At 43.9% G+C, this 122,290-nt stretch overlaps 1 long non-coding RNA gene across 1 annotated transcript; it reads left to right on the top strand.

The window, feature by feature from the left end:
* Positions 1-620: 620 nt before the first annotated feature.
* Positions 621-116,771, top strand: LOC143942367 (uncharacterized). Its single transcript, XR_013264763.1, has 3 exons — positions 621-686; positions 50,992-51,038; positions 116,671-116,771. It is a non-coding gene; the product is annotated as an uncharacterized LOC143942367 (long non-coding RNA).
* The last annotated feature ends 5,519 nt before the right edge of the window (positions 116,772-122,290 follow it).

Below are 122,290 nucleotides of genomic sequence, written 5' to 3'. Positions count from 1 at the left end.
GCGGCTGTAAAAACGTCCATGTGCATGAGGCCTAAGGAGGGGTGGCTCCCTCCAGGCTCACCTGCCCTCTGCCTGTCCGCTATAATGCATGTGCTTCCACTTGGAGGCTCTCAAAATTTAGAGTTAGGACTACAAAAAATACTGAGGTGCTTTGATGGGGCTCTGTAGTTTACACATGTGTTTGCAAATGTGTGCAGACTAAACTTTTTTTAAAGGACATAAAATACTGTTAGACAGGAAAATTTGTTTGTTTGCAGGCTGGTCGGTAATTTGAGTAGGTAATTTTTCTGTTTTTTTTTCAGGTTTTAGTGCAGACTAAACCCTTTTTTAACGCATACTGTTAGACAGGAAAATGTGTTTGTTTGCAGCCTGGTCGTTAAGTTGAGCAGGGAATTTTTTCTGGTTTTCTTGTGCATGTGTAAGGGATGTCAAAATCAGGTACCCCATATCAAAAAGGATTATAGTTCTGTTTATAGAGAAAGTAAAACTTGTGGCATTTCTATTAAATCACCAGTAGATGGCAGCATAGAGTTAAAAGCCTGAATGACAAAGAACACAGTTTAATGAATACTGCTAATAGCAGGGGGAACCAAAAAGACTGACCTTTGTTTCTGGTGGGAACTGAATGGAATAGCAGTTGCTACCTGGTCCATCAGACTGAAGGTCGTGTGTTTGTGTCATTGCAGGTAAGATGGAGTATATTTAAGGCTATAAACAGGGCGAAATTGATTTAATTTACATCCCTGTGATCAGTAAAGGCTGCTGTCGCTGTGTGTGATTAAATAACATACCAGCACATGTGCAATTGTTTGTTATTTTTTATAAAATTTTATTATTACATATATAGACATGCATTATTATGATGAACAGAATAGCAGTTGCTACCCGGTCAGACTGAAGGTCATGTGTTTATGTCTTTGCAGAAACTTTTCAATAAAAACACTTCTGGTTTCACCCGGCCCACTCCCTTCGCACATTGGAATTATTGACCATACTTTCAGCATATGTCCAACACATGCATTGCCCTTCCATGTGCTCCTTGCTACAAAGGCCAGATATAGGTGAGGGTACAGTGTAATCCAGCACCCTCACTAGGAAGAAGAGATGATTGGTCACATGCCAAAACTTTTTAACCTTGTAAAAAACATTCCAAATATCATTTTTGAAACTATTTAAGAGCAGTTATAGTCCCTGCTTAGTTTTAACTGTATTAAAAAGTGTCCATAACATTTTATATTACCAATTACTTGATCCTAAGGCCCAGCACTGAGCTGCAAGAGTGTTAATGAATTACACAATTAATTGAATTACTTACATGTGTAAATTTTGCAGATTCTCTGGTTCATTTAGATTAACCAGGGCATTGCCTGGCTTTAATCAGCCATACAACCTGTTACTTTTTTTATTTATGAGTAATTAAAATAATAAGTTGTCACTCCTGCTATGTCTCTGCATGCCCTCTTGCCATGGTGTCAGAGTGTGCCTCAGCCAGAAGTTCATGGGAAACTTACAGCGTGTGGTCTCTGCAAGCGCAGCAGCCTTTTTTATGATCTACTTGTTTTTGATGTCTGCCTCCTGGAGCTGAGAACTGGGGGAAAATATGAAGCTAATATGAAATATGAAATTATAATGCAACGTATTCCCTTTACAAGGCACCCACTAGCAAATTAGTACTCATAATATTTAGGTAAAACACCTGGCTATAGTTTAATGTAGCATTGGTCAGTCAACCAAACCTTGCCAAAAAGTGCAGAAGACTAGCATTAATTTTGGTGCATCCTTATGTCTTATCCTTAGTCTGGCGGACAAACACCCGGAAAGTCCGCTGGACTTTCCAAACGAGCGGACCTGCACACACACAACCTGCGGAATATGGCGGGAGTCTGCCGTACTTTTGAAATGAATGGACTTGCCCACACACGGAGGAAAGTCCGTTCATTTTGAACGCGGCTCCAGGTAGACGGGACTAGCGAAGGAAGCCAATGTCGCTGCCTTCCGCGGCGAGATTGACACGTCGCTGGCCCCGTCACCTGGTATGGACTTAAAGGGGAAGCCCTATGCCGAAAAAACGGCGTGGGAGTCCCCCCCCCAAGGTCCATACAAGACCCTTATCCGAGCACGCAACCCGGCCGGTCAGGAAAGGGGGTGGGGACGAGCGAGCACCCCCCCTCCTCCTGAGCCGTACCAGGCCGCATGCCCTCAACATGGGGGGTGCTTTGGGGAAGGGGGGCCCTGCGGCCCCCCACCCAAAGCACCTTGTCCCCATGTTGATGAGGACAAGGGCCTCTTCCCGACAACCCTGGCCGTTGGTTGTCTGGGTCTGCGGGCGGAAGGCTTATCGGAATCCGGGAGCCCCTTTAATAACTCCTGTATAGGAACCTGTATAGGAAAAAAGCAAGAACAAGTTTAACATTAAGGAGGTAAGGTTTAATGTTCAGTGAGCTGTAGATACAATATGAAAACTATTTCAGGGGTTCCCTGAGATCTAAACTTTTTTGCCAAGGGCTCCTACAAGAAGGCTCTATCTCTATTCTATGGACAATTCGAATTTTGGGATTTTCTTTTACGTATTAACCTCCCTAGCGGTAATCCCGAGTCTGGCTCGGGTTGGGAATTTACTGATAGGAGCGGTAACCAGACTCGGGATCGCTTCGCTCGATGCAGGGGAGGACGCAGGGAGACTTACTTACCTTGTCCCCTGGATCCAGCGATGTCCTCCGCGCTGTGTGATCGAGCTGTCCTCCGCTCGATTCACAGTGCCGAATGCCGCCGAGCTCCATTCCCTGAGACATTAGGGTGCACGGGAGCGGAGAACGGCGGCAAATTCAAAAAAGTAAAAACACACAAAACACACACAGCACTGTAATCTTACAGATTACAGTGCTGTATTAAAAAATACACACATCCTTTGTCCCTAGTGGTCTGTGCAGTGCCCTGCATGCACTTTTATATTATAAATACAGTTTTTTCTGCCTGGAATTTGGAGATTGTCCATAGCAACCAAAACGTGTCCCTTTTTCAGTGTTTTAGGATTTGATTACATTATTGAATAATTTTTATTATTCTTTATTATATTATAAACTTTATCATACCCGGGATGTCTGCTAGACTCTGGTTTGAAGAGATTTAAGAGCGTTATTCCTAAGAATTACAGGACTACAAAATAAAACGCCAGATTTCCATGCAAAATAATTGTACCGCTTTCAGCACCTAATTCCAGACTGAATCATACCGCCAGGGAGGCTAATGGTAAACAACAAACTTAATGAGGGCACAGAAAGCAATAAGAAAACCTGATAAGGGTTCTAATCCTTCTCCACTCTTCCCGAAATAAAAAAATGCCTTTAGTTTTACTTTAAAGAGATTTTAAACTAAAAAGCAAACATTTAAAATATTGGGGCTTACCAATCCTCTGATGTTTTTCAACAGAACAGGGTGTCCTGCAGAAGTAGCAGTTAGCGGGCTAAGACAAACCATTTAACCAGTGGCTTACCAACGGGGGGAGGGGGGGGGTGGTCTGTCCCGAGTGTCACACATTGGGGGGTGTATGCTGGGCTCAGGTAGCAGTGCTGTGACAGCCAGGGCAGGGAGAGACGAGCTGTGACTGGGTACCCAGGTGCAGAGCGTACCCGGGTGACTCACACCCAGGGCTGGCCACCGGATTCACTCTGCCGCTCACAGAAGGGAAGAGAGACAGTGAGCATCGCTAAAAAAGAGGACGGCAACTGCTGGACTTAACTTTTCAAGTTAACCAGGAGGTGATTGGTTGCTAGGTGGTCCTAGCAACCAATCATTAGCTTGTTAATATGAAAAATTCACTCCAGCAGTTCCCGCCCTCTGTTCACTGCTGCTGTGTCTCCAGCTCTGCATGCATGTCCCAGTAAAGTAGGAAGGGGCAATGTATAATGTGCAGGGGTCCAGAGCTGGGGGGGCAATGTGTAATGTGCAGGGGTCCCCAGCTGGGGGGGTATTGTGTAATGTGCAGGGGTCCAAAAGCTGGGGGGACAATGCTTAATGTGCAGGGGTCCAGAGCTGGGGGGCAATGTGTTATGTGCAGGGGTCCAGAGCTGGGGGGCAATGTGTTATGTGCAGGGGTCCAGAGCGGGGGGGCAATGTGTAATGTGCAGGGGTCCAGAGCTGGGGGGGCAATGTGTAATGTGCAGGGGTCCAGAGCTGGGGGGGCAATGTGTAATGTGCAGGGGTCCAGAGCTGGGGGGGCAATGTGTAATGTGCAGGGGTCCAGAGCTGGGGGGGGGCAATTTGTAATATGCAGAAGTCCAGAGCTGGGGGGCTGTGTAATATGCAGGGGTCCAAATCCGGGGGGGGGGGGCTGTGTAATGTGCAGGGGTGCAGACCTGTGGGGGGAGGGGCTGTGTAGTCTAAAGGGGTCCATAAATCTGCGGAGGGGCTGTGTAATGTGTAGGGCCACCCCCAAAGGAGCCGGTTGGTGATTTTGGGTTCTCTGATCTCTGCCTCAGCTCCAAGAATGGCCTCAGCCCCTGCGGCACACCTGGTTAGCTAAAATCCGTGAAAACACTTTTTAAGGACACAAGTAGAAAATACTGTTAGCCTGGTTGTGGATTGTTACCAGAAACAGACAGACACACCAGTAGTGATAAACAAGTTGAATATATTATCACGGTTAAACATATGTGGATACTTACAACACTGTTGAACCTTACCGCAGAGTATCAATACAACAGAAGTGACAACCTTCAATATTTAGCAACTATAAGTATATAGAAAAAACAGTAATCTATATACCCATAACATAGGTGCCGAAAGGGAGGAGAGAATGTTTGCCAACTTCTCAGCTCCTTCTGGGCCGTGAACACTGTTGAAATGTAAACAACAAAAATAGATTAAACAGGTATGGTGAACCGAGTTCTGCAGCTTTACAGGTCCTGTGTTGAAGAGTACTAGTGTCTTCCGCTAACAAATGTTGGGGCCCTTTGTAAAGAAAGTAGGTTTAATCAAGCAAAATTGAGACCGTAATAATCTAGGACAGTGATGGCAAACCTTGGCACCCCAGATGTTTTGGAACTACATTTCCCATGATGCTCAACTATACTGCAGAGTGCACGAGCATCATGGGAAACGTAGTTCCAAAACATCTGGGGTGCCAAGGTTCGCCATCACTGATCTAGGATATTCCATTAGGTAGTGGTTTGTAAGAAAAGTGGCTAAAGGTGGCAGCTCCAAACAAGCATCCTCTGACACTAGAAAGGGGAATAGGTGTCTGCATGCAGTGTATGTACTATGTTAGGAAGGATGTTTGAGTTTTCACCCGCACACCAATCCTCTATGCAGTGACACAATGGAGATTCCAAATGCTGGTTTAGGCTCCCGGCAATGTTGTAAGGCACCAGATCACCTCCTGTAGACCGATCAGAATGGCTGATAGCTAAACTGGCAAGGTGACTGAACAGCGGTCGACTGGACACCTGGATGGGTATTGCAATCCCTTAAGCGGATTGGGTCATCTCCGCTGGGTTAGGCGGCGCTGAGTTGCTGAGCAGGGTCCCCGGACCGAACGGTGGTGTACTGTTCCTGGCTCCTTTCTCCTCACTCTCTTGACAGCAGTCTTTGGCAAAACATCTCTCTCTCTCTCTCTCTCTCTCTCTCTCTCTCTCTCTCTCTCTCTCTCTCTCTCAGGTGGAGTTCAAACTGTCATACCACCTAGGGGCTTTTGTGGCTGTGGCTTGGTCTCTGTCTCTCTTCAGCCACCTCAGTCTCTTTTTTCCATCTCTGCACTTTCCTGTCAGAACCTCTCTTTTTCTGGGCTTCTAAACTCTCTCCCTCTCAAATCTCCTCAGCTCTTCCTGAAATTCCCCTTTTTCCCAGTGTGCTCTGTGTCTCTGAGTTTTCTGGAAGGACAAGTCAGCATCTCCCTGTCTCCATCTTGTGGCCAAAGGGAGAAATTTATAAATAGAGGTGCGGGGGCTGTGTAATCTAAAGGGGCCCAGAGGTGCAGTTGTGGAGAGGAGGTTCACAGTAGTGACGAAGAGATATTGGGAGGTGCAGAGGTAGGCTATGGGCACTGTGGGGTGTTTTTTAGATTTTAAAGTTGGGGGGGGGTGCCAGACACAGGATCCGCCCCGGGTGCCAAATTCTCTTGGTACACCCCTGCATTTACCAAAGACAGAGCTGCTTACAATGATCAGCCTCTCAAAATGAACAAAACTGTTGCTGTAACTGCTTATAAAATGTGAACTGGAGTTTGGATTCAGTTTGTTAGTGTATATAAATTTGTTAGTACGTCTAACACTCCCTCCCTTCAGACTGACAATGCTGCTGTCCAGAGGTATTTCTGTTGCTCCCTCATCCAGATTGGAGGCACTCTAATACAGAAGGTGTATTACTGGCTGAATCAAGAGGTGAAAACAGATGAAAAAAAGCCTAAAAAAAGAAAACTAATACAGCCATCACATCTAATGATTGGTAAGCTGCAATATATTACATTTTTGGTTTTGGGTTTAATACCGCTTTAAAAAAAAATGGCTTTACACATACATTTTACAATGATCAAAATGGTGAATCAATGGAACAAACACATACAGAGCTGATGTGTGTGGCCAGCTACTATCAATGTGATTTATATTTATCAGGCAGATAGTAAGTGACAAACTGCTTAAGACCATAAGGATCTGGCTGAATCTCTGTCTGGGCTACCAGCAGCAGATGATGCTCAAACGGAAGATTAACATGTTCCTGATGGCAGGGCTCATGTCCTTGTCACTTACTGTTACACTGCTCAATGGGTCATCCCTGGGTTCATTAAGGATCCAGCGGAAAGGTGGCAGACTGGGCATCCTGCCTCATTCTCAATATGCTTTACCTGGCCTGGCAGCTGTTGGAACATAAAAACTGCAGCTGGCAAACAGCCCTTGACAGCCAATACATCTTCAGCGCCAGTGAGCAGGAGCAACCTGGCTCTGCCAGTCATTAAATGCTGGGTGAAAGCCTTGGCACTGCCAGTCACAACAGCAAGTGGCTTGCCAAGAGCTAGGGTTGGACAGTCATTATGTAGCTGCAGCCAACTGCTGAATACAGAAATCCCTGTCGATGGGAGTATAAAAGCTTTAAGTGCAGACGAGCTTTAATGAGCCAATCATAATAATGCACAAAACATACCAATCTACAATTAATGAAATGAGGGAGAGGTGGCAGAATTAAAGTGTTTCAAAAGCCACACTTTTTTTTATTTGTTTTGGTTGGGTGTGGAAGAGTTAGAACCCTTGTTAGGTTTTTTGTTGTTTGTATAGCTTCGTCTGCTTTATGCACCCTGGTGACCAATAATAATGAAGAATAAGTCATTGACGGTTTGAATCTCGACTGGTTCAGCAGCAACTGGCTGAGATTGGAACCATGTGTGTGCAGGCTGAATGTAACAAGTTGATCAAACAATCAACTTGGATACTACCAGCCTGCTGGATTCACTTGTGATTATCGGTAGCTGCTAGCAATAACCCCTGTCTTCTCCCAGAGGGGACAGCTTCCCCCGCCTGGCGGACAATTTCTCAGGGATTCCCATCAGCACTTTCTGTCTTGATGGTCGAACCCATGGTTGCTTAAAAGGAATCTGCACCATCTATGGCCTACCTAAGGGGAAATCTTCCAACGGGGATACTTGCTCTTGTGATAACTGTATAAAAGCAGAACCCTCTTATTTTGTAGATATTTTCTCTCACTGTCCATTGTGAGAGGGCCTATTGATTTTTAGATTATTTTATTTTGTGATGTGTATTGGGTGAGGTTTTACCAAAGGTGAAGTCAAAACTAATGGCTATTCAGAAGTGATATTCCAGTTTTGCGTGGTTTCTCCCAGACCTTTGGGCATTTAATCAGTCAAATGCTCTTCCCAGCCCTGCCCAGGACTGTGTTTAGACATTAAGAGCAATAGTGCCCCTTTTTACAGGTGTAACACACTCTAGTGTGCTACAAAGGTTAGTACAGGCAAATTTAAGCTATGGTAAGTTGTGTGAGTCAGAAATTGGGTCAGGGTTACTGCTTGTCAGGCTGGATGGCTCTACAGAGGCAGGTCTCTGGTACTTCCCCCCATATCTGGAAGCTTGTAGAAGCTTCTGGAAGTTAGTGGGCAGAGCCAAGAAGGTCCTGATCTGCAAATTTAGGGGAATCTGACCGATCCCCAGATAGAATGTCCTGGCAGGGTGGATGGATCAGCCCTTAAATATGGCAGAGCCTAGACAGCAGGGGAGTTGGGTGGAAGATGGAGTGCTGAGGAGTCTGTCAATGGCCTAGGAGGGGACCCTTGGGTCTGGAGGGACCACAAGCTGGGCTTGGGCTGGCTTGGGAAGAACCTTTTAGCACCTAAGGAGCAGCAGCGAACAAGGAGGACAGAGTGAGTACATCAGCATACTCAGGAATTCACAAGGAGAAAGACTGCTATATGTAACAAGATTTCTGAAGGACAGTGCAGTGCTTAACCCTTTCTATCCCTTGCCCTGGGAGATCTTCAGAGCAGCCAGGTGGGCTGGCAGTTCCTGCAGGCAGTGGAGCTGAAAGGAATTCTACAAAGGAGAGGAGATAACCATTCATTCAGTTTACAACAGACTGTGCTATTTTTCAAAGGGCTTTTTGCTGCTAATCCTGAAGGACTGAAGGTATTTAGGAGGGAGAACAGTCTAGGATCATTACTTTGTATAGAGGAAGGAGGTTGTCTGAATCCATTGTTTCTGTCAAGTTTGGTATCCCATAACCCCTCTACCCCATCCAAGTTGTGATCCCTAATAAAAACAACAGTCAGAGACTTCTTGTGTCTGGATGCAAGTGAAAAATGCTTGTTGCCTGGTTAGGCAGGAATAGGGGAGACAGTTACCAGCAGCCCTTGCTTGGGTAGTGCTACACAGGCTTGAAATTTTGCAGTTGCCAACCATGTCGCAAGACTATATATTGCATAGAGAATGTTGTCTGTTTAGCGTACATAGCATCCTTTAGATTATACAGTCCACTAATGAAAAGTCTGTGAAGAAAGAGAAGATTGTGTGTTATTCGAGCAGTGAGTAGCTTATGACTCCTCTCAGCAGCACCTGCAGTTTTGCAGGGATTACTAACAAGAATCTAGAGGTGGCTAGAAAAAGGCAAAAGTAAAAAAAAAAAATTAAACAAAGACTGAAAATGTTGAGCGTCAGTGCTTCTCTCACTTATGCTTCCAAGTTATGTTCTGGCCAAAGGTCAATGGTGAGTAAAGCACTCCTGTAGCACAGAACATAGTATGGAAAATGGGAGAAATTAATAAGTTGCCGTGAGCAAGGAGAAAAATTGGTAGACATGGTCTTTATAAGTACTTGGAGGAGGGAGAACTTGACCATATTGCTGCCCATAGACACAGGTTAGCATTCGTTCAAGCTAGGTCAGGTGACAACCATATTCCTTTTGAAATGCCCATCAGTAGACCTTTGTTTGGGCAAATGTGACGGCAATGAGATAGTTTAGTAAACCTCACCCAGTCCTGGAGATAAGTGTCAGCAATAGCTGCCTGCTCAGCTCTCCTCTCTGTGGACCACACTATGTTTATTCCAGGTGGCCATGGTGTCATAGAATGGTAAGCTCATGCCTATAGACCATCCACCCTACATAGATTGATACCCTAAGCTCTGAATCATGGCTCGTGTCAGGTTTACACCCCAATATAATGTTTTCTGTTTCATGGTAAGAGTATAACTACCTTATAGAATTCCCTTTTGAGCAAGTATGGTATGGTATGGAAACATCTGCAGCTCTACAGCAAATATCTATAGTCTAATTGAACTCATGGGTGATATACACTACAGAGGATGAATTTCTATTGTTCGTGTACTTTTATGGTCACTTCTGTTACTGGTATTATTGATTTGGTAAATGTTCTTTTGATTACATGCCCTCTTGTTGTGTAATTGTGTTTTCTCAGGGGGAATTATACTGTCAGCTGATAACCTAGTTTTCCCTGAGTGCCAGTAATACTTGAATCCATTTCTGAACTTCATTTCCCATTCCACGTTATCACAATGAGCACTGCACATCTAGCTGAAAAGGAGCTTATGATTTTAAGATCCACCAAGAAATGACAAGATAGGCTGAAGATAGATTATTAGTATGTATATAATATAGGAATGATCGTAAGAGGGTTTGGCGATTGTTTGAAGGAAAGATGGTTGACCTTTTGAAATATTTCTCTGCATGTCTGATTGGTAGTATTGTAAGTTTACCCATGGCTTTCTTTTGATAAGGACCATGGCTTTCTTTTGATAAGGACCATGGCTTTCTTTTGATAGGCATATCTCGTGATATTCACATGTAACGGAGAGACTCTCATGCTTGTAACAGGGGGTAAGAATTATTTTGGGGGGTGCACACTTGGCCTCCTGCATCCCCCCCCATGTCTCTTACTCTGGTATCCTGGTATGAGGTGACAGGGTTTTTGCTTCATTTATCTTTGCTACAAGCTACAGGGTTTTACTTTCCATGCCTGGCTTTACTAACTGGAAATTCTTGAGGGAGCATCTTATCAATCGACTCTCATGAGCAGAGCTGGTAGATCTTTTGAGCAGAAGACATAACCCGCCCCATGTGAAAATGTATGTAGCACACCCCCTTAAGAGCCATAAGTAACTGGGAACCCCCACTCTGCACAGCCAGGCACACCAACTTTTCACAGTCACTTCAGAGTCAGAGAACAGTCCAGTGCTTTTCTTATTAAGGGATTAGAACTTGGATAGGAATTGGGAAATTATGGGATGCCCACTTGACTTCAAACAACTTCATGGACAACTTTTCCTATGTACAATCCAGGGGCGACCCATCAATTAAGGGCGCACAGGCACCAGCTCCCCTTTCCATGGGCGGCGCCACCCCCTATCCATGTGTCTGGCCCCTTTCAGGATGCCGGGCGCATGAATTACAGCAGGTTTTTTTTAAGCACCTGATTAGAGCTAGAGGCTCTCATAGGATTCAAAACAGAATATTCGCTATTCTAACACTGAATCGCCTCTCCCCCAATCAAGAAACATGGGTCTGATACCTGTTTCATGATTGGCTGAAATGGCAGGCGATCCTATTGGATGCCTAGGAGGAGGAGGGAGATGCACGGAGGAAGGAAGAAAGCCGCCGCTCGCCGGACACGCTAACTGCCCACACCCTTCCTAGATGGGGTAAGTGTGGGGCTTTGATGTCCCGACTGTCCTCCCGGGGAAAGTTGCCACCAACCGACCTACCGGCTGACCGGAAAAAAACACCAACCGCCACTGGTACAGTCTATATACACTCCTCTGCTTCCTGCAGCACTCATTTTCTTGTAGAACTCTGCTGGCACATTGTTAGAGAATCTGACACAGCACTCAGTCAGATTAGAGCAAAAGCCTATCACGGGCAGGAACCGCTGGCCCCTTACAATAGGTGTGTAGCAAAAAGTCAGTTTCCAGCATACATTCCTGTGACTCCCAGACTGAACATTCACCAGCCCCTCCGGCTGACTTCTCAGGAGATGTCCCAGACATGCAGACCTGCTCCCGCTGTCCTCTCTCCTTGCTCAGGTGCCTCCAGAAAGGGGTTCCTCCGTGTATTGTGTGGGATCCTTCCAGCACCTGAGCTCCAGGCCCAAGGTCACCCCTCCCTAGACAAGGGCCTCCGACAGCCTCCTCAGCACTCCATCTCCATATTCCACCCTTCTGCCCCTGCTGGCATGATTTATGAAGTAAGCTGCCCCCCCTGCCAGCCTATTTGCTGGGGATCGGTCAGGGTCCTCATAAATATGCATGACAGCCCCTCCTAGCTTCCACCCACTGCATTAGGGGCAAGCAAAGAACAGCTGTCAGATGAGTAATTCAGCACCCGTGAGTCACTCAACCCTGACCCAGACTCTGCCCACGCCTGGCTCTCAGCCAAGCCAATTTTCCTACACTAACAACTAACTAGATGTAGCACCCTGTAGTTTAGGCAGGGAGCTCTTCACAAATTTACTTGCCAGGAGTAGTTATCCTGGTTGATTGATAGAGATCCATTGATTTCTCCCTAAGTTTGACCTTGTTGCACTTTTCTTTTCTTCCACTAGGTGGCCAGGTATTTGGTGGTACTCGATATGAGAAGGACAACTGAAAGACAGGTTATGGGTATATGGCAGTGGTCCCCAACCTTTTTGGCACCAAGGCCCGGTTTTGTGGAAGAATATTTTTCCAAGGCCCGGTGGGGGGGGGAGGAATCGCGATGTGGTGCGTTATCGGTTCAATCATCCTGATACCATAATATCGGGACGATTGAAGTGCATTATTTATATTATTACAATATAATACAATGATTATATAGTTCCACTCAATGTAATGTAGAATCAGTGGGAGCCCCAAGCTTGTTTCCCTGCAACTAAACAGTGTTATGGTGTCAGGGTGACTGAAGCACGTTATTTCTATTACATTGGAATATAAAATGAAATAGTTCTACTCACCATAATGCAGAATCAGTGGGATCCCTGAGCTTGTTTTACTGCAACTAGGCGGTCCCATCTTGGGGTGATAGGAGACAGTGACACTCGAAGTGTGTTGCTTATGTCCAGTCTGCTCCGTAATCTTGTTTTGGTTGCTGTCACTGCAGAAAATCCAGCTTCACAAAGATAGGATGTTGGAAATGGCAGCAAGCTTTTCAGCGCTTTTGTGGCAATTGCAGGATATTCTGCCTTGACTTTAATCCAGAACGTATGGAGGTTTGAAGTCGTCTCAAACATACTTTTAAGGCCACCATCATTTGCGATCTCAAGCAGTTGATCCTCTTCTAGCACGGACAGAGTGGATTCACCTGGCTTATTCACAAATGGGTCACGGATCCATTCCTTCCCAATTCGGGGGTCTTTTGAGGATGGGAAATAATGCTCAAATTCATTTGAAAGCTGATAGAGGTGATCATGCACCAGCTGTGTGAAAGAAGGTTCTGGCTCAGTCTCTTTCAAAAGCTCTGATAAGGTTGGAAACATGTCAAAAATATTATTGTTGACTCGTCGCCCCCATAATTCCAGTTTGGCTTTGAATGCAGCCACTTTATCAGCAGACTTAAACACAGTTCTCATTCTCCCCTGAAGTGACAGATTGAGTTCGTTGAGCAGGTTAAATATGTCACACAAGTAAGCAAGTTTTGTGACCCATTCTGTGACACTGAAATGTGCTGCAAGTGGTGACTGTTTTTCAGAAAGAAATCTCTGGAGCGGCTCTCGTAACTCAAACACTCTGCTCAGTGATCTACCTTTAGAAAGCCATCTCACTTCTGTGTATAAGAGAAGACGAGTGTGCTCTGCATCCATCTCCTCACAGAGCTGTTCGAACAGACGTGAGTTAAGGGCATGTACTTTAATGTGGTTGATTATTTTAATCACAGCCTGCAAAACGTTGTTCAGTTCAGGTGACATTTTTCGGCTAGCCAGCATTTCTCTATGGAGGACACAGTGCGTAGACTCACATTCGGAAGCAACCTCCTTGACCCGAGTGGTAAAACCAGAAAGCCGCCCAGTCATGGCAGCAGCTCCATCCGTGCATACACCAACACAAAACGACCAATTCAGTTTTCCTGACATATACTCATTTAAAGAATTGAACAATTCTGCAGCTGTGGTGTTGGTCGGCAAGAAGAGTGCACATAGCATATCCTCATGGACATCCTCCTGGAAAACATATCGAACAAAAACAAGCATTGTTGCCTTGTTGTCAACATCAGTAGACTCATCGACTTGTATGGCATACCATGGTGACTCCTTAATTCTCTCTATCAGTTGCGTTTCAATATCCTCTGCAATTTCATTTATTCGTCTAGCTACAGTGCTAGCCGAAAGAGGAACATGCGCCACCTTTTCAACCGCAGCCTCTCCTAAAATTTCACGGCAAATGTCCTTTGCAGCAGGCAGGATCAACTGTTCTCCGATTGTAAATGGTTTCTTAGATTTAGCAATACGGTTAGCCACTAAGAATGAGGCTCTCAATGCAGACGCATTTATCGAAGAGGTGGTCTTCAATAATTGCTTCTGTCCTTCGTGTTCACGTTTTTTTCTTTTGAAAAACTCAACCGGCTTGTCTTTTAATGAAGGGTGTTTGGTCTCCATATGGCGAAGCAGTTTTGAAGGTTTCATGGCTTCATTGGATAGCCGCTCACCACATATTATACAAAGCGGGTTTGGAGAATGTGAATCACCTGATGCAATGAACCCATAATTTAAATAGGACTCTTGGTATTTTCTTTTAAATGCAGCTTTCTTTTTGTTTGCAGTCTTAGAACAGTCTTCTGTTGTCTCATCATTGGGTCTTTGCCCCTTTTCAAAAAAGCTCTGCAGTGACATTTGTTTTTTACTCATTTTGGCTAGTTGGCAAAGCCTGCCACCAGATGGGAATTGCCACTGCTGTGGCCTGTCTTCAGATGGGAATTGCCACTGCTGCGGCCTGTCTTCAGATGGGAATTGCCACTGCTGCGGCCTGTCTTCAGATGGGAATTGCCACTGCTGCGGCCTGTCTTCAGATGGGAATTGCCACTGCTGCGGCCTGTCTTCAGATGGGAATTGCCACTGCTGCGGCCTGTCTTCAGATTGGAATTGCCACTGCTGCGGCCTGTCTTCAGATGGGAATTGCCACTGCTGCGGCCTGTCTTCAGATGGGAATTGCCACTGCTGCGGCCTGTCTTCAGATGGGAATTGCCACTGCTGCGGCCTGTCTTCAGATGGGAATTGCCACTGCTGCGGCCTGTCTTCAGATGGGAATTGCCACTGCTGCGGCCTGTCTTCAGATTGGAATTGCCACTGCTGCGGCCTGTCTTCAGATGGGAATTGCCACTGCTGCGGCCTGTCTTCAGATGGGAATTGCCACTGCTGCGGCCTGTCTTCAGATGGGAATTGCCACTGCTGCGGCCTGTCTTCAGATGGGAATTGCCACTGCTGCGGCCTGTCTTCAGATGGGAATTGCCACTGCTGCGGCCTGTCTTCAGATGGGAATTGCCACTGCTGCGGCCTGTCTTCAGATGGGAATTGCCACTGCTGCGGCCTGTCTTCAGATGGGAATTGCCACTGCTGCGGCCTGTCTTCAGATGGGAATTGCCACTGCTGCGGCCTGTCTTCAGATGGGAATTGCCACTGCTGCGGCCTGTCTTCAGATGGGAATTGCCACTGCTGCGGCCTGTCTTCAGATGGGAATTGCCACTGCTGCGGCCTGTCTTCAGATAGGAATTGCCACTGCTGCGGCCTGTCTTCAGATGGGAATTGCCACTGCTGCGGCCTGTCACTGCTGCAGCCTGTCTTCAGATGGGAATTGCCACTGCTGCGCCCTGTCACCAGATGTGGATTGCCACTGCTGTGACCTGTCACCAGATGTGGATTGCCACTGCTGTGACCTGTCACCAGATGTGGATTGCCACTGCTGTGACCTGTCACCAGATGTGGATTGCCACTGCTGCGACCTGTCACCAGATGTGGATTGCCACTTTTCTGCCCCCAGATGTGGATTGTCAATGTCAGCTGCCAGCAGATGTGGATTGTCACTGTCACCTGCCACCAAAGCGTAACAGATTGTCACTAATTGGTTTTATTATAACAGTCCCACTATAAAAGTATTATAACGGTCCCAGTATAAAAAGTATTATTAAAAGTCCCAGTATAAAAGTATTATTAAAAGTATAAAAGTCCCAGTATAAAAGTATTAAAAGGATTATTAAAAGTCCCAGTATAAAAATAGTATTAAACGTCCCAGTATAGAAATAATATTAAATGTCCCAGTATAGAAATAATATTAGATGTCCCATGATAGAAATAATATTAGATGTCCCAGTATAGAAATAATATTAGATGTCCCGTGATAGAAATAATATTAGATGTCCCATTGCAGAAATAATATTAGATGTCCCATTGCAGAAATAATATTAGATGTCCCATTGCAGAAATAATATTTAATGTCCCATTGCAGAAATAATATTAGATGTCCCATTGCAGAAATATTAGATGTCCCATTGCAGAAATAATATTTAATGTCCCGTGATAGAAATAATAGATGTCCCGTGATAGAAATAATATTAGATGTCCCATTGCAGAAATAATATTAGATGTCCCATTGCAGAAATAATATTAGATGTCCCATTGCAGAAATAATATTTAATGTCCCATTGCAGAAATAATATTAGATGTCCCATTGCAGAAATATTAGATGTCCCATTGCAGAAATAATATTTAATGTCCCGTGATAGAAATAATATTAGATGTCCCATTGCAGAAATAATTTTAGATGTCCCATTGCAGAAATAATATTTAATGTCCCATTGCAGAAATAATATTTAATGTCCCGTGATAGACATAATATTAGATGTCCCGTGATAGAAATAATATTTGATGTCCCATTGCAGAAATATTAGATGTCCCATTGCAGAAATAATATTTAATGTCCCGTGATAGAAATAATAGATGTCCCGTGATAGAAATAATATTAGATGTCCCATTGCAGAAATAATATTAGATGTCCCATTGCAGAAATAATATTAGATGTCCCATTGCAGAAATAATATTTGATGTCCCATTGCAGAAATAATATTTGATGTCCCATTGCAGAAATAATATTAGATGTCCCATTGCAGAAATAATATTTAATGTCCCGTGATAGAAATAATATTAGATGTCCCATTGCAGAAATAATTTTAGATGTCCCATTGCAGAAATAATATTTAATGTCCCATTGCAGAAATAATATTTAATGTCCCGTGATAGAAATAATATTAGTTGTCCCATTGCAGAAATAATATTTGATGTCCCATTGCAGAAATAATATTAATTTCCCAATTAATTAAATTAAATTAAATTAATTAAATTAATTAAATTAAATTAATATTAATTATAATAAAATATTAGGAGTGCAGAGTGCAATGTACTTACAGTTCCAGCATGGGAGTGAGGGGAGGAGCCGTTGGAGACTGCGGGAAAGTAAGTTCAGTGAGGGTGGGCGGGGAGAGATGAGGTCACTCTCTCTCTCTCTCTCTCATTAGCCGCCGCTTCTGTGTAACTGTAGCCAGGACGGGACAGCGGCGCGCCTGTGCGTAGCGCAGAGAGATGAGGTCATCTGCTCTGCTTGTTCGGCCGGCCGCACCGCTGACAGTTTTCTCCGTCAGCGGTGAAGCTGAAGCCTTAGCCGGCCGCGGCCCGGGGGTTGATAATCTCGGACCTGACAGTGTCCTTGGAGCTGCGGCCCACCTAGAGAGGCGGCACGGCCCGGCTTTGGGCCGCGGCCCGGGGGTTGATGACCCCTGGTATATGGGGTATCCCAGCCAATGGGCAGGGTTTTTACTAAATCCCTTGGCCTGCTGTGAACACCTATATATTTGGGTAGAGTCGGGTGATTTGTGTACTGTGCCACCTGGACGGCTGTCTGGGTGGACATGTGTCGTACGCCCTGGGCTTCTAGGCCAGAGATTGGGCCTATCCTAGGGGGCACCTGGCATCCAGGTTGTGTGAGAGCTCATCCAGAAGTAAGAGGGCGGTGCAGAGTTGGGATTGCGGCTTGCAGTTCAACCAAAAGTGAGGGTTCTGCCAGCCAGAGAACCTATCGTGGTCAGAGGTAGAAGGGGAGCTGTCGCCACTAAGGGAACAACCACCTTTACAAGGGACCACAGTGAGTAACTGAAGCAAGTACCTCAGCAGTATTCTCACCGAATGGGCACGGTGGAGAATCTGGAAACTTCAGGCAGTGATCAAATCAGGGACCCAGCCAGCGGAGGTGATGCTTGCAGAGCAGCCTTGTGTGTCAAGCCAGGGACCAAGCCAGTCAGCAGGGGTGAAGCTTGAGAAGTATCTGGAGTGCCAAGCTAAGGACCCCGCAGGTAAGCGTGGGTGAAGCTTGAGGGAGATACCACTGTAAAGATTGGAGAAGCTCAAAGGATTGAGAGTCAGTGAATCAGAGGGTCTAGTGAGAGACCGGGAGCTCAGTGTTGAAGAACTACAAGAAGCAGTTGTAGTGAAGCTGAAGGAACAGTTACATTTGAGTTAGGAACTGTTAAAGACTGTTGCCATAGGGGACAGCATTCCTGCTTGTGCAGATGCGGCACCTTGCTGGGGCCTTTCCCTGCACGGCTGTCCTCCTATTGAAGTCTCGGAGTCTGCCAATTGAATCTACAACTACTTAAGGCTGTCCTAGCCCTAACCCTCTTTCCCCAAAAAATACAAAAAGGACTATTAAGAGAAATAAAACCTCTTTTACATCCGAGAAGTGTCTGGCGCCCAATAACTTTCACCATCTTTTCACCCACTATGCCTCACAACCCATTACATATGGAAGGATGTCAGCTATCTTTGGCCTTAGAGGTCCTCATTAGACTGGAAGAGGCTAAAGACTTTGCTACATATATAAATCTAGCACACTAGCTAGCAGGTGCTACATTTAGCTGGCTTCTAGGCAGGTGCAGTCTGCATTCTCCACTGCAGGTGGTGCTCAACCACAGTGGCAGATGGGGAAGGAAGTTGAAAGGAAATTGGTTCTCTATGATTTCCTAGGTCATAGGGGGGCAGCTATCTGATTGGATGCTGGCACCCCATGTGACTTTGGCAGCCATCTTGGCTCAGGCAGAGTCTACATTATTTAAGACTCCAGCTCTCAGGCTTCATGCATTTTATGCGAGTGACTAACATAGGGGCAGGTACCCCATTTCTCAGGGACAGTGATTAGAGATAGGGAAAGGTTCTGGAGGAGTAGGGACAGTGCATAGACTGCATCTACCTATTTTCGGAGGACTCCCCTTTGAGTGTGGACCATCCAGGCTGCATTCCGCTTCTCATGGCTGAACCTGTCAGCATCTTCCAGTCTTCAAACTGCTGTTCCACCACTGTTACAGTTGTAAGTGGCTCCAGGGGAGTGTGTCTCCCTGCTGGGCCTGTTTGTACTTGCTGAACTTTTATATTGCTATTGCCAAACTTGGATTCTGTGAGTTCACAACACTGCGCCTATCCCACAGGCTACTAGGCCTAAGTTAGCCATAGACAATCGAGTCTCCTATTTTTCACTTATGTTCCCTTCTTCTAATGATATTTATGCTTCTTTTATGGTGACAATAACTTGAGGCTTACACACTGGAACTACTTGGATTCTGAACACAGACTTCACTTAGCATCATCATCAACTGCCCATTTATTTAGCTTGGCAGAAAAACCTGCTAAAGTGTTTGTACAATTTGTCATCTACATAGCAATTATTCTTTCCTTTAAATCAAAAGAATAAGGCCTAGAGATAGATGTGCAGCATAGGCATAAGGCCAGACATGACTGGGTTGACAGGATAGGTGCAGTAAAGCATGAGTTAGTTGTGGTTTAGGCCAAGTCCCCCTCTTGATTGGAGAAAACAAGGGTTGAGCAGGGTGGGGTCTGTATAGGAGTAGGGGGATGGTCCTTATTCCTTAGAGGTCATTGGTTTATTTTCAGTTTTCTTTACATTCAATAGGGGCGTTTTATTTATATATTGTGTCCAGGAAGGTATGCAAGCGGGATCGCTTTTGGGAATAATATGTTTTGTGGGATTGTTCAGTTTATTTGTCATGTGTCATAGCATTGGCAGGGGTCTCGGGGTCTTGGAAGGCAGTGACGGTTTAAAGTTTGGAGAAGGAATGGTGGGGCCCATCTCAGGTATGGGTGCACCTACCCTGGTAAGTTTAACCTAGTAATGGTTTAATGAGTCATTTGGTTGTATTACGGGTATCTTAATAGTAGTAGTCCTTGAGCCGGTGTAATTGCGGCTGAGGGCCTGGAAGTCAATTTTGATGGTGATACAGCCAGTTGGTGGAATATAAGTTGCCTTCCAGGATCCTAGACTTTAATAAACATACTTACTGTCCTGAGATTGGATTATTCATGTTCAGATATGTAAATGAGGAATAAAGTATATGTTGAGAATAAAGTTGTATTTTTTTGGTTTAATAAAAATGTCTGCTATGGCCTTTAAAACCCATAAAAGTTAAAACTGTTGACATCTTTCTTTTATGGGCGGGTTAGAAGGTTAGGATTGGGGTAAAAGGTATAAGCAGCCATAATATCTGCAAATACCTCAGTCATGAAAATGCATAGGGGAACCTAGATCTCACATGGTACTCCTCATGGGTAGGCCATTTGTTATGGATCAAATGGGCTGAGGTGCTTGTCCTAGCTGTTGTCTACTGTATATAGTATTTATCAATGCCTTCACAGAGAGCACCAGATCACATGAAAACACATAGGGGACACCTAGAGCTCACATGGTCCTAATGGGTTGTCCAATTGCTTGGATACCTGATTTTACATGGCTACTGGGGTCAGACTTTAACAAGGGAGAAATGGAAACTCTTCATACTCTTCAACACACCACTGAACTACTACATCTTAAGAGCAGTCTCCTTTGTCAGATTCATCTGGCCTGCAAATGTCTAAATGGTCAGGAGATATTTAAAGCATCCAGTAGTCTCCTAATGCAGTGTACACACGACTGGACTTTCCGGCAGACTAGGTCCGAAGGGATTAGTCCGTCGGGCAATCCGATCGTGTGTGAGCTAGTCCGAACATTTTTCGAAAAATAAATCAGACGGACCTAGAAATAGAACATGTTTCAAATCTATCCGACAGACTAAAATCAGGAAAACCATTTGTTTGTGTGCTGGTCCGACGGACCAAATACGACGCAAGGGAAGCTATTGGCTACTGGCTATTGAACTTCCTTGTTTAGTCTCGTTTACGTCATCCCGTTCAAAAGGAACGGACCTACAAACGGAGTTCGTTTGTGTGTGGCCAAGTCCATTCCTCTGGAAATTCCATCGGAACTCCTCCAAAAGTCTGTCGGGAAGACCATCGGACCTAGTCTGCCGGAAAGTCCGGTCGTGTGTACGCGGCATTACAAGTACTTACACCAATCAGCCCTAGGATGCCCTTAGAACTCTCTAGACATTTCATGTTCTAGCAAAGCTAAAGTAAGTTAACCCCTCTTTCCCCTAGTTCCTCATTACACATACATTAAATGAATAGAACTGTATGCTCTGCATTTACTTATCTATTATAGCCTTGCTAAGTCTGGGTACCTCTGAGTAATTCCAGCAATAGGGTTTTGCAGGGTCTACTGAATGAGTTGCAAGACATTCTGTGACTGAAATAAGATGTAGTCGTCTCCTTATTCTTTTAAAACGTGTAATTGGTGGCCTATTCAGTCTAAAGATAGCTGTGAATAGACAGCACCTAGAACCTTACACAGCTTACATCTCTGAGGGACTTCAGTAATGAGACCTTCCTGCCTGAATACCTAGCTCTGCTCCTCCAACTTTTGTATTCTCCATAAATAAAATACAGAGAGAAAACGAGGCCTCCTTTTAATGGCTGCAACAAGCAGGTAGAACAGCGAAATTCAAGTTCACAAATTTCATTGCTGGAGACACATAAAAAACAAGTCAACGATTCCACTCGCTGGCGACTTTAAAACTCGAAACTGAGGTTTTCCTCCCTCATCAACTTGCTTATAGCATTTTTAAATAAATCATTTCAGATTTCATTACATAGCTTATTTTAGACCCAGTGATGCAGTCACTGGGTCTGGGTCTGCGCTTCTCTATGCAATGCAGCCAGATCATGGCTGGTGTGAGGTGCTGACATAGGGTATACTACATAGCTTCCTAAAAACATCACAGCACCCTGCCTCACTAATGCTCCCATGAGCCGTTAGGTAAGGCTGGAGTTTAGCTTTGCCCAGCCAAAACTTTTTTTTGTTTTGGATAGAGTATGAAGGATGATATGAATGTTTACAGCTGTTTTAAACTCTTAAAGATAAAAGTTGTGAGTAAGATCAGACACAAGGGGCCAGCTATTCGTTTTGTTAGCACAAAAAAACCTTGTGAGGCTGATGCTACAGGCTCAGCTTCCCAGACTTTGGGGCTAAGTCCAACCCCGGAGGCTAATCTCCACCTCCAAGACTTTCCCTTTTTGGATGAGAGTACCTTAGTGTAGTGGTACCCCTGTAGGGGCCGCTGACATTAACTGGTTCTTTCCCAACCAACACTCACCCAAGCAACAGTCCATTCACCCTGCCTCCAATAAACAGTCTAGGGATTGTCTTTTTGTTATTTATTGCTGATAAAACATGTAACAAGAGAGGTGTTGGGGGACAGGATACTCAAAAACGGTTAAGCCCTTGTACACACGGTTGGACATTCTGACAACAAAATCCGAAACTGGTGATGCATACACACGGTTGGACAAAATTGCCGGAAAATCCGTTCGTTCGTAACGTGATGACATTATTTAGTTACGACGGGACTACGTTCAGGCTAGTAGCCAATAGCTTTGGTCTCGTAATTTGATCTGAGCATGCGTGGCACTTTGTCCGATTGGAATTCTCTACAAACGATTGGACAAAGTCCGATCGGATCATGTTGTCGGAAAATGTTTATATCCAGCTCTCAAACTTTGTTGGTCAGACATTCCGATGGAAAAAGTCAGATGAAGCCCACACACGGTCGGATTATCCGACAACACGGTCCGACCGTGTGTACAAGGGCTAATAGTTAGACATTTGAGGACATTCTTCTTCTTAAGCAACTGTGAATATTGAACAATTTAAGACCTCACAGCTGGAAACTATGGTGCAAGTATCTTTGGCACCTACCTACCCTGCACAAGTGCACAGCTGTAGGTACCCAGTGTAATCTCCAGAACACTACACAGTCACAAGGGATCAATTTAGTCTTTAGTCACAAGTCCGGAGGACAGCTGCCACCTTCCAGCTTCCTCTGGACACCTACCAGTGAGTGAGAAAAATCCTTTCTCAAGACCAGATTCCTTTGGTGAAGTCATGCAGCCAGCTCCAGGTCCCTTACAGGTCTCCAGTCCCAAGATCTCATTGAACAGCAGCCCTATCTAAGGCTTGCTTCAGAGGGGCAACAATCCTTGAAGACTGGAAACTCTCCTTCCTGAGGAAAGACAACCCGTCCGGAGCTTTAGACTAATTATCAGCTGTCTAGCAATCATCTGGGTGCACCTCCCAAGCGATTGGCTAGACCCTGATCAATATTCAGGCTGGCCATTTGAATTCGCTTTTGCTAAGCTTCAGAAGTTTCTTCTAGAGGCAGGGGGAAGCAATCAACATCCCAGCCAGTGAAACCCTGATCAGGCCAAACAAGCTCTGCTCCCTGGATTACAGAAGGAGCCAAAAATTAAATTTACCTAGCAGCCTAACTAGGAGGGTGCTACATCAGTAATCAATTTTTCAAGTACATTTTCATTAACAAAAGGAGATAATGGGTAGACAATGCATAGCACAGGGGCCATATGAAAACAGAAGACACACTGCTTGGTTGGATTTTCCTGCTCACCACCATGCAGAACACCAGACTGGGCTCATTTAAAGCAACATACAGCATTAAAAGCTGGACTTTACTAAATGTGTAATTCTTATATTTTATTATCAAGAAGCTCCTTGTATAATTATACAAGGTAGTACTAGAAAGTGTAGGATAACATACTAAGACACTGCAAGAAGCTTTTATCTTTTCTTTTTACAAAAGTGTCTGTAATACAAAAGCAATTTCATGATTTAGGTGTCTTCTTAAGCAGCACCTCAAAGCCCCATTCTGATCTTCCTTCCCAAATACCAGCGTTCCCCAGAGCTCAAACGGACCTGCCATTTCCGCCCACACTGTCAGTGTTGGTCCGTGCGATAGCAGAATGAAAGACACAGACCTAGCTAAGCACAGAAAATTGTTAGCAAGAGAGACAATAAACGCCTTATTAAATTACTGGCTGTGCACTTGCAGCAGGAATGCTGTATAATGACAAAATCCAATTACCCGACTGGATATTCAATGTGTGCATACATCAATTTTTGAGGCCAGCTCACCATTCTACCATAAGGTTGCAGAAAACACCATATAACCAAAGAGCAGTAAACCCCCCCCCCCCCCCCTGGTGGAAAGCTATCTATGATCTGGGGGAATAGTCAGATACATTGGTCTTATTCTATAGGAGTGTTTTTATATTTCCATAGAATTGTGGAGAAATGTTGAGGGTTTGTAGCTAAGCAGCTGTGCTGGGAAAACTGTTATGACAGTTTATCTTCTGCCAAAAAAATTGTTTATGTGAGTCAGTTATTGCAGATTTGCATAGCCACTGTCTCCACACTCGTTACAATATACAATAAGTAGCTGATACATTCTGATAGTTGGCTGTCAGTTGTAAGGACAGTAGTGATGTCCCTTCCCTTTTCTTGCCAGGGTGATGTTTATTATAAGTAGGAAGATGTTGGGAAGACAACAATGGACACGTGAACACATGCATATGTATCGCTTACCCCCGAAGGAGACACTGTCTTCTCGGGTCTCAATGCCCCTTCCCTTTTCTTGTCAGGGTGATATTTATTATAAGTAAGGAGGAAGACAGCAATGGACACGTGGACATACAGTGGTGTGAAAAAGTGTTTGCCCCCTTCCTCATTTCCTGTTCCTTTGCATGTTTGTCACACTTAAGTGTTTCGGAACATCAAACCAATTTAAACAATAGTCAAGGACAAAACAAGTAAACACAAAATGCAATCTGTAAATGAAGGTGTTTATTATTAAAGGTGAAAAAAAATCCAAACCATCATGGCCCTGTGTAAAAAAGTGATTGCCCCCCTTGTTAAAACATACTATAACTGTGGTTGTCCACACCTGAGTTCAATTTCTCTAGCCACACCCAGGCCTGATTATTGCCACACCTATTCGGAGCTGCTTGACACAGTAAGGTCCACCAGAAGATCCTTAAAAGCTACACATCATGCCGAGACCCAAAGAAATTAAGGAACAATTGAGAAAGAAAGTAATTGAGATCTATCAGTCTGGAAAGGGTTATAAAGCCATTTCCAAAGCTTTGGGAATCCAGCGAAAAACAGTGAGAGCCATTATCCACAAATGGCGAAGACATGGAACAGTGGTGAACCTTCCCAGGAGTGGCCGGCCGCCCAAAATTACCCCAAGAGCGCAGCGACAACTCATCCAAGAGGTCACAAAAGACCCCACAACAACGTCCGAGGAACTGCAGGCCTCACTTGCCTCAGTTAAGGTCAGCGTTCATGCCTCCACCATCAGGAAAAGACTGGGCAAAAATGGCCTGCATGGCAGAGTTCCAAGGAGAAAACCACTGCTGAGCAAAAAGAACATCAAAGCTCGTCTCAATTTCTCCACAACACATCTTGATGATCCCCAAGACTTTTGGGACAACATTCTGTGGACCGATGAGACAAAAGTGGAACTCTTTGGAAGGTGTGTGTCCAAGTATATCTGGCGTAGAAGGAACACTGCATTTCATAAAAAGAACATTATACCAACAGTAAAATATGGTGGTGGTAGTGTGATGGTCTGGGGCTGTTTTGCTGCTTCAGGACCTGGAAGACTTGCCGTGATAAAAGGAACTATGAATTCTGCTGTCTACCAAGAGATCCTGAAGGAGAATGTCCGACCATCTGTTCGTGTACTCAAGCTGAAACGAACTTGGGTTCTGCAGCAGGACAATGATCCTAAACACACCAGCAAGTCCACCACCGAATGGCTGAAGAAAAACAAAATGAAGACTTTGGAGTGGCCTAGCCAAAGTCCTGACCTGAATCCTATTGAGATGTTGTGGTATGACCTTAAAAAGGCCGTTCATGCTCGAAAACCCTCTAATGTAACTGAATTAGGACAATTCTGCAAAGATGAGTGGGCCAAAATTCCTCCAGGACGCTGTAAAAGCCTCATTGCACGTTATCGCAAAAGCTTGGTTGCAGTTGTTGCTGCTAAGGGTGGCCCAACCAGTTATTAGGTTTAGGGGGCAATCACTTTTTCACACAGGGCCATGATGGTTTGGATTTTTTTTCACCTTTAATAATAAACACCTTCATTTACAAATTGCATTTTGTGTTTACTTGTGTTGTCCTTGACTATTGTTTAAATTGGTTTGATGTTCCGAAACACTTAAGTGTGACAAACATGCAAAGGAACAGGAAATGAGGAAGGGGGCAAACACTTTTTCACACCACTGTATGCATATGTAAAAGACACTGTCTTCTTGGGTCGCCTGTTCCCAAAGAAGCTACACACTCTCCGACATAGCTGGAACACAAGCATTGGCCTGCAGATGGAAGCATATGTCCTGAAACCTTTTCATGATAGTATAACAGTCACTTGTAGAAAGTCCACTGGGATGGTCAGTCTCCATCTCTCCCAGTGTAGCGAGATGGGTTCAGCCACTCAGATGTAACACAAGAGTTTGCGTTCAGGATCTTCAGATGGCTGGGTAGCTAAATGGTCAATGCACCCACATTTTTGTAGGACTTTCTTTGCTGGAGGTTATGACACAGCTTCTGTTGCCACAAACATACATCCAATTCTTTATCTAGGTCTAGGGGAATATCTCCCTATATTTCTCCCACTGAAGATGTGCTTGCCTCACTCGTCTTCCCCCACCCCCTCGCCTAATGCAGCCATCCATACATATAGTGGACAGCCAAAATGTAGCAGCTCTACATGAGAGTGTCCACTAATCCTCATTGAATGAACAGTGCCTCGGCTAATGGCAGGCCTCCATGCCCCCTATCCTGGGTTCCTCACCTGTCTAGACAGCACCTGATGCTGACTCTTTTCTTTCAAAGCCAACAAACCCAGTGAGAAAACCAACCTGTGCTTCCTAATCATCAACTTTTATGTTTACTTCCATACTCAGGCTAGAATTGGGTTCCTAAGCCAAGAACTGCCTCTGCCATCTTCCCACAAGCCCATAAAATGCAAATTCCTATGCCCACTGATAACATAATCCTTAAAGAAGAATTGTTACCACTCTACACTTTAAAAAAAGCAACGGAGTGGGGGTGGGCAGCACCAAAGCCCAAAATCTAAAAAAAATATGTTTAATGTGTTATTGCAGGGTCTAGCAACATGAACATCAATGCAGCAATAGCTAAAAATATCATAGCGACTGGATAATATTTAAGTCATGGACAACCATGATCTATTTACTAATAAAAAAACGTTGCGCTGACCCTGTGTTCATGTAAATAAATATTCGGTATTAAAAAAAAACATTGTGTAAAAAAAACGATCATAAACTGAATAAAAAGTCCCGATTGTAACAAATAAGTGAAGAAAAATCTGATTAAAAGCCGGGAGGTCACGATTATCCACTTTAGTAGAACATAGGTGATAACAGTGGCGTGATAACAGAAGGGCTACTGGAAAACCTTCAAGCTTGGATCCTCCTGATATTGGGATAATGCCGCTTCTTACCTGAGTGCCCTATACACACTGTTAGATTTTCTGCAGATTTTTGTCTTCGGATTTACCAAACCCATGTAGTGTAAGGGCCTGCCTGAATGCATAGAAATTGAAATTCTTAATGTTTGAGCTCATATTATATGTTTTTGGTAAATCTGAAGACAACAATCTACAGAAAATCGAATAGTGTGTATGGGGTCTTAGAATGGCCCAGTCAAAGTCCAGACTTAAATCCAATTGAGAATCTGTGGCCATACTTGAAAATTGCTGTTCACAGACAATCTCCATCCAATCTGACATGCTATGCTATTTTGCAAAGAAGAATGGACAAAAATGTCACTCTATAGATGTGCAAAGCTGGTAGAGACATACCAAAAAAGACTTGCAGCTGTAATTGCAGGAAAGGTGGTTCTACAAAGTATTGACTCAGGGGGGCTGAATACAAATGCACACCACACTTTTCACATATTTATTTGTACAAATTTTGGAAAACCATTTATCATTTTCCTTCCACTTCACAATTATGTGCCACTTTGTGTTGGTCTCAAAAATCTCAAAAAAGTAAATTTAAATTTTTTGGTTGCAACGTGACAAAATTGTGGAAAACTTCATGGGATATAAATACTTTTTAAAGGCACTATATGCGCAGCAATTCCACCATTTACTAAGCCCTAATGAGTCTAAAAAGATGTAGCGGGCATTCAATGTAGAGTAACACAGCCGTGTTCCGCTCCTTTTTAAGCTGTTAAACTTTTATTATAAAACTTGTACGAGTGGCATAGATAAAATGGAAAATATATAGTGTACACAGTGCTTTTCATGCCGCTAGCACACACACACAGCTAAAAAGACGGCATTTACTTCCAGCTTACCTGCTTGCATTATAGAGTAATCTGGTAATGAAAGAAGAGATGCAAAGGCCTTTTGTTGTGCATACGGGAATATAAACACAGCTGCAGCTTGTGTTCCTTTTCCGAAATACATCTGTGCATTGGGGACAAGTTATGTTATCATTTACCAACCATCATCCCCTTTATAGGTTTTTATCTTAAGCTGTCTTTTCTGCTTTCAGTTACTGCTTAGGGGCATTTGAGCGCCTTGTGCGAGATGTTGGAGGGAACCCCTGAGATCGGGGATGCCACAATAACACTGGGATCAGAATAAAATCAATTTGTAAATTAATTTACCCAACAGTAACCCCTTTCTATCCTTTGAACCAGCAGCTCTGACACAGGGAAAAGCTCCAAACTGTGATCATAGTACAGTTTCAACAAATCAGCTGTTAAATGCAAATAGCATGGCCAGAGAAAGGCATCCATCTCTGGAGCCTATAGGAACATTGAGTGATTGATTATCTTTCCTGCAACCCATGGTTGAAGGAAATAAAATTGCATAGTTTTTGACCTGCCTAAGGCTAAACCACAGTAAACTGGCATACACAGCATTTATAAGAACAACATCAACCATGAAAAGCCTGAGTGGCACAAAGAAAAGCCTCATTATAACTTTTGGCAATAAGTATTCAAAAAAGTGTTCATACACCTTTAAGAGTGGGTGGGTGTACATGTTCCAAAGAGAGAGGTATCACTGGGGATAACTGTAAAATACCTGGTGTCTACTAGTCAAATTTAAGCCGACTAACTTTGGGGCCTGTCTGTACGGTGGTGCACAAGTTACTGTTTTCTACTGGAATTAAACTGCTGTAAGTGATGGGGCAAGTACAGTGTGTTCTACTCACCATTCCTGGTACAAAACAGTTTCATTCCAGAACACTTGGCGATATGTATTCCCTGTCAACTCAGCCCTCATGATGAACTCCCACAAGGCTATGCTTTCTCTGGTGTAGTCACTCACATGGCAACATGTCTTTCCAACTTAGCCCAGCACAGTAAAAGACCTTTCTGTGGCTTAGTCCTCGGCACTCCAGCCCTCACCAGGCTCTCTCCCAGTTTAGACATGCATAGCAACAGGACTGTACACTCTGGTTTCCACGTATTGGCTGCACATTTGTCCAGAAAAACGGCGTCCTCTTCCCTCTCTCCCACAAGGTATCCTGGGAGTTAAAGTTTGTAGCCTGTCCACACCATGGTACAGCCCCCACCAGAACTAAATGTCCCATCATCCACTGCAGACACTTCATCCAAGATGGAGGGACTGCACAGCTGGGTCATCTTTTCCCTATCAGACTTTATCGCTGCTGAAAGGAGGGGCAGGGTAAGCAGGGATTCTCAGACACAGTCCACAGCTGTGCCACTCTTTTCCCGTGTAGTGGCAGGAAGAAGAAGAAGAACAGGCACCCCTCTAGCCAGTGGGCACCCAGCTACATAAACTTATAAAAAAATGCTGTTTTTCTGCTGATGGTGAAAAAAAATACACATGGCTTATAGAGGGAAAGCTGCCTCTTCATCTGTGTGGTCTATAGGCACAAGCCTACAGTGCCTAATGGTAATTTCAGACCTTAATTTCTTGTCCCAGTGACACATCAGGAAGTGAGAGGAAATTTTTCCAAAGTGGGTGGAGTTCCCTTAGAAGGTTGTAAGTGGAATAGGTGCCCACTATTGGAAAATTTGCCTCTTAATTGCGAGCCTCCATACATCGTATCTTGGGTTGTTCACCTGCTTGGGCACTTTACATGTAACTCCTTGGGTTTAATAAACACTTGACAACCTGATTTAACCACTTAATAACCGGCCGAATGACGGCTACAGGGCGGTTGTTTAACTCTGGGAGGCCGTCATATGACGTCCTCCCAGAATTCCGCACTCGAGAGCATCCGTGACCGCCGGGTCCTCACGGATCACTGTAAACGGCCGCTCATCGCGGGGTGTAATTTGTGGTATGCATATGCTGTGTGTGAGAAATAAACTGATAATATGACAATTTTGTGAAGAAAAAAAAAAGTAAAAAAAATCTTGATTTTGCAAAGAATTGTGGAAAAAATGACAACTTCAAAAAACTCACCATGCCTCTTACTAAATACCTTGGAATGTCTTCTTTTCAAAAAGGGGTCATTTGGGGGGTATTTGTACTTTTCTGGCATGTTAGGGTCTCAAGAAATGAGATAGGCCGTCAGTACTTCAGGTGTGATCAATTTTCAGATATTGGCACCATAGCTTGTGGACTCTATAACTTTCACAAAGACCAAATAATATCCACCAATTTGTACTTATTTTTACCAAAGATATGTAGTAGTATAAATTTTGGCCAAAATTTATGAATTAAATTACTAATCTGCTAAATTTTATAACAGAAACAAAGAAAAATTCATTTTTTTACAGAATTTTCTGTATTTTTTCTTTTATAGCACAAAAAATAAAAAACCGAGCGGTGATTAAATACCACCAAAAAGCTCCATTTGTGTGAAAAAAAAGGACAAAAATTTCATATAGGTCCAGTGTTGCATGACTGAGTAATTGTCATTCAAAATGTGAGAGCACCGAAAGCTGAAAATTGGTCTGGTTATTAAGGATGTTTAAGTGCCCAGTGGTCAAGTGGTTAAAATCATTTTTCACATAGCTTTATTTCATGTGTTTATACAATCTCTTAAAAAAGGGTTCATTCTTTTAAAAACAAAATAACAAACTGGTTTGTCCAGGCTGCTGCTATCCTGAGATTGAGATGGCTTTTACTGCCAACGGCTTTCGCGAGATGACCTGCTTTGTCAGGGCTGCATATCCTATTATATACTGTGATGCTATCAAAACCACCAGCAAGTAGCCTGGGGAGCTCATGGAGAATGTCTTCAAACCCCCTAAGGAAGATGTTCACACCCTAGCGTGGGTAGTGCCATTGATCTGTAATTTCTGTGGGTCTAGGATATGTATACAGGTACCACAAAGAGGGTAAGAGGCAGCATGAGGGAAATTCCTTCATTGGCCTCACCTAGCTCTCTGTATTTCCACAGACATAGCACCCTTCCAATGTGGTGTGTACCTGGTACCACCGGCAGGCTGTTTTCTCTTTCAAAATCAACAAACCCATTAACTGAGAAAACCAACCTGTGTCTTCCTAAGCATCCACTTTTATGGGTACTTGTATAGGCCAAACTTGGTGCCCTAAGCCAAACACTGCTTGGGCCACCTTCTAACAGGCACAAAAAATGCAAATCACTATACCCACTGATAACATAGACCTGTCATCCCTTTATGTATTCCTGTATGAGTGACTCTGAACGATGTCAGAGCCTCTATGAATTAAAATTGTCAGATATAGTTTCTATGATTTTGAGCTATGAAACCTGGTTTGTGAAAGTCTTCAAATAGGCCAAAAACTAATGTTTTCCTATCTCAGGGCTGCAGCTTGTTTTGCCCTCAAGTTTGTGTATGGAGCAAATTGTTTCAAGACCACATTCAGTCCATGAACAATGGCATACTCTTGTGTTCATATAGGACCTGGATTCAACCGATACTGTCCTATGTTTGCGAGGCATTAACAAACGAACCAGTTTTAGGATTAAGGAGTACATACTCTCTATTAAAATTACTCTTCCATGTTTACAAGGCCTTCAGAAACCAACAAGTGTTAATGTACCTAGCTGAAGGAGACAAGACCCTAATTTTCTGCATTGTTTCACTTGTCGAAACAATTGGCCACAAAATAAGAAGGTTACACAACAGATGTTTATCGAGTAAATATTCTGGAACTGTGAAAATTAATTAATTAATCCAGAGAAGAGCCTATGGGAAGTGAATGATGGCTATTGCAATATTTTATGAGACAAAGCAGTTGGTACTTACGGGACACGTCTGAAAACACAAAAAAAAAAATTAAATCCCTGTTCAATTTATGGATATATATATATATATATATAAGACAGAATGATAGCTAAAGAAATTCAAGCATGATTATGATAAAATTACTATGTGTTTTCCCTGTAATCATCGTAATAAGAAATATGTGTTTCATAAGCTACACATTCTCAGGAGTTGGATGGGAATAATATAAAATGTGTACAAAATATTTTTAAGGGTATAATCATTATTTTAACATGGATTGCTGGATAAATTACATCTTTTTAGCTAAGGTTTTATGTTTAAGAAGCTATCCTAAAATTAAAATCATAAATGTAACAAATCCCTTGGAGGGATATAATTGTATACACTCTAAATACATTACCACATTAAGTTAAGTTAATGTATTTAAATTGTTTTATCCTATAAAGAATGAATCCAATAAACCCATTCTCTTCCCAGAAAACCTCATGTAGGGATTTATAGTCTCAGAGTGCCATCTGGTGGACAAGATAAGCTACTGTTTATGCAAACAAGTAGTTAAAGCGGAGCTCCACCCAAAAGGGGAAGTGCCGTTTATTTGCCTCCTCCCCCTCTCTGCTGCCACATTTGGTACCTTTCACCTTCACCATGGCAAAGTCATCCAGAAGTTCAGACCCCCTCCTCCTTCCCCAGCCGCCGGGCCATTCACTGGGCTGGTTACCCAAAATGGCTGAAGCAGCACCCAAAAGCCGATTAAAAAATCAGCTCGGGTGAAGACACCGCTGGATTCATGGACATGTAATTGTCCTAATACAGTATTAAAAGTCAACAGCTACAGTATTTGTAGCTACTGACTTATTTTTTCCTGAAGGAGCCTGGAACTCCTCTTTATTCTGTAATATTGACCTCCAATCAGAGGTGGGTAAATATTACAAACTGCGCCCTCTGGGATGATACATAATTAGGTTAGCTTTTGGAGGATAAAAGTGGAAGCTCAGAGAGAGATTGATGCACCCCATGTTGAAATTTCAACTCCACCTTAACTACTTCAGATCCGCACTGTAGCCGAATGACGCCGACTGATAGGCTCATCTCCGCCCATCAGTAGTCATTTTGAGGGTATGGTCAGAAGCCATCTTAAGGCCATCTCCATTCATCCAAGCAATCCATCAATGTCTTACTCTGAGAGTAACTAACAATGTGCTATTATCTAAATGATTCTTGCCCGTTTAATTTAATATTCTGCTTATAATAGTTTTTGCTGGTTCCTGCTTACGATATCATAGCCCCTAAGGATTAGATAAATACATATTTTTGCTGCATTGCCACAACCCATTGACAAACTTGGTCCTTTAATCCTGCTTCAGGGGGGAAAAGGCAGTCAATAGTCAGCCAAACACATATTAATGTCTGCTAGGTTTAGTTATAGTTGGTTATGGTACCTATGTGAGGTAATTAATTATTCGACTCACTCTAGTTCCCCAATATATATATATGTTTTATCCATATAAACTGAGGGATTTATTGTGAAATATAAAGTTTAGTGTCTGTGCTATATTATCAATCTTACTGCTATCCATAATTGTTAGCAACTTAATTGTAAAATAAATCTTAATTTATTTTTCTAGTTTTGTAATCCATACTTTTACACATTTTTATTGTGCTTAAAAGACCCTCTGACCTTTATTTCCTCTATTAGGTCGGCAAATTCTAACAGTCCTCTCAAGCATTACATACATTATATTGCCAAAAGTATTGTCCCTGACATCAACAAATGGCCAAACATAATGTTCAATATACACTATATAGCCAAAAGTATTGGGATGCCTGTCTTTACACACACACATGAACTTTGTTGGCTTTCCAGTCTTAGACCGTAGGTTTCAATATTGAGTTGGCCCACCCTTTGCAGCTATAACAGCTTCAACTCTTCTGGGAAGGCTGTCCACAAAGTTTAGTAGTGTATCTATGGGAATGTTTGACCATTGTTCCAGAAGTGCATTTGTGAGGTTGGGCATTGATGTTGGATGAGAAAGCCTGACTCGCAGTCTCCACTCTAAATTATCCCAAGGGTATTCTATCGGGTTGAGGTCAGGACTCTGTGCAGGACAGTCAAGTTCCTCCACCCCAAACTTGCTCATCCATGTCTTTATGGACCTTGCTTTGTGCACTGGTGCACAGTCATGTTAGGACAGGAAGGGGTTCATCCAAAAACTCTTCCAACAAAGTTGGAATCATTAAATTGTCCAAAAATTGTCCAAAAAAGGGGAAAAGCCCAACCCCTGAAAAACAACCCCACACCATAATTCCCCCCCCCCCCCCGACTACCAAATGATTTGTACACGTGCACAAAGCAAGGCTCATAAAGACATGGATGAGTGAGTTTTGGGTGGAGGAGTGTGACTGGCCTACACAGAGTCCTGACCTCAACCCGATAGAACACCTTTGGAACGAATTAGAGCAGAGACTGTGAGCCAGGCTGAAATAACTACTAAAATAAATATTATCCGAGGGTGGTTACAGATTTCCCCTATTTATTCCACATATGTAGTCATTTGTCTATTCCTATAGTTAGCTAGTCTATTAAAACTCTGATAATGTTACTGTTGATAGCACAACAATATAAGGTTAGCTATGAAAACAAACACACTGCTTAATAAAACAACGTCTTATTTATTTCCCAAGAAAATAGGAAAATGCTATAGCGCATATAACAAAAGGACATCAAAGATACTTATCGCAAGGCTATCCCCTAGACATGGTCTCATCAGCTGGGCTCAAGATGGTAACAGAGAGAGCTCTCTGTCTCGGTCAGCCCTTTTTAAACTTCAATCATACACAGACCAGACCCAATCCCATTGCCAGTCCATCTAAACTTTTGACGAATCAAAGTATTTACTGGGCAGTCCTCTTCAATATATTTTTTACTGTCCGTCCTGCTGTATATGTCTCTAGGGGCAGCAGGCCTTCTCGTCAACATCAGTGTCTGACCTCACAAATGTGCTTCTGGAAGAATGGTCCAACATTCCCATAGACACACTCCTAAACCTTGTGGACAGCCTTAACAGAAGAGTTGAAGCTGTTATAGCTGCAAAGGGTGGGCCAACTCAATATTGATACCTTCTTATTTTTATGCTTCATCCTCCCTTTCTGTATTTGTTACGTTTAAAATCTTACTAATAAACACAGATTATTTCAAATTATTTTGCAAAAAAATATAGCCCATGGGCCATTGACGTGAAGATAAGAATGCTCAGATTTCCTAGTGTTGTATGAAGAAGTTATATGGTCGTCAGGAATAGGGATGAACAAGACGGACAGTTTTCAATTTCCTGGACTTTTTGTAAAAATCAGGAGGTACTGGTTTAAAGTGACACTAAATGATATCTTTATTCACTAAAATTAATACATTTTGGGGGGGGGGCGGCAAACGGTGTCCTGTCAAAATCGTGACCGTGGATAGAGCATTGGGTTGGTGGATAGATGGAGCGGTGCTCTGGTGCCCCTAATGGAAGGGCCGCCACTGATCCATACACATTGACTACTTAATGGCCCTGTAATTTATTTTTTATGGATTCATTGTTTCTTACTGTGTTTTTTGTCCTCCGTGAGCTCCTGAATCTCTCCTTTTTTCCCCTCAATTCCATTTGTTTGGAACGAGCAATGCATGTTAGGTGCTGCCATGCACATTGCTCTATGCCAAGTCTTGTGTGCGTCCAGGGGCACACACTCATTATAAGGCAGATCTGAGCATAGCTCAGGGAAGGGGGAGTAGGAGTTGGTGTTGGAGCAGTTGCTGCAGCCAGGATGGTGGTGTGCTCCTGTTTAGTAACCCAGGCAATATCCTTCAGATGGCGCGCCATATGGGAGAGGTTCCAGGTCAGTGGACTGAGAGAGTTGGGCCAGCTGAGAGAGCCTGGGGGACCATAGCTGAGACAGCTGGAAGAGAGAGTGCTGGGGACCAGAGGGGACTGTAAGACCCCTTTCATACCACACCGCCCATTGCGTCGGCGGTAAAACGCCGCTATTTTTTGAGGCGCATTTCGGGCCACTAGAGGGGCGCTTTTACCCCCGCAAGCGGCCGCGAAAGGGTTAAAAGCCACCGGCAATACACCGCAATAGCGGCGTTTTGCCGGCGGTATTACAGCGCTGCCCCATTGATTTCAATGGTGAGTAGCGGTGGAGGAGCGGTAAATACACCGCTCCAAAGAAGCTGCTGGTAGGACTTTTTTCTGACGTCCTGCCAGCGCACCGCTGTAGTGTGAAAGCCCTCGGGGAGTGTCAGGAGAACCCCTTCCTAGAGGCCAGGAGTGGGCCTGCGCAGCATCGTACTGGGAGTATTTTCATTTTGTTATATTTTTTCTGGAGAAGAACCCCTGTGTGGGCAACCCATGCATGTATGAACTTTATTTTTTGTTACTTTTAATAAAAGTGGGCTACCACACTCTAAAACCTGAAGTTCCTGCTTGCTGTAAACTCACTGAAAAATGTATCTATCACTGAGCTAGACATTCCCCATATTACAGAAACATATTTGAATATCATTTCTTTTTAAACCAGAGTTTAGTGTCACTTTATGGGTGCATGGGCTTTAAAGCGTCATTAAATTTATATTAAAGTGGGAGTAAAGTCCGCTTTTTTTATTTATACCTATGGGTAAGCATATAATAAGGTAGGTACATTAAATATCTCCAAAATGTGCACCATTTAGGAGATATTTTTACTTTAGTAGCAACCGGTGATGTCCTTGGCGCATACGCACTGCTCTCTCAATAGATGGCATTGGGAGAGCTGTGACGCCCAAGATGCTTCTGTTTAGGCCTCATTTAAACTTTTATTTGGGGGGTTGTAAAAACGTGCAGCTGAGCTCCCTTTAAGGGCATGTCACTTTTTCAGGCAGACCTGATCAGAAGCTACATGTGGGTCTATGGGCAGGTGGATGGACTTATGTTAGTTTACACCCACCTATCTCCTAGTCCAGTGATGGCGAACCTTGGCACTCCAGATGTTTTGAAACTACATTTCCCATGATGCTCAACTACACATCAGAGTGCAGGAGCATCATGGGAAATGTAGTTCCAAAACATCTGTGGTGCCAAGGTTCGCCATCACTGTCCTAGTCTATTCAGGTTCTGGAAAACATTTTTTCAAAAATCTAAATGTGACGAATCAGAGGAAGCCTGATGTAAACGTAAGTCTGTTTACATCTGACTGCCAATAGAGCCATCACGTGTCCACCCATATCCACTATATAAATGTCAGCGATGAAATGTCATCAGTGCACCAAGGATTCCTCAAAAGGTACTCTTTTTTTTGAGGAATCCTTGATGTGCTGATGACATTTCTTCACTTTGATGGTCCACGATTTCCAGCCTGTGATGATTACAGCACCCAGAATAACTGAACAGCAATTTTTAGTAATCTGTGCATGGGGAATATTATGTTTGCACTGTGTAATTCCGGACACAAGCTTGAACAGGCACGGATGTAAAAAAAATGACATCCATCCCATTCAGCTCCGATCCAGCAGGGAGTCTGTGGTCAAAGACTAAGGGGTCATTCGCGCAATAATTCTTACTATGTGAATAAGTGATTTGTTCATGCAGCTGGAGACACCTGTTACTCTATGGGGATGCAGGGAACTATAAGGGCACAACCACAGGTCCTGATTTCATAGGTGTGCAGGTGAGCTGCCCTGAATGTGCATTGTCTTTGCTTTGGGCTGCACCCTCATGCCTGTCAGATTAGTACCTGCAGCTATCCCCTTACCAGTGGCGGCCAGTTTATTAGGGGCGCTGCCCCCGTAATCCATGCAACCAGGCCCTATTTTCCATGCAGGACGCCGAATGCATGAAATGGAGCCTGAGGCTCTAATTGGCTTCAAAAAGCATGGGCTTGGGCACAGAGCACTGCGCCCCGAGCCAACCCACTTGTGTGACGTTATAGAATTAATATTCGCTAATGTCTTCCTGCTTCTCCTCCAATCAGGAATCGGGTCCTGAGACCTGGCCAGTGGGGTCTCAGGACCCACTTTCTGTTAGGCCAGGAGGAGAAGCAATGGCCCCAGCTCTTCCCTCCGCAAACTTCTCTGTACACCTCTACTGCAGAATAAGGTAAGGCCATGGATCGCCGCCTTTCTGACCGAGCGCCGTGTGAGTGGATTGCCGAGGGGTTTTTTTGTCGTTGTCCCCATCAAAATTTTTTAGCTCCAGCCGCCACTGGTCCTTACAGCTGCTAAATCCTCATAGTATACCATAGGCTGCACACAGCTTCATGAAGCTCCAGACACATTGAAATTTTGATTTACACTGTACAGGCCCCATGATTTCTAACAGTAGCCTTCCTGTCCCTCTCTCCCTCTGGGAGTGGAGCTGGCAGAAGAAGGGAGAGCAGCCACCGGAAAAAATATAGGCGCGGCAGCCATGGGTAAGGTAAAAGACAGGCGGGGGTGAAAGCAGCTTAATGGTGGGATAGTGACAGATAACAAAGGAGCTGTGTGTCAAGCATCCGTCACTCAACGCAATGGTGCAGCGGCAGCCATCGTCTGTTTTATGATTGCCACAGAGGCGATCCCTGGATACGACAAGATCAACCAGGTATTTACTGTTATGGAAAAGTTACATACTGGGAAGCTTCTGCACACAGCTTTAGAATATATATTTAAAGTAATAGGCACAAAAAATATTGGGGTTTGATAGCCCTTTAAATAACTCCCGAGAGTTAAGGAAGGTTCTTTTTAAAAAAAACGATTTGTCATTAACCTCATTATTTAACCATTTTATTTATTTATTTATTTTTTTATGATTTATTGGTAACTTTAACATACAGACAGGAATAGGGTAGCTTTGGTACATAATTGACATAGAAACACAGTCCACAAGTGCCGCCATAGTACAAATGTAGAAGAACAAACATTTAAACAGTCCATATATATGCCAATATTTGCAAAGTCCAGCAAATCACCATCAATAAAGTAAAGCCCCCCACCATTGTGACACTCTTCTAAAACTGCTAACAATTAAAGGGAAGTGTGAGAAGGAAGAGAGATAGAGGGAAAAAAGTGGGGGGAGGCAGGAGGATGAGATGGAAAAAGTGTGTAATGCCGCGTACACACGAGCGGACTGTATGGCGTACTTAGTCCGTCGAAACACATTTCAGTGGACAGTCCGCTCGTGTGTGGGCTTCAGCAGACTTTTTCAGCGTGCAGTCCGGCGTACTAAGAATTTCGGATTTTTCTAAATTCTGTCCGTCGTACTTTGGTTTCAGCGGACAATCCGCTCGTCAGTATGCTAGTTCGACGGACTAAGAATGGCGCATGCCCAGAAAGGATTTACACGGCGGAAGGGTGCTTTGCTGTGTCTTGGACTTCCTATTTCTAGTCCCGTCGTACGTGCTGTACACGTCATCGCACAAGCTTTCGACGGACTGTTTGTGCATCCGTGTGTGGTCAAGTCCGTTCAGTCAAAAGTACGACGGACTGTCCGTCGTATTGTATGACGAACTAAGTACGCCATACAGTCCGCTCGTGTGTACGCGGCATAAGTGTATGTGTATGGAGGGGTGTGGCGGTAGGGGAGAGGGAATAGAACCTCACCCATATTCTGAGGGCAGAATTGTACTCCAGGAACATGTATACAGAGTCCAGTGGAACCACTTCCTTCTGAACTTCTCCTCCTCGCCCCTCAGGGCCACAGCGATAGATTCTAGAGCGACTATCAACTACTTTAGAGCCACAATGAAAGAGTAGGCAGTGTCTCCTGTTTCCATTATATTGCTATACAGGCCCTTGCCACATTTAACAAGTGAATAAGTATAGATTTCTTGTATCTGTGTTTCGGGAGATCAGAGAGGAGCAGAAGGAACCTGGCGGGTGAATGAGCCATCTAGATCGAAGTCAGAAAGCAGCTTAATGGTCTTCCCAACCTGAAGCCAAAATCCGTCTAGTTTCCTGCAAGTCTAGAAAATATGAAATATGGTGCCCTCTCCCTTTCCACAGCACCAGCAGGTGCTCCCCAGGTAGATTTTCTGTAGAAGAGCAGGGACCTAATAACAGTGAGTAAGGATTTTATAGCCCAACTCCTGATATTTGCTCACAGTTCAGAAGAGAGAATGAGGCCCAGATCCCTTTCCCACTTCAGCAGGAATGGGGGTACAAATCCTTTGGGGGGGGGCCAGAGAAGACACTTGTATGCCCCATGAGAAGAGGGTTTAGATTCCAGACAGGGATTTTCAAGTGGGGTGCCAGAACTCTATGACAACCCCCCCACCCAACAAGCCACAAAGAAAATGAGTCAGAGTTGCCACGAGTCCAGAGGTGGGTCAAACATCTCCTGTATGGCCGATGGGGTCTTCAGGCCAAAGCTATAGAGAAAGTACCTTAGGTGAAACACAAAAACATAGGGGATAGCGGCGCTGTCACATGGTATGTATGATAACAGAAAGTCCATCAATTTAGTCCTTGTTATGGAGTTCTTAGTATGAATGGAGAGGGGCTGAGACTGCCTAGAGGGGAGGGGAAGGACAAAAGACCTGTATGTAGTTCGCAAAAGTCCATAAACCAGGGCATGCCTTCAGAGGGGAGTTGAGAGCAGACGCCAGGATATGCAAACAGAAGAGAACAGGCATCTCCAGGTTAGAACTAATAGCATTTAATGAATTACAGGTGCAATTATCCACTTATATCAAAGTTATGGAAGTCCGGCACATGTCCAATCCACACTGATGTGGCGTCCATCCATCTTGTTAGCCAAGAGCACATGCTCCGAAACATGACTGTATTTGAATCAATGTAGTTTATTGTACATACTGTAAATAAATAAGACATCCCCTGAAAATAAGCCCTAGTGTGTTTTTTGTAGCCAAAATTAATATAAGACCCGGTCTTATTTTCGGGGGAAACACGGTAGGTTCCTTCAAATGGGAGGTCAATTAGCCACAATTCAAGAAATCCTTAGCAACCTGCGGAGGAACTCCAGTTGAGAATGGCTGTCCTGGAAAAACCCTAGCTGAGAAAAGCTAGTCTAGACTAGATATCCAATTGGATTGATATTTTCTCTGCTTTTCTTCGGTCAAGCTTTGACAAAGCTTCATCCAGACTGTCACAAGTTAGATAAGTAGACCAGCCAAGGTCACTTTATAAACCCATAAAAGAATGTCATAATTGGGTTCTCCTCTTTCAAGAAAAGCAGAACTATGAAATAATCCCACCAAATCCATCCTTAGATTGGAGAACAATCGTCTGGATCACCTTTTCAACTTTCAGTAATTCTGTTAAGCAGGCAGTTTAAACACATGTCTGGTACTTTCAATTAACGGTAACTACTACCACCCACTCTTCGCTGCTCTTCTAAAAGAATGCCTTTTAAGTGCTAATTAACAAATAAAAAAAAAAAAGAGTATAGTGATGTATAAACCTTGAAAAACTGAAATTGTTTTGTTTTTTGTAGAGGACCTGTCCTTGTGCACCCGCACACTAAAGACATTTCTTAAAGTTAATTTCTCCCGAAACTAATACTGCAGTATTGTGTGTTTTCTATAATGCTATCATGGTATTCTAACTTCAGTTTGTTGGAGACTACAGTGGTGTGAAAACTCCAACAGAATTATTCATTCTTCCAATGTAATTGTATAGCTCGGCTTCAATTAATTCTTCATAAGGAATCTAGAATCAATGGAGAATCTGCTTATGATCTTTTGGGAAGAGATGGAGACAAAAATGAATGCAGTGTTATATTTTATTGTTGAGGGTCCCCAAAAATTAGCAAGCTGGAATGTCCCAACTACTAAAGCGGCTTTAGTAAAGCCATCCAGCAAGCACTGCAAGTTTGGCAAAACAGAAACTGTCAGTCAGTCTGAATACTCTATAACAGTGATGGCGAACCTTGGCACCCCAGATGTTTTGGACCTACATTTCCCATGATGCTCAACTACACCGCAGAGAGCATAAGCATCGTAGGTAATGTAGTTCCAAAACATCTGGGGTGCCAAGGTTCGCCATCACTGCTCTATAATATTTTGCAACTCATTTCAGGTTCTCTGAGAATATACACTCACCTGGCACTTTACATGGCAGCTACTCAATGCATTTAGGCATCTAGATGTGGTGAAGATGACTTGCTTCCCATTCTGATGCAAACCGAGCATCAAAATGGGGAAAAAAGGGTATTTAAGTGACTTTGAACGTGGCATGGTTGTTGGTGCAAGATGCACTGGTCTGAGTATCTCAACAGCTGCTGCTCTACTGGGATTTTCACATACAACCATCTCTAGGGTTTAGAGAATGGTCTGAAAAAGAGAAAATATACAGTTGTGTGGACAAAAATGCCTTGTTGATGTCAGAGGTCAGAGCAGAATGGGCAGACTGGTTCCAGATGATAGAAAGGCAACAGTAACTCAAGTAACCACTCCTTACAACCAAGGTATGCAGAATATCATCTCTGAACACATCGAACCTTGAAGCATATGGGCTACAGCATTAGAAGACCACACCGAGTGCCACTCCTGTCAGCTAAGAACCTGAAACTACAATTCTCACAGGCTCATCAAAATTGGACAATAGAATATTGGAAATATGTTGCCTGTCTAATGAGTCTCGTTTTCAGCGGCGACATTCAGATGGTAGAGTCAGAATTTGGCATAAACAACACGAAAGAATGGATCCATCCTGCCTTTTATCAATGGTTCAGGCTGGTGGTGGTGGTGTAATGGTGTGGGGGATATTTTCTTGGCACACTTTGGGCCCCTTAGTACCAATTGAGCATTGTTTAAATATCACGGCCAAGTATTGTTGCTGACCATGTCCATCCCTTTATGACTACAGTGCCCCCATCTTCTGATGGCTCCTTCCAGCATGATAATGCACCATATCACAAATCTCCAATCATCTCATCGCTGGTTTCTTAAACATAACAATGAGGTCACTGTACTTCAGCGCCCCCCACACTAACCAGATCCCAAATCCAATAGAGCACCTTTGGGATGTGGTGGATGGGGAGATTTGTATCATGGATGTGCAGCCGACAAATCTGCAGCAAATGCGTGATGCTATCATGTCAATACAGACAAAAATTTCTGAGAAATGTTTAAGTTAAAGAATTAAGGCAGTTCTGATGGCAAAAGGAAGTCCAAACGGGTACTTGCACGGTATATGTAATAGTAATAAAGTGAACAGTGAGTGTATATATCCTACAGCTTGTGCTGTGTTACTTTACACAAACACAATATTATACCCAATCACCAATCAATGGTTAACCACTTCAATACCGGGCACTTAAACACCTTCCTGCCCAGACCAATTTTGAGCTTTCAGCGCTGTCGCACTTTGAATGACAATTGCGCGGTCATGCTACACCGTACCCAAATGAAACTTTTATCATTTTTTTCCCACAAATAGAGCTTTCTTTTGGTGGTATTTGATCACCTCTACGGTTTTTATTTTTTGCGCTACAAATAAAAAAATACCGAAAATTTTGAAAAAAAAAATGTTTTTTTTGTTTCAGTTTCAAAACTTTGTAAATAAGTACGTTTTCTCCTTCACTGATGGGCACTGATGGGGCTACACTGATGGGCACTGATAAGGCGGCACTGATGGGCACCAATGATGTGGCACTGATGAGGTGGCATTGATGGACACTGATAGGCGGCACGGATGGGCGACACGGATGGGGGACACAGATGGGCGACACGGATGGGCGTCACGGATGGACACTGATAGGCGGCACAGGTGGGCACTGATAGGCGGCACAGGTGGGCACTGATAGGCAGCATTGGTGTTATATTGTACTAATGGATGCCAATCAGTGCCAAACAATAATGCATGCCAATCAGTGATGCCCATTGTGGGCACTGATTGGCATCCATTATGGGCACTGATTGGCATCCATTGTGCTGACTGGCATCCCTGGTGGTCTAGGGAGGATTACCTTTTGCTTAGCATCCCTGGTGGTCTGGTGGCGTCCCTGGTGGTCCAGTGTGGGCATCCTCGGGGGGGTGTGCTGATAATCGATCAGCACAGACCCCCCCTGTCAGAGGAGCAGCCGATCGGCTCTCCTCTACTCGCGTCTGACAGACGCGAGTGAGGAAAAGCCGATCACCGGCTCTTCCTACTTACACTGTGATCAGCCGTGATTGGACATGGCTGATCACGTGGTAAAGAGTCTCCGTCGGAGACTCTTTACCGAGATCGTAGTTCCCGGGTGTCAGACTGACACCCCGCAACAACGATCGCCGCGATGCACGCCCCCGGGGGCGCGCAGCGGCTCATAATCCTGATCACGTCATATGACGTCTGATCAGGATTATGAAACCACGTTGCCACCGTCAATTTGTAATAGGGCGGGCAGCAAGTGGTTAACATATAACAGATGATGTTGCAAAGTAAATAGATACCAAACGTGTCAAGATTAAAAATTTTGCATGTCTGAAAAAGCAACAACCACCTAACATAGATGAATATGGATATGCTTGATCTAACAGAAGTCTATGGGAAAGTGTGGATAACCTGCAGGAAAACCATGGGTACACTATACTGCACCTGCGCTATGGGGAAACCGCAGCAGAGCAGTGAGAAAGGAACCTAACTGGAGCATACCTTTAATTAGCTCAAATTAGGTCCTTTTTTTTGTCCTGGTAGACTTAATTAGAAACAGGTCCTATTTGTTATTTATACCACACGTGTCTGACTGTTAAATATATTGGATCTAATTTTCTTTCTAGAAATGGTTACTGCTTTTAATAGATTGTGTTTGGATTATGATATGTGGCTGGTTAAGCTGCACATTAAACTTAATTAGTAACACTGGCCATATTTATAATTAGCCACACACGGCAATAGTCAAGCGTGTCATTACCATAACTGATATAAGATAGCAGTATCCTCTCCGGTAGGTCTTTATATATGCAGAATATAAATTGAAGTGTCAGTAAACTCCAGCAATGGACTTCTCTTATTTGCTCCCATGTGGTCTGTTATAATGACCACTTCCTCCTAACAGCACTCGGGTCATCGGTTCAAATGCCAACCATGGCACTACCTGCTTGGAGTTTGCATATTCTCCCTGTGCCTGCGTCTGTACTCCGGTTTCCGCCTGCACTTCAAAACAAAGACATGCTAGTAGGTTTTTTGAATCCTGTCTCAATTGGCTCTAGTATGTGTATGTATGAATGTGAGTTAGGGACTAGTGGCAGTTGATGCTCAATTTTCTTGCCAGCCAACCAGCCAGCCAGAAAGTCAACCAACCACATAACTAACCCCCCCCCCACTGTGCTCGCTAGATCAACGCCCCCCCTCCAGCCGCTCGATCGATCGCCGTCGCCCACTAGGCCCCCCTGCTAGCCCCGCGCTTACCCCACCTAGGTGGCGACTTCCCTACCTGCGTCTCCTCCTGAGTCCTGTTGGGGTGAGTCGTAGTCAATTGGGTCTTAGGACTCGTGGCCAATGGAGTCTTAGGACTCCTGGCCAATCGGGTCTCAGGACCTACTTTCTGGCCAGGAGGGACATTAGTGAATATTCATTTGCTAATGTCACTCAACTGAGTGGGCTCAGGGCGCAGTGCTCTGCGCCCCGAGCCCACTCTTTTTGTAGCCAATTAGAGCCTCCGGTTCTAATCACATGCTTCTAAGTAGATTAGGGGCTGGGCGCATGGATTAGGGGGGCGACGCCCCTGTGCCCCTAATGGACGGTCCATCGCTGTTAGGGACCTTAGACTGTAAGTTCCTTGAGGGCAGGGACTGATGTAAATGTACAATATACATTTAAAAGAATTGTGTAAATTAATGGTGCTATATAATTACCTGTAATAAATAAATTAATTGCTCCCAGTTTTCTCTAGACTACAGAACACCATCCCTGTATGTGTTAGGGGGTGTTCTATAGTCTTGGCCTAGGGTTACAACACTGCTCCTCCATAGATACAGTGTGGTGAGTGAGCATTGTCTCTATACAACAGGAAGTGTGTTATGCCACGTACACACGATCGGAATTCTCGGCGGAAGCAGCTCTTATGGTTTTCCCGATGGAATGCCGACGGCATTCGATCAAGCTGTCTTGCCTACACAAGGTCACACCAAATTCCGTTTGTTTAGAACATGGTGACGTACAACACGTACGACGGGACTAGAAAAAGGAAGTTCAATAGCCAGTAGCCAATAGCTTCTGTCTCGTAGTTGAATTTGAGCATGCATGATTTTTGGCGTGTCGGAATTGCATACACACAATCGTAATTTCCGATAGAAAGTTTTTCCGTCGGGAAAATTTAGAACATGCTATCAATTTTTGGCTGGCAGAAATTCGGACAGCTAAATTCCGATGGAGCATACACACGGTCGCATTTTCCGATGAAAAGCTCTCATCGGTCTTTTTCTGGCTGGAATTCCGATCGTGTGTACGCGGTGTAACTGGTAGGATTACCAGGTAAAAATAAACTGGTAAAAATATTGAAAAAATAAAACTAATGCAGCCACCTCATCTAATGACTAGTAAGCTGCAATATATTCAATTTTTGATCTTGGGTTTGTATACACCATAAACCTGAAGTTTAATTTCCGTTTATATAACCTTCCCATGGTTTCTCCCTTTTCACCATTTTAAATAAAACCTTCCTGTTTTCATTGCGTACCTTAATGTGGGCCTAGAGATGTCATGACTCTGTGCTTCTCTATGCAATGCAGGCCGATCAGGGCTGGTGGGAGGGCCGGCAGGTTGCTGTAGATAGTTTCTTGGAAATATCACAGCACTTTGCCTCTGTACTTTTCTCAGGAGCCCTTGGCCTGGATTTAGTATACAAAAAACGCAATGTAGTAAATGAAGACAAGTTGCAGGCATTGGCAATGGCAGCAAAACGGCTCAATAAATTTTTTTCTTTTTTTTTTTACGAGTGGAAAGACTGATGAGAGTACAGCCGGGAAACTCTAGCCTGGTAGAGTCATAACCAGGTCAGTGCTACAGCTTTTGAAGGGTCTTGTCCTATGGGAGAAGGTAAGATTAAGTAAGACTAAGTAGCTCCTCGGTGGAGTGGAGAGGAACTTTCAAGGTCACATAGAAGTCATCTGTCTTCCCGGTCCCCGGTGTACACTCTCACGCTGCTTCTCGATACCTGATTGACTTTACTGAAATAAGCAGTTTGATTCATAGAACGTAGATTGAAGGTTGAAGACTTTCCGCGGAATTGGACATTGCATTTGAGGCGTAAGATTGATAAATCAATGTTTTTGATGGCAAATATTAACATTAAAAGAGCTGTGGGTAATATGTCTGTTAAGATATATGGTGCCTGCTGCTTGGCCTTTTAGCACAAAAGCTCTTTTTTTTCCCCTGTTGCTTTTGTGTTTTCTGCTGAAAAATGAGATCACTTGTATCCCTGTTATGTGTTTTATGTTTCATTTTGAGAATGATCACTCCTAGTGGACTCCATTATAATCCTAGCATTCATCCTGCATAGGGGGGTCTTGTACCAGAAAAATTATTTTGAGTTTCCAATGTTCTTACTGAAAATGCATCTAAAACCAATGCATGCCAGTAGGTTCCATGTATCTAAACACAATTTTCTTTACTTTAAAGTGGTCACATCTGGTTTTAATCTGCATCAAAAATGCATGTGCAGTGTTCTCCATGTATTCCAAACAGTGGCTGGTGCTCAATATTTTGGCTCAGGGTGCAGTGCCCTGCGCCCCGAGCCCACCCTTTTTTAAAGCCAATTAGAGACTCAGGCTCTAATCACGTGTTTAAAAAAAAAAAGACCCCATTGAAATCCATGCGTCCAGCGCCTTGCATGTAGATTAGGGGCCGGGCACATTGATTAGGGGGGTGGCGCCCCTTATGGACAAGTCACCACTGATTCCAATATCCCTAGTTTACACAAGTGCAGTGCATTCCTGTGAAGTCAACACATTTAAAACATGCTGCGTTTTTCTTTCTGTATGGAACACATCTGCAAAATGCATAAAAAATGCTACGGAACACACATGTCATGAATTGGAATTAAAAAAAAAAAGAGAGAGAGGGGAAAAAAGCACACTTAAAAGCATCAAAAACCCATAAAAATCGTAGCAGAGCAACCAACCGTTACAGGACCCAAAAGCTAGTGGGGATCTCCATAATAGCGGTGTCTACTTTTAGCTTCCACAGGAATAATAGAGGTTTGGTATATACATTGGTACATTGGTTCAATCAGGACTAATATACAGTGGGTATAGAGAAGAATCACATTTTGTTGCTTTGCAGCCTGAAGTGAAGACACACACAGTTTTTGTTTTATCCAGTCGTATTTACTAGTGCAACTTATAACATCCAAGTGAAAGATATAACACCAACATCTCAGAAAAAAATATTCAAAAACAGAATCACTTTAGTTGGAAAAAGGATCACCCCCTTGTGTCAGTATTTTATTGAACTACCTTTTGCCCTAATTACAACCTTTAGTCTGTTGGGATGTCTTTGCACATCTAGACTTTGCAATATTTACTTTGCAATATTTACTTTGTCTTGGTGACAAACAGGACAATTAAGGCTGAATCTTTCTAATGGGGCCACAGACAGTGATAAAAACTTGACAAGGGTTCTAATCTCTCTCCACTCCAAAACTTAATAAAAAAAAAAGCTGCATTCAGTTATACTTTAAAAAGGCTTTTATTGTTCAGCTGATACAAAGGCTGTTGTTTTCTAAGGTGCTATGCTCACATTTATATTTTAGCATGTTTTAATGACACTTGTACTTTTTAGCTGCCTTTGACAGCCGCCTTCAGCTTATGCGTGCATAAAAGCATGTAAATGAGTTTAAACACGGAAAACCTCAATATAACAGCCAGGCTCCCTAAGGCAGTGGTTTGCTTATACTCAGCGTATATAACCAATGTGCGGCGCTAAAATAAACATGCATCAGAGTAGCAACTATATACTATATACTAAAACTCTAAAAAATATTATATTAATAATCACTAATAACTGTGCAAGTGCTCAATGATCAAGATGGAGTGCAAGTGCTCAGTGTGTATGAATGATATTTGCAAAAACACAAAATAATAGTGAAAAATATAAAATGAGCAACGGTGCCAAAAAATACAAAGCAACCAATAACGTAATGTCGCACCAAAAATTTGTGAAAACGAATAAAACTAGAAAAATTGGGCACAAAACCATATAAATATGTATATGAATATGAAATCACCCAATCATGCGTGAGTGCACCATATATACCAGCACATATACCATAAATATGACATCAAAACAATCCAGCATAAATGATGAAATTATATCTAAAAAAAAAAATATATATATATATATATATATATATATATATATATATATATATATATATTAGTTCAATTCTTTTGTATGTGTAGTGACTCCAACACTCCAACCAGGACATTCTAAAGCGATTTTTAAACATATTAAATGTGAGTGTAATGTGATGAGTTTGTGCTGCCATTAAATGTATTGTAAACGAAATTACACTATTGCACGCCTCTATTTTTCCCTGTATGCATATGAGGTGATCTTTGGAATACCAGATGGAAATTGTGGCTTTATTGATCAGCATTTTCACCAGGAAGATGAATGAATATGAGATTTATGCTTATTACCAACCAGCCCTTATGGATGATGGCCATCTAAGTTTTTAATATTCACTACATGCTTGTTTTTAAAGCCCTTAGGCCCCTTTCACATGGGGCAGATCAGTAATGATCCACCCCGTGAGGATCGCTCCGTTGTCCCCGCTGAGCCGGCTGCGGACAGGGCGGTCTTCGCACACTGCGCAGGGACCGCCCTGTTAGCTCTCCGCTCTCCTCTATGGGGATCGGATGAGTACGGACCGTCTGTCCGTGTTCATCCGATCCGCTCTGCAGACGGATAGAAAAATAGGATTTTCCTCCGTCTGCAGAATCGGACAGTTGCGGAGGCGGACAATAGCGGGTGTCTGTGGATGTTCATCCGCAGACACCCGCTATCCCATAGGGATGCATGTATGTCTGTATTTCATCTGCAAACGGATGGATGAAATACGGACATAATGTCCGCATGTGTGAAAGGGGCCTTAAGGTGAGGGCACACCTAAAGGGTGAGAGTGCACATTGCATGAAGACACCATTTGTTTCACTTATTTCCTTAATATCTTTATGGACTATTATGTTTGTGTGTTTGCAAATATCATTCAGGACTGTGTATATATACACACTGAGCACTTGCACTTTATCTTTATTATTGAGCACTTGCACTGTTATTGGTGATTTTAATACTATATTTTTTTAGAGTTTTAGTATATAGTTGCTATTCTGATGCATGTTTATTTTAGCGCCGCACATTGGTTATGTGCGTTTGTATTGTCACATTTTGAGGAAGTGGGGAGTGCTGGCAGCTATTTTTTAGTATAGTGGTTTTTTTTTAGTTTTGGCAGCTCACAAGGTTTATACACATACATGTTTATAATCAGCCCCTGCCAATAAGGATACAGGAACCAGTTCCCCCTGATCCCTAGGAGTGATTCTCAGACACGGACTCAACAATGTCTTTGCTGTATGGGGCCTTCCATCAAGCAGAATCAGGACAGATGACTCACATATAGATAGCCGGCCAACATGTTTGAAAGGGACAGAATGTCTTGCTCCCGCATCTCAACAGTGTGACAACTGGGCACGATCAAATTAGCCATGTCCAATTTACACATTCATTTACACAAGGTGACAGGCTCATGCATATATAATGCTGTTTGCATGGTCTCTAGCAGCTAACATCAGAACACTTGAAGGTGTAGAAAATAAAGTTGCATAGCAGTTCACAGTAAAAAGTACATATGTATTCATTCTGTGCAGATGGGGCAAGAAATAATTATTAGGTTAAATATTTGCTGTGCTGGTCGAATGTTTTTCTATAATATAAAATTGAAAAATACCACATTTAGCCACTAGATGGTGCTAAGAAATTTCCTACAATACATGGCGCCATCTAGTGACCAAAATGCAGTATTTTCAGTTTTTTTATAAAAATAGAAACAATTGATAGCTCCCCGCATGCTGTCTTTCAAAAGCAGCAAATGTAACAGACTTTTCTCTTCCTCAACTTTTATGTGTGAAGATGAGAAGGAGCCTGGGAGGAAGGACATCCCACATGCTGCATCTGAGGTCTGTAAGTTTAAAGTGTTTGTTACCCCAAAACTTCATATTCCTGATATGTGCCTGCTGTACCATGTACTTGTATGAGAAAGTCTCCTGTTCTCTTTATATTGCTTCCTTTGTGTGAAATCCCTGGTGTTCTTGAAAGTAACTCTGCTTTCCTGTTAAAAACTGACCACACTGGGCAGGGGGACACACAGTGGTCAGTTCTCTAACTATGCTGGCAACTCAAACTGCTCTCCTCCAATGATCAGCCATTCATTGGGAAGCTCAGTGTACTGCTTCTTCTCCTCCCCCCAGCTTGTATGCAGCTGAGAACAAAGGGAATGTGATCACTTATAAAAAAAAGGGGGGGTATTTATAATGTTTTTTATATCTATACAAAAATGGCATGTATGTAATCAAATAAAAAAAATAATAATTAAATACATATAAAATAATTGGTTGTCTTACAGGATAATCCTTTACAATCACCTTATTTGGCGGGGGGGGGGGGGGGGGGGTGGGATTACATTGAGGACACAACTGGGGGTGGGGGGGTGCACGGGGGGGTTTTGGGATTACATTGAGGACACAACTGGGGGGGGGGGCAAACATTTGTGATCGGGATGAGTGTATTTGTGCTCGAAGGGGAAAGGGGGGAGAGGATCTGTGCTAAGAAGGGGGAGTTTGGGGCTTGTGCTGGAAGGGGGATTTGGTGGAGGAAGAGGATTTGTGCTAGGAGGGGGCATCCGAGCTCAGACTGGGGGTGGGGGAAAGGACCACAAGGAGTCAGCCAGTAAGGCTGTAGTGCAAGGAGCATGCTGAAAAAAGGAGAGATGAGCTCATCAGTCTGCTGCTTCTCTTTTCACTGGCCACTGACCACAGAGTCATAAGTTAACATTATGTTAGCATACACTGTAGTATACACTGATGAGCTTGAGGTGTTGCAAAGCAAAATTTATATCACAGGTTACATTCGGCAGGCAGAACCGACCTATGTAAATTAATGGGGACACACCACAACTGCAGGCAATGCACAGGGTATAGCGAGCTTTCAATGGTTAACACAGGAGGCACATACTGTATCACCTCCGAAGTGCCTCTGAACATCGCCGGCAGAAGGGGTGGGCAGGAGGGGAAGCTGCCCTGGGCACTGTGGTATCATGTGAGGTGGGGGGCACCACAAGGAGATTGGGGGGGATTTGTGTTGAGGGGGTGGGGAAAGAGGATTTGTGCTAGAAGGGGAGATTTGGGAGGTCTGTGCTATAAAAGTAAAACGGGAGAGGGGAATTTATTTTTTGGAGAGGGGATGTTTTGTGCTAGTAGGGATGATTGGGGGATATTTGTGCTAGGAGGGTAAATTTGTGGGAGGGATATGTGCTAGGATAGGGGATTGGAGTGAGGGCACTTTGTGCCGGAAGGGGGGATTTGGAGGGGAGGAGAGGATTTGTGCTAGCAGGGGGAATTTTTTTGGGGGGGGGGGACAGGGATTTGTGCTGGGAGCTGGGAGAGAGAGAAGGTTTAAGCTAGGGGGCGCAAAAGTTTGTGCTGGAAGAGGGGATTTGGAGGTGGAGGAGAGACTTTGTGCTAGCAGCGGTAAAACATTTTTTGGGGGGGCAGAGATTTGTGCTGGGAGCTGGGAGAGAGAGAGGGTTTAAGCTGGGGGGGCAAAAGTTTGTGCTGGAAGGGGGGAGTTGGAGGGGGAGGAGAGGATTTGTGCTAGCAGGGGGAATTTTTTGGGGGGGGGCAGGGATTTGTGCTGGGAACTGGGAGAGAGAGAAGGTTTAAGCTGGGGGGGCAAAAGATTGTGCTGGAAGGGGGGATTTGGAGGGAGAGGAGAGAATTTGTGCTAGCAGGGGTACATTTTTTGGGGGGGTGGGGATGTGTGCTGGGAGGGAGAGAGGGTTTAAGCTGGGGGGGCAAAAGTTTGTGCTGGAAGGGGGGATTTGGAGGGGGAGGAGAGGATTTGTGCTAGCAGGGGGACTTTTCTGGAAGAGAGAAAGAGGGTTTAAGCTAGGGGGGGGCAAAAGTTTGTACTGGGAGGGGGGGTTTTAGCAGGGGGGCAGATTTGTACTGGGAGGTGGGGGATTTAGGCTTAGGGGGTGAGCATGCTCGATTTGTTTTTGAGGGGGAAGGGATTTTCACTGACACATAATGCTCATAAATCTTGGGGGGGGGGGCGCAATTTGGCCTGTTCACCCTGGGCTCTAGATGACCTTGTCTCAGCACTACCGCTGAAAAGTGATCCACTGCATATCATTTATAAGGGGGTGGCAAATCTGGGCACACACGTTACTGAAATGTAGCAGAGGAAAAGCTGGTCTCCTGCCCTGCCAGACTGCTGTGTGGCATGGCTGTGTACATCTCCAAACTGGATGGGCAGTAATACAAATAGTTTGGCAAGTGAACAGCTCGTATGTAATGAGTGTTTAGCCGCGTTCCTATTTTTGATGAACACATAACCGAGGGGTGATTTTATATATATATCTGCCTACGCTTTTCATTTAACAAATGTTCATGGGCATGAGTTCAGTTGACAAAACAACAAAAGAATGACAGCGGTAAGAAATCATTCCCGAGACTTGAAAACTGTTGGCGGGGGTGAGGGCGCTTGTAGTGAAGCAGTTAAATATGGATTCCATAATCCTCTGTCTTCCACTGAGCGTTATCTGCTGTTTGATGGCGTCTGAAATGTGCTGTATGAAAAAAAAGCATGTCTATGATCACAGGTGGAAGAGGGAGTCTTCTTTATTCATTGCCGGAAGACTGATCGCAGGATAAAATCCAAAGTATAATGTAAGAAGTGTTTTTCTTTTCATTTCATATCAGAGTCGCCATTCATCTTGTTAGCGGAATTTCTAAACTGAGCTCTGCAACTTTTTTTTTTTTTTTTTCCAATTCTGGCAGGATTTTATCCTTGCAATCGCACCAGCGCTTTTTAAAGTTCAAGAACAAAAGGTGAGAGGTCCTTTATACCTAAAAAAAGGTATATGACCTATACATCAGAGGGAATAATCTGGGGCGGAATGCAATGAGAACGTTTAAGAATAATACCTGAAATGCAGTCTTATTATTTTCAGGCTTAGATTTAAGATTAGCTGTAAAAATCTGATGCTTGCAAATATAATATTACAGCCCTGGTTTAATGAAAGTGAAGGCAGGTGGGCTGGACTGAGGGGTAGGCAGTAGGGATGGGCGAACGGTTCGGCCCGATCTTATGCTAATTTTGGCTGTTTGGATGTCCTGCAGAACACCGAACAATATGCACCGAACAATATGTGTTCGGGGCAAATTTGAAAGCCGCCGGAACACCGTTAAAGTCTATGGGACATTAACATGAAAAATCAGAAGTGCTCATTTTAAAGGCTTATATGCAAGTTATTGTCCTAAAAAGTGTTTGGGGACCTGGGTCCTTCCCCAAGAGACATGTATCAATGCAAAAAAAAAAAATGTTTTAAAAACGCCCGTTTTTTTATTCGGGAGCAGTGATTTTAATAATGCTTAAAGTGAAACAATTAAAGGGAAATATTCCTTTATATTTCGTACCTGAGGGCTGTCTATAGCATGGGTCTTCAAACTACGGCCCTCCAGTTGTTCTGGAACTACAATTCCCATCATGCCTAGTCATGTCTGGGAATGTCAGAGTTTTACAATGCCTCATGGGATGTGTAGTTTCGCAACAGCTGGAGGGCCGTAGTTTGAGGATCCCTGGTCTATAGTATGCCTGTAAAGTGGCGCATTTTTCCAGTGGTTAGAACAGTCCCTGCACAAAATGACATTTCTAAAGGAAAAAAGGTAATTTAAAAGTACTCATGGCTATAATGAATTGTCAGTCCCGGCAATACAGATAAAAGTCATTGAAAAAAACAGCATGGGATCCCCCCAGTCTATTATCAGGTCCTTTGGGTCTGGTAGGAATATTAAGGGGAGCCCCAAACCAAAATGTAAAAAAAATTCCATACCAGGCCCTTCAGGTCTGATATGGATATTAAGGGGAACCCTGCTCCAATTTTTTTTTTAAATGGCGTAGGGGTTCCCCTCAAAATTCATACCAGACCTGAAGGGTCTGGTATGTATTTTAAGGGGAACACCGTGCCAATTTTTTTTTTTTAAATGGGGTGGGGTCCCCCCAAAATCCATGCCAGACCCTTATCCAAGCACGCAACCTGGCAGGCCGCAGGAAAAGAGGGGGGCGAGGGAGCGTCCCCCCTCCTGAACCGCACCAGGCCACATGCCCTCAACATGGAGAGGGTGCTTTGAGGTAGCCCCCCAAAGCACCTTGTCCCCATGTTGATTGGGGACAAGGGCCTCATCCCCACAACCCTTGCCTGGTGGTTGTGGAGGTCTGCGGGCGGGGGGCTTTTCGGAATCTGGAAGCCCCCTTTAACCACTTCAGCTCCGGACCAATAAACACCTTAAGGACCAGAGGTCTTTTTGCAATTTCGCACTGCGCTGCTTTAACTGGTAATTGCACGGTCATGCAATATTGCACCCAAACAAAATTTGAGTCCTTTTCTTCCCACAAATAGAGCTTTCTTTTGATGGTATTTGATTGCCTCTGCGATTTTTTTTATTTTTTTTTTTGCGATATAAATGGAAAAAGAGCGAAAATTTTGAAAAAAAAAGATATTTTCTTCTTTTTGTTATAAGAAAAATCGAATAAACTAAATTTCAGTCATGCATTGAGGGCAAAATTTATTCAGCCACATGTCTTTAGTAAAAAAAATGTCAATAAGCGTATATTTTTTGGTTTGCGCAAAAGTTATAGCGTCTACAAACTAGAGTACATTTTCTGGAATTTACACAGCTTTTAATTTATGACTGCCGATCTCATTTCTTGAGGTGCTAAAATGGCAGGGCAGTACAAATCCCCCCCAAATGACCCCATTTTGGAAAGTAGACACCCCAAGGAAATTGCTGATGGGTATGTTGAGCCCATTGAATATTTATTTTTTTTGTCCTAAGGGATTGAATAATGACAAAAAAAAATAAAATAAAATTTTTTTTACAAAAAGTTGGCACTAAATGATATATTGCTCACACATGCCATGGTTATATGTGGAATTGCACCCCAAAATATATTCCGCTACTTCTCCCGAGTATGGGGATACCACATGTGTGGGACTTTTTGGGAATCTAGTCGTGCACGGCACCCCGAAAACCAATCACCACCTTCAGGATTTCTAAGGGTGCAAATTTTTGATTTAACTCCTCACTACCTATCACAGTTTCGAAGGCCATAAAATGCCAAAATAGCACAAAACCCCCCAAAATGACCCCATTTTGGAAAGTAGACACCCCAAGCTATTTACTGAGAGGCATGTTGAGTCCATGGAATATTTTATATTTTGCCACAAGTTGCGGGAATATTATAAACTTTTTTTTTTTTGCACCAAGTTGTCACTAAATGATATATTGCTCACACATGCTATGGGCATATGTGAAATGACACCCCAAAATACATTCTGCTGCTTCTCCTGAGTACGGGGATACCACATGTGTGGGACTTTTTGGGAGTCTAGTTGCGCACGGCACCACGAAAACCAATCACCACCTTCAGGATTTCTAAGGGTGCAAATTTTTGATTTAACTCCTCACTACCTATCACAGTTTCGAAGGCCATAAAATGCCAAAATAGCACAAAACCCCCCCAAATGACCCCATTTTGGAAAGTAGACACCCCAAGCTATTTACTGAGAGGCATGTTGAGTCCATGGAATATTTTATATTTTGCCAAAAGTTGCGGGAATATTACAAACTTTTTTTTTTTTGCACAAAGTTGTCACTAAATGATATATTGCTCACACATGCTATGGGCAGAAGTCAAATTACACCCCAAAATAAATTCTGCTGCTTCTCCCGAGTACGGGGATACCACATGTGGGGGACTTTTTGGGAGCCTAGCCACGTACGGGACCCCGAAAACCAAGCACTGCCTTCCGGATTTGAATATAAAATGCTACCAAAAAACCTGTTAGCGATCAGGCTTACCAGGGATCAGGCCTGACTCTGCGATCGCTGCAGTTATGTGTTTAGTGTTTTGTAAGTGACAGTGATCGATCGATACTGCACTTGGGTGGGCTGGGCAGAGGGGCAAAACGCAGGTGCTAGCAGGTATTTGGGCTGATCCCGCTAACAATGCGTTTTTTTGGAACCCTAAACTGCTGGGGACGCTAGTATAGATCTGATCAGATATTGATCTGTTCAGATTCTATACCACTACGGGAGGTTTATGCTTTGCGTGTGGGTGTTAGCGGTACTGGCACTAACCTAGCGCTGCCTGGGGCGAAGCAGACCCTGACCCTAAAACCTAATTGATATCACCCGCCGGGTGATCAGGGGGTTAAACCTTTATTGGGTAATAAATGGTGGGTGCCCTGATGCTATAAAAAACAAACTAACCAGAGTCACCCGTAACACTTATACGGTGATCAGTGGTGAAAGGGTTAACTAGGGGCAATCAGGGGGTTCAAATTTTTATTAGGTAGTATATGGGGGTCCCTGGCGCTATATAAAAACCTGACGGGGAACCTAAATAACTAACTGGCTAACCAGCGTCACCAGTGACACTTATACTGTGATCGCTGGTGAAAGGGGGTGAAAGGGTTAACTAGCAGCAATCAGGGGGTTAAAACCATTATTGGGTAGTATATCGGGGTACCTAGCGCTATAAAAACCTGGCGGTGAACCTAAAAAAATAACTAGCTACCTAGCGACACTGATGCAGCGTTCAGAAAAATTATCGCTTAGTGACACTGGCAAAAGGGGGTGAAAGGGTTAACTAGCGGAAATCAGGGGGTTAAAACCATTATTGGGTAGTATATCGGGGTACCTAGCGCTATAAAAACCTGGCGGTGAACCTAAAAAAATAACTAGCTACCTAGCGACTGTAGCGACACTAATGCAGCGATCAGAAAAACGATCGCTTAGTGACACTGGCAAAAGGGGGTGAAAGGGTTAACTAGCGGCAATCAGGGGGTTAAAACCATTATTGGGTAGTATATCGGGGTACCTAGCGATATAAAAACCTGGCGGTGAACCTAAAAAAATAACTAGCTACCTAGCGACACATGCAGCGATCAGAAAAATGATCGCTTAGTGACACTGGCAAAAGGGGGTGAAAGGGTTAACTAGCGGCAATCAGGGGGTTAAAACCATTATTGGGTAGTATATCGGGGTACCTAGCGCTATAAAAACCTGGCGGTGAACCTAAAAAAATAACTAGCTACCTAGCGACTGTAGCGACACTAATGCAGCGATCAGAAAAACGATCGCTTAGTGACACTGGAAAAAGGGGGTGAAAGGGTTAACTAGCGGCAATCAGGGGGTTAAAACCATTATTGGGTAGTATATCGGGGTACCTAGCGATATAAAAACCTGGCGGTGAACCTAAAAAAATAACTAGCTACCTAGCGACACATGCAGCGATCAGAAAAATGATCGCTTAGTGACACTGGCAAAAGGGGGTGAAAGGGTTAACTCTAGGGGCAATCAGGGGGTTAAATCTTTATTGGGGGGTGATAGGGGGCTACCCTGGACCTAACACTAACTGTCCTGACAGTTTTTACTGTCACAACTGACACTGAATGCATTGATCAGTAAAGAAATGATCAATGCAATCAGTGACACTCTGACTGGGGGGGGAGGGGGGGCGGGGGGGATCGGGGGGGGGTTTGTGTGCCTGTGTGTACCTACATGTCAGTGTAGTGTTGGTGCACACTTACTATTAGTCTTCTCCTCGTAGTCCGGTCAAAAAGACCGCCCCGAGGAGAATGACATCACTTCCTCCTTCCTGTGTAAACAATACACAGTGGGAGGAAGCTTCTCATTGGCCAGGAGCGATCCAGAGGGGGTGGCTGAAAACGAACGGCCATCCCCTCATCACGGAGCGCTCCTGGAGCGAACCGGACCGTCGTATCCAACGGGAGGGGGTCCGATCGGACCCCCCACCCGCTGGAAGGCAATCATGTACATCTACGTGATTGTGCCTGCCTGTGCCATTGTGTTGACTTACATTGGCAATACGGCGGTCCTGAAGTGGTTAACAAGGAGACCCCCAGATCCGGTCTCCCCCCCCCCCATGTGAAATGGTAACCGGGTACAAATGTACCCCTACTATTTCACAAAAAAGTGTCAAAATGTTAAAAGATAAGACACAGCTTCGGACAAGTCCTCTATTAAAATATCAAAAAATAAAAATGTCACATGAAGTCCATTCATCTTCATCTTCTTCTCTCGCTCTGCAGACGCACCGAAAAAACAAAAAAAACAAAGCCGCGACCAACCCGGCTCCATGGGAGGCACCTGCCATATGACGCATCTTCGCTTTGACAGTTCTTATATAACTGAGGGCAGGGCCCCACTGTGAGGTTCCCTGGTGACCCCGCCCCCTCTGACCCACCGGGACTTCCCCATGGCTTTCCTGGGGCGTCAGAGGGGGCAGGGCCACCCATTTACTTAACCTGGTGGCCCCACCCCCCTCTGACACCCTGGGAAAGCCGTGCGAAGTCCCCGTACATCAGAGGGGGCAGGGTCACCCAGGAACGTCACTGTGTGGTTCCGCCCTCAGTTATATAAGAACTGTGAAAGCGAAGACGCATCATACTGTGGGTGCCTCCCATGGAGGTGGGAACCCTTTAGCCTTTCCACCTTGGGTGCTAAATGACTTTGTACTGCAGGACCACTGTTGCCAAGGCCAACCCTGACAACTGTTTATAAGATTAAGGGCAGTTAAAAAAAAATGGCATGGCAGGCTTCCTTGGAGGTGGGGCCTTTACAAGGGGTGGGCAGGAGGGGCAGCCGAACAGGGCGCAGTGCTGGTGGGGGGGGGGGCAGACCCTTATTACACACAAGCTCCAGATCAGTGGCTAGAAACCACCAGGCTGCTCTGACAGCTACTATTGTCACAGTGTGCCCACTCTCCACCTACAACAAAAAAAAAACAGCTAATTTTCAACTACCTTCTAGTTGCTAGAAAGCAAGAAATTGGCCACCCCATGCTACAGCATGCATTAGGAGTGGAAGGGGGTGCAGTTCTTCATCCTTGCCCTGAACCAGCCTGTCCCGATACTGTCTGGGGGTGCCCTTTTACATGAATATTCATTGGAATTAACCCTTTATGTTGGCGTTCGGTGGAATCTCCACCATTAGCATTATTGCCCCTTTACATTAGCATTCGGTGAAATTTTCAAATTTATCATTTATCAACTTTATTTGAAATTTTAGTGGGTTGGTTGAATTCAAACAAGTACATTATCTGCATTGAGTTTGCATGGATTTCTTCCCATGCTCCAAAGGCATGCTAGTAGGTTTTAATTGACTTCTGTCTAAATTGGCCCTGTGAGATAGCATGTGAGACCTTAGATTACAAAACCCTCTCAGGACAGGGACTAATGTGAATGTGCAGCATGTAAAGTTCTGTGTAAATTATTGGTGCTATATAAATACCTATAAGAAATAAATGCCACTTTACAGTATCTATACACAAAGAGCATTTTAGTATAGGAAGAAGTAGTTTGAGGAACTCTCAATTCTATGTTACCCACATGTGTCCCACCGCCATCAGTGCCACCTTTTTAGTGTAGGCATATAGTAGAAGCAAGGAAGCTTCCTATCCTATCTGGACCAATCAGGACATGCCATGGTTCATCTTCTCATGGCTGGTCCTGATTCTCTTGCATTCAGTCAACTAATTTTGTTCAAAAGCCCTTCAAAATTGTGTCCAGACTAGATAGTTGAATGGATATTCTTCTCATTACATCCTGACTGAGTAGAATGAACTTGAACCACCTGCATGCGCTGGATGGGGGAACTTGGTGGTCATCTTTAACATTTGAATACTGATAAAGAACCGTTAAGCCGCGTCCACACGGGCGGACTGTATGGCCTACTTAGTCCGTCGAAACACATTTCAGCGGACAGTCTCCTCGCGTGTGGGCTTCAGCGGACTTTTTCAGCGTGCAGTCTGGCGTACTAAGTATTTCGGATTTTTCGAAATACTGTCCGTCATACTTTGGTTTCAGCGGACAATCCGCTCGTCAGTAGGCTAGTTCGGCGGACTAAGAATGGCGCATGCTCAGAAAGGATTTACACGGCGAAAGGTTGCATTGCTGTGTATTCGACTTCCTATTTCTAGTCCCGTCGTACGTGCTGTACACGTCATCGCGCAAGCTTTCGACGGACTGTTTCTGCATCCGTGTGTGGTCAAGTCCGTTCATTCGAAAGTAGGACGGACTGTCCGTCGGATTGTATGACGGACTAAGTAGGCCATACAATCCGCCCGTGTGTACGCGGCTTTAGAGTTCACAGATACATCTCCACTAACTGTAGACGTTATATGCCTTCCATCTTCTCGCTGAGGCAGAGTTTTCTGGGCCTGTCCATTTATGGAGCTTCCCCTTCCATGCTATATATGTTTTTAAGGAGTTGTGCATTGTGTTGCCTTTCATGCAGATGAAAAATGTGAAAATTAATTTGGACATTTTAATTGTGTTTTTTTTTTTTTTACTTTATATACTGTATGTCTACAATTAGAGATGAATTACGTACAAAATTCTATGAGTATGTTTGTGTAAAACGTGCAATCATTTTATTGGGTTTTAACCTTTATATGATGGAATAAATTGTTTTGCTATTTTTTACACATTGTGTAGTACTTTTAAAACCCTGTTTAGATATTTGTCTAGGGTTTTTTTTGGCTGCATTCTACGATGGAGGCTGTGGTATCTGTAAATCCAATATTTTAAGGGGGTGGCTATCATACCCCCACCCCTCACTTATCTTTAATATTTTTGAACCAACATGGACAATGAGCCTTTGATTTGACTGGGGCACCTAACAAGTACCAACAAAAGATGAGGATCCCCCCAGGGTACGAGAACAGGTCAAGCATAGTAAGCACCCCTTGCTTGCCTAGTCAACAAACATAACTATAGGAGCTGTTCCCTTGGCTTCTGAAGTGTGGTCTTGGAAGGTCTGTAGCTATAAGGCCGCGTACACACGCGCGGACTGTTCGCCCAACCTTGTCCACTGAACAGTGTTTGGGCGGACAGTCCGCTCGTGTGTGGGGCTTCAGCGGACAGTTTCAGCGGACAGTTGGCCGAACAAGGTCTTACGGAAATTCCGAAAAACTGTCCGCTGAAACAAGGTTTCAGCGGACTGTTCGCTGGTGTGTAGGCTTGTTCGGCCAACTAAGTCTCGCGCATGCTCAGAAAGGATTTCCACGTCGGAAGGTTGCATTGCAGTGTATAGGACGTCGTATTTTTCGTCCCGTCGTACGTGCCGTTCACGTCATCGCGCACGGTTTCAGCAAACTGTTCGTCCGTCGTGTGTGGCCATGTCCGTCCATGCTAAGTTTGAGCGGACTGTTCGCTCAAACTGTTGGACGGACAAAGTTGGGCCAACAGTCCACGCGTGTGTACGCGGCCTTAGTGTTGCTGAAGTGAAATCTCCATTCCTGAGTACTTGTTCACTTTCGCCTGGAGTTGTCGATTAATCAGAATTATTAAATTATTGCTGGAACTCAAGCTGCCAGACTTACGAGTGGAAAGCAAGTCTCCACCAAATCTCCATAACCAGTAAATCACTATATTCTTGATTACAGATAATATTAAGCAACCCATGATTTCCTCATACAAAATGTTTCTGAATCAATTAAATCAGTAGTAAAACGCTGTGTTTTTTTTTTTTTTGCAACCTGCTTGTGCATGGGAGCCGCCATTTATGGCACAGGACTCTGAAGGAATAGCCCAAGTGGCCTTTCCTTCAGAGCACATGTGCCGGTGATGGTGCACATTTAGGAGCTATTTACAGTACCTATAGGTAAGCCTATATATATATGTAGAGTTGGAGACACAAATGTGTGCTTGAGCTTCAGGATGCGCACCCTAATGCAATAGGCTGCGCACACCTATGCTAACAATTAACTTCTCTTATTTTTCCATTGTGGTCTATATAATATACTATTGGAATCATTTTAAATCTGTCTGATAAATACAAAAGGAAAAAAACAGTTGTCATAAATTGAGAGCTGTCTTGTGCTCTCACCACAATCTCTGTGTTAAATCAAAGAGCCCTCTTATCTTGGACTACAGAAGGACTGGATTTTATGTTGTGGAGATATGAGAATTGTTTAGCAAAAGGCAATGGGCAGGGCCGATACCACTCAGTCCACAGACTCCTTGTTCTCAGTCCACAATGCTGAGTGCATTTTGGCAGATTAAAAGATACTTTTCTGTGCTTGCAGAGTTTCTAAGTGGAGAAAACATTGGGAAATATGCATGTATTGCAGAGACATACTGTATTTTATTATTATTCCCTGGCTTAGCATTGTTAGCCTGTAACAGCGCATGCTGTTATTGCAGGATTCCCTAATATGAGACTTTGCAACAGATTGTCAAAAATGATTTGCTTAAGAAAACTGTGTACAGTGAGACATGACGCCAAACATAAAAAAAAATTGATTTTAGGCTTACAAACGCTTTAAAAATTGTCAGGACAAGGTTTTAACCACCTGGAAGATGCATTGATCCAACTCATACCTTGTGAAGCAAGTTTAGTAAAGAACAAAAAACTGAAATGGTGTATCTCCTTCTGCAACATGATGGTGTTCCTCTTTAAATATTATACTGGGCTTTGGGCTATGCTGCGGTGTCTCATACCTTTAGCTTGTAATGATTCCCAACATAGCAACATGGCCCACTAACAGCTAACAGTCCCGTTTCTGGGTCCTGCCAAGGGTTGACCCCCACTTAGGTTCGATTCTACATCTCCTTGTGTATGGTTCTGCTCACTCCCATGACTAATCAACAACCACTATGGCCCAACCCCTTTTTGCATAAAAACCCCTGCTCAGTGCTGAGACAAGGTCATCCATTGCCCAGGGCAAATATGCCAAACTGCAACCCCCCCCCCCCCCATTCACCCTGTTGTCATTACTCCCGTCAGCCTTATAGCAGAAGGAAGGCACTACCACCCTCTACAGAAAACCATTGCACCTAGGACAGCCACCCCTTCTCCTGGCCCTGACCTTGCTATGGAAAGCACCAAGGGCAAACAGCAGACACACCACAGCATGTTAACCATTAGAAAACAGTACACCTGCCTACAAGCACTGTTGTTCTGAGTCAATGGTTTGCAAAGTATAGAAGCCACTGAATACGCATGACAGCAAGGGATATAGCATGAAGAAGTAATAATGATGATGCTGTGCTGTTGAATAATGGTGATATATAATAAATAAATAAACTTCCACTTAAAGAGCAAGTGCATGAAACATCAATAAATCCAAGTATATGAATAATCCCACAAAGAAATGTGCAAAAAAGCCAAATAGGTGAATGAAAAAAGTACAAAAAACAAGGGCGAAGCTCCCATGTGCTACTCTAGGCACAAATTAACAACCAAACAAATAAATGATTCATAAGTCAATCAAACGATGATAGTAAGTGATAAGTTCCTTCACCAGGGCAGTAAATGAATGGCTGACGCCTGGCCACTCCAATGTGATGACACCTCACGTGACTTCATCAGGGGGCTGAAGCATTTGGCTTAGAGTTTTCATGGTGTTACCTTACAGCAGTATAGTAAGAGGCTAGTACACATAGAGGTGTCATCACACTGTAGGGGGGGGTTGTTGGTCTGTTTGCATTCAACCTTGCTATCTCAGTATAGACCAGTTTATTCAACCTTTCAACCCTTGAAAAAAACATTATCTCGGAGAACCCCAGGAATTATTTTGCAAACCACAGCTCACAGTGCATTAGTGTGATCAATGAGAAAATATTGTCTGGAGCATCTAACTCATTTCATTTTGTCTGTTTCTAAATGTTGTCTCGACATACACTTTAAAGCTAAGTTCCGGGTATGAATGTTTTTACATGGTTGTATTGGTCCACCTTGGACCAATATAATCATGTATAGCCAGGTCCCGGGACCCCTGAGGCCTAATGGTGACCTCCAGAGTTAGGGACAGCTGACATCCATCTATGTAGAGTGGGTTACAAGGCATGGTGGGTATAATTCCGGATGAAATGGTGGACGCCAGACACTTTTTGAATTCAAAGAGATTTATTGTCTCTTGAACAGAACTGTGGGAGAGAGGGTTAGGGCCAGCCAGGACACCCTTAAGTAGATGCAATGGTAATTGGCAGACTCTGAGATTTCTATAGGTAGACAGCTATACAGGTGAAGGCCTACACCACTTCTGTATAGGTAGGAACGCTGTCTCCTATGGTAACAATCTTGTAGCAGTTACAAACGGTAGTTGTATTCAACTATTGGCAAAACAAACAGTTCTCTGCTTACTCCACAATCACTCACTGTGGATCTTCACTCAACGAACGCCCAGTCTTTCACTAGAGTTAGTGATCCAATAGCCACTGGATCCCCTAAGCTCTGTCACTTTTGGCACTCAGTATCTTCCTCAAGCATCACCCCGCTTCCCTGCTGAGTCCCTGGCTTGGCACTCACAGATACTCTATAAGCAGCACCCACTGATGCTCCTCAAGAGTCCCCTCTGCTGTCCCGCTGGGTCCCTGACTTGACACTCGCTGAAGTTTTCCCACTTCTTCATCGTCCCCAGCTGGTGAGAAGATTGCTCAGGTACTAGCTTCAGCTTGTGTATCTCAAAAATAAAAGAACGGAATTTAGTTCAACCGCCCCCTCGCTTGACCAAACAAGAAACTCTCATCGCCCAACATACATCTCAATAAGGCAAAAAGTTTAATGGTATTAAAAAGTTATGGAAAACTACATATAAAAACACACATATGACAAGAACCATACATTGCTAAAAGAATGTGACCACCTCTACAGTTGAATTGTAGAACCATAAGTGCTATTGTGTTGTATATAATGTCCTCTATATTAGCACTGAGCTACTTAAGACCCCTTTCACACCACACCGCTGATAGCGGCGGCGGTAAAACGCCGCTATTTTTAGCGGCGTTTTGCCGCCAGATTTGCGGCGCATTTCGGCCGCTAGCGGGGCGCTTTTACCCCCCGCTAGCGGCCACGAAAGGGTTAAAACCGCCGGCAATACAGCGCTGCCCCATTGATTTCAATGGGCAGCAGCGGTGGAGGAGCGGTAAACACACCGCTCCTTCACCGCTCCAAAGAAGCTGCTGGCAGGACTTTTTTCTGACGTCCTGCCAGCGCACCGCTGTAGTGTGAAAGCCCTCGGGGCTTTCACACTACACACACTGGTGCAGCTTCTTTAGGGCATTTATAGGGCACTTTCATGCAGATGAAAAATGTGAAAATTAATTTGGACATTTTAATTGTGTTTTTTTTTTTTTTACTTTATATACTGTATGTCTACAATTAGAGATGAATTACGTACAAAATTCTATGAGTATGTTTGTGTAAAACGTGCAATCATTTTATTGGGTTTTAACCTTTATATGATGGAATAAATTGTTTTGCTATTTTTTACACATTGTGTAGTACTTTTAAAACCCTGTTTAGATATTTGTCTAGGGTTTTTTTTTGGCTGCATTCTACGATGGAGGCTGTGGTATCTGTAAATCCAATATTTTAAGGGGGTGGCTATCATACCCCCACCCCTCACTTATCTTTAACCACTTTCAGACCGGACCATTTTGCTGGTAAATGACCAGAGGTCTTTTTACACTTTGGCACTGCGCTGCTTTAACTGGTAATTGCGCGGTCATGCAATGTTGTACCCAAACAAAATTTGCGTCCTTTTCTTCCCACAAATAGAGCTTTCTTTTGATGGTATTTGATTGCCTCTGCGATTTTTATTTTTTGCGATATAAACGTAAAAAGACCGCAAATTTTGAAAAAAAATGATATTTTCTACTTTTTGTTATTAGAAAAATCCAATAAAATCAATTTTAGTCATACATTTAGGCCAAAATGTATTCAGCCACATGTCTTTGGTAAAAAAAAAGTCAATAATTGTATATTTATTGGTTTGCGCAAAAGTTGTCACATCTACAAACTAAGGTACGTTTTCTGGAATTTACGCAGCTTTTAGTTTACGACTGCCTATCTCATTTCTTGAGGTGCTAAAATGGCAGGGCAGTACAAAACCCCCCCAAATGACCCCATTTTGGAAAGTAGACCCCCTAAGGAAATTGATAAGAGGCATGTTGAGCCCATTGAATATTTTATTTTTTTGCCTCAAGCGATTGAATAATGACAAAAAAAAAAATTTTTTTTTTTTTTACACAAAGTTGTCACTAAATGATATATTGCTCACACATGCTATGGGCGTATGTGAAATGACACCCCAAAATAAATTCTGCTGCTTCTCCTGAGTATGGGGATACCACATATGTGGGACTTTTTGGGAGCCTAGCCGCGTACGGGGCCCCGAAAACCAAGCACCGCCTTCAGGCTTTCTAAGGGCGTAAATTTTTGAGTTCACTTCTCACTACCTATTACAGTTTTGAAGGCCATAAAATGCCAAGATGGCACAAAACCCCCACAAATGACCCCATTTTAGAAAGTAGACACCCCAAGCTATTTGCTGAGAGGCATGTTGAGTTCATGGAATATTTTATATTTTGCCACAAGTTGCGGGAAAATTACAAACTTTTTTTTTTTTTTTTTTTTTTCACAAAGTTGTCACTAAATGATATATTGCTCACGCATGCCATGGGCATATGTGAAATGACACCCCAAAATAAATTCTGCTGCTTCTCCTGAGTACGGGGATACCACATATGTGGGACTTTTTGGGAGCCTAGCCGCGTACGGGGCCCCGAAAACCAAGCACCGCCTTCAGGCTTTCTAAGGGCGTAATTTTTTGATTTCACTCCTCACTACCTATTACAGTTTTGAAGGCCATAAAATGCCAAGATGGCACAAAACCCCCACAAATGACCCCATTTTAGAAAGTAGACACCCCAAGCTATTTGCTGAGAGGCATGTTGAGTCCATGGAATATTTTATATTTTGCCACAAGTTGCGGGAAAATTACAAACTTTTTTTTTTTTTTTTTTTTTTTCACAAAGTTGTCACTAAATGATATATTGCTCACGCATGCCATGGGCATATGTGAAATGACACCCCAAAATAAATTCTGCTGCTTCTCCTGAGTATGGGGATACCACATATGTGGGACTTTTTGGGAGCCTAGCCGCGTACGGGGCCCCGAAAACCAAGCACCGCCTTCAGGCTTTCTAAGGGCGTTACAGTTTTGAAGGCCATAAAATGCCAAGATGGCACAAACCCCCCCCAAATGACCCCATTTTGGAAAGTAGACACCCCTAAATTTAGGGGTACACTAGTGAGACTAGGTAATAATTGGCGGGTGCCCTGAAACTATAAAAAAATAACTAACCAACCAGCGTCACCTGTAACAGTTATATGGTGATCACTGGTGAAAGGGTTAACTAGGGGGCAATTAGGGGGCTTTATGCGGTAGTATATGGGGGTCCCTGGCGCTATAAAAAGCTGCAGCGAACCTAAATACCTACCTGCCTAACTAGCGTCACCTGTGACACTAATACAGCGATCAGAAAAACGATCGCTTATTAGGCTGGGTTCACACTGGAGCGATGCGGGAACGCCACGAATGCGCGGCGGGTTCCCGCATCGCATGCCTCCCGGCGGCAGTTCACACTGCCCTATGCGAACTGCTGGGAGTGTCAGTGAAATGTTACTGACACCCCCAGATCAGTTCGCATATCGCAGTGCGATCTGCAAACTCGGATCGCATGGTGTGAACACCCATGCGATCCGATTCTGCTGCGGGCCAAAAAAAGGGTCCCGTGCGAATTTGCGGCGGGTGCGGCGAATGGCTGAACTCGAATCGCACAGAGATCGGATGTGATTTGCACTGCAGTGCGGTGCGAATCACATCCGTTCTCATAAACCGCTGCAATGTGAACCCAGCCTTAGTGACACTGGCGACGGGGGGTGATCACGGGGTTAAACCTTTATTGGGGGGGTTAGGGGGGTACCTTAGAACTAAAGGGGGCTAACCCTAACTGCCCTAACAGTTATTAGTCACAAATGACACCCGCCGGGTGATCAGGGGGTTAAACCTTTATTAGGTAATAAATGGCGGGTGCCCTGAAACTATAAAAAAAGAACTAACCAACCAGCGTCACCTGTAACAGTTATATGGTGATCACTGGTGAAAGGGTTAACTAGGGGGCAATCAGGGGGCTTTATGCGGTAGTATATGGGGGTCCCTGGCGCTATAAAAAGCTGCGGCGAACCTAAATACCTACCTGCCTAACTAGCGTCACCTGTGACACTAATACGGCGATCAGAAAAATGATCGCTTATTAGGCTGGGTTCACACTGGAGCGATGCGGAAACGCCGCGAATCCGCGGCGGGTTCCCGCATCGCATGCCTCCCGGCGGCAGTTCACACTGCCCTATGCGAACTGCTGGGAGTGTCAGTGAAATGTTACTGACACCCCCAGATCAGTTCGCATATCGCAGTGCGATCTGCAAACTCGGATCGCATGGTGTGAACACCCATGCGATCCGATTCTGCTGCGGGCCAAAAAAAGGGTCCCGTGCGAATTTGCGGCGGGTGTGGCGGGTGCGGCGGGTGCGGCGAATGGCTGAACTCGAATCGCACAGAGATCGGATGTGATTTGCACTGCAGTGCGGTGCGAATCACATTCGTTCTCATAAACCGCTGCAATGTGAACCCAGCCTTAGTGACACTGGCGACGGGGGGTGATCACGGGGTTAAACCTTTATTGGGGGGGTTAGGGGGGTACATTAGAACTAAAGGGGGCTAACTCTAACTGCCCTAACAGTTATTACAGTCACAAATGACACCAATGCAAAAAAAAAAAAAAAAAAAAAAAAAAATGACATTGGTGTCACTGTGACTGGGGGGCAGGGGTAATTGGGGGGGTGATCGGGGGGTAAAGGGGGGGTGTGAGTGTGCCTGGCATGTTCTACTGTGTGTGTGAGTGTTGGTGCAACTTACTGATCCGCTCTCCTCCGTGTCGGAACGAAAAATACCGACACGGAGGAGAGAATACATCACTTCCTCTCCTGTGTTTACATTACAGGAGAGGAAGTGATGTCACCGGGGATTTCTATTCGTCGGGAGCGATCGCGAGGGGGTGGCCATGAATGAATGGCCGTCCCCTCGTCCGGGATCGCTCCCGAACGAATACCGACCGCCGCAGGCACCGGGCGGGGGCCCGATCGGGCCCCCGACCCGCGGGAGGCAAGGGACGTACATGTATGTCCTTATGCCTGCCCGTGCCATTGTACCGACGTACATCGGCGTGCGGCGGTCGGCAACTGGTTAATATTTTTGAACCAACATGGACAATGAGCCTTTGATTTGACTGGGGCACCTAACAAGTACCAACAAAAGATGAGGATCCCCCCAGGGTACGAGAACAGGTCAAGCATAGTAAGCACCCCTTGCTTGCCTAGTCAACAAACATAACTATAGGAGCTGTTCCCTTGGCTTCTGAAGTGTGGTCTTGGAAGGTCTGTAGCTATAAGGCCGCGTACACACGCGCGGACTGTTCGCCCAACCTTGTCCGCTGAACAGTGTTTGGGCGGACAGTCCGCTCGTGTGTGGGGCTTCAGCGGACAGTTTCAGCGGACAGTTGGCCGAACAAGGTCTTACGGAAATTCCGAAAAACTGTCCGCTGAAACAAGGTTTCAGCGGACTGTTCGCTGGTGTGTAGGCTTGTTCGGCCAACTAAGTCTCGCGCATGCTCAGAAAGGATTTCCACGTCGGAAGGTTGCATTGCAGTGTATAGGACGTCGTATTTTTCGTCCCGTCGTACGTGCCGTTCACGTCATCGCGCACGGTTTCAGCAAACTGTTCGTCCGTCGTGTGTGGCCATGTCCGTCCATGCTAAGTTTGAGCGGACTGTTCGCTCAAACTGTTGGACGGACAAAGTTGGGCCAACAGTCCGCGCGTGTGTACGCGGCCTTAGTGTTGCTGAAGTGAAATCTCCATTCCTGAGTACTTGTTCACTTTCGCCTGGAGTTGTCGATTAATCAGAATTATTAAATTATTGCTGGAACTCAAGCTGCCAGACTTACGAGTGGAAAGCAAGTCTCCACCAAATCTCCATAACCAGTAAATCACTATATTCTTGATTACAGATAATATTAAGCAACCCATGATTTCCTCATACAAAATGTTTCTGAATCAATTAAATCAGTAGTAAAACGCTGTGTTTTTTTTTTTTTTTGCAACCTGCTTGTGCATGGGAGCTGCCATTTATGGCACAGGACTCTGAAGGAATAGCCCAAGTGGCCTTTCCTTCAGAGCACATGTGCCGGTGATGGTGCACATTTAGGAGCTATTTACAGTACCTATAGGTAAGCCTATATATATATGTAGAGTTGGAGACACAAATGTGTGCTTGAGCTTCAGGATGCGCACCCTAATGCAATAGGCTGCGCACACCTATGCTAACAATTAACTTCTCTTATTTTTCCATTGTGGTCTATATAATATACTATTGGAATCATTTTAAATCTGTCTGATAAATACAAAAGGAAAAAAACAGTTGTCATAAATTGAGAGCTGTCTTGTGCTCTCACCACAATCTCTGTGTTAAATCAAAGAGCCCTCTTATCTTGGACTACAGAAGGACTGGATTTTATGTTGTGGAGATATGAGAATTGTTTAGCAAAAGGCAATGGGCAGGGCCGATACCACTCAGTCCACAGACTCCTTGTTCTCAGTCCACAATGCTGAGTGCATTTTGGCAGATTAAAAGATACTTTTCTGTGCTTGCAGAGTTTCTAAGTGGAGAAAACATTGGGAAATATGCATGTATTGCAGAGACATACTGTATTTTATTATTATTCCTTGGCTTAGCATTGTTAGCCTGTAACAGCGCATGCTGTTATTGCAGGATTCCCTAATATGAGACTTTGCAACAGATTGTCAAAAATGATTTGCTTAAGAAAACTGTGTACAGTGAGACATGACGCCAAACATAAAAAAAAATTGATTTTAGGCTTACAAACGCTTTAAAAATTGTCAGGACAAGGTTTTAACCACCTGGAAGATGCATTGATCCAACTCATACCTTGTGAAGCAAGTTTAGTAAAGAACAAAAAACTGAAATGGTGTATCTCCTTCTGCAACATGATGGTGTTCCTCTTTAAATATTATACTGGGCTTTGGGCTATGCTGCGGTGTCTCATACCTTTAGCTTGTAATGATTCCCAACATAGCAACATGGCCCACTAACAGCTAACAGTCCCGTTTCTGGGTCCTGCCAAGGGTTGACCCCCACTTAGGTTCGATTCTACATCTCCTTGTGTATGGTTCTGCTCACTCCCATGACTAATCAACAACCACTATGGCCCAACCCCTTTTTGCATAAAAACCCCTGCTCAGTGCTGAGACAAGGTCATCCATTGCCCAGGGCAAATATGCCAAACTGCAACCCCCCCCCCCCCCCATTCACCCTGTTGTCATTACTCCCGTCAGCCTTATAGCAGAAGGAAGGCACTACCACCCTCTACAGAAAACCATTGCACCTAGGACAGCCACCCCTTCTCCTGGCCCTGACCTTGCTATGGAAAGCACCAAGGGCAAACAGCAGACACACCACAGCATGTTAACCATTAGAAAACAGTACACCTGCCTACAAGCACTGTTGTTCTGAGTCAATGGTTTGCAAAGTATAGAAGCCACTGAATACGCATGACAGCAAGGGATATAGCATGAAGAAGTAATAATGATGATGCTGTGCTGTTGAATAATGGTGATATATAATAAATAAATAAACTTCCACTTAAAGAGCAAGTGCATGAAACATCAATAAATCCAAGTATATGAATAATCCCACAAAGAAATGTGCAAAAAAGCCAAATAGGTGAATGAAAAAAGTACAAAAAACAAGGGCGAAGCTCCCATGTGCTACTCTAGGCACAAATTAGCAACCAAACAAATAAATGATTCATAAGTCAATCAAACGATGATAGTAAGTGATAAGTTCCTTCACCAGGGCAGTAAATGAATGGCTGACGCCTGGCCACTCCAATGTGATGACACCTCACGTGACTTCATCAGGGGGCTGAAGCATTTGGCTTAGAGTTTTCATGGTGTTACCTTACAGCAGTATAGTAAGAGGCTAGTACACATAGAGGTGTCATCACACTGTAGGGGGGGGGGGGGGTTGTTGGTCTGTTTGCATTCAACCTTGCTATCTCAGTATAGACCAGTGTATTCAACCTTTCAACCCTTGAAAAAAACATTATCTCGGAGAACCCCAGGAATTATTTAGCAAACCACAGCTCACAGTGCATTAGTGTGATCAATGAGAAAATATTGTCTGGAGCATCTAACTCATTTCATTTTGTCTGTTTCTAAATGTTGTCTCGACATACACTTTAAAGCTAAGTTCCGGGTATGAATGTTTTTACATAGTTGTATTGGTCCACCTTGGACCAATATAATCATGTGTAGCCAGGTCCCGGGACCCCTGAGGCCTAATGGTGACCTCCAGAGTTAGGGACAGCTGACATCCATCTATGTAGAGTGGGTTACAAGGCATGGTGGGTATAATTCCGGATAAAATGGTGGACGCCAGACACTTTTTGAATTCAAAGAGATTTATTGTCTCTTGAACAGAACTGTGGGAGAGAGGGTTAGGGCCAGCCAGGACACCCTTAAGTAGATGCAATGGTAATTGGCAGACTCTGAGATTTCTATAGGTAGACAGCTATACAGGTGAAGGCCTACACCACTTCTGTATAGGTAGGAACGCTGTCTCCTATGGTAACAATCTTGTAGCAGTTACAAACGGTAGTTGTATTCAACTATTGGCAAAACAAACAGTTCTCTGCTTACTCCACAATCACTCACTGTGGATCTTCACTCAACGAACGCCCAGTCTTTCACTAGAGTTAGTGATCCAATAGCCACTGGATCCCCTAAGCTCTGTCACTTTTGGCACTCAGTATCTTCCTCAAGCATCACCCCGCTTCCCTGCTGAGTCCCTGGCTTGGCACTCACAGATACTCTATAAGCAGCACCCACTGATGCTCCTCAAGAGTCCCCTCTGCTGTCCCGCTGGGTCCCTGACTTGACACTTGCTGAAGTTTTCCCACTTCTTCATCGTCCCCAGCTGGTGAGAAGATTGCTCAGGTACTAGCTTCAGCTTGTGTATCTCAAAAATAAAAGAACGGAATTTAGTTCAACCGCCCCCTCGCTTGACCAAACAAGAAACTCTCATCGCCCAACATACATCTCAATAAGGCAAAAAGTTTAATGGTATTAAAAAGTTATGGAAAACTACATATAAAAACACACATATGACAAGAACCATACATTGCTAAAAGAATGTGACCACCTCTACAGTTGAATTGTAGAACCATAAGTGCTATTGTGTTGTATATAATGTCCTCTATATTAGCACTGAGCTACTTAAGACCCCTTTCACACCACACCGCTGATAGCGGCGGCGGTAAAACGCCGCTATTTTTAGCGGCGTTTTGCCGCCAGATTTGCGGCGGATTTGCGGCGCATTTCGGCCGCTAGCGGGGTGCTTTTACCCCCCCGCTAGCGGCCGCGAAAGGGTTAAAACCGCCGGCAATACAGCGCTGCCCCATTGATTTCAATGGGCAGCATCGGTGGAGGAGCGGTAAACACACCGCTCCTTCACCGCTCCAAAGAAGCTGCTGGCAGGACTTTTTTCTGACGTCCTGCCAGCGCACCGCTGTAGTGTGAAAGCCCTCGGGGCTTTCACACTACACACAATGGTGCAGCTTCTTTAGGGCATTTTGCAGGCGCTATTTCTAACGCTATAGCGCCTGCAAAACGCCCTGGTGTGAAAGGGGTCTAAGGGAAGAAACATAGATGGAATTGTACACCCTGGCAAAATAGTCCTGTGAGGTAAAGGAGTGAAGATGGACCACAGGAAGCATGGATGTTGCACCAAAGTCACAGCTCCAAATGAACACAGATCAATGGCAAATGGTGAAGACAACCAAACCCCGGATTAAATGTTTCCTGAGGCTGGTAGTAGTGGTCTAGAAGAGGTTCAAATGTCAAGAACAAGATGTGAAAGTGAAGTATCTTTCATATATTTGTGTATTCAATCATAAAGTCACTCTGTATCATAGACTCCCTCTAGATAGATGTACAGTCTGTGTAGAACACTAGGCTACCAATCAGATTCTTGTGGAGTCCTTTGGAGAGCATAATCCAGACTAAGTAGGTTGTTACACAGTCACTATTCCTTCAAGATAAAATATTGAACGGGTACTTATCCAGTCCTGGGGTGCTTCATCAAACTCAATGCTTGGTCATCACAGGTTGTGCCATGCTTCAAATCTTCATGGTGATATTGCTGTGGTCACAACATCAGAGGTGCTCACCTAAATCGCATGACTGGTTTCATACTGGCTTCAGCTTACTCACAGTGGTCTCCAGTAACAAGGTGGATGGTCCATCAGTGGTAAAAGCTTCTCCTCTACCTCCGACCATGGCTGGTTCCCCATTCGGCTGAACCAGTACTTCTAGTTGGACTACAAGCCAGTAGTCCCAACTCTACATTGCTTCTTCTGCTCCTGGTAAGGCCTCAGGCAGCCTAGTAGCCAGGTGTCCCCAGGATAGGCCTCAGGCTTCCGGCCTAGCAGCCCGGGGCAGCATAACACACATCCACCCAGGCAGACGTCTAGGTGGCACAGAACCCCGATCACCCGGCTCCACCCAAATAAATAGCCTCTGCCAGCAGGCCAAGGGATCAAAGAAAATCCCCACCCATTGGATGAGACACCCCATCTATTCATGGCTGAGCTTGTAAAGCCCCTGTCTTATGTAATGCCACTAGCATAATGCCACCTAGTAACAGAAGAGAAAGGCGTGCAACAAGTCCAGATTTAGAGAGGAATCAATGGATCTCCTAACAATTGGCCAAGGCAACTATCGCCTGGCAACTAAATTTGATAGCAACCCTGCCTAAACATCAGGGTGATACATCTACATATGCCATACTTGTGAGAAGCCTGTGTAAATGGGAAATCGCAGTAGTAGTTGTCAATACTACAGTGATCGCTGCTGTTATTCAGGCCCTGTGTAGGGGGCTGCTTTTTTGGCGTGGGTGCTTTTCACAGAATGCCTTGCATTTTTCTTAATGAATGCAAAGTGTTATTTGATTAAACTAGGTAGAGATTGTAATGTCCCACCTCTACCACCTCATCCAATCGGAGAATGCCTTGCATTTTTCTTAATGAATGCAGTTTTCTCTGATTGGGCTATGTGGTGATTGTGATGCCCCTCCTCTACCACCTTGTCAAATCAGAGAATGCCTTGCATTCATTGAGAAAAAGGCAAGCTGTTTTAGAAAGGAACTGTCAAAATTGCAAAATCCTGTGTTCCCAATGCAGCATGACATGGGACCCAGAAGACAGCAGCGATAACTGTAGTAGCGGCAACCAAAGTAACAATGCCAAAGAATCCATACCTGGGGTTCAGCTTTAGGTTTCTCTAGTCTCTCCTTTAAATATAGATAAAATAAATAATAATAATAGATTATAGAAAAGAATATTAGATAATAGACAAAAATAGATAAGACTGAACATTCCTTTCACTAAGTACTATCCCAGGCATGTTCCATTTTATATATAGAACATATCATCATGCAACCTTCTTTCTCTCACACTGAAGCTTATATATTAAAAAGAATACAATACTTCAGAGTAAAATAAATTTTACATTATAGCTTTGTGGAATTTGAGATTGATATAAAAGCCCTGACCCAGTGACCTTTTTTCTTGTATCAGATTGCCCCTCGGTCCTCTAACGTATAATTTACAGCACAGTGCGTGTCATTCATTTCATATTCCGGGTGACTCTTACACTGTGTGACTTATGACACAAGCCTGAAAATAGCGCAGCCACCTGAGTGCTATATGTACACTGTATATGTATTGTACAGGGGGCCGTTACGCTTGTTTTAATAAGCTGCTGAGGACCAGAAATCAAGATATAACTGTATACAATTACCAAGAACTGCAGAGTTAATTTTGTGCGGGAAACCTTTTCCCAGAGCTAATGTGTCAAATCTGTGCCATTCAAGTGCTCCTCGGAGAGGAATAAGCCCCATAATGAGACTCAATGAGTTTAATAACACATACGCTGATTTATCTGCTAATAATACATATCAACTTTTACCTATGATCCTAACAGGAAGGTATTTCATACCGTCATTTACAAATCATACACAATATTAGGTTCAGTAGTTGAGTTTATAAACTAGACTATTCAATACAACATTGAATAAAGTGGAGATTCTTTTCAGCCATGTAACCCTTTAAGCGTTTGCAACATCTCAAGGCACTCCAGTCTAAGATGTAAAAAATGTAAATGATATTTATCAATAGGAAAACTGAGCCTGGAATGATGCACAAACCCCCTTGATGAAATTGACTTTACATCAGAAGCCCCCCATTATATTAAAGGTTCCCTCATCATATCAGATCCCCTCTTTAAATCAGAGGTCCCCCGATCATGTCAGAGGTTCCCCCATCACATCGGATTCCCTTCCTCACATCAAAAGTCCCTCCATTATATCAGAGGTTCCCCATGGCTTAAGAGGTCCCCTCATCACATCAGATGCCCCCTTCACATCAGAGATCCCACTACCACATCAGATGCCCCCTTCACATCAGAGATCCCACTATCACATCAGATGCCCCTTCACATCAAAGATCCCACTATCACATCAGATGCCCCCTTCACTTTAAAGGTCCCCCATCACATTAGAGGTCCCCATTACATCAGAAGCCCCCCTCACATTAGAGGTTCCTCCATCACGTCAGAGGCCTCTCATTGTGCCAGAGGTCCCCCCCTTCACATCAAATGCCCCCTTCACATCAGAGGCCCCCCCATCACATCAGATGTCCCCTTCACATTAAAGATCCCCCCATCACATCAGAGTTCCCCATCACATTAGAGGTTCCTTCGTCACATTAGAGGTCCCTCATCATGCCAGAGGTCCCCCCTTAACATCAGAGGTCCCCCATCACATCAGAGGCCCCTAAACATGAAAGGTTCCCTACCACATCAGAGTTTCCCCCATCACATCAGAAGTTTCTCCATAACATTAGAGGTCCCTCATCATGCCAGAGGTCCCCCCTTCACATCAGAGGTCTCCCATCACAACAGAGGCCCACCTTCACTTGAGAGATCCCTCACATCATCAGAGGTTCCCCCATCACATCAGAGGTTTATCCTTCATAGCAGGGGTCCCTCATCATGCCAGAGGTCCCCCTTCACATCAGTGGTCCTCCAAAACATCAAAGGGCCCACTTTTACATCAGAGGTCCCCCATCACATCAGAGGTTCTCTATCATGTCAATGCCCCTCTATTCACATCAGAGGTCCCCCATCATGTAGGAAGTCCCCCTTTCACATTAGAGGGGGACCACCATGTCAGCAGTCTCCCCTTCACATCAGAGGTACCAGGGGTCAAGTCCTGGGGAAAAAAGTGTGGGAACTCCCACCCAAGATCCACTCCCCCACCAAAAAATTATATGCACGAACGCTTCAAAAGTGATATTTTTCATCCAATTTTCGTATATTGTGTGTATGAAGCTTAACTGTTAGTACTGTTGGATAACACAGGGTTAAATGCAAAGGTCATAAATTAACTACACATCATCTGGACAGAATGCTTGGGGAGATAGTGATGTGTTCCTGCTTAGGAGATGTATGTTAGCTTGGGGGGCGGCAAACTCTGCAGGGCTCTAACACACACTCGCTGCTATTCCAACCCTTCACATATTTCCACATAAACTTCCCTCCTGGCATTAAACTTTGCCAGGTATTGTGCTCAGCTTACCACCCCAAACTGATGTTCCTCCCTCAGCTCATCTCTCAACCTGCACGTCCCGTGAGCAGAATAGCTGATCTACTCGTCAGCTAGCTGTGATTGACAGGTAGATCGAAGCAGAAGCTGTCATGGGGCCCCCTACTGGCAATGCCTGAATGGTCAGGTGTGTGGCACTTACTATTGCGAGCTGTGTCGGCGGCTGCTGGTGTAGCACCTGCCACACAGCTCACATACTTCAAAGTCTTGCAGGACACGGCTGCTAATGGGAACTGAGTTCCTGTTGTGGAAAAAGTACAGGAACTCTGTTCCCATGCGTTCCCGCAGGACTTGAGCCCTGAGAGGTACCCAATCATGCAAGAAGAGATGTCATCAGCACACCAAGAATTCCTCAGACGGGTCCAAAGCTTTATTTACATGGTCACAGGGTACACATACAGCAACGTTTCGGAGCCACGCAGGGCCTCTTTATCAGGCAAGTGCTGTCGTCATTACAGCACCCAGCATTATTACAGCCATTTCCATGAACGTGTGCGTAGGGAATATTGCAGTAGGACCCATCATGCAAGAAGTCCCCCCTTCACATCAGAGGTCCCCCATCATGCCAGAGGCCCTCCCTTCTTACCAGAGATCCCCTATCACATTATTGGTTCTTCCATTACATCAGAGGTCTACCATTTTGTCACAGGTCCCTCCATCACATCAGAGTCCCCTATACATGGAAGCTCCCCATTGCACACACCACGGCAACTCATGATGCCGACCGATCCAGGTCAAACTGGGTCCTGTGTTAATTTTTTTTGACATGTACTTTTTTTTTTCTTTTTTTTTTTTAGTAGTATAGGGGAAGTCTAGAAGCCCTGTCTCATATTCTTCTCAGGGGATCTATGAAATAAATGAGTAAACCTAATTGAACCACCTCAAGTGTTCTGTCTTCCTTATCTGAGACACAAACACCTATGGGAGCTGTTTTACCTGGCAAAGGATAAAGTCCCATATACACGATCAGAAATTCTGCCAGCAAAAGTCGGATGTGAACTTTTGGTTGGAAATTCCGACCGTATGTGTGCTCCATCAGACTTTTGCTGGCAGAATTCTAGGCAGCAAAAGATTGAGAGCAGGTTCTCTATTTTTCGGTCAGAAAAAGTTCCAATCAGAAATTCCGATCGTCTGTATAAATTCCGACGGGCAAAATTCCTGCGCATGCTTGGAAACAATTCAGCGCATGCTCGGAAGCATTGAACTTAATTTTCTCGGCTCATCATAGTGTTGTACATCACCTCGTTCTTGACGGTCGACAGTTCCCAGAACTTTTGTGTGACCGTGTGTATGCAAGCCAAGCTTGAGCAGAATTCAATCGGAAAAACCATCCAAGTTTTTTTTATGCGATCAGACTATCCGGCGGACTTAGTCTGGCGGACAAACCGCCATAAGGACTAGGATTATTCGCCGTACTTTTGAAATGAACGGACTTGCCCACACACGGAGGAAAGTCCGTTAATTTTGAGCGCGGCTCCAGGTAGCCGTGACTAGGGAAGGAGGCGTCCCCTCTAGGTCCATATCAGACCATATCAGACCCTTATCTGAGCACGCTACCCAGCCGGCCAGGGGACGAACGAGCGCCCTTCCCTCCTGAGCATACCAGGACGCATGCCCTCAACATGAGGGGGTGCTTTGGGGAAGGGGGGCCCTGGCCGTTGGTTGTCGGGGTCTGCGGGCGGGGGCTTATCGGAATCCGTGAGCCCCCTTTAATAAGGGGGCCCCCAGATCCCGGCCCCCTACCCTATGTGAATGAGTATGGAGTACAATGTACCCCTACCCATTCACCTGTGAAAAAAATTTAAAAAACACACAACACACAAGGGTTAAAAATAGTTTATTGCACAGCTCCAGGGGTCTTCTTCCGGACTCCTCCGCAATCTTCTGCTAGCTCTTTTACTAGTGGAGGAGCCCGGCTTTCTTCTTCGTCGCCGCCCTCTTCTTCTGACTTCGGCGGTCTTGTCCCCCTCTTCGGTTCTTCTTGCCGGGCCTCCGCGACTTCTTCTAACATATTTTGGTGCAAAACTACTTTCTTAGTCTGCCGGACTTTTGGGTAAAAAAAAGTCCACCGGAGCCCACACACGGGTCCGCCGGACTTTTCCACTGGATTGTTTGATCGTGTGTACGCCACATAAGACGGAAAATCCGCTCATTTGTACGGGGCATTAGTATTATTGTCCACCAGGGTTCTGAGATTTACCCAGCTCTGCCACACAACAGATCCCTATCTGGTGGTGGGGGGACAACGTGATTTTTCTCTGCTGCAGATAGCATAGCTCTAGAATCTTATAATTATACTAATGTTGAGGATGGCATAGGGATATTTGCATAGGATATCTGGATTCTTAAGGCTGGCAGTTATTATACGCCTTAGGTTTTTCACTGTCTCCTTGATTAGTAATTAAGGAAATCTGAAATTGAAGCGCTACACCTAAATTTATTCAGCCAGCTATAGATTTGTTCCAAAGTAAGATAAAAATTTTATCACAAAGTCAACGCGTTTCGGTTGTCAGTAGATGTTAGCTGTAGCAGTACATGTTAGTTGTGGTCATGTGCGCTGCTCTATGCACACTATACATCCCATAGTCCATCTCAGGATTGACCAAGAGAGGATGGCTACATTCCTACATACAGTGGGATCACGGAGAATGAACGCAGCCACCCTCTAACAGGAAGTCTGATTAGAGCATTAAAGAAAAGTGGAATTTGGAGATATGGAGGAGGCATAAAGCAAAAGAAGGGATTTTTTTTTGGGGTAGGAACAAATATTTGAATAGACATTTTTAAACCAGAGTTTAGTGTCACTTTAAGGTATAACAAAAAGCAAAACGTTTTAGTTCTGAATTGAGTAGAGAGGTTTTTATTGCTGTCTGTGCCAATATCAGGGAGATTCACCTTCTCTATTTGTCTTGTTTACTGTTACCAGTAGGAATAGAGGGGGAAACTTCCAATGGGGACATTAGTTCTGGTGGCAGCCAAGGATTCCAACACTTTGGGGGAATTTGCACCTAATTCCTGTTTAGCTCTACTTTAAAGCAGAACTTCACCCAATCTAACACCCATGGCCCTACTGGTAGCTAACAACGAAATGGTCCAGTGTGGTCCAGTGTGGTAAGTGGGGTCCCTCAAGGATCTGTTCTGGGACCAATTCTGTTTAATTTATTCATAAACGATAAAGACGATGGGATAAATAGCTCAATCTCAATATTTGCAGATGATACTAACCTAAGCTGGGCAATAACTTCAGCACAGGATGTGGAAGACCTAAATAAAATAATGGGCTGGTCAACTAAATGAGATTCAATGTTGAAAAATGTACAGTAATGCATTTGGGTGCTAAAAATACAAATGCAAGTTACTTACTGGGGGAAGAACCTCTTGGGAAATCCAGGATGAAAAAGGACCTGGGGGTCCTAGTAGATGATGCAATGCCAAGCTGTTGCAAGCAAAGCCAACAGAATATTGGCATGCATTAAAAAGGGGATTTACTCCAGAAATAAAACAATAATTCTCCCGCTCTACAAGACTCTGGTCCAGCCTCATCTTGAGTATGCTGTCCATTTCTGATCACCAGTCACCAGTTGGGATGTGCTGGAACTGGAGAGAGTCCAGAGAAGAGTTCTATTCATTGAGATACAGCATTCGTTATTTCGGATAATTCGTAACTTTGGATAAATTCGTATTCGTTGTGTTCACTAACAGCCAAATTTGAAAGGAAATTCCAATACCGATAATTTAATAGTTAAGTTATTATTATTTAATTATTAATTCAGATTTTCAAATTTTCGAATTTTCAAATTTATGAATTTTCTAATTTATGAATTTTCAAATATTCAGAAAAATGTATGAAAACGAGTTTTCGTTAATTTGGATATTTCCAAATTAACGAATTTGTCGAAATTCCTTAAAAAACTAATTCTGAACAAAATAAATTGCACATATCTAATAAATAGATAGGAAGGTATATTATTTTACTGGTTTAAAGTTTTTTTTTTCTACATTTCTTCAGTTCCTTTTTGGTTTCTGAATGATGTCCCAGGAGTCTTCGTGGGCATTTTATTTTTTCTTCTGGAGGAGGGATTTTCTCAGCTATGTGCACCCTCTTGCCTGCATGCCTGAGCTAAAAGCAGATGGATTCCAGGGAGTAAATGGCTACATGAATCATTTGCCATTACTCAAGATGGCTGAAGCTAGGGGGGCATTTTATCAAGCTCTTTCTCAACAAAATAAAGCATGGAGGCGTGGATGGATGGGTGGCTTTGCATTGCATATTAAAAATTAATTAAACTGAGTTTTCAGACAGTTTGTGATGCTCAGATAAAGTTTAGTTAAGTTGTTTCAGCCCCGGAATATTTAACCCCCTTCCTGACCAGAGCACTTTTTGCGATTCGGCACTGCGTCGCTTTAACTGACAATTGCGTGGTTATGCGACGTTGTACTCAAACAAAATAATTTTTTTCCCATCAATAGAGCTTTCTTTTGGTGGTAATTGATCACCTCTGCAGTTTTTTTTTTGTTTTTTGCGCTATAAAAAAAAAAAAAAAAGAGTGACAATTTTGAAAAGAAAGCTATAGTTTTTACTTTTTGCTATAATAAATATCCCCAAAAAATATATAAAAAAAAAACAAATCTTTTCCTCAGTTTAGGCTGAAATCTATTCTTCTACATATTTTTGGTAAAAAAAACAAAAAAAACGCAATAAGCGTTTATTGATTGGTTTGCGCAAAAGTTATAGCGTCTACAAAATAGGGGATAGATTTAGGGCATTTTTATTCTTATTTTTTTTATTAGTAATGGCGGCAATCTGCGATTTTTATCGTGACTGCGACATTATGGCAGACACATCGGACACTTTTGACACTATTTTGGGACCATTGTCATTTATACAGCGATCAGTGCTAAAAAATCAGCAAAATGCAAAAAGCACAAAAAATGCAGAGGTGTGAATCCAGCCTTAATGTCTCTGGCTGTGGCCATCTTGAGTAAGGGCAGATGATTCATGTAGCATTGACTTCCTGGAATCCATCTGCTCTTAGTTCAGGCATACAAGCAAAATAAGGCGTGCTTAGCTGAGAAACCCCCTTCTCTCCTCCAGAAGAATTCTGGGATGTATGGCATAATTTGCCTAGGCAAGGAACCAGGAAATAACTGAAGAAACATAAAAAAAAAGTTTAAAACAAATAAAGATGATATACTTTTCTATTCATTTACTAATGCTAGCAGCATAAGGATTAAAGTTTTTCAATGTTTATCGAAAGAATGACGTTCCACATTAAAGCTAATCTCCATAGGGCAAGGACCTTCATTCGTTTTGGGTCTTGGCTAGGCCTTGAGAGGCATTTATTCCCGAATAGCCTTGAAAAGGCTGAGCCTTGCAATCGTATTTCACGGTGCAGGAGCGCAGATGCCACGCAAGTGTTAATTGACTCTATCCATATTAATAATGTCATGTATATTTGTATATACAGAACCCAAAGACATGTTGGCGGAGTGGGGGGGGGGGGAGTCGACTCAGTTCTGTTCAACCGTCTGTTGCCGTAGCATCAGAGCCAGATGTTCATACTTCAGAATTAGCCTGCCTGCCTGTCAGATGTTCCATGCCTTTCAGTAATTACCCAAACAACGAGAAAAGACAAGTCCGGCTCCCAACGAGCAAAAAGCCTCAATCAAACGCTGAAAAAAAAAAGAAAAAGCTTTTCCCGGAGCCCGCAGCTGCGATCCGCCTTGTAGCCGAGGTTCAGCACCATGGACAGTGGGATGGGAGGCTATTGACTAGACTGGTACAATTAACAAAGGAGCGCGTCCATGCTCCTCTGCCCACTTGTTTGTGACTAATTTACTATGAAAGCCAATGAAGGCTGTGTTATTATAAGGGCACTGCAATGTAAATATTTGCTTTTATGTTCCCATTGTGTAGGGTTTCCATTAAGGAATACAAACACACAAAAAAATTTTTTTTTTTTTTTTTTAGACAAGCACACGGTTCTTGGCGGGAAGCGGCAATTTGGCGGCGGTAATTTTCATTACACAAAGGGGCAATGCTTCTGTGAAGACAATCGGAATGAAAATACACATTGTTACTAGTTTGGTGCCAGGCAGTGGTAAACCGCGGCGGAGAGGTAGAATTATCTATGTGATGGAGCTAAATGCTAAACTCCAGGAAAATGTACCAAAAAATTGAATAAAAGAATAGAATAAAATGTTTTCAAAAATGTGAGGGGTGTACTCACTTTTGTGAGATACTGTGTGTGTGTGTGTATATATATATATATATATATATATATATATATATATAGATAGATAGATAGAGAGATATATATCTATAGATATAGATATATATACCGCTGGCAACAAAAGTGAGTACACCCCTAAGTGAAAATGTCCAAATTGGGCCCAATTAGCCATTTTCCCTCCCCGGTGTCATGTGACTCGTTATGCCGCGTACACACGGTCGAACTGTTTGACGTACTTAGTCCGTCATACAATCCGACGGACAATCCGGCGTACTTTCCACTGAACGGACTTGACCACACACGGATACACAAACAGTCCGACGAAAGCTTGCGCGATGACGTACAGCACGTACGACGAGACTAGAAATAGGAAGTCCAAGACACAGCAAAGCCCTGTAAATCCTTTCTGGGCATGCGCCATTCTTAGTCCGTCAGACTAGCATACTGACGACCGTATTGTCCGCTGAAACCAAAGTACGACGGAAAGATTTTTGGAAAAACCGAAATTCTTAGTACTCCGGACTGCACGCTGAAAAAGTCTGCTGAAGCCCACACACGAGCGGATTGTCTGCTGAAATTTGTTTCAACGGACTAAGTACTTCAAACAGTTCGACCGTGTGTACGCGGCATTAGTGTTACAAGGTCTCAGGTGTAAATGGGGAGCAGGTGTGTTAAATTTGGTGTTATAGCTCTCACTCTCTCATACTGGTCACTGGAAGTTCAACATGGCACCTCATGGCAAAGAACTCTCTGGGGATCTGAAAAAAAGAATTGTTGCTCTACATAAAGATGGCCTGGGCTATAAGAAGATTGCCAAGACCCTGAAACTGAGCTGCAGCACGGTGGCCAAGACCATACAGCAGTTTAACAGGACAGGTTCCACTCAGAACAGGCCTCGCTGTGGTCGACCAAAGAAGTTGAGTGCACGTGCTTAGTGTTATATCCAGAGGTTGTCTTTGGGAAATAAATGTGTGAGTGCTGCCAGCATTGCTGCAGAGGTTGAAGGGGTGAGGGGTCAGCCTGTCAGTGCTCAGACCATACGCTGCACACTGCATCAAATTGGTCCGCGTGGCTGTCATCCCAGAAGGAAATCTCTTCTAAAGATGATGCACAGGAAAGCTCACAAACAGTTTGCTGAAGACAAGCAGATTAAGGACATGGATTACTGGAACCATGTCCTATGGTCTGATGAGACCAAGATAAACCTATTTGGTTTGCAACCAGGTGAGGAGTACAAAGACAAGTGTGTCTTACCTACAGTCAAGCATGGTGGTGGGAGTGTCATGGTCTGGGACTGCATGAGTGCTGCCGGCACTGGGGAGCTACAGTTCATTGAGGGAACCATGGATGCCAACATGTACTGTGACATACTGAAGCAGAGCATGATCCCCTCCCTTCAGAGACTGGGCCTCAGGGCAGTATTCCAACATGATAACAACCCCAAACACACCTCCAAGGTGACCACTGCCTTGCTAAAGAAGCTAAGGGTATAAAGGTGATGGACTGGCCAAGCATGTCTCCAGACCTAAACCCGATTGAGCATCTGTGGGGCATTCTCAAACGGGAGGTCGGAGGAGTGCAAGGTCTCTGACATCCACCAGCTCTGTGGTGTCATCATGGAGGAGTGGAAGAGACTCCAGTGGAAACCTGTGAAGATCTGGTGACCTCCATGCCCAAGAGGGTTACTGCAGTGCTGGAAAAATAATGGTGGCCACACAAAATATTGACACTTTGGGCCCAGTTTGGACATTGTCACTTAGGGGTGTACTCTCTTTTGTTGCCAGCGGTTTAGACATTAATGGCTGTGTGTTGGGTTATTTTGAGGGGACAGCAAATATATACTGTTATACAAGCTGTACACTCGCTACATTACATTGTAGCAAAGTGTAATTTCTTCAGTGCTGTCACAAGAAAAGATATATATATATATATATATATATATATATATATATATATATATATATATATATATATATATATATATATAAAATAGATATCTATATCTATCTATGTAACTGCTGCATAGCTGCAAGGTGGGGTGAGTATTTTCAGGAATTTAGTTCCACTTTAACAGAGGAGGTCAGCAATAGAAGCCTTCATATTTCTCTCACTAAAGGTTTCCTATAGGTACAAAACAATTTAATTAATAAAATGTAAGGCTAGTTTCACATGGTTGCAGTCTCTGAAAAGCAATCCATAGTAGATAAATTTTCAGAGGGCAGTAGAGAAGCAACTTCCAGGCACTCATACTGGTGCATTGCTAAATGACAGTTTTGCATCATATAACAAACATGTCGCAACTATAAGCCAAGCATTGAGCTCACGGTTGCTGCATGGTCAGTTGACTTCAATGGGCGAGGGTGGCAGGCGGTTTCACCTATCGATCCGAGGTCAATTTACCGTAGAAATTAGGTAAAGCAATCATGGCAACAGTATCAGTATGATTCCCTCTGTCTGCCTTGTTACACTGTCAGGGAGCGTTTTTTTTTGGATGCACCCATATGACAAATTACCTTTGTAATGCTGTGTACACCCGACTGGACTCTCCGGCAGAAAAGGTCCATCGGAATCAATCGGATCTTACGATCGCGTGTGGGCTTCATCAGACTTTTTTCTTCAAAAATTCTGATAGACCTAGAAATACAACATGTTTTAAATCTTTTCGACTGAATCAATTCCTATCGGGAAAACCGTTCGTCTGTATGCTATTCTGACGGACCAAATACGACGCAAGGGCAGCTATTGGCTACTGGCTATTGAACTTCCTTTTCTAGTCCCGTTGTACGTCATCACGTTCGAAACGAACAAACTTTGGTGTGATCGTGTGTGGGCAAGTCCGTTCGGTCGGAAACTCCATCGGAACTCCCTCAGAAAGTTTATTCTGACGGAAAGTCTCCCATTTGCTCTGTTAATGATTCGCTAGGGCACATGTGTCAAACACAAGGCCCGCAAGCCAAATCTGTCCCGCCACGCCATTTTATGTGGCCTTTACACACAGAGGGGATGTGAGAGAGTGTTGCAGTAGCAGTAGTCAGAGCTGAGGTGGGGTGGAAGTGAGATGTGAACAGCCCTAGACCCTGCATTCTGTATGTAACGCTGTCCTCAACCCTGCACTCTGCATTTAGCACTCTCCTTAACCTTGAACTCTGTACACAATGCACCCCTGAACTCTGCATTCTGTACATAGCACACCCATGAAATCTGCACTCTGTGCACAGTGCACCCCTTAACTCTGCATGTAGTGCACCCCTGAACTCTGCACTCTGTACCTAGCCCACTCCTGAACTCTGCACACAGTGCACCCCTGAACTCTGCACGTAGCAGACCCCTGAAGGCTACACTTTGTACCTAGTGCACCCCTGAACTCTGCATTCCGCACACAGGGCACACCTGAACTCTGCACTCTGTACCTAGAGCACTCCTGAACACTAAACCTGGCACACCCCTGAACTCGGTACTCTGTACCTACTGCACCCCTGAACTCTGCACTCTGTACCCAGGGCACCCCTGAACTCTGCACTCTGTACCTAATGCACCCCTGAACTCTGCGCTCTGTACACAGTGCACCGCTGAGCTTTGCACTCTGTACCTAGCGCACCCTGAACTTTTTATACACTTTTTTCACAATAAACTACAAAAATTAACATATCTACGCGTGTTCTTTATGAATTCAAAATTTGGTGACAATTCTCAGGTTGAATTTCATCACTAAAATAAGTGCTCACAGTTGCGGCACAGTAGAGGAAAGAGCCAGACTGTTACTGTTTGGTCACTCGTTCACAAAAAAACGACAACTGTCGCTTTGGACGTAAAAGAGACCCAAAGATTAATGCTAATATATTTGCACACATAATGCACACACAAAGTGCTGATTTGAGATGTATTGCATTAATAAGAGTTCCCCGCTGTGTCTTCATGTCATAGATCCTCTCATTTGGACCTCACTAAATTCTTTTGTCTAAAGTCTTGTAATTCTATCTACATGATCACAATTCCCATTCACTCACTCTGGCCAATGAGGATGCTCATCTGCTACGAGCTAAAGCTTCAGCTTTCATTAGTGAGGTGCAATGGTTAGCGAGTATTGTGATTACAAAGTGACAATCATTAGTCGCAGCAGGCTCGCTCAGCAGGGAAGCCCCACAGTTTGAAAATTGTTAGTGGTTGTAAAGACCACATCGCTTTATGATCTGTAACTGAACAGCAGGTTCTCCTAGGGAAAAATAATTAACCGTAACAAGCTGGTCTGTCAGTCAGCGACTCAGGACTGCACTGTAAGGGACATAAAGGACTTTCCCTCGAGTGGCACAGTGGTTTTGTGGCTTGCAGGTCTGCAATGCAGCACTGGTGTTGTTGGTTCAGATCCCAGCCAGGACACTATCCACATGGAGTTAACATGCCCTCCCTGTGCTTGCATATGGCTGACTTCAGGACACAACCATGAACATGGACATCATTAAGCCAGGAAGAGGGACCCAGCTACAGGTCAGGAGGATGTTCTCAACATAGCACATTGTCTTGGATCTCCAGCAGCAAGGCACCCTTTATCTGCACATTGCTTTAAGCCAGCCCTTTAAGCCACTGTGCCCCCCCCCCCCACCAGCACACAGGGGTGCTCACTGTATTCTACAGGGGTGCTGAGGCAAAATGCCTACAAAGTTGTCCCAAATTGTCAAGCTGGAGGGTGAACCAAGCCTACATTTTTTGTTACAAAGCCATGTTTTAATTGGGCAGCATCATAACACTGGGCACCATGAGGGCCAGGCAGTGGCATCCTAACCATTTTCCGCAGACAAAGCATCAGACTTTTGTCTGAAGGGTTTGTGCCATGAACTTGTCTTGCATACAAGCGGTACACAATTGTCAGCCAACAAACATGAACGTAGTGACTTACTATGTGGAATTTCAGCTCTTGAGTGCCACCCTTTGGGAACCTTTTGCTAATGTCGTGTTTGGTGAGCATTGATTCCGAGCATGCGTGTTTGTACTTTGGACTTTTACTAGTTTGCCATCCAGCATTTGTTGGCCAACAATTGTCTGATGGAGCGTTTCAACGGTTGGATTTTAGGCAAACAGTCTGTCGTCACACAATTCCCTGCCGAAATTCCGATTGTGTGTACGAGGCTTAAAGCCTCGTACACACGATCAGATTTTCCGCAGACAAAACTTCAGACTTTTGTTCGAAGGCGTGTGCCTGGATTTTGTCTTTCATATAAACGGCAAAATTGTCAGCCAACAAACACGAATGTAGTGACGTACTATGTGGTTTTTCAGCTCATTAGCGCCACCCTTTGGGCTCCTTCTGCTAATTTCGTGTTAGTAGAAGTTTTGTTCACGCTTTTCATTTTCACTTTTCATTTAGCGCTTTTCAGTTCATTTCTTAACGGCCATTTGTCAATCAGCCATGTGTTGCACATTTACACACTGCAGAAGTCTCAGCTTCCTTGCTTATACCACAGAGTAACCTTGCTAGATAGATGCAAGCAAAACACCATGTTGCGGAATCGGTGGAGATAATGTGTTATTTATTATTGGCCTTGGAGTTATTGCTTTGACCCATGTTCAGTCCAGGAACAGGAGGAGGAGGAGTTCTTGGACCAAAAATTGGTTGCTTTATTAATCGTGACCAATAATGTCATATGCCTTTGCTGGGGGAGCTCCAGGAGAATAATCCGGAATTATCTCTGGATGAGGGACCCCTGCTTTCACCAACTCTTGGCATTGTTGACCTCATATATTAAAGAGGAAGTAAACCCTGATGAGTTTATTTCCTCTTTGATTCCCTGCAAAGGCAAAGCATAATGGGCTACTATGCATCGCATAGTAGTCCATTATGTGTCACTTACCTGACACAGGAGCCAGTGAAGTCACCGCTGTCCCCTGTAGTCTGGAGCCTCCATCTTCTCGGTGGGTTTTGCTGCTCTGCCGCTGTCATTCGACGAAGCCGCAATGATGTCAATCCCCTGCATGCGCACGGGAGCCGCCACTCGCGGCGTATCGCCGTTGACAGAGGCGTGCTCGGTGCGCCTGCGTGCCGCTGTCTATGGCGCATGAGCCATAGACAGCGGTGCCTGTATTTTGCCAAATATCTCCTAAACCGTGTAGGTTTAGGAGATATTTCTTGGACCTACAGGTAAGCCTTAATCTAGGCTTACCTGTAGGTCAAAGTGGTATGTAAGGGTTTACAACCACTTTAAGAGGCAGGACACATTCATGAGGTTTTTATTTTCTTTTTTGGTTGAATAATGATTTGATTTGTTATATATTGTATATTTTTGGATGCATAAAATGCACTTTTTGGTAAAGCTCTATTGACAGAAAGCATGTCTAATTTTATATGTTTTCCTTTTTTAATGCACAATAAAAAAAAAATGTGGAGATTAATATTTGGCTATGTGTTTTACTTCAAATGACGGTTTGGAAGTAGGCAGTTACATTTAAAAAAATACAATGTAAAATTGACAAGGAACACAACATAGTTGTATCTTTGATCTTAACCACTTGCCGCCCGCCCTATTACAAATTGACGGCGGCAAAGTGGTTTCATAATCCTAACCGGACGTCATATGACGTGATTAGGATTATGAGCCGCTGCGCGCCCCCGGGGGCGCGCATCGCGGCGATCGTTGTTGCGGGGTGTCAGTCTGACACCCGGCAACTACGATCTCGGTAAAGAGTCTCCGACGGAGACTCTTTACCATGTGATCAGCCGTGTCCAATCACGGCTGATCACAGTGTAAATGGGAAGAGCCGGTGATCGGCTTTCCCTCACTCGCGTCTGTCAGACGCGAGTAGAGGAGAGCCGATCGGCTGCTCCTCTGAAAGGGGGGGCCTGTGCTGATCGATTATCAGCACAGCCCCCCCGAGGATGCCCACACTGGACCACCAGGGACGCCACCAGACCACCAGGGAAAAGGTAATAAAAATCCATAATCCTCCCTAGACCACCAGGGTGCCAGTCAGCACAATGGGTGCCAATCAGTGCCCATAATGGATGCCAATCAGTGGCCACAATGGGCATCACTGATTGGCATGCATTATTGTTTGGCACTGATTGGCATCCATTACTATAACACCGATGCCGCCTATGAGTGCCCACCTGTGCCGCCTATGAGTGCCCACCTGTGCCGCCTATGAGTGCCCACCTGTGCCGCCTATGAGTGCCCACCTGTGCCGCCTATGAGTGCCCACCTGTGCCGCCTATCCATGCCCACCTGTGCCGCCTATCCATGCCCACCTGTGCCGCCTATCCATGCCCATCCGTGCCGCCAATCCGTGCCGCCCATCTGTGCCAGCTATCAGTGCCAATTTGTGCCACCTATCAGTGTCCGTCCGTGTCGCCCATCCGTGTCGCCCATCAGTGCCACCTATCAGTGCCGCCTATCAGTGCCACTTCATTGGTGCCACATTGGTGCCCATCAGTGCCACCTTATCAGTGCCCATCAGTGTAGCCCCATCAGTGCCCATCAGTGAAGGAGAAAACGTACTTATTTACAAAGTTTTGAAACTGAAACAAAAAAAAACATTTATTTTTTCAAAATTTTCGGTATTTTTTTATTTGTAGCGCAAAAAATAAAAACCGTAGAGGTGATCAAATACCACCAAAAGAAAGCTCTATTTGTGGGAAAAAAATGATAAAAATTTCATTTGGGTACAGTGTAGCATGACCGCGCAATTGTCATTCAAAGTGCGACAGCGCTGAAAGCTCAAAATTGGTCTGGGCAGGAAGGTGTTTAAGTGCCCTGTATTGAAGTGGTTAAAAACTACGGGATAATGGTGTTGTGGTAACTTGCTCAAAAAAAAAAAAAGAAAAGCATAATATTATTTTTGATATCACTAGAGAAAAAAAGCCTTTGAAAATTCATGTGCAATAACTCCATCAGTATCACCAGCAAAGCAGCTTCATTATTATCCCATTAAAGAAGAAGAGAATTGTGCGCTGCATTTCGAGATTTCATAATTTGCCGCGTCACGAATGTTAATTCTCCGTTACGAACGCTAGTTTACAAGGCCGACCGTTTCTGGCTCGTCCTTGCTTCCAAGCATGCGTGTTTGTACTTTGGACTTTTGTCCGATGGACTTGACTCAGAAAATCCGACAACACATATTTGGACATTTGTCCGCGGAAAATTTTAAAACCTGCCATCCAACATTTGTCCGCGGAAAACCCGACAACAATTGTCCAATGGAGCGTACAAACGGTCGGATTTTCCACCAACAGCCTGACATCACACAATTCCTGACGGAAAATCCGATGGTGTGTACGAGGCTTTAGGCTTTGAAATCCATGTAGCAGGTATGTTCTACCAAGTAGGGTATCTGACATAAATTTACAGACACAGGGAGTACCTGGTTAATTTTATAAAATTGAGAGGTACAGCTATACACTGTCAAACCACAGACTTCTCCTCAGATAAGAAATAATGGATAATATGAGGTTTCTCCCTGGAAATAATAAGGAAATATGGAGTGATCTGACGGACAAGTCCGCTCTTTCTCTACAAAGAAAGTAATCATATTTTGGAGAATCATGTTCCCGCACCCACATTGCAGTAATAACATGGAGAGAGCCGCGATAGGAGACATGGAAAGTGACTACAATGGGGCCATTTATGCATTTGTGTGGAAAGTCTGTTATAACAATATGTTACAGCTCTGTCTCTCTGATGAAATTGCGTTTCTTGTGCCTGACGGAACAAATGGTAATGGATTCTATGGTTCGGGGAAGGGGAGAAGTCCCTTTATCTGCCTTTTCTTGCCTTGGGCTCCAGGAAAGCTGATTTGTACAAGTCTTCAAATCAGAAATGTCATGAAAAGGATTGCTCAGGTTCTCATACATTTCCCCATCCACATTATCATACTGACACTGAATAGTTAAAGAAAAGGTCAATTTGGCATAGCGGTACACCTGTTTCTCTGAATACCTAAAGCAGTTTTATGTCCCAAGCGGATTTTCCGTCTGAAAAAACTTGGATGGTTTTTCCGACGGAATTCCGCTGAAGCTCGGCTTGTATACACACGATCACACAAAAGTTTGCTGAACTTTCGACCGTCAAGAACGCGGTGACAAACTTTTGCACGTTGAAATTTGTACAGACGATCGGAATTTCCGATCGGAACTTTTTCCGACCGAAAAATTGAGAACCTGCTCTCAATCTTTTTCTGGCTTGTATTCGGCCAGCAAAAGTCCGATGGAGCATACACACGGTCGCATTTTCCGACCGAAAGCTCTCATTGGACTTTTGCTGGTGGTATCGTGTGTATGGGGCATTAAACCCAAAACCAAAAATGTAATATATTGCAGCTGTCCAATCATTGGATGTGGGGGCGGCATTTGTTTCTTTTTTTAGTCTTTTTTCCTCTCTGTCTTCACCTGGTGATCTGGCCAGTAGCACTCCTCCTGTATTACAGTGTCCCCACTCTGGATGAAGGAGAAACAGAGATAACTTTGGACAGCAGCATTATCAGTCTGGGGGTGAGGGGAGTGTTGAATGTACCAGCAGATTTAGATACACTAACAAATTGAAGCCAAACTCCAGCTCACACGTTATAATCAGTTATAGCAAATCATTTTTCCTTTTGGGATAAAGATTTTATATAAATAAATAAAAGCTGATCATTGTGAACATATTTTGTTGGAAAACAGACTTATTGGCCAGAGCAACAGATTGAAATAAAGGAAAGAATGCCTAAAAAAAGAAAACAAATTCAGCCATCACATCAAAGATATAGTAAGCTGCAATAAATATTTGCTTTTGGATTTAATGTTGCTTTAAAAGATATGTTCACCTTCTAAAAAAAATAATAAATGCAAGTTTTTTTGCAGGAAATAAGTGTGAATTGAGTATTATTTTTACATAGGAGCCTGCAAAGTATTGCACCTGCAATCAGTGGATCATGTGTGCAATGTCAGGCTCCTGCAAACACTTCCGCTAAGTGTCGGTTCACACAGGGGCGACACGACTTGCAGCGCGACCCACAGACGTGACCTGCACACGACTTCAGCAGTGACTTGCAAAATGACTTCTGTATAAAAATAGTACAGGAACTTTTTTCTAAGTCAGAGCGACTTAAAGCAATGTCTATGGTACGAATACTAAACTGGTGCCACGACTCCTTAAATAAGGCATGGGTTTCGGTAGAAGAAAGTATGGCGGGCAGAAAACTAACAGGGGCTCCATGGATACAGGCCACGAATAGAGCGTTATCAAAGTGGACATCACCACTAACACGGAGCACGTTAGCAGTATGGGACAGAATGAACAAAAATGGAAAATATGCCCCACGCACATCACCGCTAGCCCCATTAGGGGGATACCCATGGTTTCCACCGGAGGAAGAAAAGGGAGCATTAGGTTCCTGGGGCTCAGGGGGGAATACAAGGTGTCTAAGATATGCTCCATTAGGAAGTTTACTCCCTTTAACAGAGTTAGTATCATCACAAGGAGATATACATATGTCGAGATGGAGATATTATCAAATGAGAGATTTCTTTAATAAACTAGAACCTCAAGTAAGACCTCTGAGCTCCCTTACGACATATGAGAAGATGTGCATGAAAATAGAAAAACCAAGTAATTTACTATCTCAGATGTATAAATTAGTTCTTAGTGAACAAAGTAGCACAATTCCTTACTTTATAAGAGAGTGGGAGAAGGAATTAAGATGCACATTTAGACCAACACAAATAAAAAAAACTTATGGAAATGACGCACGCGACATCAATAAGTGCAGCAATACAAGAAATGTCATATAAGTTTATAGCCAGATGGTACCGAACCCCAGCCAGAATAGCAGAGATATATCCAACAGCGGATGGGCATTGCTGGAGAGGATGTAAGGATAAGGGGACATATCTTCATATATGGTGGAACTGCCCAAAAATTAGGATTTTTTGGGAGGGAGTGGCTATATGGATAGGGAGGATAACAGCAAAACCTATAGAAATGACACCCCTACAATATCTGCTTCATGGGACAGAAGGATCCATTAAATCTTACAAAAAAGGAGTCATACCACACCTGCTGAATGCAGCCAAAATATTAATACCTAGATATTGGAGGCAGATAGCATGTCCCACTCTATTGAAATGGAAGGGAGAGGTAGATAAAATAATGGAGGCTGAAAAATGGATATATGATATAAAAAAACAACAAGAAAAATATAAAAACATGTGGGCAGGCTGGAAGCACTATTCCCGAGAAATAGAGAAAGAGTAAGTTATACCAGATTAAAAATTCTGATAATCCCTCCTGAACCTCCCAGAGATCCCTAAAGGGAGAGGGAGGAAGGAAGGGAGAGAAAAATCGAGAAGCTGTTGCGTAAGCTCGTGTCCTCCAAAGGTGCATCGTAGACAGGGTAAAGGGGAAGAGAAGGGAGAAGGAAAGAAGAAAGAGAAAGAAATGAGAACCGAACCACAACCTTTAAATTTATTTATTTTATTTATTTTTTTGGTTTTTTTTATTTTTTGTTTGTAGTATGTCTTAAGGTATATGGGAAGTGAATAAGTGATGGAAATGTTATTGGAGGAGGGGCTTGGGGGAGGGGGGAGGAGGAGAGATAACCATTGGTGGAGACACAAAAATAAATAACACCATTTTTAGAAATCATAAAGGAAGGCTAAGGATCTCCCTAAGCACAAAATACAAGCAATGCACCAAAGTAAGGTCACAAATGGAACAAAATCACGTAATAATGAATAAATGATTAAAAAATGGTCAAAGGCCAATAAATATAGAGAAAAGATAAACACATTTTTTTTTTTCTTTTTTTTTTTTTTTTCACAAGGGCACAATAAAAGCACATAAAGAAGGGAAATAACACAAGGGGTAAATTAAATTTTCCCCTTTTTTTATTTTTATTTTTATTTTCTCACAGGATGTCTCTCCTCCAGTACTCCCTCTCCCGGGCCACCATCTAATATTGTTATAGATATGTAATGGATAGGTATGTATGTAAATGTGAAGACATTGGGGGATTTGTGTAAACCTCAATGCCTTAGGATCGAATGCAATTGTTTGTTGAACTTTATATAAGAAAATAATAAAGATGATTTAAAAAAAAAAAAGTCAGAGCGACTTGGGTCGCTCCTATTAGAATGGTTCCATAGTACAGAACGGAGCACGACTTGTCAGGCGGCTAAGTCGCCTGACAAGTCGCTCCTGTGTGAACCGGCACTAACTGCCTGTCCGTACCTCTATATGGGCTGTCAGATACCTGAAGAAAGATTCAATGGACTACAATTGTGCTGATTACCACACTTGTAGTCCATTGAGAGCTCCATATCTGCTGTAGTGGCATACAGGATTTGTAGTTCATTCGTTGACAGATCCTTCATCCCTGTTAACGAATGATGTGTCGGTGTGGGTGGATCCCTTCTAAGCTGTGCCAATTTGAAATGTAACAGCGGCTGCAGGGGTGTTTACAGGGCAAGGATCATTTTGAGGGCGTGGGGGGGGGGGCTTTGCACCATGTTATATATTACACCCTAAATATGGGTGTAAGACAACATGGTGCAAAAGGTGAACTTAGCCTTTAATCCAGGACTCCTTTAGCAGTCCTCAGGCCCAGTGGCGGCTGGTGCTCAATTTTTTGGGGGGCGCAAACAAACTCCAAAATTCTAAAAAGTACTGAAAAAAAAACCCATCAATTGCAGCCTCACTGTGCCCATCAAATGCAGCCTCACTGTACCCATCAAATGCAGCCACTGTGCTATCAATTGCAGCCACTGTGCCCATCAAATGCAGCCACTGTGCCCATCAAATGCAGCCATTGCACCCATCAAATACAGCCAATGCGCCCATCAAATGCAGCCACTGTGCCCATCAAATGTAGTCACTTTGCCCATCAAATTCAGCCGCTGTGCTATCAATTGTCCATGAAGCATACAGGAGGTGGCCTGGAGAGAGGGGGCGCTCCCTAATGGATGGGTCACACCTGCCCAGGCCTCTGCTGAAGCATAGATGAGCTCTGCCAGATAGCCAGCCCCCCAGGAACATTTGGCAGAAGTCATGTGATCGAAGCCACATGAGGCAATCACAAGAGAAGGTCTGGAGCTCACCTTTCTGCAGCAAAGTTATCCCATAGCTGCAAATACCATGTAATGTTTAATGGAGCACTGCAGTTACTATAACTTTAAAGTGACCACTAAATTATATCCTCATTCTCCAAACATAGTCCATATACATCCAATACTTAATGGCCCTGTAACCTATTTTTCATGAGATTGTTTCCTACTTTCTGCCTCCTTGTAATGTTCTCCATGAGCTCCCAAACCTTTTATTCCTCCCCACTTACATTAGTTAAGAACGAGCAGTACACGTTAGTTGTGGTCATGTACCCTGCTGTAAGAAAACTGCTGTGACATGTTGGGCGCACGGACTGCATAACTTGGCTAAAAGAATTGTGCACAGGTGAATAAATATTCACAAATACGCTAGCACACATGCACAAAATAATGTGTGCACTCACAGGAGCACGTTCACAGTTGCTCATAGGTGGTGCAGGCTCCAGAAGGTGGGACCTTCTATGTCACTCGGCAGCGCTCCGAGTCAGATCGGTCCCTGCTCAGGCTCGGGACTAATAATACATTTGTGAATGCCTGAAACCCTGGGCTTTTTGGGGGCCTACTCGGTGCTCCAGCCCCCTTAAGCCTCCCTCTTGATGCCACTGGAGGAAGGTCTCTATATACAGGAAGGAAGGTGGATGTATATAGCTACCTGCATACAGGACAGGTGAAGTATACCTGCATATCCTGATCTGTGAGGCTGAGCTATATAACTTGATATATAATGCTGAGCTATATACCCTGATCTGTAATGTGGAGCTGTATACACTGATCTGTGAGGCTGAGCTGTATACCCTGATCTGTGAGGCTGAGCTGTATACCCTGATCTGTGAGGCTGAGCTGTATACCCTGAACTGTGAGACTGATCTGTATACACTGTCCTGTGATGTTGGGGCTGTATACACAGTCCTGTGATTCTGGGGCTGTATAATCTGTCCTGTGATGCTGAGCTGTATACTCCTAACACTATGGATGGAAGCAAGTGGAATATATAAGGGGTGGGGCTTATGAGAAGTGTGAGGGGTCAAAAAGGAAGCGCCCCCCCCCCCCATCCTAAAACGTCACCAGCTGCCACTGGAACCCAGCCTGAAGAATAGATACTGTACTTACATAGAATTTTTTTTTTAAACTAGAATTGAATATTACTTTGATTGTCTATTAAGACAGAATTGTGTGTAAAACGTAGTTTTCAGCCTTTCATATGATTGAATAAAGTCAGTGAAATATTACGTTTTATAATTAGATATTTTTTTATTATATCTAAGCAGATTGTTAAGCTATCCACAAGATCTCTTTTTATCATCCAATTTTGTTATTTTTTTATTAGCAGGGTAATCTAAAGCATAAGTGTAGGCAGATAAAATATTACATTCCAACCAAGCTATATATTCACTAAAGAGGTTTTTAAATGTATTTTAAATATTAGCTATATTTAAAAAACACACACATATATATACAGTATCTCACAAAAGTGAGTACACCGCTCACATTTTTGTAAATATTTTATTCTATCTATTCATGTGACAACACTGAAGAAATGACACTTTGCTACAATGTAAATAACTCAACACACAGCCATTAATGTCTAAACCGCTGGCAACAAAAGTGAGTACACCCCTAAGTGAAAATGTCCAAATTGGGCCCAAAGTGTCAATATTTTGTGTGGCCACCATTATTTTCCAGCATTGCCTTAACTCTCTTGGATATGGCGTTCACCAGAGCTTCACAGGTTGCCACTGGAGTCTCTTCCACTCCTCCATGACAACATCACGGAGCTGTTGGATGTTAGAGACCTTCCATTTGAGGAGGACCCACAGATGCTCAATAGGGTTTATGTCTGGGGAAATACTTGGCCAGTCCATCACCTTTACTCGTAGCTTCTTAAGCAACTCAGTGGTCATCTTGGAGGTGTGCTTGGGGTCGTTATGCTGGAATACTGCCCTGTGGACACATCTCCTAAGGGAGGGGATCATGCTCTGCTTCAGCATGTCACAGTACATGTTGGCATTTATGGTTCCCTCAATGAACTGTGGCTCCCCAGTGCTGGCAGCACTCATGCAGCCCCAGACCATGATGCTCCCACCACAGTGCTTATCTGTAGGCAAGACACACTTGTCTTTGTACTCCTCACCTGGTTGCTGTCACACACGCTTCGCTTGACACCATCTGAACTAAATAAGTTTATCTTGGTGTCATCAGACCACAGGACATGGTTCCAGTTATCCATGTCCTTAGTGTACTTGTCAGCAAACTGTTTGTAGGCTTTCTTGTGCATCATCTTTAGAAGAGGCTTTCCTCTGGGACGACGGCAATGCAGACCAATTTGAAGCAGCATATGGTCTGAGCGCTGACAGGCTGACCCCCCCCCCCCCCCCACCCCTTCAAGCTCTGCAGCGATGCTGGCAGCGCTCATACATCTATTTCCCAAAGACAACCTCTGGATATGACGCTGAGCACGTGCACTCAACTTCTTTGGTCGACCATGGCAAGGTCTGTTCTGAGTGGATGCTGTCCTGGTAAACCGCTGTATGATCTTGGCCACCGTGCTGCAGCTCAGTCTCAGGGTCTTGGCAATCTTCTTATAGCCTAGGCCATGTTCATGTAGAGCAACAATTCTTTTTTTCAGATCCTCAGAGAGTCCTTTGCCATGAGGTGTCATGTTGAATTTCCAGTGACTAGTATGAGAAAGCGAGAGAGATAAAACCAAATTTAACACACCTGCTCCCCATTCACACCTGAGTCCTTGTAATGCTAATGAGTCACATGACACGGGGGGGGGGGGGCAAATTGGGCCCAATTTGGACATTTTCATTTATGGGTGTACTCACTTTTGTTGCCAGCGGTTTTAGATATTAATTAATGGATGTGTGTTGAGTTATTTTGGGGGAAATAACAAAGCAAAATAATAATAAGTTACAGCAAATTTACACTGTTATACAAGCTGTACACTCACTACTTTACATTGTAGACAAGTGTCATTTCTTCAGTGTTGTCATATGAAAAGATAATATAAAATATTAAAAAAAAAATATGTGAGGGGTGTACTCAGTTTTGTGAGATACTATAATACGATATATATATATATATATATATATATATATATATATATATATGTATATATTCTACAGGACGCCAAGGTTGGGTCCTGGACGGGTACTATGTGGCGCCTATATTCGGGATGTGGTCCCTTTAAGGGAATCATGGTAGGGCAGCACAGTGGTGTAGTGGTTAGCACTCTCACCTAGCAGTAAGAAGGGTCGCTGGTTCAAATCCCGACCGCGACACTACCTGCCTGGAGTTTGCATGTTCTCCCTGTGCCTGCGTGGGTTTCCTCCGGGTACTCCGGTTTCCTCCCACAATCCAAAGACATGCAGGGAGGTTAATTGGCTTCTGTCCAAAAAAAATTGGCCCTAGTATATGAATGGGGACCTTGGATTGTGGGCTCCTTGAGGGTAGGGACTGGTGTGAGTGTGCAATGTACAGGGATGGGGACAGTTGTAGACACTCACTCAGGTTGAACTGGATGGACTGGTGTCTTTATTCAACCTTACTAACTATGAAACTATGAAACTATGGTAGGCCTCAGGGGGTCACCCAAAAACGGGTGACAGATTCCGGGTATAGTTTTCGGGAGACGACTCATTCGCGGTCCTCTCTATATTTTAAGAGAGGTAGTTGGGACCCGGAATTTGGGAGGCTCTAAAGTGACATTTGGGTGGGAAAGAGCCTCCCTCCCTGACCACAGGGGGTTAATGACCTCCAGGAAGACAGACAGCCTATAAAGACAGGAAGTAGACAGAGAGGGGTGGTGAGGAGGAGAAGGAGATGAACACCTGTCTGAGGAGCTGGCTGGCTGTGCCGTTATATTTGCTATTTGCTGTTTGCTGTTTTGGAGGCTGCAAAAAGATCTCTGCAAGGACTCTTTTTGGTGAAGACCTATCTACAGAACTGTAGGTGCTTTTCTTTTTGTATTATTTTGTGCTGAAGACAAGCGGACTTTAATTTACAGTTTTTACATGCTGAAGAAAAGCTTTATTTTTGATTTAATTATAAATAAATATATCTTGGTTTCACCTGACAACGGTTTATGCACTTAATCCCGCGGAGCTAGTATCCCCAAACTTCACTATATATATATATATATATATATATATATATATAGAGAGAGAGAGAGAGAGAGAGAGAGAGAGAGAGAGAGAGAGAGAGAGAGAGAGAGAGAGAGACTGTATATGTATATATTAATTATATTACCACCGATTGTGTGCCACCCCTACAGGGCAGGGTTCATACTTGTAGAGAAAAGTAACGCTGCAAGCCAATCACATTTTTTCTTTATTGCACAGTTCACAGAGAGCTTGCTGATAGGATGGAAGAGAGCACACATTGCAGCTCCTTTGCTATCCAATCACAGGGCAGGGCGGTCCTTGGCCAAGCTATATTGCATAAAGTGTTGAAGAGAAAAGTAAGGTCGGGACTTGGCCATGTTTCCTTAATTTAGATATTTTGGATTTGAAAACGATAGAACAAAATTACACATTTAAATGAAATTACCTGTTTTCTTATTCCTACATGTCCACTTTATTATTTTTTACCTCTTGTATTATACAATTAGATTTTCATGTCTGGTGAGCTTGCACTCTTTCCAGTTTCAGGCCTTCCTTTACATGAACTGGCATCCAGAATTATATTGGTTATTTAAGATGAGGTCAGCATTTCCTCCTGGTACCTATAGGCATTTAGGTAATCACGTTACATCTGGAAGGTCTATTTTGGTACAGAATTACATTGAAAAAACCCCAGCGGGCTCTCCTCGCTTTCTGCACATACCTGGATAAGTCCACATCTTGACATACGGCAGAGATAACAGGACATATGTGAGCTCGTCTTCCGGATTGGCACAACTTGGCAACAGAAATGGCAGCCTAAGGCCATCTCAGTCTCTCTTTTTCACTAATGGGGACAGTGAAATATCAAAGCTGGATCTGTCCCTCTGGCATGTCTATGTCATCTGAAGTGAAGACGGGAGGGGGTCAGGAATTCAGTGATCTGAAGAGTAATATAGACAATGTCCTGCAGAGAGACTTATAATTATTTATTGAGTACTGTCTTCTGTTGGGATCTAGCACATATACTAATCTATATATAAATGACTGTTGGAGGAGGACTAAACCCTTTCCTTGCCAGAGAAAATAGTTACAAATGCCACTGTTAAAAATGTTTACATTTTATTACATAACATCATTTAAATATGTAAAGTATTGATATATTGTTATATAGTTTGAAACCTTATCATTTAACCCAACATACTTAATACTATATTATTAGAGAGAAATTCACATATTACATCAATTTAGGTCTTTTTGAGGAATGTCTAAATAGGGATATCAGATGAGAAGATGATTCCCTACATGTTGCATAGACCAACGGCTCACTTAATCAGGAGGCGATTGGCGGTAATTATACTGTGTGTCTCAAACGCACTAGTATAAAATCTTTGTTACCACTTGTGCAAAAGCATCTTATATATCCGAAAGGGGACTGTAGAAGTTCTCCGGAATGTATTAAGCCTCTTTCCACACCCGGATGGCCAAAATTTGAAATTTCAAACCGATGCTCTGCATATTTTCATTTTTAATATAACATTGTTAAGAGATCAACATTTAATACAATAGTACAGTGCCTTGAAAAAGTATTCATACCCCTTGCTATATTCCACATTTTGTCATGTTACCACTGAAAACGTAAATGTATTTTATTGGGATTTTATGTGATAGACCAACACAAAGTGGCGCATAATTGTGAAGTGGAATGAAAATGATAAATGGTTTTCAACATTTAAAAAAAAAAAAAAATATGTGAAAAGTGTGGCGTGCATTTTGTATTCAGCCCCCCGGAGTCAATACTTTGTAGAACCGCCTTTCACTGGAATTACAGCTGTAAGTCTTTTTGGGAACGTCTCTACCAGCGTTGCAAATCTAGAAAAAAATTTGCCCATTCTTCTTTGAAAAATAGCTCAAGCTGGATGGAGAGTGTCTGTGAACAGCAGTTTTCAAATCTTGCCACAGATTCTCATTTGGATTTAGGTCTGGACTTTGACGGGGCCATTCTAAAACATGAATATGCTTTGATATAAAATTCCATTGTATTGGATTCCATTCCTTTGTAGCTCTGGCTGTATGTTTAGGGTCATTGCCCTGCTGGAAGGTGAACCTCTGCCTTAAAGCGGTTCTGCACTCATAATAAAGCATTTGCCCATTCTGTTGCCTCTAGACCATACATTTGATAATGCCACATGTTTTTTTTTTTTTGATTCATCTACCTTTTGTAATCCGTAGTAGTTTATTTTCATCCCCTGCGGCGATGGGCGGTCTCTTGCGGGGATCAGCATCACTTCCTGCTGAAGCCCGCACTGTCTCCTGGGATCTCGTCCAAGTAATCCCAGGAGACATTGCGGCTAATGCACCCGACATCTCGCGAGATCTCGGCTGTAATAGCCGAAATCACGCGAGATGTCGGCTATATTAGCCGAAATCTCGCGAGATGTCGGGTGCATTAGCCGCAATGTCTCCTGGGATTACTTGGACGAGATCCCAGGAGACAGTGTGGGCTTCAGCAGGAAGTGATGCTGATCCCCGCAAGAGACCGCCCATCGCCGCAGGGGATGAAAATAAACTACTACGGATTACAAAAGGTAGATGAATCAAAAAAAAAAAACATGTGGCATTATCAAATATATGGTCTAGAGGCAACAGAATGGGCAAATGTTTTATTATGAGTGCAGAACCGCTTTAAGTCTTTTTCAGACTCTAATGCTGCGTACACACGACTGGGCTTTCCGGCAGACTAGGTCCGACAGGATCAGTCCGTCGGACAATCCGATCATGTGTGGGCTAGTCCGACCGTTTAAAAAAAAAAAAAATCGGACGGACCTAGAAATAGAACATGTTTCAAATGTATCTGACGGACTCAAGTCTGACGGACTAAAAATCTTAAAAACCATTCGTCTGTGTGCTAGTCCGACGGGCCAAATACGACGCAAGGGCTTCTATTGGCTACTGGCTATTGAACTTCCTTGTTTAGTCTCGTTTATGTCAACATGTTCAAAACAAACGGAAATTCGAACGGACTTAGTCCGATTGTGTGTGGCCAAGTCCGCTCGTTCAGAAAGTCCGTCGGACCGTCACCGAAAGTCCATCAGGAAGACCATTGGACCTAGTCCAACGAAAAGTCCAGTCGTGTGTACGCAGCATTACAGGTGTTCTTCTAAGATTGCCCTGTATTTGGCTCCATCCATCTTCCCATCAACTCTGACCAGCTTCCCTGTCCCTGCTGAAGAAAAACATCCCCACAACATGATGCTGCCACCACCATGTTTCACGGTGAGGATGGTGTGTTCAGGGTGATGCGCAGTGTTAGGTTTCCGCCACACACAGCGTTTTGCTTTTAGGCCAAAATGTTACATTTTGGTCTCATCTGACCAGAGCACCTTCTTCCACATGTTTCCTGTGTCCCCCACATGACTTCTCGCAAACTGCAAACGGGACTACATATGGCTTTCTTTCAACAATGACTTTCTTCTTGACACTCTTCCATAAAGGCCAGATTTGTGGAGTGCACAAGTAATAGTTGTCATGTAGCCAGATTCTCCCACCTGAGCTGTGGATCTCTGCAGCTCCTCCAGAGTTACCATGGGCCTCTTGGCTGCTTCTCTGATGAATGCTCTCCTTGCCCGACCTGTTGGTTTAGGTGGATGGCCATGTCTTGGTAGGTTTGTAGTTGTGCCATACTCTTTCCATTTTCATATGATGGATTGAACAGTGCTCCATGAGATGTTCAAAGTTTGGGATTTTTTTTATAGCCTAAACCTGCCTTAAACTTCTCCACAACTTTATTCCTGACCTGTCTGGTGTGTTCCTTGGCCTTTGTTTGCTAAGGTGCTCTAACAAACCTCTGAGGGCTTCACAGAAGAGCTATATTTATACTGAGATTCAATTACAAACAGGTGAACTCTATTTACTAATTAGGGGATTTCTGAAGGAAATTGGTTCCACTCAATTTTATTTAGGGGTATCGGAGTAAAGGGGGCTGAATACAAATTCACACCACACTTTTCACATATTTATTTGGTAAAAAAATGTTGAAAACCATTTATCATTTCCATTCCATTTCACAATTATGTGCCACTTTGTGTTGGTCTATCACATAAAATCCCAATAAAATACATTTACCTTTTTGGTTGTCAATTTCAAGGGGCATGAATACTTTTTCAAAGCACTGTTTAGCAAAATAAAGAAATGCCCCCCCCCCCCCCCGCAAATTTTAACCATAATGTACTAGTATGCACATGTGCATCCGCAGCTCAGATCACATTAAAAAAACACTACATATTCTCCTTAATAAGACATTGCATACACACTGAATTTACAGTGACAATTTCCTTATTGTCTGCAAATAATGCATACATACTCACTAATTAATGGCCTTGTAATTGATTTTTCATTAAATCATTTCTCACTTTGTTTTTCTGCCTTCCGGTGATGTCTTCTGTGAGTGCCTGAACCTTTTTTTTTCCCCATTCACTTCTGTTTGTTTGGAACAAGCTGAAGAGCTAGCTGTCTCACATATATCCCCTCATAAGAGAAAACTGGCAGGACTGCAGTGAGAGGAAGAGAATCAAGTCCTCCTGCCGGCTCTAAGACTGTTAAAGCTGATGCTTGGTGACTGGTGGTTACTCCTTCGCACCGCCCCATCTCCCTGCCCTCTGTGACATCATCCACCACCACTCTCAGACTGAAAACAAAGCCAGGAGAGCAGTGCGACACTCTGCCTATACAAGACAGGCAAACTCCAAGGAAGAGGCCAATGTAGACATTACAGAGCTTACTAAGACCACACCTGTAGAATATTTGTGCTGTTTAAGCAACATTGCCCACTACCCAGCACAATGGGCACCCAGTTTCAGGAGGGTTTACCATCCAACATTCAGGGTCTTCCAACTCCAGGAGAGGCTGAACCTGGAGGAGCGGTGCCGTAGGGGGGATAGACTTGCATATACCAAAGTACTTACCAACTGCAATCCACAGGTGGCCTAGAGCATGACCAAAAAAAGAACACTTCAGTGTGGGGGGGGGGGCTGTCTTTTATTTAGCTAGGAAGAGGTGGTCCTGTGGGTTCCACAGGAGGTGTTATCCCCATTCAAAATTGTAATTTTTTTGTTAATAGCGCCAAAAATGTATAACAAATACCACCAAAAGAAAGTTCTATTTGTGGGGAAAAAGGGACAGACATTTTATTTGGGTACAGTGTCTCATGTCCACGCAAATGTCAGTTAAATTAATGCAATGCCATATCACAGAAAATGGCCTGGTCATAAAGGGGGTAGTACATTTTCCAAGTGGTTAAGAAGCTGCAAGAATGCTGGCAATCCGGGAAGTTGTGGAAAAAGATGACCAGCAGACAGATAGCATTCACAACATGAAAGGAGACTATTCACATACGCCTATATTAGATTGTCAAAAAAAAACGATTGTTTGTATTGTTATTACAGTGCTGATAAAATGAAAGTGTATCCTGTGACTGCGGCACTGCGTCGCTTTAACTGACAATTGCGCGATCGTGCGACGTTGTACCCAAACAAAATGTACAGTCTTTTTTTCCCACAAATAGAGCTTTCTTTTGGTGGTATTTGATCACCTCTGTGGTTTTAATTTTTTGCGTGGTAAACAAAAAAAGACCAACAATTTAAAAAAATATATATATTTTTTACTTTTTGCTATAATAAATATCCAAAAAAAACAAACGTCCGTATCAGTTTAGACTGATATGTATTCTTCTACATATGTTTGGTAAAAACAAAACGCAATAAGAGCATATTGATTGGTTTGAGCAAAAGTTATAGCATCTAAAAATAGGGGATAGATTTATGGCATTTTTATTATACATTTTTTTTTTGTACCAGTAATGGTGGTGATCAGCATTTTTTAGCGGGACTTCAACATTGCGGCAGACAGATGGAGACACTTTTGACACTTACTTGGGACTAGTGACATTTATACATGTAGCGGCCACAACCCTTTGCTGTGCGTCCTTGAATTGTTGGGCTTACCAGTTACCTTCTCTTGGCCTGCTCTTCCACGTCTAGGGGTTCCCAGGGTTGATACCCAACGACTTAAACACTGACACAGATGAAGGAGGACTTATTTTACAGTAATAACTTCCAGACAACACAGTCTCTTAGGGAACAGAGGGTACAGGTGAAGAACTCAGGCACCTTGAACTGCAGGTCTAGCAAAGTCTCTAATTCCACCCAGAGAGTAGCCACTCGCAGCTGGGCACTTCAAGGCTGAACAGATCTCTAGCTAGAGATCATGGCAGTCAGCACCTTGACTCAAAAACTTGAAACAGTCCCGTGAACGTGGACAAGTTGTAACTAAAGGTGAACAGGAACCTTTTCCTCAGTACCCGGAATATTTCCCGTATCCTCAATGGTACTAGAAAAGCGTGAATTCTTCAATGTCCTTCCCAACTCAGTAACCAGGCACTTCCCAGGATACCACTTGCCGGCCCTCCTCCGAAGAGTCCTCCCCCGGTCACTTCCATGAGCTGTGGTGCCTCTCCAAGCCAAGAGCACACCTTGAATCCTCCCTCAGTTACTGCGCCTCGGACCAGCCGGGTCGGAGACTCGGGAACAGATGGATCCCTACCCCAGACCAGACAGGTCTATCAGGGGCATTCCACAGGAACATGTTGCAGGGTATTGAACACCCCGTGACCGGGACCCCTCACGGGGCTTCCCCCAGTCCTGGAACCAGACCAGACCCCATGGGTCTCACAAACTCCTCTCTTCCTAACACGTGACCTACACCCCTTAAGTACCCCTTCCCAGACTGCTCAGCAACTCCCACTGATTGGTTCCGAGAAGGCTGATACCCAAACCTCCAACCGGACCTGGTTCTGGCCTGTCATGTGCACCTCACCGTTCACATGGTCAGGCAGAACTTCAAAACACAGCCCGGCCAGACTGGTGTTAAGGCCCACCTACTTAATTAATGCTCAGAACCCCTACTGTTCTGAGGCAAAAACTAAATTTACATGCGTATGACATTTTATCCAAAATGTCATCCGCTACATACAGCAATCGCCGGTCACGCGCATCAGCTTCCCCGCCGTGCAGCGGGCTATTAAAGGGACCGGCGTACAGCGATTTGCGGGAACGAGCCGACCTGCCGCAGTATATTGATGGCGGCGAGTCTGCGTGCGGTTAAGCATACATACATGAATCAAATTTTTTTTTTCAGAGTTAAAGCACTACTTAACTCTCCCAATCAACATTGATTATTTTTAATCCTCATGCTGCTAGAATTAGTAAATAGATAGGAAAGTATATGATATTTACTTGTTTTAAACATTTTTTTCTACATTTCTTCAGTTACTTCCTGGTTTATTGGCACCCCAGATGTTTTGGAACTATATTTCCCATGATGCTCATGCACTCTACAGTGTAGTATCATGAGAAATGTAGCTCCAAAACATCTGGAGTGCCAAGGTTCCCCATCACTGGCCTAGGCAAATGATGCCATACATCCCAGGAGTCTTCAGGAAGGGGGGAGAGGTTTTCTCAGCTGAGCACACTCTCCTGCATGCATGCATGAGCTAAGGGAAGATGGATTCCAGGAAGTAAATGCTATATGACTCATTTGCCCTTGCTCAAGATGGCCATGGACAGAAATACTAGGGTGTTGCTTTTCAAAGTGATTTCTCAACAAAATAAAAAATAGTGACATGGATGGATGGGTGAGTTTGCGTTGAATATTAAAAATTAATTAAATTGTGTTTTTTGGTTTGTGGTGCTGAGATGTAGTGAAGATCTCCTTCAACTGTCTGTGTTTGTATGAAGACAATAACCTTAAAAAAAAAAAATAATTCAGCTTGAAAATAAGACCATGTTGGGTATTTAACCCCTGCATAGAACCCATCACCTCTCTCCATTCCCCTTACAAACTCAATAACGGCCATATTAACCTAATTGTGCTCCATAGCTCCTGTCTTGGCATGAAGTTATTTAGCAGAAGCCTAAGAGACAGCTATCAACTGCTGGTAATAATAGCTTTGGATTCAATTATTGGCCTCTATTGGATGACATATTTTATAGTTTGTCTCTTTGGATATATCAGTATAATTTCTGATCCTGCCTGCTTTATGAGATCATTTCAGTTGTATTAACTCCCATTTATTGCTGAAGAGACCTGCTGAACAGTGCAGGACATTGAACTAATCTGGGCAGAGGCAATGGAAGAGCGTGAGCTGGGAGGATATACTGACAGCGCACTGTGGTACTGACACCGATGTTACTGCTTTGTGTGCAGCAAACCCAGACTGCGTTCCTTCAGACACTGTCATAAATAAAGAAAGGTCCAGTTAGGGCTTATTTACACAGGTGGTAGCTCTTAGAGAGTATTGTATTGAGGGGTGGTCATATAAAGAATATAAGTAGGTAGAAGCAGATAGTCTACACTGGTCTAGCAGGAGCCAATGTCACCCCACCAGGGCCATGCGGGTTGGTGGGGGGTATGCGTTTAACCACTTCTCAGTGGGAATATCTGAATGATGCCTGCAGCTACAGGCATCATTCAGATATTCTCGTTTTCAGCCAGCGATTCTGTGCACCATAAGAATGATCATAGGGGCAGTTCCGCCGCTTGATCGTTCTTACAGGCAATGGGAGGGGACAGCCCCCCCTCCCGCCGCCATCAGGGACCCAGAGCTTCTCTGGGCTCTCCCGTGCCATCAGGGACCCAGAGAAACAATCGGCAACCGCCGGATGACGACCATAGAGATGACTGGTGACCAGTCATCTCTATGACCGTCAGAGGCCCGGACACGGCTTTATGACATTACGTCCGGGCCACGATAGTAAACAAAGCCTTGATCGTGGCTGGTAAGCATGAAATCGTGAATTTTTTTTTTTGATCTCATGCTTTCCAGCCTGGAGGAGCGATGTGGCGTCTTTTTGATCCCGGATATCTCCATAAAGAGGACCTGTCATGCACCATTCCTATTACAAGGGATGTTTACATTTCTTACAATAGAAATAAAAGTGATCAAAAAAATGTGAAAGAGAAAGTGTAAAAATAAAAAAATAAATTAAAATAAACAAAAAAAGTTTTGTTTTTTTAAACGCCTCTGCTCAGAAGCAAAATGCACGAGCAAGTCCCACCCACATATGTAAACGCCATTCAAACCACACATGTGACGTATGTTAGAGCGTGTGCAACAATTCTAGCATTAGAACTCCTCTGTAACTCTAAACTGGAAACCTGTAAAAAAAAATTAAAAAGTGTCGCCTATGGAGATTTTTAAGTACAGAAGTTTGGCGCCATTCGCCGAGTGGGCGCAATTATACAAAAAAATTGGGCTAAATGTACTGTTATGTTATTTTTTAATTCATGAAACCAAAAAAACGCATTTGAATGTAGCACTGACTCCCGAAGGAGCGGCTGAATTTATTGGGCTTATCGTTACCTTCTTCACCTCGTATGCGTCTAGGGGTTTCCCGAGGTAGATGCCCCAAAAACTGCAGAGACTGACGACAGATCCACTTAAAGGGATTTGTATTTGCAAAAAACAGTTAACACAGTCTCTCAACATAGGATCGGAGGGTTTAGGTGAAAAGTCCAGGTACTCTTGATGATAAATTCAGTATGAAACAGTCTCTCACTTTGAATAAATCCAGAGAATAGCCATTCACAACTGGAACCTCACCCTAATTGGATAGTCCTTCTCTCACCAGGCCTAGCAGCCAGCAGGGTGCTTGAGTCAGGAATAAGTCTCTGCCACAGACTTTACTATAGAAAACGTGAGGGAAACTTGATTGCTTGTAGAACACTCGTGTGGTACCAGTATCTTGCAGCCAGTCCGGCGATACCGCACGAGATTGGATTCACTTAGGTCCTTCAGCTTTTCCAGGCTCTTGTTGAGAAGACAACCCTTGCGTGGCCTTCTCCCGAAGAGTCCTCCCCTGGATAACCTCACAGTTGCTGGGCCTCTCCACTAACTGAGACGGCAACGGACCACCTCTGAATCCTCCTTTCAGTTTCCTCGCCTTGGGCTAGCCAGCCCCGAGACATAAAGTCGGGTGGATCCACACCCCAGGCCATGGATGTCCTGGAGGCTGGTCAGGAGGACCAGGACCATGCAGTCAGAATATACTTCTGGACCGGAATCCCGAAACATGTGACATCCGCACCTTAAGTACCCCCTCCCAGAAATCAGAGCAAGAGCGACACTCCCACTGGACTGGTTCCGAAAGAAAGTAACCTTAATGCACCCAACTAGACTGTGTTTCATGCCTGCCAAAAGTGACAGCGCCCCCCATGGCCAGGCAGAACACCCTGCAGTCCAGTCAGACTGATGCTGAGGTCAAAAATTTAGAACAATTAGACCCAAACCAAACTACGGTTTTGAGGGTAACATTAAATTCCAAAACATATAGCGTGTGCTCATCAGTAGCCAGCGCTACATACTCCCCTTGGTGATTTAGACGATGTCCCTATCGTCTAGCTATATAAAAAAAACACCTAAAGCTAGAAAAATTTGAGTACCTGAACTTTAGGGTTAGGAATGGGAAAGGGAAAAGGAATGTAAAACATATTTAAACATTGCAGTATATAAAACCGTTGACACAAGTAAAGTACACATACACCACCCAATTCCTGCCTATCTACACCACCCATTCTCCGGCAGTTTTGATAGATGGTCTTGGTGAATCCTGAAAGAGAAAACCCAGAGACAAAATACACTCTGAACTTGTTAGAAGGCAGGATATCATCCCATTCTCAATGAGACCCTCTCTTCTAAACTTTTAAAACTTTCCTTATTATTTTTATTTTTTTTTCTTAGCAAGCAGTAGCAGTAAACTTTTGTGCCAGCCCACACCACCTAGTGGTCAGAGTCGCTGAAGTGCAAGTCCATTTTTCCCTAAAAGCAGGTACTGTGACCCATTAAGTAGTCTTGACACGCCGCTTCTTATGAGCTGACCCTAATCTAGCTACCCCACAGTCCTTGGTTGTTTTTTTTCAAGAAAAAAAAAGGGAAAAAGAAAGGAAAAAGAGAAAAAAAAACTCTTTCGAATCCAAAGGAGGAGTACAAAGTTCAGGTAATTTCTCTTTACCAATAAAACCTTGGATCCAGTAGAGTCAAGTCTTTTCCTTGCGCGTCCACTGTTGTAACAAAGTAAACTGGACTGTCTTTATCTGGTCTGCAGATAACAACTTTGTCCCCATAAATATGTTGGCCGTAGCTCCAGTGCTGCAGACAACCAACAAATCATTCGTACAGCTCAGGGGAAAAAGCTTTATTGCAAAGTGGCTTCGGAACCTTCAGATAGCTCCAGACGTCATCTGCGTACCATGCTTCACGATTTTCTTCATTCGCATCCATAATCTCTCTGGGCACATATGGGAACTCCAACCCATACTCAGTTGCTACCCGTTTGTTTAAGAAGCACTGAGACCTAGAAAGTCTGGGTAAAGCTCGGGCACTTAGCTCCCCGGGGATATACATGAATTCGGGGACCTATGCACCAGCGTGGCAGAGTTTCTCTGGAGTGTGGGCAGGTTTACGGGCTTTGGCAAAGTCACATTAATGGTGATCGGGGTTTCCGCATGTGGCTGTCCACTCCCTAAATTAAGAGCTAGCCAGCCCGAAATCTCTGTACAGGTAGCGGCCACATCATTCCCACCAGCCCATAGCAACTCCTGGGACATCATCTCAAAAAGATCATCATTCCCTGTGTCAGACAGTCTAACTCCAAGTCCCGTAACTCTTCCGCCGGCAAGTAATTAATCACAGTCTTACTCACTGTTTTGTTAGACTTCTCCGAGGCAAGCTTCTTCCACCGATTTGGTCCGGCCGGACTTGGGAGTGGTCTTCCACTGCGGTTGCTGAAAGTTTTTGCACGCTCAACTTTCTCCAAAGCGGGCATGGTGACATCGGTGTTGATGGAAGAATTTATGTCTATCAGCTCCGGAGTGGTTCCTCCAACAGTAGTGGTAGCAGAAGTGGTGACATCTCCCTCAGGGATACTAGTGGCATTCGGCATTGCTGCTGTGGAAGGCCTCACCAAAAGAGCATAGGTAGCAGACTCCTCTGTAGCCACGCCGTGGCCCAGTCTACGTGGTAGGCCTTCGGCGACATAGACTGTTCCACTTTGAAGAAGTATTCCCCACAGCCAGGACACAAACAAACGGCCGAGGATTTACGATCAGTCCTTCATATTTTGCACAGAGCATCCCCAGAGCCTCGACGTCACCTGATGCATACAGGAAACGAAACAGACGAGACTTCTCCCACTGGTTCCTCCAGCCATGCAACTTGCTGGCTTTTTCCAGGCTCCTCCCACGCTTACATGCGAACAGTGGATGTTGCGAAAATACAGTGCAAGATTTTGCAACAACCACGATTTTATTCCCTAGGGTGTCTGCTAAAAAAAACATATATAACATTTGGGGGTTCTGAGTAATTTTCTAGCAAAAAAATTATGATTTTTACATGTAGGAGAGGAGTGCCAGAATAGGCCCGGTATGGAAGTGGTTAAAAAGGTGACCCACCATGCAGCTGCAACGTGGCCATATTCACTTGAATGGGTCACATTTGGCAGCAACAACAGCCACTGAAAATATCATATTGTTCAATTATTGTACAGCCCAGGGTTGCTGCATGCCCTAGTTTAGGTAGGCGGTCGGGAGGTGAAACTGTGTTTTAACTGCCTGCTTTCAATTCCCCCCCCCCCCCATGTGAATGAGCTCTTAAAGTGTACAACAGTGTCTCTTGTTTGCTGCCTTTTGGTCTGTTAAATATAAAATTGGAAATATTTTGTTAGATCGTATCAACAAGCTGGATGCTGTAGGGAGCGGTACTCGCATATAGGGCCATAGTTCAGGCACATTTACCCCAAAGGCCTCTGTGCTTTCTGGGTTCCCCAAAAATATTAATTTAACAAACAGTGCTCTGTGTGCCTTATGGACACACAAGGCTAGCTCCATGGCGAGCACACACGAGTGCCCCCATAGAAAGCCGCTTGCTATGGGGGTAGGGTTGCCACCTGTCCAGATTTACCCAGACAGTTTGGGTTTGGAATCATGCGTCTGGGCTTCAAAGCCAGCACTAACAACCCCCCCAACACACACACACACACACACACAGGAGAGGAGAGAGAGCGCAATCTGCACCTCTTCCCCCCCACCTCCACCCCTCTGTGTCTGCTCACACTCCAATCCCTGGTGCTGTGCCTCAGAATAGAAAAGTGAGTTGAGGCCAAAAATTTGAAGTCTCAGATACATCTGGATGAAAGGGGTGAGTGAGGTCACCATCCATCCCTGTCTGTGACTGCCAAGGGGTGAGTGAGGTCACCATCCATCCCTGTCTGTGACTAAAGTCTCCCTCTTCTCTCTCCTGCCTCTGAGTAAGTACACTACTTACTTACCTTTCACACTGGGTTGTTTTGCAGATGCTACAGCGCACAAAATAGCGCCTGCAAACAGACCTGAAACAGCCACTGCTGTGTCTCCAGTGTGAAAGCCCCGAGGGCTTTCACACTGGAGCGGTGCACTGGCAGGACGGTAAAAAAGGTCCTGCTAGCAGCATCTTTGGAGTGGTGAAGGAGCAGTGTGTATACCGCTCCTTCACCGCTCCTGCTCATTGAAATCAATTGGGCAGCGCGGCTATACCGCTGGCAAAGCATCTCTGCAGAGGTGCTTTGCGGTGGTTTTTAACCCTTTCTTGGCCACTAGTGGGGGGTAAAACCACCCCGATATCGACAAAATAGTGCCGCAAATCCGACGGTAAAGCACCTCAAAAAATATTGGCGCTTTACCGCCAACACATCTCCCTGCCCAGTGTGAAAGGGGCCTAAGTCAAATCAAGGTTCTCACAGCTCCCCTTACATCAGATTTCCCCTTTTAGACCAGAGGCCATAGTGTTCCTCCTTACATCAGAGTCTTCTCTGTACATCAGAGTTCTCAGTGTTCCCCCTTAGATCAGGGTTCCCAGAGGATCTCTTATGTTAGAGGCCCCAGAGTTCCCCCTTACATCAGAGTCTGCAGAGTCCCCTCTTACAGTGAAAGGGAACTCTGCCGATTCAGATGTAAAAGGGGAAGGCTGCGGACTCTGATGTAAAGGGGGACTCTTGTTCTTAACTTCATATGATTAGAAATGTTATTTAATAGCAAAATATATGTATAATTTATACTATAAAAAAAAAAAAAAGGTTGTGCACCGCCAAAGTGTTCGGGTTTGACTTGAAGAAAAGGTGGCAACCCAATATGGGGGCACTTGGCAGGTGGGAGGAGCCAGGAGCACTGGGGAGGGGGGCCTCAAAAGAGGAGGATAGGGGCATAGAGCAGGTAAGTGTAACGCGTGTTTTTTTTTAAAGAATTTTACTATCGCTTTAACATATGCTTTAATTGACATAATTATCAAGTAGTGTACCTTTTGCTATTTTGTAACCTAAATGTGAGTTACAGCACTACCTATCATGAATATTGCCGTTCCCTTTACAGAACACCAAGATCATCCTCCTGTAATGAAAGCGAGTGGCTGGGGAAGATTTCCGTTGAATCAAAGCGCAGGTTTTATAATTGCTGTGTGTTATCCAAACCCCAACAGAAATGAGGACTGACTTTGCTTCTTGTTACCCCCAACAAAAAATCTTTTAGAATTGTGGCTTTAAAAAATAAACAGTCAAAACTTATTATTGAATATTGTGATTTTTTTCCTAACTGTGACAGCTGGTGTCCTGGGACAGTTGCTGTTTTTGAGGATTTGTTCCTGGAAACATTTGTCCCCCGTGGGCTTCTTAGTACACACGGTCGGAGATTTCCACAACCAAATCCGTCGGATTTTGCCCGTCGGATTTTGCCCGTCGGATTTTGTCCGTCGGATCTTGTCCAAAACTGTTGCATACACACGGTCGGACAAAGTTGGCGAAAAATCCGATCTTTCAGAACGTGATGACGTAATTTCGTTACGATGGGACTACATTCAGGCTAGTAGCCAATAGCTTTGATGTAGGAATTTGATCTGAGCATGCGTGGCACTTGGTCCAATCAAAATTCTCTACACATGATCGGAATATGTCCGACCGGCCCAGTTGGTCGGGAAATATTTCCAACATGTTGGAAAATTGGGTCTGACGGATATTCCGACGGAATCAGTCCGATGCATACCACACACAGTCGGATTATCCGACGACACGGACTGATAGGACACATTCCGACGGATTCTCCGACCGTGTGTACAAGGGCTAAGACTGAGAAACAAGCGATCAAAGGCCGCTGATTGCTCGGTTCTTCAAGCTTTGTGAGCAGAGTTCTGGTGACTGTTAGCCACCGCTCTGTGCTCTTCGCTAACCCCCCCTCCCCCAGCCAGGTGCCGGGCCAGGGTTGCAGGCAGATCCCGACTTTATTGATCTTGCCTCATCCTGGATCGGCTCTGTGACATCAGCCAACAGCAGGCTTCAACCCACTGGAAACGTGTCACAGGAGTGCAGAACAAACTGCACTCCTGTGATCCACAGCAGAAGTACACCCAATGAGCTTTGGCTGTACTTCTCCTTTTAAAGTGATTGTAAAGGTTTTTTTTGTTTGTTTTATTTAAATAACAAACATGTCATACTTACCTCAACTGTTCAGTTTGTTTTTCACAGAGTGGCCCCGATCCTCCTCTTCTGGGGTCCCCCGGCAGCACTATCAGCTCCTCTCCGCATTGTATAACCCCCTAAGAGAAGCTCTTTCCCAGGGCACTCCCGATTCTAGCATTTGTGTCCATAGAATGTAGAACTCAGCTCCGCCCCCCAGTGCCCATGTCATTGGATTTGATTGACAGCAGCAGGAGCCAATGGCTGCGCTTCTACCAATCTATCCAATCAAGAGCCGAAAACCTAGAGCAGAGGGGTATAGCGCGTCTTCACAGAGGGATCGAAGGTGGTCAGGTGAGTAAAACAGGGGGCTAGGGGACCAGTCACTGTCAGAAGAATTTTGCATAGGATGCATTAAGGTGAAAAAACACGAGGGTTTACCCCTCTCTTACTCTATCCAAAATGAAAAAAAGAGTTTTACCTATAGTTCTAGTTTAGGTTAAAATTTATAATTAAAAAAATATATATTTTATCAAGGTAAATTTCAAATTTTATACATTGCCAAATGCCTACATTTAATATATAAAATCTTTATGTTGTGATCCTCAAAGATGCTCTTAAGAAGCTTAGACATATCATCTCTGCAGCAAAGGGTTGTCTTGAAATGAAGACCTGAGCCTGTCTGAACGTCTAAATGCTGTAGGTGTGCCAGCACAGCGAAACATGTTTGCCAACTGTTAGGGTTGTCACCTGTCTAGGATTCACCCAGACAGTTTGGGTTTGGAATCATGCGTCCGGGTTTCAGACTGCTTGAAACCCGGATACATTATTCAGACCAGACTATGGCTTCCCAGCAGGGATACTGGCTGCAGTTGTCTAAGCGGAGAGTGTCTGTTACACTCTTTCACACTGCCCAAAGCCAGCAACAATCTAGCAACCCTCTCAAACACACACAGACAGAAGAGGAGAGGGGTCTCGATCTACACCTCTTCCTTCTGCCCCTACCCCTCTGTGTCTCCATGCATTAGAGTTCTCAGTGTTCCCGCTTCAATCAGGGTTCCTTGATCATCCCTTATGTTAGAGGCCCCAGAGTTCTCCCTTACATCAGAGTCTGCAGAGCCCCCCTTTACAGGGAAAGGGAACTCTGGGAGTTCAGATGTAAAAGGGGAACTCTGTGGATTCTGATGTAAAGGGGGACACTTGTTAATAGCTTCATATGATTAGAAATGTTATTTAATAGCAAAATATACGTATTGTTTATACTATATAAAATAAATAAAAATATAGGGGGATCTGCCTCAGGCACTTATAGAAGTAAACTATGATTTAATTTTGTTATTTATTTATTGAACCCCTGTAAGGAATCAAGTGCATAAAGCACTTGGTTAATTTCTAAACAGTGGCCTCATTGACCCCTAAAAACACCCCTACATGCTGACTGTAGCTGCTCCCCCTTTTGAGGCCCAATTTATGGGCATTCCTATGAAGGGAGGTACAGCCAGCACAGAGCCCCACCCCTCACAACAAAAAACTTTTGGATGAAAATTTCTGACAGGAGATAATATTCATTGGTGATTAGTCCAGTCTTAGCAGCCAAAGGATGTCTGCATCCACTCATAAATTTTATCTACTGGCAGAAATTTCTATCCAAGAGCTTTTGTTTTGAGTTCTGTAGATATTTTTGATACATTGTTTTAAGAAGTACTCAACTCACCTCCCCCATGCTCGTTTTACCTGTGGTGCTATAATGCTCTTCAAAGCACATACCCACACAGAGAATCCAGCGTTGTCCTGGTGCAATTTGTTTGTTCGGGTGCCACACAATGGATCTTGTGCCATGTGTTGGCAGCCAGTCCTGATGATGTTCTGGACCTTTCTGAAATTTCGGTGCATCTCTAGTGATTTTTATGCCGCAATAGAAAGTGCCTGATTGAACATGTTGGATTTTTTTTTTTAAACAAATTTCTAATCATTGATGGGGAAATCCTGTGAAAAAAATTAAATAAAAAAGCACATGAGCTAGAAACGTATGACCCATTAGGAAAAGAACGTTCATTGTCAAGAAAGTTCTTTCATACATAACAATAAACATGTATGAAGAGTAGGCAACAAGAATGAGCTATGTGTCTGCATGCAGAGGGGAATGCACAAAATGTTCTTGCATTACAATGAAAGTACTAATGTACTCCCAGCACCAGGAAACAACAAGTCTGCTAATGGAAGGCTAGAACATAAAGTGCCAGTGTCTGGAAGCAGAGTGAAACCGTCTGCAGTAAGAAAAGAATAATGTTTTTGTCCGCACGCTACTATTTAAATAGACAAGATGAGTGTACAAAGAGAGTGTACAAGTAGAGTGTACAGGGGGAGTGTACAGGGGGAGTGTACAGAGAGGGTGTACAGGGGGAGTGTACCAATGGAGTGTACAGGGGGAGTGTACAAGGGAAGTGTACAGAGGGGGTGTACAGGGGGAGTGTACCAATGGAGTGTACAGGGGGAGTGTACAGAGAGGGTGTACAGGGGTAGTGTACAGAGGGTGCGTACAGGGGGAGTGTACAAGCGGATTGTACAGAGGGAATGTACAAGGGGAGTGTACAAGGGGCATGTACAGAGGGAGTGTACAAGGGAAGTGTACAGAGGGGGTGTACAAGGGGAGTGTACCAATGGAGTGTACAGGGGGAGTGCACAGAGGGAGTGCACAGAGGGAGTGCACAGAGGGAGTGCACAGAGGGAGTGCACAGAGGGAGTGTACGGGGGAGTGTACAGAGGGAGTGTACAAAGGGAGTGTACAAGGGGGGTGTACAGAGGAAGTGTACAAGGGGAGTGTACAGAGGGAGTATACAAGGGAAGTGTACAGAGGGAGTGTACAGGGGGAGTGTACAGGGGGAGTGTACAGGGGGAGTGTACAGGGGGAGTGTACAGGGGGAGTGTACAGGGGGAGTGTACAAGGGGAGTGTACAGAGAGTGTACAAGGGTAGTGTACAAGGGTAGTGTACAGAGGGGGTGCACAGGGGGAGTGTACAAAGTGAGTGTACAAGGGAAGTGTACAGAGGGGGTGTACAAGGGAGGTGTACAGAGATGGTGTACAGAGGGAGTGTACAGAGTGAGTGTACAGGGGGAGTGTACAGAGGGAGTGTACAGGGGGAGTGTACAGGGGGAGTGTACAGAGGGAGTGTACAAGGGAAGTGTACAAGGGAAGTGTACAGAGGGAGTGTACAGGGGGAGTGTACAGGGGGAGTGTACAGGGGGAGTGTACAGAGGGAGTGTACAGAGGGAGTGTACAAGGGAAGTGTACAGAGGGGGTGTACAGAGGGGGTGTACAGGGGGAGTGTACAGAGGGAGTACTATATACTGCTAATGAGAAAAGGTATTTAGCAGTTTATATTTGCTAAAATAATTGCATTCCCGTGTTCTGTGTACTGTGGGAGACCAGATACAGTGAATGCAGGCTCCTGGGTTTAGCAACACTTTCAGACCAACTTAAAAAAAAAAAATAATATGAGTAAATATCTCAGAACTCTGAAATAAGAAGTTAGAATTTGAAAGTGAAAGCTTTGAGGTGATAATAAAAAATTCTGAAATAAGTAGACAAAGGGATGTTTTATTGGTAGAAAGCAAATTCTTAACATTTTTAAGAACCGTATAAGACATTGGAGTTTATTTTCCATTGAAGCCTACTTCTACCAATTTGAGCCTCCAGGTGACAATCCGAAGCTCTACATAACTGTCTGTCTTGACATGGTCTATATTCATCCCCAAAGGATGGTATTACTCAGTGCATATTATTGTAATAATTTTCTGAGATGACTGAGGCCTTTTTCCCCCCCAAGGGTCTCAACGTTTCAATGGATGATATAGATGTGTCAGAATTGTACACCTCTATATGGCTATCAGGATTACAAGAAAGTATGTAGTTGGTTTCCGATGACCCTGTAATGTCAATGTAAATGCATCATCTTTGCTTGTGAAAATTGAAAGAAAATAGCTAAGAATGTAAATCTGTAATGGTTATGGATAGCCTGGTTTACTTTGGTTTGTTGTAATGCCTTATAGAGATACCTGGACAAATGAGTCTTTCCATTAATCATCTCTAATCTTCTTTTCCAAAAGATTTAATTAAAGCTGGGTGGTTCTCTGGCTTTTGCCAAACAGTTTTTTTTTTTTTTTTAACAGAAGTTGCTGAACAGTTTTTAATGCTATTAATTTAAAGTGTATGTAGCCACAGTTGTAGTGTCTTCTCTAAACCCTTGTTAACCAGAATCCACAGACACCAGATCATTCAGTGTGGTGATAGGAACAGACATTTGAAAAAATATGGTATCAGAACAGCTTGGAATCTGATTTATCAGAAGATGCCTAAAAGTCTGATACACGGTGGTCCAGGAAGAGGGACACAGCGGTCACAACGTTGGCTAACCGAGGCTGGGTCTAAACAACCAGAGAACAGAGGTTGACCGCACTCCAATGACCAGAGAAATGCAAACCTTATTCAATAAAATCCATATTACAGCAACATCACAGTTCCAAATGCAAGATTATAGGAGTTG

The sequence above is a fragment of the Lithobates pipiens genome, unplaced genomic scaffold, assembly GCF_037356315.1.
Source record: "Lithobates pipiens isolate NorthernLeopardFrog02 unplaced genomic scaffold, aLitPip1_a1.2 Scaffold_10, whole genome shotgun sequence".
Taxonomy (NCBI): Eukaryota; Metazoa; Chordata; class Amphibia; order Anura; family Ranidae; genus Lithobates; species Lithobates pipiens.
This window is presented reverse-complemented; position numbering and strand designations above follow the sequence as displayed.